The sequence below is a fragment of the Polyodon spathula genome, chromosome 4 (assembly GCF_017654505.1).
Source record: "Polyodon spathula isolate WHYD16114869_AA chromosome 4, ASM1765450v1, whole genome shotgun sequence".
Lineage (NCBI taxonomy): Eukaryota > Metazoa > Chordata > Actinopteri > Acipenseriformes > Polyodontidae > Polyodon > Polyodon spathula.
The window spans coordinates 43324791-43468969 of record NC_054537.1 but is presented as its reverse complement, the minus strand read 5'-3'; the positions used below and the strand labels follow the sequence as shown (position 1 = coordinate 43468969).

The following is a 144179-nucleotide window of genomic DNA, read 5'->3' as shown; positions in this document are numbered from 1 at the left end:
CATGTGTGATGACTGGTAGCTGTCAATCCTCCCCTTTTAAACTTCAACAGGGAACATGAAAAAATCTTAAATGTCAAATTTGGCCCTATTGTTGCAAATTCATTAAACTTGGTACGATGTGAAAAAAATTATGGGAAGTCCATTTGAGTCTCTTATTTGGAATAATAATCATTTACTAGCAGGAGGTAAACCTTTTATATACTCTGTCTGGTCAAATAGCGGTGTGCATAGTTTTAAAGATATTTTAACAGTAAAGGGCTTTGAAAGTTCCAGGAACTCAATGAAGGCTTCTCTCTTTTTCCCAGGTTTCTCTTATTTTCTAAATTTAAGACTAAGGTCTGCTTTACATGCCTATGGGGTTCCTTGGGACTCCGATGTATGTCCTCATACTTTGATAGACTGGCTGGTGACAGACAGCTGTTCACGAGGGACAGTCTCAACTATCTATGGACACTTGCTAAAACAAGCATGTAATATTCCGCCAGTTACAAAAATTTGGGAGAGTGAAATGGAAAAGCTGGGCTTTTCTCCTGATTGGGACAATGTATGGAACAATACGTTTTTAGCTTCAAAGAACCCAGCTCACCAATTAATACACTTTAAACTTATCAATAAAGCATATGCTATTGCATACATATGTTTAAAATGAAAAGGTCCCCTAGTCTGCTCTGTGCAGTTTGTCAGACTGGTTCAGTTGGCACATACCTACACGTGTTCTGGGAATATCTGATTATGGCTGTGTTCTGCGACAGTGTAGCTCAAACTATTACTGAGCTGACCGAGGTTCAGATCATAAATCTGGTTATATTTCTATCGAATGATGACTCCTCCCTGGGCCTTTCTCTACACCAGAGCAGGATACTTCTGGCAGGGTTAACTGCAGCCAAAAAATCAATTTTACGGCCTTGGATAGACCCTACTCCTCTTATGATTGCTACCTGGCTCTGAAACTTTAGAAGCATTGTTTTTTTGGAATGCTCCACAGCCAGGATTAATAAGGCACGTCTGACAACTATACAGGCATGGAGTGCAAATGCTGCTGATTTGGCTACGCTGATTGTTTAAATTACATGGGTGTTCTTTCCATTACCTTCATTCTAGCTTCTATTTTTGGTGTGCGATTACAATATTGTAGTAACTTTTCTTGGTTATTTTGTTGTTTTGGTGTGCAAGCATTGACAATGTTGTAAAAAGTTTTTTATTTTTTTTGTTCTGTTATTAAAAAAACCCAATTGATCACAAAAAAATAGTATAGCATAATGTATGGCTTTGATTTTATAATTAGGGACATCACTAGCCACAAGACCATAGGGGAGAATGGGTGTTTGGATATACAATGAATATAATTAATGTGTGTAATGGTTTAATTCAGTTAGCACTCTTAAGCCCTTTTCGCTCTGGCATGCTCTACCTGGGTCAGAACCTATCCGTGTCAGCACATGATATCATGTCAGGTTGGGTACATGATTTCACACTGCTTTTGATAAAGGGCTGACCTGGGTGACAGACACAAGTGCACAATATGCATATCAATGCCCTGGAAGCAGCTTGTTACTAGTGCTTTCATTCAAGTTCCTCTGGGTTGAACTGTTGGCCCAAATGTTGATTAAAACAAATGTTTCTGCATCCCTGCTGCAGTTTAGTTCATGTTGTTCTCAATCAACAAAAATATGGCTAAACAGAATAAACAGAAATGTTCCTTGCAGAAGTGAAACTCACACAGGTGTGGCTGTTTCTTATTGCGTCGGCTCACGAACGTCCGTCAAGCATTTTGTTTCGCTCAACCCGGGTCAAAGCGTGTCAACCCACATCCTGAGGTGGGTCGCTGGGACCCAGGTTAACCCAGGTATGGCCCAGGTACATGGTTTCACACTACGTGGGATTGTGACCTGGGTAGCCAGGACTTGGGTCCAGATCCAGGTAGGACTGCCAGTGAGAAAGGGGCTTGGTTACAAATCTCTCCCAATTGATCGCAAGGAAATAATTGCACAATAAAACACGTAACACTGTTATATCTTTTATGACTTATCTAAAGTTTGTGAATAAAATGCAGTTCAAAAGTAGGAAAGAAGGTTACTATCAAAATATTATAAATTAATAAATGTCAATTACAAGTGAAAGCAATACATTCATTTTCTATAATTTGTCTTCTGTAAGACTAATAATATTAAGTCAGTAAATATAATATGAATATGCAAGCAGGATAATTGAGTAAATGAGTCAGTAAACAAATTAATGTAAATTCAGTGAACTTTAATTGGATATTACAAAATCATTCTTAATTCTTTATAAAGCAGTTGTTAAATATCCTTTAATTAGAATCACGACACAAACATTTTAACACCCATTCATCTGTTCTTTAAGGAAAATAAGATTCAACAACCCTTATTCAAGTTCATAGATCAGTTTATAATTATTCTAGCTGTTAGCTGTAATTCACTTTCATGGATGATTAAAACTAGCCTCCATTTTGTAAGAAAACAAAATATAACATGCCCTGTTTACATTACACCACAATCAACTGTTCCACAAATATACACTTATTTAATTCACCAGGTATAGTTTCTGTAAATCTTTCTATTCATTATTTGGGAATACATGATTTGTTTCGCAGTGTTTACCATTTGTGATGTCTTGTAGAGCGCTGTCCCCTTTCACAAAACATAAATTCTTCCAGTAAAATTTACTGTTCCCAGTGGGTAAAAAGCTTTTTTTTAAAAATTGATTTATTTACAGATTCTGAAGATAACAGACCTGTTCCCACCAAAAAAAAAGAAATACAAAAAGACATTTTTATTGAAGTGCTTCAATTGCAAAAGGGAAATCTTTTGTTAGAAAGGGAAAAACTTGATTTCGAAATAAAAATTCTAAAATTAAAAATAGCCCAATTAGAACAGGGTCAATAAAACGGAAGGACTTGCTATAGGGGGTCCTAGAATTATTATTATTACACCGTGTAACAATTTTATATTTTGTTCCTGGGTAGTAAGTGTTATTTCCTAATTGCTTATGCCTCAAAATTATAGAAAATGCCTATTATTCCCCACAAACTTTGCTTTTGTGACCAGGACAGTGATATTTCAAAATATCACTATTTCCAATGGGAAAACGGGCAAATGTGTGTCTTTTCGTTCACAAAGTCAGACAACATATGAATCCAAATTAACATGTATTTATACTAAAGTAATACAGAAATTACTACAAAAGATTTAGAAGTGAGTAGTTTTTCGAGATTTACGATTATACTGTATTTAGGAAATAACACTTACTACCCAGGAACAAAAATTGTGTTGCATATTATTATTATTAAGTGACACTGTTTTCTTTTCAGAGACTGAGACAATCCTGCTGGCTGACGATTTGTGAATCCCTGTGAAGTCTCTGACAACATTTTAAAAACTTCCAGTGGCATAGAAACTAATTTCCACACAAGTTTGAATGACTGTGGGGAAGCTGTGGCTTCTGTTAGTTGCAGACTCCATCTTGTAACATTTCTAGTATAGTTAATACATCCTTGTTGTGGAAATGCAGTCTTTCAGAAACTGCAATGCTATTTAAACTCTATGAGATTGTGTCTGTCCTTAAATACTCTTTCCCTACAAAATGCCCTTTCATTTAAAAATTCAGCAAAAGCTATTATTGCTGCTGCTATGTTGGCTTCTATAGCAACAGATACTTCTTCCCATTTTAGCCAGGTGAGGGAAGGCTTATGACTTAAATGGAATGACCAGACTCAAATTAAGACTTTGTACAACAGGTCTTTATTTTGGGTTGAAATTTTAAGTCTAAGTCCAAGAAGTGGTCTTAAAAGCAACTGGCCCTAAGAGTGTAGACTTTCATTCTTTGTGTTTTAAACCTATTTTTATTTGTACTGAAGCTGCCAAATTGTAGGTCAAAGGGATTGAGCCTAGCTCAGTAACCATAGCTATACCGATAAGTGAGGCCCACAGGTTCAACCAAGTTTTGAATTGCCAGGTGGTGCGGCTAATTTAGTATAGTTATTGTGGAGAATGAGAGATGTAAGTTTGACAATCTTCAAGGGCAATGAAGAGGCTGTCTTTGTTTTAGGGTGAGTTTTGTACAGTCAGTCAGAGAAAGGGAAGAGGAGGTATAACATCTTGAACAGCAGCGCTGCTATCAACATCTAGCAAGCAGTGTCAGAAAAATGGAGCTTGCATAAAACATCTTTAACCAACAACTTCAAACATGAATAAGTCAGAAAATGGAGATTGCTTTTAATAACTGGACTGCAAGCTCTAAATAACATCTAGAAAACACCTAATAATTAAGAAACTTGACGAAGACTCAAAACTTGTTTAAAGGACGTTAAAATCCAAACAAGTTCACTACCTGGGATCATCATTAAAGATGAAGACAACTAATGATTTAAAGGGTTCAATTGACCTACTAGGGATGTTCAATTTTAAAGGTGGAATTTATGTTTTGTTAAACAAAGACTGAAAGGGGACACAACATCACGCATTGTCAACATGGCATGAACTCTGCGAAACAAACTGAGTATGTAGAAATCTTGTGATTTGTTTATTTTGTAAATGGGTGCTGAGCACACTGAAACAAAGCCTATATTTTAGAAATGTTAAACTTCTGTTTATAAACAAGGGGACACATAGCAAAAATTTTACCATTCAAGAAAATATACAAAGTATTTTTTAAATCCGTTGGCTATAGTATTCATAAAGCTGAATGATTTTCGTCACTGCAACGTGAGTACCAATATACCGGGTTATTTGTTTTTAGTTGTAATATTAATTTTGTCAAAATGAGCAATTCATTTCTTGGGATACATGTGCTTTGTATTGTACAAAAACTTACTTAGCACAGCATCTCGAAGGAGTCCTGCTACAGTTCCACAAAGATGTTAGTCGTCAATATGATTTCACTACACGGTTCTATAAAAATATTTGTATTTATGTATTTACTGTATGTATTTACCTAAACAAGATTAATACGGTCTTCAAATAGAGTGATTACCAGAGTTTTTTCAAGACCACCACTAGAACAGAGTGGGATTTTGAATATAGGAATACTACAGATTGAATACATTTTTAAATATGGTATTTGAAAATATAAACAGTAAGTAACGTATTTTTAGTTTACCTGCTGCTAGTATCATCGTGGCATTCTCTTCCCATCTCTGCACCCACTTCAATTCCACTGAAAGTGGGACATGTTTCCCCATAAATATCAAGAACTAAAGAAGTTAACTGTGAAAGTTTTTCAAATGGGCCTCCTCCAGTTTTTGGTTTCTTTTTTTGAATATACTTTTTTGGCCTCAACTAGGAGATTTTGCAATTTTTTATTTCATTTACAGTATGACTTGGCTGGGTTGATGTCATTTGCCCGTTCAGTAATTTCTTGCCAGCTTTATCTTTATTGGAATTCTTTAATGACATCCTGTGACAGGAGGCTTGCAGTGTGCAGGTGTAGTTAGTGCTGTGCTCAGGAATAAAACACACAAGACATTGAAAGCTCAATAAAACGGTGCCTTTATTTGGCTCAATTGCATGTCAACAACACTTAAATAATAAGCACAGGCACTACACAGCAATGTGTATCACTCTGTGCAAAACCAGGGTTTCAGTTCCGAAACAATAAGACACCAATAACTAAAACACAACACAGACATGGTCACTTCTCCAGATAGTGAGTGGTCCTGTGCAGGTGTGGTGAAAGACAACAGTTTGTGAAAAGTAGTGTAGTCCGGGTTTGGTGCTGGCTTGTAGTGACAGCTCCTGGTTCGTGTTTAGCTGTCTAACAATGAAATGACTAAACAGAACAACAAAACTCATGATAACAAATGACTTCCGCCTTCCATACGGGTCCTTTTGGTAACCACAACAAAAGAAAAGATTACATCGTCACATAAGAACAAAGTTTACAAACGAGAGGAGGCCATTCAACCCATCTTGCTCATTTGGTTGTTAGTAGCATATTGATCCCAGAATCTCATCAATCAGCTTCTTGAAGGGTCCCAAGGTGTCAGCTTCAACAACATTACTGGGGAGTTGATTCCAGACCCTTACGATTCTCTGTGTAAAAAAGTGCCTCCTATTTTCTGTTCTGAATGGCCCTTTGTCTAATCTCCATTTGTGACCCCTGGTCCTTGTTTCTTTTTTCAGGTCAAAAAAGTCCCTTGGGTCGACATTGTCAATACCTTTTATAATTTTGAATGCTTGAATTAGGTCGCTGCGTAGTCTTCTTTGTTAAAGACTGAATAGATTCAATTCTTTTAGCCTGTCTGCATGTAACATACCTTTTTAACCCGGAATAATTCTGGCCGCTCTTCTTTGCACTCTTTCTAGAGCAGCAATATCCTTTTTGTAGTGAGGTCACCAGAACTGAACACAATATTCAAGATGAGGTCTTACTAATGCATTGTACAGTTTTAACATTACTTCCCTTGATTTAAATTCAAAACTTTTCACAATGTATCCGAGCATCTTGTTGGCCTTTTTTATAGCTTCCCCACATTGTCTAGATGAAGACATTTCTGAGTCAACAAAAACTCCTAGGTTTTTTTCAGAGTCCTCCTTTTAATTTCAGTATCTCCCATATGATAATTATAATGCACATTTTTATTTCCTGCGTGCAGTACCTTTACCTTTACCTTACAATTTTCTCTATTAAATGTCATTTGCCATGTGTCTGCCCAGTTCTGAATCTTGTCTAGATCATTTTGAATGACCTTTGCTGTTGCAAAAGTGTTTGCCACTCCTCCTATTTTTGTGTCGTCTGTGAATTTAACAAGTTTGCTTACTATACCAGAATCCAAATCATTAATGTAGATTAGGAATAGCAGAGGACCTTATAATGAACACTGTGGTACTCAACTGGTTACCTCAATCCATTCTGAGGCTTCTCCTCTAATCAGTACTTTCTGTTATCTACATGTTTCCTTGAATCCCTATTGTGTTCATCCCCTATTATACCTTCAGTCATGCCCCCTGCGATAACTAGTTCAATCCCATCTCCTTCAATCCATAACTTGCACTTCGCATACCGCACTAGGGCGTTGACTTCTGGCATTGACTCCTCCCCCTTCCTGGATGGCCAGCTTCTGACTGACCCTGGAATGAACTGCCAAACCATCCAATCCAGGGCATGCTGTTCCTGCTACACAGCGCCCTCACAGGTCAGAAGGGAGATTGTTGACTAGGATTCATTCAATCTCTGTCACATATCCCACCACTCAGAGTGGAGGTGAAGGAACACTCGGCTGAATCTACTTTCTCCATTACACCCCCTTTCCGGGAAAAGCAATCCCAGCCCTGCCGGAATTTAAAAAAGGGCCCTGGGATTTTAATGAAATTTGATGGATTTTAAAGGGATTTTGATGAACTGTACACTTTATTGGAGGGAAATTAAATGCTGACTTAGTCTTAATAGTTAAAAAAAATAATAATAATAATAATAATAATTGCCATATTGGTGTTTTAAGTGCTTGTTTCAACTGATTGATGTCACATCAGTTGTTAGTTTTCTGAAATATGAAAGAAAAACAGAAAAGGTACTTTGCCAGTTCCCAGTATTTCTTGCTGTCTATACTGAAGAACTGTCAATGCGTTCATAACGATTTATTATCAATGTAGAGTTCAAGTTGTAAAGATGCTGTGTTAGATGCTGGTCTGACTAATTTGAAATGGATTCCTGCTTCATTCTGTCATCGTATTTTATTGATAACAACATCATGTGAAGTGATGTAATGATCCTCCTGATATTCCATTAAAAAAGTAGTTTGTTAACTGTATTCACAATGGATACATTTCTAATTAAGAAGCCAAACAGAAGTTCTGCAGTTGCCAAAAGAACAACTGGGGATAGTTGCAGAAGGATTGAAATCAGCTTTGTTTATAATTGCTGGGACTACTGAACCAGCAGAGAAATTGCCTCACAGCGAAAGGGAAACGCTGGAGAGCGGGAAAATTACCACAGAACTACACCAAACACTAATCCTGGTAAGTTTAGTGACATTGACATGGTAATCGTATCAGTTCAGTTGGAGGAGTAGTTTTGATTGGCTTTCTTGCAACCAGACACTATTGGTATTGCCTCATCATTAATGCAGAACCTATTATCCACTACTTTATCTTTTAATTATAAAGATGTTTCTTGACTTAATGGGCTTGAATTGCATTTGTGCCTGTGGAAGGGTGTGGGTATTCACTGACACAGGAGACAGAAAGATGTATTTGGAAACACCCCACAGGTGTCCAGCTTTATTTTCTTTTTTTAATTCTTATTTTTGGCCCGCAGAGGGCGCTGTTGTCCGTGGCTTGAGTCCTGGCAATGGTAAACAACTCCGATCGTACCAATTCAGGTACACAGTCCACTGCCGGTGCACTTGCAGGTGCTATGTGTATAATAGTAATAAAGGACAAAAGGTGACAGAAAAAGGGAAAATAAAACACAGTAATAAAACTACAAAATAAAGGTGCTGCACTCTGCATCGTTTACCCTGACTGTTGCTATGCACATGGCCCGGCTCTTCGTCCTACGCTTGTGTGTTCCCTTGCTACCCTAAACAATTATCAGGGTCTGCCCAAGTTCTTTCCCCGCTACAAAAATAATCTTTTCTTTCTTTTTCCCTTTTTATGCTGTGGTTTTCTCCAGCTGCGCTTGGTTTACCCATAGTGTGTCTATTGGCTCGTATTCATCTAGAGGGGGCAGCCTGAGGGAACACAGAGTGTTATCTTTATAGGGCCACCAATCCCCCAAGGCCTGCCTCTCAGAGAGATCAAAAGCCCACACCCTTTTCCCCACCTCTCCGTGTCCCTGCCATGCCTGACAGGCGCATCTATGAGACTGCTGTCCCCACCTGCAGTACCACGTGTGTGCCAGACAGTCAGCAAAGTTGTAACCCCTGTTACAGTGCCCATTTAATGTTATTGATTAGTATGTCCAATAACCGATTAGCGCAGGCTACTGTTGTAGTCATGAGAGTCATGTCATCCATGTATGCTCTAATTGGTGGCAGTCACATTCCAGAAGCCAAGTGTTCTCCTTCCAATACCCGTTTTGATGCCCTAATAACTACTTCCATTGCCATGGTAAAATCCAGTGGAGAAATGGTGCCTCCTGTCATTATTCCAATTTCTAGACGTAGCCTTGTAGTGGTGAATTCAGAAGTTGAAAAACAAAATTGCAAATCTCCGAAGTAGGCTTTCACTAAGTTTGTTATTGTCCTTGGTACACAGAAAAAAATAAAATGCTGCCCAAAGAAGCTAATGTGGTCCTGAACCGTATGCATAAGCTAAATCCAGGAATGTCACATGGAGCTTCTTCCTCTCCTTTTTAGATTTTTGAATTTGCTGCCAGATCACAATAATCTATTCCAAGCACCTTGGGAAACCTGGAATACTAGCTTTCTGTACTGAGGTGTCAATGAATCAGTTCTTCAATAGGTAAGCTGACAATCTCTGAGCAACAGTGCTGAAGAAAATCTTCCCTTCCACATTTAACAGGGAAATAGGGCAAAACTGACCGCTACTCATAGAATCTTTTTCTGTGGGTATGAAGACCCCAACTACTAGGCGCCATGCTCTTGGTACAGCCTGTTTTTCTTTGTTCATAAATTTCTATGTTCATAAATTTCCACAGGATTCATAGAATACCTGGGGCACTCCATTAGGCCCAGGAGATGATGACTTTGGTATTCTGGTGGATTGATAGATGGGATGTCTGAAGGAATCAACATAGGCTCCTGCCTTTTTGAATCTCTGCGTTTCTTCGAGATATATCTCCAGCTCGGACTTAGTTGCTTTTAGTGTGCCACTGTTCTTTTATGACCCTTTGTAATAGATTGAGTGCCTCCTTCTGACTTTTTTCTGCTCTCCTCTATTGCTACCCCAGCTGCCTCCTTTCTCTAAGTGCTCAATCTCCTGCTGCTGTCTAGGCTTTCCAGGAATAGTTTGTACTTTCTCCTTTCTTTTTTCAACTTCAAACCTCTTGCTTCCATGTGCGTAGATGGTATCCCCGAATGTATCCAGCTTCTTTTCGACTGTTCCACTTAACCTTTTCAACCCAAAACAGAGATCAGAGAACAGAGTTTACTGTGTCCCAAGTTGTTTTCTCAGAAGCTCTTGGTGATTTAACTCTAGGCTTGTGCCCGTTGAGGTTCTTTTCTCTTACACCGGTTTATCTGACCGGGTTCACAATGTCAGATTTGCACATACTTCTTTTATTGCTCTGAGCACACTCTTAAATTCAGGAGAGATGTTTGAGGACAGAGATGTTTAGGACTCCTGTAGTGGATTGTTCATGCACTGGGCTTGCAACCTATCCAGACATTTAATTTGAAGTTTTAATGAATCAGAGCAGTAATAGTGCTCCTTCTGTTTATTATATTATAAGTAATAATGGATCGAGTGATTGCAAGCCACTTTGGTCACCTTCTAATAGGCAGGCTGGGCGTTTCCAGTGCCTTTATAGGTTTAACAGCGTTAATACTTCAACGTAGTAATACAGGTATGGTTATCACATACCCAGCCCTTAGGCTAGACATGCAAACTGGTAAAGCGCCCACCTCCAAATCCTAATCCAATATATCGCTCTCCAAAGCTAAAATGTAATTCCTATACCTTATAGCAATGCATCAATATAAATGAGATATACATTCAAAATTGTTCTTACCAAGTGTACTTGTAGAATACAACATAAAAACAAGAGCTGTCTTGAAAGGCAGGCTTCTGAATACGACCAAACGGCAACCAGCTTTTTTCAGAGATCTTCAGAGCATGGACCACGCAACTTGTAAGATCAAGTTGAGTGATGCTTGACTGGAGTTTTTTCTCCATTTTAATATGTCAGACCAAATTAAATCTAATGATTTTCTCTGTTTTGGTAGCTCTTATCTTTGTGTGAATAATATATTTCAAAAAGTACTGGTGACTCCCTTTTCAAAATTAATTGAATGTGAGCTCATGGTTCACTATCTTCTACCCCTCCTGAATAAAAAATCTTACATCCTAATTTTTATAACTAAGATCTCATTTTCTTAATATAAGGTGCATACTCCTGTCTATCTTTAAACACCTTCTGTTAGTTATCATTCAAGGTTGACAAATCCCGCTTTTAAGAGCCAACACCAAATCCTTCTTTGAGGTGCCAAAGACTAAGCCTTATCTTTTGAAGATTGTCCTTGATGAAACACTCGGCTGGAGTAGGCCCGTCCTATCTCTGACACCAGGAATACAATCACGGCACCACCTACATATCACAAGGCTGTAGTCTCTTCATCTCCTAAACAAACAGAGGAATCAAAGGCAAGGGTGCAGTTAAAGTCCTAATCTTTTAATTTACTTATTTCAGTTATAATTCCAGCTATAGTTTAAGTCTCGAGCATTTCAAATAAACTAACACTTCAATTTATTCTCTATGAGGCACATGTAAGATAAATATTTAAAGCTCATAAAAAGGATGATCACCATTTGAAATCTAAAAACGTTATCAAATAAACTTCTCCAGCAGACAATCTAGTACTTCATTTTTCATACAGTAGTACAGCCTAACTATCTTCCCAAGTCAGTGGAACGACCAACTTCGCTTCGTACATGGAAGAGACATAGTACAACAAATGTCTCTGGAACAGAAACAAAGCGTAAGCTTTATAAGCAAATTCAGCAAGCTCGGAGTTATACCGCATAACATAGGTAAACACAACAAACAATCCCACACATAATATACTGGGTTAACCCCATATAAACACAGCAAATCTTTTTAATAAGGAAATAACAAAAAATATATATACTACCTTAACAGAAAACTATTTAAACTAAATATACTTCAAATTCAACACAAATTATATAAACAAAAATAAATAAAAAGAACAACTTTTACGAAAGAAACTAAAAACACACCTAATATACTTAACTTGCAAATACTAGATATCATGCCCGTATTAACAATCTCCAGCCCAGTCCTTGCATCGAAGCCTGAGCCAGTATGGCGCCGAAGATCTTCTGGGTCCCTCGTTTCCCCAAGTTAAACCAGCTGCCATCTCTATAGGTATTCCATGACTGCTTTCCTCTTTGTTTCTCTGCCTCAGCTGTCTCTCCGTCTCTGCTCTCGCTGCTGTCTGGCCGCCGCCGCTCTCTCAGCTGTCTCTCAGCTGTCTCTCAGCTGCTGCTCCTGTTTTAGCTGTTCTTCGCTGTTGCTCTCTCTGCTGTCTCTCAGCTCGGTCATGTCTCATCTTGTCTTCTTGTCTCGGCTCGTTCTTGTCTGTTCTTCCACATGCAAAGCCTGTTTTTATACCAAATTAAGTACACACACCTGTGAGTAATCTAGAACATTATATATATACACACACACACACACAGCTCTGGAAAAAATTAATAGACCACTGCAAAATTATCAGTTTCTCTGGTTTTACTATTTATAGGTATGTGTTTGGATAAAATGAACATTTTTGTTTTATTCTATAAACTACTGACAACATTTCTCCCAAATTCCAAATAAAAATATTGTCATTTAGAGCATTTATTTGCAGAAAATGACAACTGGTCAAAATAACAAAAAAGATGCAGTGTTGTCAGACCACAAATAATGCAAAGAAAATAAGATCAGATTCATTTTTAAACAACACAATACTAATGTTTTAACTTAGGAAGAGTTCAGAAATCAATATTTGGTGGAATAACCCTGATTTTCAAGCACAGCTTTCATGTGTCTTGGCATGCTCTCCACCAGTCTTTCACATTGATGTTGGGTGACTCTATGCCACTCCTGGCACAAAAATTCAAGCAGCTTGGCTTTGCTTGGCTTGTGACCATCCATCTTCCTCTTGATCACATTCCAGAGGTTTTCAATGGGGTTCAGGTCTGGAGATTGGGCTGGCCATGACAGGGTCTTGATCTGGTGGTCCTCCATTCACACCTTGATTGACCTGGCTGTGTGGCATGGAGCATTGTCCTGCTGGAAAAACCAATCCTCAGAATTGGGGAACATTGTCAGAGCAGAAGGAAGCAAGTTTTCTTCCAGGACAACCTTGTACTTGGCTTGATTCATACGCCCTTCACAAAGACTAATCTGCCCCATTCCAGCCTTGCTGAAGCACCCCCAGATGACTCCAATTTTCAGCTTTGCCCAACACCTGGTCATCTATTGGTTAGACAGAGACCTGGAGAAGCCTACAAGCCACAATGTCTCGCACCCACCGTGAAATGTGGTGGAGGATCGGTGATGATCTGGGGGTGCTTCAGCAAGGCTGGAATCGGGCAGCTTTGGCATGAATCAAGCCAAGTACAAGGTTGTCCTGGAAGAAAACTTGCTTCCTTCTGCTCTGACAATGTTCCCCAACTCTGAGGATTGGTTTTTCCAGCAGGACAATGCTCCATGCCACACAGCCAGGTCAATCAAGGTGTGGATGGAGGACCACCAGATCAAGACCCTGTCATGGCCAGCCCAATCTCCAGACCTGAACCCCATTGAATACCTCTGGAATGTGATCAAGAGGAAGATGGATGGTCACAAGCCAAGCAAAGCCAAGCTGCTTGAATTTTTGTGCCAGGAGTGGCATAAAGTCACCTAGCATCAATGTGAAAGACTGGTGGAGAGCATGCCAAGACGCATGAAAGCTGTGCTTGAAAATCAGGGTTATTCCACCAAATATTGATTTCTGAACTCTTCCTAAGTTAAAACATTAGTATTGTGTTGTTTAAAAATGAATCTGATCTTATTTTCTTTGCATTATTTGTGGTCTGACAACACTGCATCTTTTTTGTTATTTTGACCAGTTGTCATTTTCTGCAAATAAATGCTCTAAATGACAATATTTTTATTTGGAATTTGGGAGAAATGTTGTCAGTAGTTTATAGAATAAAACAAAAATGTTCATTTTATCCAAACACATACCTATAAATAGTAAAACCAGAGAAACTGATAATTTTGCAGTGGTCTATTAATTTTTTCCAGAGGTGTGTGTGTGTGTGTGTGTATATATAAAATCTCAGCGGTGTGGTTGCTAAGCAATGTCCTTGTCTCTGTGTTTTGGGTGAAAACAAAAATAAAAAAAAATAACACAATCCCAATTAATATTTTCCACCCCACACATCGTGAAATATTAATAAAAATAATACAGAAAAAACTATTTCGAATAATTTCATAAAATAAAACACACAAAATATAATTGTCACCCAAGACACACTTCTCTGCTAAGTTTGTCACTGTCCTCGGTGACATCTATAATCATAGAAAGTTTACTATTCATTCTCTATACCTGGCTGGCAGTTTTCCCTGATTCTCTCAATTTGACAGACGTAATACTGGTGCTGCTTCTCCCACATCTTGAGGGAATAAATAACCCCACACAATCACTACATGGAGGGCGGGGTGAGTGTAATACTCTCGGGCATATCTTCAGAATATCAGACACAAGGCCTTAACATATTACGATGTAATAACCTAAGAGGTCTGTTCCTAACAATTGGTTTTTCCTGGTATACGGGTATACTGGGGTCTGTCTGTCCCATAACCTTATACAGCTCTTTCTCTCATTTACCCGCCAATTTCCCTCTATCTCGTCTCCATTTATCCACACATGTTCCCCTGGTAACAAAGGAGCATCCCTAGCAGTACCATCATACCTTCTTTTGGATTGGCCAGCTGCCAACCCTGACCGCGTTCCTGCTTGCTGATAAGCATCCAATAATTTTGCTTAACTCACTCTGATTCCCTCTCACTTCTATCTCAGGTGCACCAAGCATCACATCAGTGGGGAGGTGAGTGTGTCTACCGAACATAAGAAAAACCTGGTATACCCTGTAGTTTCGTGGATAGTACTAATTCAAGAAGATATTTAGCCCATCTTTTTTTTCTCTATCTCCAAGGTGCCCAATAGCGCTAACAATGTCTGATTAAATCTCTCACAAAGGCCATTCCCTTGGGGGTGGTAAGGAGTGGGCGTACTCTTCCTCGTCCCATAATACAGGCACAGTCCTTGAATTAACTCTGACTCAAAATTTGGACCCTGGTCCGAATAGAACCGTTTAGGGCAACCAAATTGTTGAAAAATATGCTGCCACAGGGCATGCGCCGTAGTGAGAGCCGTCTGGTCTCTGGTCGTAATGGCCCAGGCAAACATAGTAAATACGTTTGCAACTACTAAAATGTATGGATACACATCCCAAGACCTACCCAAGGATAAAAAACGTTAGGTTATTACCATAACCCTGGTTCCTTGAAAGAGAATGACAACCATTACCCTTTGAGGTCATGTCCCCAGCCGACCCCTGTTTTCGAAAGAAAATGGCGATGTGCTACTGTGAGGATGTCCCTCTTCAACAGGAGGTGGGAGGGACCTCCCGCTGACAGCAGGGCCCTGATAGGGCAGCTTTTTTACATATACTCAGAGAGGCTCTTCATATTCGGTAATGGTTGTCATTCTCTTTCAAGGAACCAGGGTTATGGTAATAACCTAATGTTCCCTTTCAATTCGAATGACAACCATTACCGAATGGGAAAGCTGTAGCAAAGCTGTCGTGGCTCCAGATAACCAACAGTACAGCCCCACGGCAATAGCCTCAGAGCCCACATGATGCCTAAGGGTATGCCGCCTGCAACACTCTAGAGCCCAGAGAGGGCCTTGTTCGGTTTGTAACATCAAGGCGGTAAAAATGCACAAATGTCTGACTACCTGTCCATGTAGCAGCATTGCATATCTCATCTAAGGAGGTGCCATGAAGGAAAGCCCACGGTTGCCTGGCCCCTGATAGAATGGGCTCTAATGTCCCCCGGTAATGGGGAGTCTGTTTATACGCCAAGCGTATCGCATCTGTCACCCAGTGCGCTAGACGTTGCTTTGATAGGGCCTGACTTCGAGAGGGACCCATAGCAGACAAACAGCTGGTTGGACTCTCCAGGATGCCATCATATCCAAATAACAGTGCAGTGCCCAAACTGGGCATAGCATATGTTGTCTACGGTCCTCCTCTGACTCGTGCGGGGGAGGTCTGAAAGTTTCCATAACCACTGGTTTGTTAATATGGAATGAGGATACCTCCTTTGGCAAAAAGGATGGATTTATTCTTACTGTTACCCGTGAGTCATTTCCAGTGAAAGCCATACATGTGTCATCGATGGACAGCACATGAAGCTCATTTACTTGTCTGGCAGACGTAATGGCTATTAGAAATGCCGGTTTCAATGAAACAGGGTGCAGTTCTGCTGACGCCATGGGCTTGAATGGGGGACCCATAAGGGCACGCCATACTACTTGAGGACCATACTGTTCATGGGAGGACGAAGCCTCCGAGCCCCTTTAAGAAATTGCACTGCCAGGAAATGTGCCCCAGGGGACACAGTCAATTTTGTCATGGCACACTGATTGCTGCCAGGTATACCTTCAAAGTGGACGCTGAATTTCCTGCATCAAACAAGTGTTGTAAGAAGGTTAATATCGTCTCAATAGGGCGTCACAGGATCGTCACCTTCACCAAGGCACCAGTCTTGGAAAACTTTTCATTTTTATGAGTACTGGGCTCTAGTGCTCGACGCCCTAGCAGAGTGAAGTGTTTCTACTACTGCATCTGGCAAACCTCATCTGAATAGATGGCTCCGTTCAATGGCCAGACCCAGAGTTGAAGCTGGGCTGGGTTCGGGTGCAATAATAGCCCCTCTGCTTGGCTCAGAAGGTCCTTGCACAGCTATCTCGGCTGATCTGACAACATGTCGGAGAGGAGAGCAAACCAGGGGCTTTTGGCCATCTGGGTGCAACCAGCAAAACCTGTGCTCTCTCCACCCTGATCCTCTCTAGTGTCAGAACTAATAATGGTAGTGGAGGGAACGCATACAATAGTCCCTGTGGCCAGGGGTGAGCTAGTGCGTCTACTCCCAGGGGGCCTCCGTCTCTCTCCATGGAGAACCGTTGGGGACAGTGAGTGGACTTAGTTGTCTCCCAAATTTTTTTTACCACTTTAGGATGCATCCTTCACTCCAAGCTGTCTGGAGGTCTTCTGGTCAAGAGGTCTGCTGCCTTGTTGTCCACACCGGGAACTTGAACTGCCCTGATGGAACGCAAGTTTCTGTATGTCCAGGACAGGAGTCTGTGCACTGCGTGGTGAATGCCTGGTGAGTGCAGGCCACCTTGGTGATTTATGTAGGCTACCACTGTGGTATTGTCCAGATCAGCACATGTTTTTGCGCTAATTGCTGGTGAGAATGGGATAATATCAGGCTCACTGCTTGCAGCTCTTGCACGTTTATGTGCGCCTGCTGCCAATGTCCCTTCCACTGGCCTCTTATTCCTCTCCCATTCTGGACTGCTCCCCAGCCCAGGCTGGAGGCATCTGTAGTGACCACTTCTGTGGGGGGATCCAAGAGACGGTCCGAGGTGCAGATTGCCGGGATGGAGCCACCACTCTAGTGTCTTCCGGCATTGTCTGGACACTTGGACCAGCCAGTACGCATCTTGAACCAGGTACACCTTGTGCGTATTCACCCAGGCTTGAAGCGGGCGCATTCTCAGCAGCCCTAGTGGAAGGATTCTTGAGGCAACTGCCATCAGTCCCAACAACCTTTGATATACAGTACTGTGCAAAAGTTTTAGGCAGGTGTGAAAAAATGCTGTAAAGTAAGAATGCTTTTAAAAATACATGTTAATAGTTTATATTTATTAATTAACAAAATGCAAAGTGAGTGAACAGAAGAGAAATCTACATCAAATCCATATTTGGTGTGACCACCCTTTGCCTTCAAAACAGCATAAATTCTTCTAGGTACACTTGCACACAGTTTTTGAAGGAACTCAGCAAGTACGTTGGTCCAAACATCTTGGAGAACTAACCACAGTTCTTCTGTGGATTTATGCAGCTTCAGTTGCTTCTCTCTCTTCATGTAATCCCAGACAGACTCGATGTTGAGATCAGAGCTCTGGGGGGGCCATACCATCACTTCCAGGACTCCTTGTTCTTCTTTTACGCTGAAGATAGTTCTTAATGACTTCTGCTGTATGTTTGGGGTCGTTGTCATGCTGCAGAAGAAATTTGGGGCCAATCTGATGCCTCCCTGATCGTATTGCATGATGGATAAGTATTTGCCGGTACTTCTCAACATTGAGGAGACCATTAATTCTGACCAAATCCCCAACTCCATTAGCAGAAATGCAGCCCCAAACTTGCAAGAAACCTCCATCATGCTTCACTGTTGCCTGCAGACACTCATTCGTGTACCGCTCTCCAGCCCTTCGGCGAATAAACTGCCTTCTGCTACAGCCAAATATTTCAAATTTTGACTCATCAGTCCAGAGCACCTGCTGCCATTTTTCTGCACCCCAGTTCCTGTGTTTTCGTGCATAGTTGAGTCGCTTGGCCTTGTTTCCACGTCGGAGGTATGGGTTTTTGGCCGCAAGTCTTCCATGAAGGCCACTTCAGACCAGACTTCTCCGGACAGTAGATGGGTGTACCAGGGTTCCACTGTTTTCTGCCAATTCGGAGCTGATGGCATTGCTGGACATCTTCCAAAGGGAAGTAAGCATGATGCGTCTTTCATCTGCTGCAGTAAGTTTCCTTGGCCGACCACTGTGTCTACGGTCCTCAACATTGCCTGTTTCTTTGTGCTTCTTCAAAAGAGCTTGGACAGCACATCTGGAAACCCCTGTCTGCCTTGACATTTCTGCCTGGGAGAGACCTTGCTGATGCAGGATAACTACCTTGTCTCTTGTTGCTGTGCTCAGTCTTGCCGTGGTGTATGACTTTTGACAGTAAACTGTTCAGCAACCTCGCCTTGTTAGCTGAGTTTGGCTGTTCCTCACCCAGTTTTATTCCTCCTACACAGCTTCAGTTTATGAACTCTGTTTCAGTTAATGACATATTGAATTGGTGATCATTAGCGACCTGTTTGGTATAATTGTTTAATCATACACCTGACTATATGCCTACAAAATTCCTGACTTTGTGCAAGTGTACCTAGAAGAACTGATGCTGTTTTGAAGGCAAAGGGTGGTCACACCAGATATGGATTTGATGTAGATTTTTCTTCTGTTCCCTCACTTTGCATTCTGTTATTTGATAAATATAAACTATTAACATCTATTTTTGAAAGCATTCTGCTTTACAGCATTTTTTCACACCTGCCTAAAACTTTAGTACAGTACTGTACTGTCCTGTAGGAGAGCGTCCTCTCTGAAATTAATTCTTATGGTTAATTCTGTGCACTAGAAAAGTAATTTTTAATAGAACCATCTAAAATATGTATAATATTTTAAATAGGTATCACCGAAAAACCTTGATCATACATCTAAGTGGACCAGAGCAGCTATTCAAATTACATAAATGTCCAATAATGATGCTTTGAAAAAAGAGGTGTGTCTTTTCCATACCACTACTTATACATAGTTAAACCAATAAAGGAACCTGCCAGACTTATCACAGACAGTTTTTTATAGTTATTTTGAAAGGATAGGCATACTGAGGAGGATTTCCCAAAATAAATTTAAAAAGATTTACATACGAACAGTCAGAACAGCTAATTAGAGGTATGTCCGTTTAACTCATGTCCTGGGAGATAGTCAGATTTGTTCAGCACCCTGGAGAGTGGCTGGGAAGAACACATACTTGCAGAATTCCAGCACCTCTCACCAAATACCAGAGTGGAGCAGTGCTGAAGTATTTGACAAAGTGGCCTGGAACAGACTGCCTGCTAGCTGAAAGAGGCGAGACTAAATATGGAGCACTTAACAAGTTACAATTACATGCACAGCATCCCTTCTGCTTCTTCTAATGATCTAAAACATAACTGCTTTTAGAGCTGCAAAACTTACAAACTGAATAGACCCCAGTATATGAACTTGAGAAAATCTAAAATTAGATTATCTTCTGTTGCTAAAAGTAGCTGAATAAAACATTCCTTTCTGTATGAATATTTCAATGTTTTAATGACAAGATAAGTGGTTCAGCTCTGTTGCTATAAAGCCTGCTATATTAAAAAATAAAATCCAGGGAATGTTTCAAGAAGGCAAATGCATCCCAGATTAATTTAAATACATGAAGTAAACAGAAAATATTTTATGAAATGATCTTCACATACAAAAAACATTCAAAATTCTAATTGGATTTTGCAGCCTGTGGATTTGTATGTTTTATATTCGCATTGCACCTTTAATCTTCATACTGTAGTTATTGGGTAAAGCACCTCTACTTTCTGCCTCTTATACTGTTAATTTCAACATTCCAAAAAGATACATAATGGTTCATTAAGCTCTGATTCAGTTCACCAGCCTTACTTTAAATTTTTTTTTTTTTTTTTTTTTTTTGGTTTTTTATTCTTTAAGTTTTGTACCTGAGGGTGGTGAAGGCAGATTCCTGATTCTTTTTTAACTATTTGGCATTTCCAGTTTTCAGTTTCCTTTCCTCAGGGGTTGGTGTCCACATTGTGTTTCTTTCAATGTGATTGCTTTTGCTGGTATAAATGATATATCATCATTGTATTGGAATATCACCAAAGAATCCATAATCCTTAATTCACAGTAAAGTTACAAATATGAAATTAAATGACTGATTTATGCTAAAGGACAACCAGACCACTAATGTACATTTTCCTTAAAATGTTTTACTAGATTGAGTATTTAGCAATGCTTTTTTTAGGGTTATGGTATCTGTACAATGTGAATTATTTTTAAGTTTAAACATAGTGGAAAATAACACAGAATACAATGTATATGAATACAGTTCATGTTTTCTTAACGTATTCTCTGGGACCTCAGTCTTCGACCAAGTTGTTTCAACAAAAAGATTTTGCAAATGTCCGCAACCTTTCACTGCTTGCATTGCCAATATCTTGCATATATTCGCAACTCTGTGAAATTCAAAAAAGTTAAATTACTAATATCACACAGCTGCAGAAATGAATACATTTAAATTAATGTAAACATGAAATTAATCAAAAAGCATAGAGAACTAAAGCAGAGATTCTAATAACTGACAAAAAGGGAAACAAATAAGAGTTGGCACTAAAGTAATGTAATAAAAACTATATACTGGTGGGGGAACTGAATCCTGCTTTAAGGTGCCCAAGACTAAGTCTTATCTTTTGAAGGTCTAACGCCTTTCCAGAATTATACTGTGTGTCTGATAAAATACATTTTTATTTTATTTCGTGCCCTGTTTTGAAAATGTTTCTCTGGACGGAGATGAAAGTAAGTGCTGTGTCAATTTTGTTTTATCATTATTTTGTATATTATTATTATTAGTGTACTTCGTTTCTATGTGTGTAAACGATGGATGAGTATTTTACTGTACTCATTTTATTATTTAGCTGTTTATTATTGGTAGTTTTTTTACCCTATACAGTATTCGCAGATTTCTTTTTTCTATTTCTATTTTTTTAAGAAATAAAAATAGTAAAAATAAATTTACTTGTGTAGCATACATATTGAGATCTCTATACATAAATAATTAACTTTAATCACAAACAGGATTATATTATATTGCCAGGTTTCTTCAGTTTCATTACAAAACCTTTCAAATTTCAATTCTGAATATTTGAAATCCTCATAAAATTGAGTATCTCCCATATACTCAAACCTTTCTTCTACATCATTTGGAAAAATATGAAAAATTGCACATTTTAAAAATATTATTTCATATTTCAATATTTTTTTTGGATGTGTTGGTTAAGACAAAATCTATAAAACACTGTGAACAGGCTGGCTGTAGGGGTGAGGTCAGACCAGGAAATGAAACCAAAACACACAGCAACTGCGAGCGAAACCGAGACACTGCAGTGCTCTGTGTTTCATTAACACACGCTGTCCTGCCCACAGAGGGGCTGTTGCTCTCATGAGGGGAGCCAGCTCTCCGACACACAGCACCCCTTTCCCTGCGTGCTAGGGTCCCCTGCCCTTAGACAGGACAGCCCCCCAGAGTCCCTGCTGAGCGTGGGACTGTTCCACGAGTGTGTAAATATGCACCACCAGACACAGCTCCAACAGCTTACCAACGCTCACTGGAGAGACAGGCTGGGAGTAAAGGGAAGAGATAGAGCCGGCCTGGAGTAGGCTGTACAAGCCAACATTAAATAAGAGAGCTGCGGATCTGCAGTGGAGGGTTTTACATACTATTGTTGTGGTGGAATTTAAGGTTCTAGCATTCTGGATATTTTCAACCATATGTAATTCTAAACGTTCTTCAGAGCAGGTCAGCTGCAGAGTATATATACAAGGTCTCTTGTGTCTGCCTAGCGCCTGGGACATGCTGCTGAAATGTTCTTGTTAAACTGATGTAGTCTATATGGTGTGTAGTAGATATGATGCAATACTTTGAACTGGATTAATCTCTGTTTAGTGCATGTTAGTGATTTTTGCGAACTTTCCAATAACCTTTCCCGTACAGGTAGTGGACAAAAAAAAAATGGAAACATCTGGGTAAATGAGGGACACCAAGTATATTGAAAGCAAGGGCTTCCACACAGGTGTGGCTCACATGTTAATTAAGCAAATAACATCCCAGCATACTTAGGGTCATGTATAAAAATGCTGAACAGGCCTGGTTTCCTATAACTATGGCTAGCATGGCTGCAAAAGGAGACCTCAGCGACTTAGAAAGAGGGGTGATTGTTGGGGCTCGCTTGGCAGGAGCTTCAGTGACCAAGACAGCTCAACTTGCTGATGTTTCATGAGCAACGGTGTCTAAGGTGATGTCGGCATGAAACTCAGAGGGAAAGACATCATCAGCAATCAACTGAAAGATAAATTGACTGCAAATTTCAACCTGGGGCACGAGCAGCCAGTTTCATCAAAAACGGTCTGCCGAGAACTCCACAGAGTGGGATACCATAATCAGGTTGCAGTGTCCAAACCGTTCATCACACATGGCAATGCACGTGAATCCAGTGGTGCAAAGAGCAGAGGCAATGGACTACTGAGCAGTGGAGAAATGTGATATGGTCAGATGAATCATCCTTCACCATGTTCTCGACAAATGGACGAGTGCACTTGTGGCTCCAACCTAAAGAACTCTATAGCCCTGAGTGCTTGGTTCCAACAGTGAAGGGTTCTGGTGGTTCCGTAATGTTGTGGTGTGCATTTTCCTGACATGGTTTGGGTGCACTCATTCCCTTAGAAGGCAAGGTCGACACTTAATGGTACTGAGTGATCATCTTCACCCCATGTTTCAGCATTTCTTTCCTGCCGGGGGGGGGTGGGGGGGGTGGGGTGTCTTCCAGGATGACAATGCCCCCATCCACAGACCACGTGTGGTTGCCCAATAGTTTGATGAGCATGACACTGATGTTATCCATATGTCATGACCTTCTCAGTCACCAACTCTGAATCCAATTGAGCATTTATGAGATATTCTGGAACGACACCTGAGACGGTGTTTTCCACCTCCATCAACTAGATTTCTCGTGGAATAATGGTGCCGCATCCCTCCTGCAAAATTCCAGAGGCTGGTAGGTTATGCCTCAGCCCATACAGGCCGTACTGGCTGCACGTGGTGGCCCAACGTCTTATTAAGTGACTTTACATTGGTGTTTCCATTTTCTGTCCACTACCTCTATATTGTAATGTTTCAAGACTGCAGTATTACATGTTGATATTAAATCTGATTCTCTCTTTTAATTTATGAAGCGACTAAATTCCCTAGGTTATGATCTGCATGTTAAAGGTTCTACTTATAATTGTGGTCATACATTTAGTAATTTCTCATGTTTTAGTTCTTCAAAATTTTTGTAACTATTGATCTCACTATTTCTGATCATCTTGCCATTCTTTTCAAGGTAAATTTGCCTTTACCTATAAAGTGTGGAATGTACAATTAGAAATCGGGTAGTTAATTCTCCAACTACAAAGTTTTCTGAGGCATTGAGTTAATCACCACTTAATCAGTCTTTATCATAGATAAGTTGGTTAACACCTCTAGCACCTCCTGGTGACATCTCTCCTTGTCCAGTTAATTTGTGTTTCCAGACCGTGGTTAGGCACCAAGCTTTCCTTGCATGATCACTTCCTTGCTGTAGCTTCACACAGGTTACGATGAGCCATTAGCTACCTGAGTGTATTCAAAAACCCAGGGGAGTGCCTGAATCTAACCCTTGGGCTATCAGTAAGTGTATGATTTATTAGATTACCACTGATTATTTTCATCTTTATCTACATTGTCTTTTTTTTCTGCACTCTGCTTGGTGTCCTAGGGCACATTAGATTAGCTCTGTGGCTGAAAATGGCTTGCTAATGCAGGGCCCATGCTGGGTTTGCAGTGAGGTTTCTTGCTGTTATATTCTCCTTGGTTTGGTGTAGTGGCTGCTGTATTTTATTTAATTTCTCCTATCAGTACAGGAGGTCCTCCAGCCATTTTGAAACTTCCTGTAAGCTGCTGTTTAGCAGCTTAGATCTGAATTTTCTGCAGCTGGTAATGCACAGTGTGTGTGTATTCAATATCAGCTCATCTCCAACCATGTATTTCTACTTAATACTTTTTGTAAACTTTTTATTATCAATAGATTTATTTTTCCTCTCTCTCTCTCTCTCTCTCTCTCTCTCTCTCTCTCTCTCTCTCTCTCTCTTATAGATATATAAATTGTGGTATAAAAAACACAAAATAAATGAACAAATAGATAAGTACATAACGAAAAATAATGATTAAAAGTAATGGAATAATAGGAAATAATAGGAAAAAGTATAGGATATATATATATATATATATATATATATATATATATATATATATATATATAGATTAGTTCAATGTGAAAGACCTCTCTTAGCCACCCTCTAGGGTTTGTTTTCCGCAACAGGAACACAGATGCTTCAAGGGTACGTGAGGTTTAATTTTATTTTTATTTACAAAGAAAACTTAAAATAAAGATAAAGCAAAACTGACTAAACTTTAGTTCAACCCTCTCCAGATTAACGAAGAAGTGCTGGGAGTTCGTCTGCTCTGTATGAACCCCAGTCTTTTTAACAAGTCCCTCTTCTGGGGCAGTGACACTTGCTTGGGTGCTGTGTCTGCCGAAGCAGTAAGGCAACAGCTCACCTTGCTGGAGAACACAGGAAACACAGGTAGGTAATCGGTGACAGCTCCCGCTTATGGAGAGCACTGGAACTACAGGTAAGTAAGCAGTGGCAGCTCCCACTGCTGGACCTCATAGGAAACACAGGTAAGTAAGACAGGCCCCAAGCTCGTCCCAGGGTGAAGGTAGGTGCCCTAGAGCAGCACAATGTTGCACTGGACTCTGGCACAGAGTGTTGAAGATCTGGCGCAGACTGATGACACAACCCAGAAAACCCAGTGGTATGTAGACTGAGACCCGCGCAGTCGTCCCTCTGCAGCGAGTCCACAGGACACTTTCACCAGCTGGTGCGGCTTTATGACGTAGCCAATACACTGGTATTTGTAAAGTAAAACTGTCTTGTTTTTATGTCCACATAAACACCTTTTCCCCACAACCCAACCGGTATTTGTGTTCTTGTGTTGTCCTTTTGTTCGCCCCACAGTTCTTATGTGCATACAAAATACTGTCCACAACGAGTTCACAAGTTGCACACAATGTCCTTCCAATAATATTCTGCAGTGATTATACTCACCCACTGCTGTGTATTTATAATCCCCCTCACTATACTCTATGAGTTGTAAACAAAAGAACCTCGTAAACACAAATTCAAGCGGTAAAGACAACTCAAACCATACTTTCTTTATATAGAAACAATAACCACCACGGCATGTAGGTTTAATACTCACAAAAACCCAATATTGCTAACAGCAACAGTTTTTCCTATTAATCCAAAAAGGTGACAGAACAGTCCTGTTGTGTTCTCCATGACCATGTGCCCTGACTGTTCTCTACCACTTCCTTTTATTCTACCCAGCCCCGTTCTTCTCTACTGATGGCGCTGAGACTTCTAGCACATGCAGTTTTCTTTTGCCAGCGGCCATTTCTTAAAGGATACTTTCCCTATTTCCTCACATATATATATATATATATATATATACACACATTTTCTCAGCGCTACGGAGGTCTGGAATCCCGCTGGAGAGAACTGGAGACTGCTGATTACTGCATGGGTTAACCAGGGTCAGGGTTCCAGCATTCAACAAAAGAAGAAACTGCAGCCGCCGACGGTTGTGTGTATACCGGGGCGGGGTAGGAACGGAGCTCAGTTTCAGGCAACAAAAGCCTACAGTACAGAGAGAAGTGGATTCCAGGGCCGTATCTACAAAACTCACTTGTCTAAGACCAAAAAAAAGTACTTAAGTCGTTTTTGCTGACTTTGTTATGGCCGAATCATAAGTCCGTTTCATAAAACGATTTTCTGGGGGTCTTAACTTAGACCAGCATTTCTATCCTCGCACAGAGTCTTCACTGTCTTCCACTTTCAAGGTCAGAAAGTCGTTGCCAGATTGAGCTTCATTTTGCAAAATTAAAAAGTCACTGTGTGTGTGTGTGTGTGTGTGTGTGTGTGTGTGTGTGTGTGTGTATATATATATATATATATATATATATATATATAGTTATAATTTTAAAAAATTTGACTGGTCAAATTAATAAAATGTCACCAATTCGAGAAGTAACTCATTGAACTTAATTATATTATTATAATAATAATAATAATAATAATAATAATAATAATAATAATAATAATAATAATCACATGTAATTACATTGAAGTAAAAACAATGCAGAATGTTATCTATTTTTTTTTGTGTATTGTATTTATTGGAAATTTTTTTAATAAAGTATATTTAAAAAATATTTGTTTATATGTCCATCTTTCTATTTGCTTTTAGATGTGTATCCCTTTAAGAAAGACGTTCTTGGTTTTTAATGAGATGCAAGCATTTTTAGAAACAGGCTATAGTTTCTTGTTATTATGGAGTAACCAGGCAGAGGGGAAAACAGGAAGAAACAGTAACAGGACACACGAAAAAGGAACACAGGCTGTAGATTTGTTTTATAGCTGTGGAAAGCTCGAAATATATTTTTGCTTAAAAAAACAAAAACTATAGATAACAAACACAAAACTACAACGGAGCTGGTATTGCTTTTTATGTTTTTACCTCTGCTAATGAAGTCTTCATTCCTCTCAAGCTGTGCTTTTGGTGCTGCTTGTTAGAAATTAAACATAGATTTACATCTCTAAGTATAGTTATAATGTTGATGGTATGATCTACATTGCAATAACACATTTAATACTGTAATACAAAAATAATAATAAAAATAAATAAATAAAAATCACCCGCAACAAAGCTGGAATTGCATTGCTTCGGTTAGCTGATGGAGATATCAGTATGTAAAATATTTGTTAGGGTTTCAATTGACAGTCTGTTAAAACGGTATCGGCTTCTCAATCAATTCTCATCTGACTGATCATCAAATAAATCACCTGTCGATCCATGGGGGGAAAAAAAAGAAAAAAGGTTGTTTCAATGGCAGATCTGGAATTAAGCCTCCTCCAGGGTAGTCTTAAAGTTAAGACCTTAGTTAAGACCAAAATTCCCTTAAGACTGGTTCCTGAATAAGACTCAAGTCCAAATTGATGACTTATGACCAGTCTTAGACTAAAGTCAGCTTTGTGAATACGACCCCAGCTCTTGGGATTAGCGTTTTTACAGCACCTTTTGTAATTTTTTTGTACTGTGCTTTATTTTGCTTTTTTCTGCTTTGCGTTAGCATAGCACATGACCAATTTTACTTTCTTTTTGTTTCTTAATAATATGCCTAATATTTATTTAGTTATAAGATGTCTGTGCTGTAAAGTGCCAGCACAGCTTTTCTTTAGTTCAAATACTGTATTAAAAGGGAGAGACAGAAACGGAAGTTAGACTGAGAAGTTGTTTATGGTTTGAACAACATCGGTACTGTATTTATTTTAGAGATATTGCATGAATCACTAATAAGGGGAATTGGTGGATATGTTGTAGGAGCGTTATATGTAAAGTGCATTATAACTGAGAGCCTTAAAGCGAGGGAGCATTGTATATAGTAGATATGGACTGAAGAGGAGGGCTATAGTGGAAAATTATTTGCCAGAGTATAACAGGGTCTGTGCTGACTGTCTGTCGAATTCATGGTTCTGCACGAAGAGGGCAGCAATCTGTAAGATCAATCAATCAATCCATCAATCTTTATTTTCTCTATAGCGCGTTTCATAGTGGAACACCATCACAGAGCTCTTTACAAGATGCATTAAATACAAGAAAATACATAATACTTCAAATAGAGAAATACAAAATACATGATACAGTGGGGAAAAAAAAAAACATAGCACATTATATACAGTGGAAAGTACATAATACATGATAGTAGCATAATACATGAAGTAGTACATTAAATACAGTGGAAAGTACATAATACATGGAATAATACATTAAATTACAGTGAAAAGTGCAGAATACATGATAGTAGCAATACGTGAAATAGCAGCTGCAGCTAATAACAGATATCAGGCTTAAGGAGCATGGAAAGCAAGATAGAACAGGTGGGTTTTGAGAGTTGATTTAAAGTGAACTATGGTTGGAGCATCACACACCAAAGCTGGGAGAGAGTTCCAAAGAGTCGGAGCCATGAAGATAAATGAGCATTGTCCAAGGCCGGGAAGACAAGACAGGAGGTAATGTCACATTTTTTACATGTGGTAAGGATCCTGACAGCGACACACTGAACTAGCTGCAGTCAGTTTGTTGTGCGCGCCGGGAGACCACCATATAGAGAGTTGCATGACAAAGTATCTCTGCATCCATGAGGGAAAGGCAGGGAGGAACTTTGGAGATGTTTCGAAGATGGTAGAAGGAAGATTTGACCACTGAGGAGATGTGGACATCAAAGGAGAAGTTGCTGTGAAGAAGCACACCAAGGCTTCGTACTGTGGGGGAAGGCAGCAGCAGACAGTTTCCGAGGATCAGGGCAGCTATGTTGAGATTCTTAAATTGCCAATGTCGACCAAGGGACTTTTTGACCTGAAAAAAGAAATAAGGACCAGGGGACACAAATGGAGATTAGATAAAAGGGCATTCAGAACAGAAATAGGAGGCACTTTTTTTACACAGAGAATTGTGGGAGGAACCAAATACCCAGTAATGTTTTTGAAGCTGACACCCTGGGATCCTTCAAGAAGCTGCTTGATGAGAATCTGGGATCAATAAGCTACTAACAACCAAACAAGCAAGATGGGCCGAATGGCCTCCTCTCGTTTGTAAATTTTCTTATGTTAAGTTAACCACATCTGTATTTTACTGTGTATGACTGTTGTACATTGGAAAGAAAAAGGCATTCTTACTATGTTAGACACATTTTGTAAAGGAAGTATCCACAAATTACAAGTATCAAGATGGACCAATTAACAGTTTTATAAAATTAACACAGATTAACATCCTCATTGAGTTCTAGTCGTTCCAATGTCTGTACAGTAAATATCCAGTGTGCCTCTCTTTACAAAATAATGTTGACCCAATTACCCCCACATGCTGGTATAGTGATATTCTCCACCCCCACAAATCTGTGAGTGAGTGCAGAGAACCTTCATGTCCAGCTTTGATGTAGTGTTTGGCCACAGCATAATCCTGGTTGTGTGTTCTTATAGCAGCTTTATGTTCTGCAATCCGTATTTTTAATGTCATTTTTGTTTGTCCAATATAACAAGTCCACAGGGGCATGTCAGCATGTACATCACACCAGTGGTGTTGCAGTTGATGAAATCCTGGATTTTGATTTTTTTTTACCTATATTGCTCTTCTGTACTACAGTTTCATTTTATACATAAAAATTGGCTGCTAGGTATATTTCTTATCAAAGAACATGGGTATTGACTATTTGCTAGTAATAGAGAATTATGATCTGTCTGTTTACTAAAAAGCGTCGTATGCAACGTATTCATATTCTTATAGATTAATAAATCCAAAAAATGTATTTTTTTTTTATCTAATTCACATTTAAGTTGTAAATTGCTATCAACTGCATTACTATACACTACAAATTGTTTAAGTTGTGAATTGGATCCTGACAATATCAGTAATATATCATCAATATATCGTTTCCATAGAGAAATAAATTGCAAATAGACATTATCATCGCAAAAGATACATTTTTCTTCCCAACATCCCATATACAGGTTAGCATAACTCGGGGCGAATGTTGCTCCCATAGCTGTACCTCTTGTTTGTAGAAATATTGACCTTCGAAAACAAAATAATTTGAGTTTAAACATAGATCCAGTAGTTCTACAATAAAGTCTGAAGGAGGAATATTTTCATGTATACATCTATAGATACAGCATCAATTCCACCTGTGTGTGGGATGTTGGTGTGCAGACTAGTTACACCCAGCGATGCGAGGATATGACCAGGTTCCATTTTTACTTTTGTTAATACAATTCAGTACATCACATGTATCTAAAAGATGTAAAGCCAATTTATAAACATATGGTTGTAAAAGTAAATCAATATATTGACATAAAGGTTAAATTACAGAGCCAATTCCTGATACAGTCGGTCTCCACGGAGGATTGACTGGATCTTCTTTGTGAATCTTAGGAAGGCAATAGAAGGCAGGGCAGATTGAATAGTCTACCTTCAGAAAATCATATTCAGATTAGATAGTCTATCTTCAGAAAATCATATTCAGATTGGATAGTCTACCTTCAGGAAATCATGTTCAGATTGGATAGTCTACCTTCAGAAAATCATATTCAGATTGGAGAATCTACCTTCAGAAAATCATGTTCAGATTGATTAACTCTTTGCAGTCTATTTATTCAGCGCAAAAGGACACTCAGTACTGTAGCTACAGTCAAGCCCCACCCCTTGTTCACTGTATTTTTCTCAACAAACTCCTCAATAATGTGATCCAAGTCATTATTTTATTAACATCTCAAACAGCTCTGCAAATGTCTGTGATATTCTTTGAGCGCTGGATGTAGAAGCAGCTACTTCCTTTGTTATGTCCATGTTATCTCTGTAGTGCATTGGGCTATGAGATATGCCATTTTTTCGGTTTCATTTGGCTCCTATCGGTCTCACTCGGCCAAGGTTTTCTCTGCTTTTTCCGGAGAAAAAATGATTTGAGACCTGTGCTTGACATCTTTTTGATGATGTTGGACAAGGTCCGACATTGGACTGGAAAAGGAAAATTGTAATGTAGGACCTCGTCCAACATAGGACAGCAAAGGGTTAACCCATCTGATTTTTAAACTGCGATCTAAAATAGTACCCACTTTACCTTTGAATATGGAAGTTGGATCACTTTCGTCCGGAGACTGAGATGGCCATTACAAAATGCTCATTTTGTGGTCAATTAACCATGTCTTTGTGGATTTTGATATGTGTTTGGGGTCATTGTCTTGCTGGAAGATCCACTTGCGGCAAAGTTTCAGCCTCCTGGCAGAGGCAATCAATTTTTTGGCTAAAATGTTCTGGTATTTGGAAGAGTTCATGATGGCGTTGACCTTGACAAGGGCCCCAGGACCAGTGGAAGCAAAACAGCCCCATAACATCAAAGATCCACCACCACATTTTACAGTAGGTATGAGGTTCTTTTCTGCATACGCATTCTTCTTTCGACACCAAACCCACCGCTGGTGTGCGTGGCCAAAGAGCTCTATTTTCGTCTCATCTGACCATAGCACCCGGTTCCATTCCAAGTGCCAATGCCGTTTTGTAAACTCCAGGTGCTTACATTTGTTGGTTGCTCTCAATAAAGGCTTTTTTTCTGGCAACCCTTCCAAATAGGCTATTGGCATGGAGGTGGCATCTAATTTTAGGGTGATGGAGACTTGGTGACCCCAAGATGCAACCAAGTTCAGTAATTCTCCAACTGTGGCCCTCGGATTCTTCTTTGCCTCTTCCTGTGTGGGGGCAAGATGCAGATTCATCACTGTTCCACTGGTTTTGAACTTCTTAATTATTGCCCTAATAGTGGTAAGTGGTATACTTAGGTTTTTAGCTATTTTTTTGTACCCATTGCCTGATTTATGGAGGTCAACAACCATTTGTCTCTTTTCATTTGTGAGTTCTTTGCCTTTCCCCATGGTGATTGATGACAAATGGATTTTACGTGCGTGTTACCTCATTTTTATACCCCAGTGAAACAGGAAGCCATGGAAGGCCACAATACAGTTCCTTAAGACTGAGATGTACTTAAAAAAGTAGAATGTTGATGGAGATTTAATTTTGTTTGATTTTATTTATACAAATCTTTAGGGGTGCCAACAATTTAGACATTTTTTTTAGATTACTTGTTAAAAATAAATGTTTTTCAAAAGAATATAGTTTTCCCATATTTTTGTTAGCATAGAATATAGCTCATTACCTGTGTTGTTTATTTTATACAGCCTTTTTTGCGCATCTCTATCAAGGGTGCCAATATACACCATTGATCCCTGCTTTATAGCAATCATCCACCCACAGTATCTGAAATATTTTTTTTTTTTCAGTTTTGCATTTGCTTTATTATTTTTCTTTTATGTACCAATTGATTTTCATTGTCCCTGTTTTAATTATTTGAATTACTATTTTGCTTATTTATTTATTTATAATTGTCTTGGCCCCAAAGTGTTTGTTTTTTTGTTTTTTTGTTTTTTTTGTTGATTTCTCAGTCTTTCCAATTCTGGTAGGGGTTTGTGATATTAAGTATACTATGGAATCTGGAATGTGTGCACTGGTCTGGTGAAATGCATATGATGGTTAATACTTCTCAATTTAATGAAGACTTAACAAAAATGCTCTTTTACACAGTCTTTAATTCAGAAGGTTGCTGAACTTGAAAAAAACTAATAGAAATACTTGGAAGCATAAATAAAAATTAAGAGGTTAGTGAAAATAAATGTAATAAAACTAGTAACACTTGGTTAGTTTTGGATTCTGAAGGAGAGGCTGCAAATGATTTAAAATATAACCTTATGAATGTGCCTGCTCCATGCGACATTTCAGAATTGCAGCAAGATAGTGGAAGTATATATTCTGCAAATTAAATTCATTTTCATTCAGTATCCTCAATTTATATCTATGGCAGGGCTTTGAGCATGTGAACAGAGCAAATTATAATGCTCACATTGGTATATAAACATGATTCGATTTACCCACTGTAGATCTTATATTGCCTATAAATAAACATTCTTATCTGTATAAACTACTCATTTTTTATGCTGTGAAAGAAAGATAAGCATATCTTTTATTTACAGTAGATACCCAATATCTCAGTTTGCTTGTGAGACAGTTTCTCAATCCCTATTCCCTCTAGTTTTTGCACAAGTAAGCTATATTGGGGTCCACAACTATTGCTTCAGAATACTTTAATACCAATACATGTGAAATGGTTTGCTGTACAATTTGAATTATTGATTTAAAAAACGCAATACATTGTATTTGAATAGTTTAAGTCTAGCTAGTTAAAGGAAATGAGTCGTTGTGTTTCAAGAGGTACCTGCTGTGCTGATGTGCTAAATGTTGTATCATACAGTATTTCTTTATGCCAAATTTTAGCATTTAGTATAGCCATTGAATTGGTATTGTGAAAGTAGGATTAAAAATAGCTTGCATGGGAATGCTGAAAGAACAATTCAATAACTGATAATTCAGAGTTTATCTGGGATGATTAGTTCTCTTATTAATAATATTTAATTGACATGTTACAAAGATTGAGGATTTACTATGAACACACATACACACGCAAAGACACAAGGAATGTTTAATCAATAGTATTTTATTAACTACACAAATATTAAACAGAAATCAGAAAAGTCAGAAAGTAAATCTCTTAGTCGCTAAGCACAAAGAGCTAGCAGGCAATTGAAATATGACACCACCTGTCTCCTCACACTCAAAGCAGCCACTGCAGCAGCTCAAGCAAGCTGTGACATAACTAGTAAATTGCTCACACATGCACACATACAAGCAGAGCATCAACTGAAACAATGCAGACAATCTTAGAATATATCACATTAAGCTTATTAATGGTGTATAGCTTAAGGATATGGCAAGTTTACTTGCAAAGAAATTCTTCATACAACAATATGAGGTAGATTACTTATAGTTACTTCACAGACAAGTGTACAAACTAAATAATTAACAGTTAAATTCTATGTGAATGTGTTACAATTAACTGATTTAGTTCCATGAAAGGAACATGCAACATCAAATTTGGCAACAAAGCTTTCAATTCTCGATTAACAAACAGCTGCAACAAAGTCTTCGGTCCTCGGTATAGGATGCACAACAGTGCTCATCCGCTCTGTCCTCTCAGTCTTGTTACTTGCGGTAGTGACACACTTGCAGCTTGCTTTCTCTTGGGTCCTTTTTCAGGCAGAGTCCTCTCTTGGATCTGTTTTCAGACAGCGTCCCAGAGTTGCAGCTTTGCTTAGCAGAGTGACAGCATCTTGTTTAGCATTCGAGGTGGAGCGCCAAATGGTTAGTTTTGCTTGGATATTTATAGTCATTTCTCTCTGCTTAGTAGCTACTTTCATGAGGTCATTCGTATATCTTGCCTCTTTAAACTCCCAGTCTTTTGATGTTTTAATGTCCTTTTCCACTGGGACATCACTAGTTTATGTCTTCCTTGCATCAAAACGATTGTTGTTGGACATATGAATTATCTGTACATAATTCAACTGTCCGGTTAGCCTAATCCAATCACCTCGTTTACCACCTGACCCTGATCACCTCGTTCATTAGGCCACATAGTTGAGTATGTCTGCAAGAAAGAGGCCCTCTTCTCAAGACACAGCATTTTGACCTGTTTCTCAAGACACACAGTTTCATTAACTAATCCAGTCACATTTCCAAAACACATTCATGTATTATTATCATATTCAGGTAATATGTCCCACAACGACTAGTTTAAATTGCTAATAAACTGGGGTTTATTCTTTTACAGCTGTTTGTTTTGGGAATGCATTATTAATGATTGTTTCAATTCAATAGGGTTATAATAAAAACAAAAATTAGATCAGTATTTGTTATGTGAGTTTTTTATTGCTTTTCAGCTGTACTCTTTATGTTCATGACTATTTCTTAATACAGCACAAGTTCAAACCAAACCACCAGCATAACCATTGCTGCGATACAAAGGTATACACACCTTTTGATATTTACATACTTTGAAGAATTATTGTTTGTCAGGCTTCTAACATAATTACCATAAATGTTAGCCAGCGTAGTTTGGGGGGCATGCAGCTGGGGGCGTCCAATTTAGTGTCAATTAGTACCTATTCTCTATTTAAGCCCTGATCACTTGCACCTCCGCTGTCTAGTGTTTTGTATTTGTAGCAAACACTCAGACACCATCATTTCGTGCTTCACCATTAATCTATACTTTGTTTGGAGGTCAATTCTCTGCACAGCGCTCCCAAGATATTATCAATTGTTTTCCTACCTGCTTCTTCTCATTATTCAGCTTCTCTATTCGGCTGCAGGAGCTCCAATGTTAGTCTTTCCTGCTCCTTCCAGCTTCCAGCCCAACAACAGCACCGTCCAAACCACAGCTTCATTACTCAACTTATCCTCATCTTTACTAGACAGACACCCTCCACTAAAACTTTCAATGCTCCTTCAACAAGACATCGACATTCAGTCGTCAGCATTTGCCTTGCCATAGCTCCTCTATTTAAATCCACCACAAAGCTCTGTCAGGTGAATCTTTCTTTACTGCTCGCTTGCAATCAAGCGCTCCTCCCCCACTCCCAGATATACCGTTCCTTCAGAAGATCCTGCCCTGGATTTCTATTAGCTACATTCAATGTTTAAAAGACTTATCCAGCCCATTTCATACTCCATTTTAACCCGTGGGGGCTTGTGCTTTCGACTGGTCACAACATGCTCCAAAGACACTGCTGTTCTGCAACTTTTCCACCGGCGCCTCTCAGTCCATAGCTACCATGGCAACGCCCTCATTGAGTGACTGTGGGGAGTGGTAAGTCGCCATGGTGACCAGACAGCTTCATCCGGCACTGCGAGCTCCGTGCCTCAGTACTGCAATCTTTTGGCTTGCTGTTGCTGCGCTTTCACAACCTGCGAGGGGTCATTCAACTCGTCGAATTGTGACATCTAAATACTGCGTTAACATATTAATATACATGGCTAACTGTCCTAAAACATATAACAAATATATTCAAATCTAAAAGAATACGCAATTGTTGTTCTACATTGACAAGGATTTTAATCACAATAACCAAATATATTCTACCTGGCTTCACTCAAGTCAATGGTTAATTCCAATCATAAACTCTAGATGGCAGTATAACACCACAAATTCTATACAGTCTTTAAGCTGGTTTGCTATCACTGTGAAGCTCGCACACTCCAGTTTTTCTATACTTTCCTACAGTTTGATGCCATTCCGAGGTTTCTCAGGAGTTCACCCTCCTCCTCAACCTTTTGCCTACCTATATCAACTGACATTCTTCAATTTCAACTCTTCCCTCTTCAATGACCTGGTCATGAAGCAACCTGCTTTTTGAGATGCTCAGAATCTACCATCACAGTAACATCCAGCTTCCCTGCATCAGGCATCCATTCCTGCGACTTATTCCTGTTTCCAGATTTGTGTTTCCTCATCTGGCACCACTCCTCCAATCTGACCAGCTTCATTAAGGCACCTTATTCAACTTTCAATGTCATCATTTCATCAACGTGAGCCGCCAGTAAGTCACGGAACCATGTCCTACGATTATCAACGTTATAGTCAATGTCCTCCTATCCCCAATAGACAATACTCTCATAAACTGCTCCCGACCAATCAATAGGTTCTGCAGACGCCTCAGAGCAACACATTCTTCATCCTCTCAGGTTCTACAGCAGTCTCAGATCTCTGCATTCTTCATCTCTCCCAAAACCAGCCCCATCTCTGGCTCCATCTAAATCTGTCTTAACACTGAAAGACCAAAATCTACCGCATTCAGCAGATCCCTATCTGCAGCAGACCACCGTACTCTACCAATGGTAGTCCTCTGTTCACTATTGCAGATCTCTGCTCTCTACAGCTGGGCCTCTGCACACTATTGACAGCACTCCATCGTTTTCATTGTCAGACCTCTGCTCTGTTCAGGAGATCCCACCCTCTACTGTTAATCACTCCTTACTACTTCAATCACTACTGCAGCATGCAAAAGTTGCTCTAGTTTACTGTTTAAATCTGCAACTGCACGTCTCCAATGCTTCAGCTTTCCTCCAATACGCAGATCGTGGCTGCATTCTCACAATCAAGACTAACGCTAATCTCCATCTAATCAAAATACGGGGCACTTTCTCAGCAATCCTATTCATATCTCTGCTCATCCTCTCTAATGTTACAGCGTTAATACTTGGTGAGAGACGTGGTACAGACTGGAAATCTGTCTTGATTATGAGTTAAGGAGTTGCACTATTAAGAGAATAAATGGAGTTGCGAAACGCAAATCTCCGAAATGTGAGTTCACCTTTTCCATTTCTAGCAGACATGATAGTAGCAAATGGCTGATTGATCCCGTATTAACTAACACTTAGAATGGTGGCATCTCATCTGTCTGCCCTCGTTTCTAGAATATGGGGTGTAAAGGCGGCGAACTTCCCCAGCAGACGATTCATATGTTCGTTCAGTCCAGCTGCCACCTCAGCCCTCAGTTCCAGCTTTCCTTCTGCCACTACTTTCGGTATCCAAGTTCAGTCAGCTGGTCCCATTTGCTTCCACGACCACCATCCAGAATCCCCAGCTTCTCCAGATGATATTTGACTGAATCCTATTCTCAGTAACCTCCTTCAATCTGCTCAGCATTACATATCTGCAGCCCTCGCCCCTTGTTAAAGAGCTCCTTTTCTACAGCCTGCTCAGTGTCTTCAACCTTCTGCATCCAGAATCGAATAATTATATTCCTTCAATCAAAACCGGATCCTGGCTATCATCATCCATGCTAGGTATTCTCTCCATCTCCCTCCAGTCTCTTCATACCAGCAGTTCACCTGACCCTCTGTGGGATTCTTAAGAGCTTTCACCCTGCTTCACATTCCTGTTTATCTATATCAACGTACAAGGATCTAGCTATGGAGATCAGCTGCCTCTTGGCCGCCTTCGATGCTTACTCCATCACTTGGCTGCATACCTCCAAGACGGATAAGTTTCAGTGCAGTCGGTTCATTCACCCATCAAGTATCAAGTCCCCTATCTCCCTTTTCAAGATATCTCCCCAGCAGGAGCCCCCCCCCCCCCCCCCCCCCCTCTGTTTCATCGATTCCTCTCACTCCTATCATCACTCAACTCCACCCTTGCCTCTGAGCAGGCCTCCCTCCTCTCCACCCTCGCCTCCAGAGCAGGCCTCTCTACTCTCCTCCACCCTTGCCTCCGAGCAGGCCTCCCTCCTCTCCGCCCTCTCCTCCGAGCTTGCCTCCCTCCTCTCCGCCTCCCTCCCTCCTCTCCACCCTCGCCTCCGAGCAGGCCTCCCTCCTCTCCACCCTTGCCTCCAGAGCAAGCCTCCCTCCGCCCCACCCTTGCCTCCAGAGCAGGCCTCCCTCCTTGATTCTACCCTCGCCTCCAGAGCAGGCCTAATCTTCTCCACCCTTGCCTCCAGAGCAGGCCTCCCTCCTCGACTCCACCCTTCCTCCAGAGCAGGCCTCCCTGCTTGACTCCACCCTAGCCTCCGAGCAGGCCTTGTTCGTCTCACGGTGTGGGAGATTTCGTGAGGAGCCAGGGGTCCATCCTTTGGGCGGCAAGTGAGTCTCACTTCCCCGACCTCAGGACTAGGCATCAGCCTCCCTTTACCTTCAGGGGGCTTCTCACCTTGTGAGTCAGAGCGGACCCTCAGCCACATTCTGTCCTTTCGCAGCTCCTGCGCTTATCTTACCTCATTCGAGGCTCTGTTATATACTCTGCCTCAATTCGGGACGTGGCTACTCCGTGCTCGAGTCCCATACTAACCTCTATGCCTTGTCCTTATTTCAGGTCCCAGGCAGAGTGAAGTCAAGCCAATTGGGGGTCTAACTAGCGCCCCTTTACAGAAGTCTCAGACACTGGGTACCTCTCTCTCTCTATCTCCTTTCGTGTCCCGGTCTACTGGGACCGTCTTCCGAGTCATAACCCTCATATGTGCTTTCGGTTGCTGGGTCTTTTGCCCCTGGGTTGTGTCGGCATCACCGCCCTCAGTCGGTGACCACTTTCTTTATCCTATCTTTGGTTGCTGGGTCCTTTGTCCCTGGGTTGTGTCGGCATTGCCACCCTCAGTCGGTGACCACTTTCTGTATCCTATTTTCGGTTGCTGGGTTCTTTGCCCCTGGGTTTTGTCGGCATCGCCGCCCTCAGTCAGTGACCACCTTCTATCCTAGCTTCCATGTCCAGCTCCGCTGGTCTGCTACTAGAGTGGGCCTCGCCTGCTCTTCTATCCTAGGTCCGGTCCTTTCTAGCCGGCACTCTGTCCTACTAACCGCTCCCTTCTGCTTCTTCTGCCCTACCCTTACACCCCCAGCTCACACCCCATGAACGTTTGATTAAAGCACGCTCCAATGCATTCCACACACTTTTTGTCATTCTTTTGTTTGTTGTATTACACAATCTTTTGTTTGTTGTAATACAACCAGTATTGGTTCTTAACACTAGAACCGCCAGGTTTATACTACTACCAGAACCGCCAGCAGCAGTCATTTTGATGGCTACATTTTAAACGGCTTCGATATGAAAATGAAACACAAACTATCAGGTACAACTCAAAAAGATTTATGAACATCATGTCTAACATTTGCGTAGCAGGAACACCGTATTTAAATGAAAAAATAAACAAAAGGCTGTATTTTCGAAATTTGCGAATATAATGCATGATATAAAAAAATTAAAAACTATAATAAAATAAACATGTCAAAAGAAGATATTGTGTAAACAGGTGTAAACTGCTATATGTACTTACACAATTGTAAAAACAAAGTTTTTATTTACAAAAATACAAAAATAACATAAAGGCTTTTTTTTCACATTGGCCTACTGATAGCACGACTTCAAATAACTATAATAAAATAAACATGTCAAAAGAAAATATTGTGTAACCAGCTGTAAACTGGTCATATGTAGGCCTACATACAGAATTGTAAAATCAAAATTATTATTTATAAAAAAGAAAATAACTCTGTTCACACTGTGTAACAGGAATGCGCATTCAGGGAAACATAGATCCATCAATCCACATAGATGTAATACTTATCAACTTATCGTGTGCATTTAGCACATACTGCTCTTTCACACTGGGCACAGATATCAGACTTTTTATTTTTATTGCGTTTAGTTACTTGTCATTGTTATCTGTTGCGTTTATCACTTGATGCGCACTGTATTCAGGTTGAGCTGCGTTTCCCTGCCACTTTGCAGCTTTTTGATTGAAATGTTTCTGCCAAAGCTCTGTAGCTAACAACATAAGATGATATTTTCCCCGGTGCATTCATTGTACAAAATGAAGAAATTGATGGCTGCCATATCCAGCACATTGTAAGATACAGCAACTGGAAAACCGGTGATTGCTTTCACGTAGTTTTGTGCAGATGGTGGAAACTTGCTTCTTACTTTACTGTTCCAACCAGGCAGTTTTTTTCTTTCTTCAACTATTTTGCTAATTACAGTGAAATAAAAAAAAAATGTCATTGGTAACATTCATCCCTTATCCTAAGCACGGTTACATCAGCCTAAGTACCACATTGCCACCCAGTCTCTGACCAGCTGGGCAAGTTTCATCTTTGCACAGGTAGGGGTAGGGTCCGCTGCCAGCCAAAACTTGATCCCAAATTTGACAGGTTTGTTTGACTTGCATTGTGTCCAGCGACAACGTGCTTTTGTTGGAAACAACTACTTATCCATGTATTGTTTTATGTTTAGCTTGAAACAGGCAATGCTGTTTTCAATGAAGTCGTTCCAAATTCCTGCTGCCAATGCAGCAGTCTCCAGCATAATAGTATAAGACAGAAGACTATATGTTACTCATATAAACAGCCAGACAGCAGTTCTCCAAGGAATTGATAGGATTACAATAGAGATTTGGATAGCACATATCTAGACTTCAAAAGCAATATTTTATTCAAATACATACTGCTGTAAACTCAGCGGATGTAGAGATAACAAACTGCCTTGTACACATATAAAAAACAATGTATTGTAGGTTATATTGACAATAAAAACATGTATTGTAACACTCTGTCAAAATTACTAATTTTGACGGCTCTAGGTAGAAGTGCTTATAACTTTTTTTTTTATTTGAGTGATTATGACTTTCATCCGCCATCAAGATATTTAATACATGTATTTAAGAAAAGTCAAGAACAGACAACCGCGGGTCTTTAACACAGAGTAAATTTAATTTTAAAAGTGAAAACCATCAAAACGACTACCGTGGCGGTTCTAGTGTAACACTATAGTCTACTGGTTACCACTATACTTCACATAGAAACAGGCAGTATGAAATGGGAGACGACTATAACTGAAAATGCAGATCAAATTCTCTGCATTTATTAGGCAACTCCTTTGAATTACACATTTCAACAAATTAAATGTATTTCTTGCACACTCCAAAACAGGAAGGAATATTTTATTCCTAGAACAATATATCCACTAACTTGATAGCATTAGCTACAGTTAATTTCTGAAGTCATAAAATGCTTTATATTTGATATGTTGAATACTTATCGATTTTCAACAAAGAAATTCGTTTTCTTAGGGTGATGAGAACACTGCAGTTTCTCCCATCACTCTCCTTCTTCCATCACTCTCCACCGAAAGAAAAGAAGACAGTACTTTGCTTGAAGTAGACATTGTACTGTGTCAGCGGTCAGCAAAACAATAGTTCTTTTCAGATAGTCTTGCAACATTATCTTTGACTTGTTGGAAACATTCCTACTTTTCCTAATTTCTTTACTAGAAATAGTTCCATTGATCAGACGTAACTCACAGTTCAATGAATGCACTGCCATTGAGAAGTTATGTAGTTTGTAAAAGTATTCTTGGTTTCAAACAGCGAAATAAAAATAAAAAACCTGCTTTCAGCATCCTCTTAGCCTTCTCAGAAGTTGATTTTAGCCATTTGTCAGACCTGATTCTACCCCCACTTCAGACCATGACTTCAGACCATGACTTCTTGCTTGTCCCAGTCTATTGAATTAAACCTCAACCTGTCTTGATTGGATCGTTGAATTCATGGGTGGAGTTTAAAGTCACGCAGTGTGCTTAAACACTTGTTGCTTTGTCTCTGGACCACGCCTTGGAGTTGTCCACAGCTCGTGATTGACAGTTTGACCAAAGTTCCTTTGTCTTGTCAATGGTGACTGACCGCTCTCTCCCCTCTCTGCTTTCTTGACAGAGATCCCAGTTCGTGATGAGCATCTCTCTCACTTTGATCAAGAGATGGGAGAAGAGAAAAACATTAACTTACAACAAACAAGTTAAAACTGTGCATATTACTATAATATCCATCAATAACCTAATTTGACTGCACTGTCTGCTACATGCCATTACACTAACACTAGTAGTCTTGTTATAAGGCAGAACTCAAATAACATGGTCTCTTAACTTTGGCTCCCAACTACAGTGTTATAACTGGTGTGTGCACTACATGCATCACACCAATTGTTCTAAGTAAAATTCACTATGTAGATTCTAATATTTGCAAACTCTAATGCCCACAACTTGAGACATAGAATTGTGTGGTAATATATTCTGACCCATACATTATTCTATTTATAGTTATGTTTTTAGAGCTGAAATACATAACCATGAAGGTACATTTATTTTAATATAATTTGTGAAATTGTTTGATTCTTGATTAAGTATGCAGGGCAACATGAATAACCAAACTCTGCATTATGTATTTTCAGTAATGAAGGCAATCAATAAAAACTTGCAATGATTTAAGGCTGTTTTAATGGGTATTACATAGTCTCAGTAATGAACCCACTCTTTTTCTATATTGGTGTAATTGCTCTCTGCTATACAGCGCACCAGACGCCTTGAAAGAAGTAAAACATATCCTGAATAAGCGACTGTCCCAACTAAATGAGAGGCATTTGAGACAACCTTAGTCACACTTTTTGGTTTCTAAATGAAAAGAAAAATAATTAAATCACACTATGATTAAATGTTAGATACATAATTTAAAATATGAGTCAATTGTTTTTTTTTTTTAATTCCTAAACAAAATTAATCACTGTTTTTTATTTGAGCATGAAATGAAAAATAATGAAATCACATCTTATCACAAGGCAAGGCATCTGCGATGTTGACAGGCCAACTGAGAATCCACATGAGACTCTATCTCCTTCAAGAGCTCAACGTGGTTTATGCAATTTACATAAGTCACAGAGTAATCACTGCACTGTACTACATGAACCTGTCTTGCTCTGAAAAGCGATCTCCATTCAAGATTTGAAAATACTGTATCCCAATTTAACTAACTGATGTCCCAATTAAACAACATAAATAGCACTGGAAAAAACCCTCTCCCAGAGCAGAAATCCTGATTATCAGTATCCCGATTAGGCAGCGCCGACAATATTTATTGTACATGGTACTTATGATGTAAGATTTGTCCCGTTAATACAGTTAGCAGTTTAGAATATATCTGTATTATAGAATATTGCATTGGCACTGGAATTCTCACATTTAAAATAAATTTAGTTTGTGTGCAGTAAATGATAAAAGCAAAATAATAATAATTACATTAAGGGTTAAATCTAGATTCACAAAATAAAATATGATTTTCTTGTTTATCATTTTGAAGTTAGCATTAAAATGAGGTTTAAAAAATGTATGCGTGTTGGAGTTTAAATATTTCCCAGTAATTTGAATTATTCATAGAACACCTCAGATGAAATGTCATATAGACAAAGGCGTCAATTTAATTGATAGAGAGTGGAATGACTTGCCCACAGTTTCCACACTGGCTTTGTTAGATTTGGAAACCTGCCATCTTTGTTACGGCTTTAATTCACTTTCTGATTTAAAGTACACCAAGCACTTCTGTTAAATAAAACAATATTTCACACATTTTTTTAAACTAAATCTTTGAAACAGGCACTAGAATTCTAGCATAGCTAGATATTCTGTAATGTGTACAATGTGTGTGTGCATAAAGACATCACTGCTAGGGTGGATTCCTCTTTAGCGAAACTGTAGCATGTCTGCCTTTAGTGCCAAGGGTCAATAGTTCAAATCCATACCACACAAAAAATAAAACAATATATATAAATAAATAAATAAATAAATAAAAGCATTACAAATGGCACCCCACCTTGGGCACCATTTGTGGTGTTTTTTTTTAAATTGTATTTATTATATTTTTATTTTCTAGCGGGTTTGTAGTCATGTCTTTATGCACACATACAATGTGCCTATTTGGCCAGTGGGGGTCACTCATTACAAGTAATAAATAATAAATTGTACACAAGTTGTTAAAAACCCATAGTTTGTATAAAGTCAGTACAATACAATTGAGAAATGCCATTTGCTACTTTTATGCTCTTATTTATCATGTTATTTCTAATAACATAAGAAAAGTAGTGAATGATACTGTGTTTTGCAACTTTGTCTCGTTGGTCTTTAAAAGATATCAACAATTCAGCGGCAACATTTTTACTTTCATAACCTATTCTATACTCTTACCACTCACATTCTGTCCTAAATCTGTCTCCACTCACTTTACATGTTTGTACTGTTGTTCAAATATTGATTAGGGTCAACTGCATTTAAAATAATTCAGCTTCAGTCATGTCACCCTTAATTGTTCCTTATTCTAACTTAAATATATTCAGTTCCCTTAATTTCCACTAGTCTTTTAGCCTTGGGTTTAGGTTGCCTGTTATTTGCTGGTTGTTATTTTCTCTCCAAAGCTGCAGTGTCCTTCTTGTAATGCAGAGTATTCTAAATGCATTCTCATCAGGGAATTATTCAACCTCATCATAACCTTATGCCATGCATATAGTACTCTGAGGCTAAAAGTCATGAACAAAAATGAATTACATTTTTTTTATTTAGCTTTGGCATGTGGGGTTATAAAAAGAGGAATAGAGAGTCCATGTTGTTTTATTTCCACCTTCAAGCACCTGCCCAGAAAGACATAATTCATTAATTATTCAAAGACATTATTATTAAATATTCTGCCTTATGAAATGGCTTGGATAAATTAAGTGCTGTGATTGGCTTAACAAGATCACATGACCGTGCGGTAAGAATTGTCTTACAGCACGGCTATGACATCATAGACCAACTTACTTATCTGATCTATTAATATAAAATCACCCAACAATGTTTTTTTTATTATTATTATTTATTTTTTATCATCTCTGTCACTTAGAATTACAGTAATAATGGCAAATATACTGTGCTATTTAATGAGAGAACAGAACAAAGAAAACCCTGAGGTAAGCTTTAACAGTAACACTATTCAAAAGCCATTTGAGAAATCACCTCGCCAGTCTCACTTATTAGTTTAATAAGTAGATGCCGCTCATCTACTTATTAAACGAAATATTGCCTTATTAAACTGACTAGTGAGTATGCAATGTTTAAATTAGACACAACCGATAAATCTCAACACAACCCTCCCATTTCATAAACATTTAAAATAAAATCTCTCCTGCTCTCTTTTGACACAACCATTGGGCTTTTAAACAAGGTTGGGTTCAGCACAGAATTCTATTCTGCTCACAGCAGACGAGAAGGACTGCAGCACTGCACAAACTTACACTGAAGCCATTTAGTCCACATATCGTCTAATGCTGGTCTACAATCTAGGAAAATTATGCTGGTTAGCAACCATCGATGTGAAAACAGCCTCTGAAATCGTTGGTCATTGTGACGGTGTGTGTGTGTTTGTTAATTGTTCATGGGTGAAATGTGGGGGTGTTTATTGATTAATTGTCACCTACTAATATATAAAGGGGGAAGGTGCACTGTTTGAGAAGAGTGTTGTGAGCTGTGTTATTGGTTGTTTTGTGATTAATAAATAAAATACAGCTTTAAATTTACCATTTTGCCTCTGGGTCTGTCATATTTGGTCACAGAAGCAGGAGAGTGCAAGCATGACAGATCCGGAGGTGAACAGGTTTTAAAAAACAAAAAAACAAAACAAAACAAAAAAAATAGTTGAAAATGGGGAGGCGGCAGCTACAGCAACCACCACAGCAACCACAATGGCGGCACCTGCAGCAAGTGGGGATGTCCAGAGGTTCTCCTAGACTGGTGTGCCCACTGTGAGGGGTATGGGCATTGCTGGATGAAGTGTCCCTATGCAAAACTCAGCTTGACAAAATAACACCAGTCAGAAGTAGTGCTGTGGAGCCTTGCTGGTGCCGATTTCGGGCACATAACCCCCAGCTGCCCGTTCCCTTGCAGGGAGGTGGAACGGGCTGCCCGAACTAGGCTGGGCAAGGTCCCACGCAGCGGAGGCAGTGATCGGAAGAACCACCGTGGCCAAGCTGGAACAAGTGGGGAGGAGCTACTGTTCCATGTGGCCACTTGGGAGGAGTTGATGCTGCTGTTTAGCATGCCAGAATAGGAGGACCCATCACTGCTGTCCCGTGAGCCAGAGGGGGAGGGGCTATTGCTGCCGTCCCATGAGCCAGAGTAGGAGGAGGTATTGCTGCAGTACCGTGAGCCATAGGGGGAGGAGCTATTGCTGCCCTCTCGTGAGCCAGTGGGGGAGGAGCAATCGCTGCCGCCCCGAGAGCCAGAGGGGGAGGGGCTATTACTGCCATCCTGTGAGCAAGAAGGAGAGGAGCTATTGCTGCCATCTCGTGAGTCAGAGGGGGAGGAGCAATCGCTGCCGCCCCGAGAGCCAGAGAGGGAGGAGTTATTGTTGCCGTCCTGATAGCCAGAAGGGGAAGAGCCATGACTACCATCCCACGAGCCAGAGGTGATTAAACCAAGAGGTGATCAGGCAGATCTCTGAAGTTCCAAGTTAGGATGTGGAGGTCTTCTTTGTCTTCTTTTTCTCTCTTCCTCAACTTCAGCCATTTTATCATTTAGTCATGAGGTGATCTTAATGAACCTTTTATGCAAATTGGGAGACAACATTATGCTAAATTATACCTACGCTTGTTTGGAAGGTTTGCAACCTCTTTTTCATTATTTCTTTCATAGAACTAAGCCTTTAAATAATAAAAGGAAAGTGTCTCAGACAGAATTACAATAATTCTTGGTTGTAAATCTCCCTCCCGACCTGTGAGGGCACTAAGCAGCAAGAACAGAGTTCCTTGGACGAGCTGGTCTGACAGTTCTTTCCCAGGGTTCAAGGGAAATCGACCAGCCTGGAAGGAGGTGAGACTCCTTTGCAATAGCACATTGATACGGAAGGGAAACGATGTGGCAGTCGCAGATTGGAGAGGCGGTTGCACTTGTTTACCAAGGTGTGTGACAGCATAAAAGGGGACAGAGAATTGTAATCTGTTCCTTCGCATTGGTATGTTGTGGATAGAACCGAGAAGGACTAAAAGAGAAAGTAACCAGAAACTGTATCGTTAGTGTTGTGTTTTGTTTGCTTGTAATTGTCTCATCTTGTTTTGTACGTTACTAGACAGCTGATGCAGTTCCGGAGCTGTCACCAAGGGGTAGCACTAAACCGGATAACACTTCACCATTGTCACAAATATAAACTTGTATCACCCACCACAAGCACTACTACACTCACCCAGGGCTGGTGACTGTGTTTGTATTATTGTGGGGCGGATATCATTTATTATTTTGGACTGTCTGTTCCTGTGTTATATACCCCATGCTGTACACATTGGTGTGTATTGCTGGGGAATTATTGTTTGGTCGCCAGACCTGAAATCTCCAAAATAAAACATTTCTAAACTGGATTACAATTATCTCTGTCTGTTTCTTTCACGCACTGCATCACTCCTCCACCTGCTCCCACTCAGCCACTTTGTCACAGTCTCTCATATAATTTATGCTGTTTAGACATACTATACTGTATGATGTATTTGAGCTTCAATGAAAGAGTGGACCAGCTCCCCCATTCTCTGTTAAATGGCTTGGGGAGATTCATCCTTCAACTTTAAAATCTTAGTGACACAACTGCACATCTACACCATAATGCATTACCCTATGCATTATGCATTGTCTTCATAATAAAGACAATACATAATGCATAAGTACAGACAAAAGTCCTAATCTAAATCCTTGTCTTAATAGCTTGTCTATGTGGCCTAGGTGACCACTTGTCTTTTTAATTTAATGTATTAAAATGTGTAAAAATATTCATGCAAGATCTACTTGCTCTTAGAAACCATCGACCTGCTGAATCACATCAGCCTTGGTACACTTTCAAAGCAACACTGTAATGCCAACAATCTAAATAATTTTTTTACCAGACATTGCTTGACCAACAGAATTATACATTGATTATTCCCTTTCATATATATTTTTTTCTGTTAATTGCATTTGTTACATTTGTGCAGAAATACGTTAGAGCTGCCACCAATTCTGGAAGACATTAGAAAGATCTGTTTTTGTGATCCAATGCATTTTTCCCCTTAACATCCTTGGAAAACATGCACTATCTGCAATTGTGTCAGTAATGGAACAAAGACTTATAAAGATGCATGATGCTATTGTTAGACATTTTCAGTAGAATAAAATTAATATAGACTAATAAAACTAGCTGCTACTACCGTATATAGTTTCAGCACCAAATATTAGATGTAGTTGTGGAGCACTGCACAATGGTCTACATTAGACTGTCTGCTTGTTGAGAGAGGGGAAGTTAGTTTTCAAATACTTAAAGAGTGTATGAATATCTTTTCAGGGATATCAAGATATTTAGTAACCAAGTCTGAGTGGGATAGGAAAGCTAACAAAAATGTCACCACAAGTTCACTGAGTTCTAGAAACAGCATATCAAAATGTACAAAATGTAATTTATTTTTCCGACAGCAGTGTAGAACTCTCACAGAAGACAGTTTGTCTTGAGGCTTGTACTTCTTTGTGGAAATATTGCTAAAGGCAAATGTCAGAGCTGTTGTTACGAATATGTACCATTGCTATGAATTGTAGCTATGGATATTTATCGTTGTTAGGAATTTCTGATGCTAAAATGAAAATTCAATATGATGGTGTTCTAACAAAGCACAAGACATATTTTAAGACGCAAGTCTAATAATATACTATTGTGGCAGAGCAAAGCTCTGCCCTTTTTAAATTGGCAGGGATGGGGTTAATTTCCCCTACCTGCCTGGGTTTATTATGTTCAGGTGGCTGGGGTTGATTAGGTTAATTAACGATCAATCAGCACCCATCCACCTGACATAAAAGGAGGCCTCTGCTTCTCCTTTGGGAGGAGGGAGCTGAGGAAGCAGGTTGGTTTTTTGTGGTTGAAATTTTAAATCCAGTGAAGGCATTGCCCAGCCTGGAAACCTTATTTTTGGAGGTTTTGTTATCTTTCTATTTGTGTTTAAAGATCTTTATTTTGCCCTTGTGCACTTTATTTTTGTGTTTATTTATAATAAAATTAGGATTTTTTTGAACTGGAGTCTGTCTCTGGGCCTCTATCCACTCGCCAGCCTGTCACAATGACTTTCATTAGTTTTAAACAAAATTTGTTTTATGACTGCAGTCAGCAAGTACTTTTATGAATAGCTCTCAAAGAGCTTAAATAAAACCATGAGAAAGCTTGAGTGGACATCCTACAGCTCCAGAGTGCTCTGGAGTCCAGCCCAAACGAAAGGCTTAAAATGTAAATTACGGAATTGCTGGACGTAAAGATGCATCTGTCTGTCTGCCTGTCTATCTATCTACCTGTTCTGTCTAGTGTTGTGCATAGTGAGAGATTGGAGTGAGTGAGTGAGGTAGAGTGTGCCGGTAGGTGTTTCTCTTTCACTTGTTTGTTTGTCTGTCTGTGTAATTTTGTGTTAGAGTAAAGCAAACTAAAGTTTTAAATAGTTTTTTAGCCAGCATGGCTGGCTCAGGGGGGGGGTTTCCCTTTGAAAGATTGACTCGGAAACATGGAGTCAAAGTAATTACGGAAGGCTTTTTCTTTAGAGAAGTGTGTTTTAGCGATAGGTAAAGTGGTTGGATGTGAAAACAAAATCTGCTTCAAGAATGCATGGTTCAGTTGTGGCTTTTTTGAGTCAAACTGATCTAGTACATAAAATTGTTGAGAGCGTTAGAGGTACCGGCAAAGAGAATCATTTTCTCAAATGTTCCCCCTTTTTTGAAGAACAAGTTAATTATGAATGAGTTGTCATGACATGGGCAGATTGTGTCAGTCCCAAAAAGAATTCCGCTGGGAGGCAAATCTCCATTGCTAAAACACGTAGTCTCCTCTAGGAGGCAGTTGTCTATGGTTTTAAATAAAGCAAACAAAGAACTTAATATTGTCCTGAAGTTCAAAATAGAAGGTAGTAATTATGTTATTTTCGTGACATCAGATACCATGAAATGTTTTAATTGTGGTGTTGATGGGCATTTAGTTAAAAACTGTACTAAAACTAAAGAGCAGGAGGGAGATGGTGAAAGAGCAGAGAGAGGTGTGTCCATGACTCAAGAAGCTACAGTGCCAAGTAGTGCTGGCGGAGAAACAGAAAAGAAGAATGTTGAGATTAATGACAGAGGGGTGGCGGAGCCATGTGAGGCTGTTGGTGCAGGAGTGAACCAACATAATGTTACTTCTGTGGTGCCCGAAACCAAAAGTAAAGAACAGTGTAGTGTTGTTGGTGGAAGGGAACATCAGAATGCTGATAAGGAGAATGAGAGGGCTGAAGTTAAAGAGAGAAAAGCAGCGGATCAAGTGATGGTGCTGCTGCAGGGGAGAACCAAAAGAGTACTTGAAGTAGAAAGTAGAAAAGATGCTGTTGCTCGCACAAGTAAAATAAAGGAGACTGAGGCCGAGAGTCTTTCTCAGTGTACCTCTAATAAAGACAAGAATTTGAGAAAAGAGACTGTGTTGGTGTAAGTTTCTAATACTAGTGTAGTGGGAAATGTAGAGATGAGTGAGCCTGTAAATGAAAATTATGGTTTTAAAAAAAAAACGCGCAAAAGAAAGGAGATGCTGAAGCTGTAGGAGTAGCAAAGAAAGCCTGTTAGAGTGAAGGAGCTGATAGGGCGAAGTGCTGGAACGTAGCTATTGCCAGTACTGTGAGGAGAGCAGCTCAGAATCAGAGAACGAAGATGAGGCAGATCTCATTGATTCATCTCAGACTTCAGAGTCCGTTATCATAAAAAGTGGGTGTAGTGAACAAAATATAAGTTTTTTTTTTAGAAGTCACAAAAGGAAGAAGAAAAATTGATGTAGAGGATTTTTTCCCTGATACAAAAATGTTTCTAAATTCTGCGGCTTTTTTAGTAAAGAAGACGTCAGGGTCTAATTTGACAGAGAAGGAACGCTGGAGTCTAAAGAACTTTGTTGTTAAAACTCATAGCAGTCTTAACCTACAGTAAATAAAATGAGAACAAACTCTGTAGATTACTTTCTTATATTGTTTGTTGTTTGGTTTTTGTTTTCTCTATTTATCCCAATAAAAAATATTTTACTAGGGAATCTAAATGTAAATGGGTGTAGAGATGATCTTAAGAGAGCCTCGGTTTTCAAGTCCTTGTTGCAAAAAAAGATTGATGTAACATTCCTGCAGGAAACGCATTGCGATCTGAGAATTCAGTCCAATTGGGAAAGATAATGGAAAGGGGAAGTAGCTTTTGGCCATGGCTCTAATGTCAGTGCTGGGGTGGCAGTTTTATTTAAGGAGAATTTTAAACCTGAATCAATAACTATTACAGAAGTCGTCAAAGGTCATTTGATTAGGTAAAAACTGTAATACAAGGTCAGTCTTTCTGTTTTATCAATGTCTATGCTCCTAATGAAGGAAAAGAGAGGTTGGAGTTTTTAAAGATCTTAGATTAGGTTTTAGTAAACTGTGGTTTGGTCTTGGTTATGATTTTATTAGTAAAATAAAAGTGCTCTATTGTAATGTGTTCAGTTTATTGAAAATAAATGGGGGCTTGAGCGCACCTTTTGCTGTAGAGAGGAATCAAGCAGGGTTGCCCTTTGTCTGGAATGTTATATGCTTTATCAATTGAACCACTACTATGTAAATTAAGACATGTTTTAACAGGTTTGTCTATTCCAGGTTGTACTGCCCAGTCAATAAAGCTCTCAGCCTATGCGGATGATATAGTTGTGTTTGTTTGCAATGAAGAAGATGTAATGGCCTTAACTGAGAAACGTAAAGTATTTGAAGAAGTCTCATCAGCGCGTGTTAACTGGAGTAAAAGCAGTGCTGTGCTCATTGGGGAAGGACAAGGGTGTAGATCTCTGGTTTTACCAGGCGGACTAGAATGGAGCCAGAATGGGTTTAAATATCTGAGGGTCTTTTTAGGCAATGAGAAAGTAAACAGTTAAACTGGGATGGGGTTCTAGAAAAAGCAAAAGGTCGTTTGCAGAGGTGGCGGTGGCGTCTTCCACAAATGTCTTTCAGAGGAAGAGTTTTGGTTTTAAATAATCTGGTTGCCTCCAGTCTCTGGCATAAATTGATCTGTGTGGAACCTTTGCAATTCTTGATTAAACAGATTCAGTCTCTGCTCTTAGAGTTTATTTGGAATGTGTGTTATTGGTTAAAGCAGTGTGTGTTGTATCTACCACTAGAAGAGGGTGGACAAGGTCTTATGAATATTATATGTAGCCTGACTGGATTCAGGCTCTGAGAAAGTTGTTTTTATCTCCAGCAAAGCTGCCATGGTGGGAACTGGCATTTACTTTTCTTCATCAGGTTGGAGGGCTTGGTTTTGATTTGAATTTGTTGTTTTTAGATTTTGACAAAATGCAGTTTTCATGCCTTCCCCCCTTTTATAGGAGTGTGCTGAGGGCTTGGACGTTACTAAAGGCTAAATATGTTGACCCATTTGATCTTTTTTGGGTTCTGGAGCAGCCTTTGGTGTTTAATCCACACCTTAATACTTCTTTTAATAGTTCAGAATCTTTTAACGATTCTCTTGTAAAGGCTAAAATAGTAAAGATTTGTGATCTAATAGACACAGAGTAGTGTGTCTGGAAAAGCCCTGAATGTGTAGCCGGTGCTCTAGCCATGCGATCTGTGCGTGTGGCAGGTCTGTATCTGGCAAAGCTGTGTGAAGTTCTACCTCTGGAGTGGCGAGAGCCACTGGGGAGTGTTTTTGTTGAATGTCGAATGCCTCCGCAAACTCTGTTTCCTTCTTTGCTAATCTCCCCTGTGATAAGTCATTTAGGTGAAGAGAATGGCAACATTTTAAAAGTGAAGGATTTGTGTAAACTTCAATTTAATTTATTAGAGGGGAAAAAAGTCTATGAAATTTGTGTAAAAGTTAAACAGCAGAAACTACTTGAAGTACTTGCAGGATAAGCCAGCCTGGAGGACTTTATATACCCCCCCCCCCCCCCCCCCCCTTAATAAAAGATCAGGGGATTTGCAATGGCGACTCCTGCATACAATCTTGGCTGTTAATGCATTCGTAAGCATTATAAAGCCTGAGGTGACTGATAATTGCCCCTTCTGCAAGGAGAGAGAGACTGTCTTCCACTGCTACATGGACTGTAAAAGACTGGAGCCTTTATTCAACTTTTTAAACACCATTTTTTCAAATTTGAACTTAACTTTTACAAAGACAGTTTTTACTTTTGGTGTCAAATTTACAAGAAACAGAAAGCATTTGATTCCACTGGCAAATTTCATTTTAGGGTAGGCAAAATTAGCCATCCTAAAAAGAAGAAAAAGCCAAATCAAAAAATGTTCATCAGGACCTGGTAAAATTGTATAGGATATTGGTGGTTAGTTGCATAACTTTTGAATTCAAGTTTTATAAGATGATGCATGACTTGCTCAGTTTTGAATTGTTGTGGTGTGTGAATGGAGCTCTCTGTGAGGTAGAGGATGATTCAGAAGAACGCTGTATAAATATTTAAATGACTGTTTTTTGTATTTTCTTGCAAAATAATGTAATGTAAATGTTCACAGTTTGTTTTTGATTGTTTGTTCTAAGCAATAAATGTTTTTTTGTAAAAAGTAAAAAAAAAAAAAAGTATCTATCTCTCTATCTAAGGCCTAACAGGGTATCCATATACATCCACTATACTGATGCCTTGGGGTGTTGTAAACCTGAGGCAAAGCCAAGGCATCATTTTAAAAATAATGATATAGGGCATAACTTATGAATTTCAAACCAGTAATAAAGCTTCATCTAATTACAAAAGATTTCCTATATTAATGAAAATAATTACAAATATGAACTGAGGTCTAAGTTTTCATTGAGACTGTATGACTGCATTGTTTTGAAGTAAATATCCAGAATGCCTCCTTTCTCAATAATAATCTTACTATATGTCCCCCTCTTTCTGGCACAGAAACTTTTTCCAAACCAATAAATTTCAAACTGGATGCTGAACCATCTTTTAAGCACATGCCTGTTTTCTAGTTTAAGTCTTGTGATATGGGGTAAATGACTTCAATTGGTAATTGATTAAAAAGGAATTAGAGCTGTTTTAGTCAGGCTATTTGAGATATAGCTCGTTGTGTGTCATTGTTAATTATGAATGTTTGTATTACGATAATGAATATCATTTTAACAATTATGTTTGTGTGTTAATAATATTGTATTAAGATTTTAGTAAATTATTTAACTGTTTAACCAATTTAATCATTTAAACTGGTAAATAGTTGAACTAATTGAATGTGATTAAAGGTTGTTAATGAAGAGTTGTATAAATAGGGTGTGCTCTAATTGATAATATTAACCCCTTGATGAAAACTAAGAGTTGAAATGCGTCATGGATGTGAATCAGAAATGTTTTTTTTGTGTTTGAAGTTTGTTCAACAAAAGAAATGACATGCATTCAGTCAATAAGAAAAAACATGAATATCTCTCTCTCTCTCTCCCCCTATATATATATATATATATATATATATATATATATATATATATATATATATATATATATATATATATATTGTGGGTGTTGTCGAGTGATTGAAAACAAGGCATTGTGTGTTTGAATTGAAAGTGATGGTCTCGAGGAGTCAAATGGGTCAAAGTTCAAGTATATTTTCCTCTAGAGGAATTATCACTTTTTGACGTCACTACTGTGGTATTATGCCTTTTTTTTCGAATGGCTCAGGATGCAAATATAGCCTTCATCCATGTATTATATATATATATATATATATATATATATATATATATATATATATATTGAGTAGGGAAACAACCAACCAGGTTGGTCCCTAATCATATATAATATATATATATATATATATATTATATATATATATATATTATATATATATTAGTGACAGACTGTGGGGAGGAAAGAGGAAAATTAATGTAATTCATGCCCGATTTCTAATGTCTGAGACCAGCCCCCAGAATGCCATAAGAAGGAGCCAGGAGGAAAGTCACCTGGATTCAATCTGTAATCATTATCACCTGCCTGTGATTAGCAGGCATGTATATAGGAAGGTCAGAAATGTTTGTTTGAGACAGTCTCCAGTCTGTGTGAAGTGAGGCTGTTGCCATGAAGAAATCTGTGTGGTTTGAAAAAGGTATTGTGTGAACTTTTTTGTGTTTGTGTGTGTTTTTGTAACTGGGAAATAGCTTAGCTGTCCAGTATGTAGTCAGGGAATCAACAAAAAGTTCAGTTAGTACTCCATGTCGGAGTTAGATTTTTGTTTCTGTTTTATTTCTTTTGTTATTGGAAATAATAAAAATTAAAATCTTGTGTTTAGGTATCTATTTTAAAGGGCAAAATGAACCTGAGCCAGGAGGCTCAGTTACCATATAAATATATCTCCAAGTAGGATGGATGCAACAGCCACTAAAAATACTTAATAAAGAAAAAAATCAATTGATAAACTGAAAACTCACTTTTAATAATCCGCTACGTTTTGGCTTCTGTCTTCTTCAGATAGCATGGTAGAAAATAGTTAGTTAAACTGATGTTGTTAGCTTAAACAATAGATATTTGTGCTTATGAGTATCAATTTGTAAAAATAAATAAATAAATAATCTATATGCTTTCTGAGCTTGAGTGTCATACAGTGTACGTAATATACCAAATATATAGGGCAAAAGTTGTCCGTACACAACGATAGAAATACTAACAAAAAGCATGATAGCAAGTGCCATGAGAAAGTGTTAAGCAGTGTGTCAGCTTGGGTAGGGTTACATAGTGCTACCTTGTCAAAGAAATATGCATTTTATAATGTATGTTCATCTAACAGTATTCTGCTGAACATTAACTGTACTTTTTCTTCACTTGCCTCCACTTACAAATTAAACTGTCTGCATCGCATTGTGGCAATTGTTACAGTGCCAATTAAGAGAAAATGTAAGAGAAGGATCAAAATGACATCATCACAGCAGGTTTTTTTAACTAATTGGAGATGATTATAACCAGAGGCAACTGCAATCTGTGGGCACCGAATATTCCACAGACATTTCCTTTATGACCTGATTCAAAACAGAGAATCAGTGACACAAAAAAAGTAATTATGCTAGTTTCTTTTGTTATGCACATAGGTAGGTTGCTCCAAGGAAATTGGTAACCTATCTTTTTTTTCCTACTTAATGTACCATGGATCTGCAGTGTTGGTGGCAAATCCAATGGCATATTTTGTCATTTAAAAAAGCTATTGCAAATATAAAACCAAAACATATTAAACCAATTGACATTAAGAACAAATATATATAAACATTGTGGCGTATCACTTTGAAAATTAATTATTATTTAAATAACATTATCATTTGGAATTTCTTTAAACAATAGTTTTCTGTTCTTGCTTTCTGGTCCAATAAGAGCTTACCAAACTGAGAGGAGATTGTCAGTGGGCAAAAGTTAACCATGAATAACACTGAAGCTCATGAAGTATCCTGAGCCCCATGGATACTTTAACCAATCCTACTTATTACATAATGTGCCTTTTTATCAGATGCTGCAATCCTAATATAATTACAAGGCCAGTGATTCAAATTTTCAGGGTGTTTAATGATATATTGTTTGATGTTGTCTTTGGTGGCTGAGTTCCTGATAAAGGCTCTTAAAATAACAATGGAGCCAAAAGAGGACAAGAGTTGGTTCTGGAAGAGTTTTTAAATGTAATCCTGGTGGAGGTTGGAATATTGTTCTGCACTCATGTCACTTTCTGAAAAGGGAAATGGTGTTTAGAACTAGGGTTGGTTAATTTCATTGCACAAATAAACATATAATAACATACATATTGTCCATCATAAAGCCATCAGAAGGATTAACACTTTTTTTTTAATAGCATATAGGTTTAGACAAGCAAAAAACATACTGACTTTAAATTACTGGTTAGCGTTGGAAACCAACAGCACTTTTGTTATATATTGAGTATAGATATACTGTTGATAATAGAATTTTTTTTTTTTTAATGCTAAGGATGTTGCAATTGGTGGAATAAAAGTCTAAACAATCTATTAATATACTGAGTGACTTTAATGAGTAACACCAGGAGCAGAGGTGGACAGCCTTTTTTGATATCTCTGTTCATATTTACTCGGCCATAGCTGATAAAATCTCAGTAAGATGAGCTTTCTGCTGTAGGTTCAAAAGAACATGGATACACCAATCTGGCTGCAGAATCTACAAAGCTTTGTGCTTATGCAGCACACAGGGTACTGTAGCTTAAAGCACTTTCATGTCTTCTACACAGTATTTGACCTGTATGTTTATTGTGACTAAAACCACAGGTTGCAATGCAGCAAACTCCATTCACCATTCTTGAAAATTAGAGAGAATGCTGTTTGGCAGTCAGTATGATAATGAGGAAACAGGAGTGAATGCAGTTTTTGAGAGGTTCTTGGGGCTTGGGTGGGGGTGGGTGTCAAGAATCTTTTTGGGGTTTGAAGTTCCCTTTCTATTTGAAGATGGCCACCAACCATCGTTTATGGTATATACGCCTGCATGTTGGCAGGAGTTACGCAGGGAAGGATTGACCTCCTTTTGCTTCTCAAGTTGGTAAGGTAAGACCATCTGTGTTGCATTGAGCTCTCTTTCATTACTTAAAAGCGCTGCACTGAGCTTGCTGCTAGTTCCCTTGCACTTTGTGCTGAAAGCTGGCTTTCCGCTTTCATGGAATCAGCTCCTAAGCCGTAGTCCTTTTTTTCTTTTTATATTAACTGTACTTTTCAGCACCTGCATGCTTGGTTGCAGCTGCTTTGCCTTTACTGTCTTTGGTCTGTGAGTCGACTGCCTGTGCAGTATTGATTTTAAAGGAGTGAGTGTGTGTCCTTTCACCCTTTTTACTTGGGAGAGCGCTGTTGCTCCAATGGGGCTAGGCTTGCCTTGTCCCCGTTGTCGAGTTAGTCCACCAGCCGCCATCTGTGCAGCCATCGGGGCTTTGTTGTTTTGCTTGTTGCTGCGCGTCCTCGCGCTGGGTTGTGCAGAGGACTAGCTGCAGCGCGGCTGCTTACAGCTTGAACCAGCCATGTATTTCCTCACCAGGGCCAGCCCCATTGCTGAGTTGAAAATAAAATAATAAATTGCAGGCTGCGTTGGCCCACCACCACATGTGTTGGACTTTACAATCAAACAGACAGTGTGCTCCCCCCCCATCTGTACTGTATTATCTGTATATTAACTGTATGGCTATCAATCGCCTGCCACAGCTTCGGCCCTTGTGTCCCCCGTTGTACGCTACGTGCTGCTCAGGTGTGTAACCATGCGGTTAGGGTAGGTACCGTTGCATAGCTGCCCCCGGTGTTTTTTTAAATAACGCGGCACGTGCTCGGTTCGTGCTACTTCAGTACCATGGTGTGCATGGTGCTCACTGACTGACGGTACCAGGTACAGGTAGTGCGCGGCCTTGCACGGTACCCATTGCTCTGTGCTTAGTGCACTCGGTACGCACGGTACTCGACGCTGCAAGGTATTCTGTACATGGTGCATGTAGTGGTTACGGTACTCTGTGCACACGGTGCTCGGTAGGTAGGTGTCTAGTACGTCAGTGCGCGTAGTGCCCTCGGGTGCTCGGTGCACGAGGTGCCTCGTTGCCCTTTGCCTGTAGATGGTGCTCCACTCTGCTGTAGGCTACATGCTGCCCTAGTTGGGTGACTGCACGTAGTCCAGGCTAGACACCCTTGTTTGTGTGTATGTGTAGTTTTATTTCACTGCCTTGCAGTTTAGAAATAAAAATAATACAAGTGTGATTCTTCCACTGGCTTCTTCCAGCTCTGCTAGCTCCACTGTTGAGGCTTGTTTCAGCCTGCCTACTCGGCATGCTGTTTTAAAAAAAAAAAAAAAAATCCGATCTATGCGCTGCCACGGTGGCTGCTATTTTACCCTCACAACCTTGCTGTGTGTGTGTATATGTGTTTTTTCTTTACTGCCTTGCAATTTAGGAAGAGAATGTAGTATGATATCCACCCAGACCCAGCTCAGTGGTTGAGGAATTGCTGCAGCGCCCCAACCGAGAACGTAAGGCACTTCGACAGGTAGAGAACAAGATGCGGTGTCCGCTGTACTCGCCAGGCAGTCTGTCCGGGCGAATGGTTTATCACACTGTCATCCTAGCTCCCTTACGGCTGCAGGGTGATTTATTACCTGGACGACTGGTTGATCTGCCCAGTCGCAGGAAGGAGCAGTGGCCCACACAACTATTTGCATCTGTTTGAGGCTAGGTCTCACCCTCAACGATGCCAGAGCCAATTAATACCGATGTAAAATACAGTATACTTGAGTCTCCAGCTGGATGCCCTTACAAAGCAAGCCTACCTATTGTTCAACAGAGTAGCTGCCATTTGCAACTGTCTAGCCCTGTTCATAGTTCATAGTACAATTGGTGTTGAGTTAAAAATTATTGGGTCTGATGACACAGGTTCATCACCCACCCAACTAAGGTTGCTCCACAAGCACCCAATCCAAGTGGCTCAGTGCCTTCGGCTGCACTCCAAGCGTGACAGACAACGTCGGCTTTTAATAGTGTATGCTGCTGGCTAATTCCATAAGAACATAAGAACATAAGAAAGTTTACAAACGAGAGGAGGCCATTCGGCCCATCTTGCTCGTTTGGTTGTTAGTAGCTTATTGATCCCAAAATCTCATCAAGCAGCTTCTTGAAGGATCCCAGGGTGTCAGCTTCAACAACATTACTGGGGAGTTGATTCCAGACCCTCACAATTCTCTGTGTAAAAAAGTGTCTCCTATTTTCTGTTCTGAATGCCCCTTTTTTCTAATGCCATTTGTGACCCCTGGTCTTGTTTCTTTTTTCAGGCTGAAAAAGTCCCTTGCGTCAACACTGTCAATACCTTTTAGAATTTTGAATGCTTGAATTAGGTCGCCACGTAGTCTTCTTTGTTCAAGACTGAACAGATTCAATTCTTTTAGCCTGTCTGCATATGACATGCCTTTTAAGCCCGGAATAATTCTGGTCGCTCTTCTTTGCACTCTTTCTAGAGCAGCAATATCTTTTTTATAGCGAGGTGACCAGAACTGCACACAATATTCAAGATGAGGTCTTACAAGTGCATTGTACAGTTTTAACATTACTTCCCTTGATTTAAATTCAACACTTTTCACAATGTATCATCTTGTTAGCCTTTTTTATAGCTTCCCCACATTGTCTAGATGAAGACATTTCTGAGTCAACAAAAACTCCTAGGTCTTTTTCATAGATTCCTTCTCCAATTTCAATATCTCCCATATGATATTTATAATGTACATTTTTATTTCCTGCGTGCAGTACCTTACACTTTTCTCTATTAAATGTCATTTGCCATGTGTCTGCCCAGTTCTGAATCTTGTCTAGATCATTTTGAATGACCTTTGCTGCTGCAACAGTGTTTGCCACTCCTCCTACTTTTGTGTCGTCTGCAAATTTAACAAGTTTGCTTACTATACCAGAATCTAAATCATTAATGTAGATTAGGAATAGCAGAGGACCTAATACTGATCCCTGTGGTACACCGCTGGTTACCACACTCCATTCTGAGGTTTTTCCTCTAATCAGTACTTTCTGTTTTCTACATGTTAACCACTCCCTAATCCATGTACATGTGTTTCCTTGAATCCCAACTGCGTTCAGTTTGAGAATTAATCTTTTGTGCGGGACTTTGTCAAAAGCTTTCTGGAAATCTAAATAAACCATATCATATGCTTTGCAAATCCATTAATGAGCAAATAGATATTTAACCTAAATGCATTTTATTAATCAGTTTAACTTAACATTGATATCTGAAGCAAAAACTATTTAACCAGAAATCCATTATAGATGTACTGTCGTGTGCTGAACTAATTGAGTTGTAAAAAGTATTATATTAAAATAACATTACAATTTTAAAAAGTGAACTTGTGCTGCATTATTTTGTAAAATATCAAATCACCAACTTTGATGTACAATAGGTACATCTAAAAACACCATCTCTCACTGTAAACCGCTTGTCAAAAGTGGAAGGCACCGACTGAGCAGCTGCCCCACTGCACTGTCCGTGCTGCAGTAAAATGCGTAGGAGTCTGTAACATCTAGTATTTTTTGGCAATTTTAGTATTTGTAATGCATTTTTAATAATCATTTAATTGAGTAACTATTTCTTAATGATAACTGAATTAGTTAAATACATATAATGGTTGCTAGGAATGGGTGAAAGTGCTATGCAATAGGAGTCTTATTTTCCATGGGCATCACAGTTTGTGTTTGAGTGTGTGTCTGGGTTTCTCTCTCTCTCTCTCTCTCTCTCTCTCTCTCTCTCTCTCTCTCTCTCTCTCTCTCTCTCTTCCTTTTCTGTATCTTTCCCTTCCCCCATCTCTCTCAGAGATTCAAAGATAATAGCTAAGTATTTTAATTTATCTGTTACACTGTATCAGAGCTAATTCATAAATGCTAGAATTATTATTATTATTATTATTATTACTGTTTATTTATTAGCAGACACCCTTACCCAGGGCGACTTACAGTTGTATACAAATACATAAAGAATTACAGTACAATTAAGATCAAGATACAAAATACAGTGACTTTAGTCCTAATAAGAGCAAATATAAAACACAGTACGATTTGATATCGGGGCAGCAAGAGCAGGTAACAGTGTTGATAGTTACATCAGGGTTAGATACGAGTGTGGGTGAAATATAAAATACTACAGATTGGGTTAAGTGCAGGATTAAATACAGTAAACTAGGGAGCAGATAAGTGCAAGTTGAAGTGCATTAAGGCAGAGCGCTATATTGTCCAGAAGGGAAGAGTTGAGTTTTACAGGTGTTGTCTGAAGAGATGTGTCTTGAGGAGGCGCTGGAAGGTGGTCAGAGATTGGGCAGTCCTGACATCCGCAGGAAGGTCACTCCACCACTGCAGGCGAGGGTGGAGAAGGAGCGGGCTCTGGAGGCAGGGGAGCATAGAAGAACAGCCAGTCTTCTAGCGGATCGGAGAGGTCGGGTGGAGGTGTAGGGAGATATGAGGGTCTGGAGGTAGCTGGGTGCAGTCTGGTCAAGGCAGCAGTAGGCAAGTACAGGAGTCTTGAACTGGATGCAAGCAGTGATCGGGAGCCAGTGGAGTAACATGGGAGAAGCGAGGCAGAGAGAACACCAGGCGAGCAGTGGAGTTCTGGATGAGCTGGAGCTGACAGGTAGCGGATGTAGGGAGGCCAGCCAGGAAGGAGTTACATCATCTAGACGGGAAAGTACCAGGGCCTGGATGAGGAGTTACGTTGAGTAGTTGGTGAGGAAGTGTCGGGTTCTTTGTATGTTGCTCAGGAAAAAACGGCAGGTGCATGCTAGAGTGGAGGAGTGTTGAGGAGGATGGAGAGAGCATAGTAGATTTCAGAGGAATGGAGACAAATATCAGAGGAGGGGGAAGATAAGTAGGGGAAGAAAGGGAGGTCAGATTTAGAGAGGTTGAGTTTGAGATGATGTGAGTGTATCCAGGAGGAGATAGCAGACAGACAGATAGATATGGGAGGGGATCTTGGGGTCATAGGAGGGGAAGGAGAGGAAGATCTGAGCATAATCAGCATAGAAATGGTATGAGAAATCATAGGATGTGATGAGGTGGTCCAGGGAGCGGGTGTAGAGAGAGAACAGGAGAGAACCCAACACTGATCCTTGGGGGACTCCTGTTGAGAGAGGGTGAGGTGTGGAGGTTGAGCCGCGCCAGGTTACCTGGTACGTACGGTCGGAGAGGTAAGAGGACAACCAGGCCAGAGCAGTGCCGGAGATTCCCAGGTCAGCAAGAGAGGATAGGGAAATTGATCAACAGTGTCAAAGGCATCAGAGAGATCGAGGAGAATTAAGACAGAGGAGAGAGAGGCAGCAAGGGGAGAGTTTAGCAAGTTAGTGACAGACAGAAGAGCAATTTCTGTGGAGTGAGCAGAGCGGAAACCGGATTGCAGGGTTGGGGAGGGGAGGAGCGTGGCGGGCAGTTTGGAAGGTGAGGGGACAGAGGGAGTCGAGGGAGCAGAAGAGGGTGGAGGTAGCAGAGTCTATAGAGTTGGGAGGAGTCGATAGGAGTGAGGTGAGAGAGCAGTGGAGGCAAGGACAGAGGGGGAGAGAGAGCAGAGGTTACGACGGACATTGACAGTGAGGATAGGTGGAGTAGGCAGAGAGGGAAGAGACAGAGAAAAAGATGAAATAGTGATCACAGAGGTCCAGAGAGGCGACAGATAGGGTTGAAGGGCAGCAGACCCTGGAAAAGGTGAGGTCCAGTTGATGGCCAGCTTTGTGGGTAGGAGGGGATGGAAAGAGAGAGAAGTTGAAAGAGTGAAGGAGAGGAAGGAATGCAGCAGAGTGGGTGGGGTTGGAGAGAGGGATATTGAATCATCCTACAGGACAGTTGAGGTAGACAGAAAAAGGAGGGAGAAGAGGAGATAGTCGTGTTCATTGAGAAAGTGACAGCAGTTGACAGGGAGAGGTTAGTTGGATGACGTGAAATTCAAAGGTGTTAACAAAGAGTGAGAAGCGGTCAGAGGGGACAGAAAAGAGTAAAGAGGGAGAGAGGAGAAGACCATTCCCACCTCCCCGTCCAGTGAGACGCGGAGTATGGGACAGGACATAGAGAGAGGACAGGGCAGCAGGAGTTACAGTGTTATCAAGAGAGAGCCGTGTTTCAGTGAGAGCAAGGAAATCGAAAGGTGAGAGGCAAAGGCAGAAATGAAATCAGCTTTGTTAGCAGAAGAGTGACAGTTCCAGAAGGAACCAGAGATAGTGCGGGAGGGGAGAGAGTGGGGGGGGGGGCGGCGGCGTCGGCGGCAGAGGAATGAGGTTAGAGGGGTAGGGGAGCAGCAGAGGAGAAAGGACAGAGGAGGGGAGCAAGAGGACAGAATAACAGGGATGTGAAAGACAGTCATAGCAAGACAGGTGAGACAGATAGGTAGAGTAGTAGTGGGAGCAGGAGCGGTGGGGGGATGGTACAGACCTGTCTAGTAGTTGACGAATTCCAGGGCGCTGCTAGTCTTGCACCCTCACTTTGTAAGAGAACTGGTTAACAGCTGCTAAACTCAGTAAAGTAAGTTAAACTCAGTCAGTAAAGACAATACTCCAGCAATACAATAGTTTCAATGCCAGAGCTCAGACTGCCCTTGGACGTGTGGCCCTTAGACTGCTACCGCTCGGACTGTCCTTGGATTTGTGGCCCTTCGACAGCTGGTGCTTAGAATGGCTAAGACACTGGTTGTCAATTTATACTGTCCTACAGGTCTAGAGCTGGTCCATTTTCCATGCTATCTAAATACACTTCAACCACAGCTCTGTATACTTGAATTGAATTCCTTCAAACCAGCTAATGCAGTTACATCAGCAACAAATATTCAATTGTACTTACCAAAATCATTATTTTGTATAAAAGTTCAGCTTCAATTCAGGATTTTTGCTTTTTGTGCTGCGTTTTAACTATTTAACAAATAGGGCAGAATACTGCATACATGAGATGAAGAGGTACATGTAATTCTACTTTTATTCACAATCTCATCTCATTAACTTACTCCAACAGGTTATTGTTAGTTTTGATTGTCCTTTCGCTATAACAAACCCCTCGATAAAACGAACAAAAGGCTTGGACCCAAACAGGTTTGTTACAGCGAGGGTATACTGTATTTATGTACATCTATTTGAGTTATTTTATCAATGTGCATCTATAATAAAACAAAATAAAACAACATTTTTTAGTGAATAAAACAAAATAAAACTAAATTTGTGAAAAATAAAACCAAAAATTATTAATTAATAAATAAATAATTTCACAGGGCTTTAATTATAACCTAATTAATTTAGTAGGCATATGGTGTTGGTTTTACCAACCCTTGATTTAAAGCATGTAGCGGGAGAGCAAAGGGGTAGTGTAAAGAGTGGCTGAAGCGAGCTGTGAGGGAGTATAAGTGCCACTGTTTCGCCAGTATAAGTTGGAAGTTGTTATTGCTGTGAGGGCCAGAGCATATGGGGCTCGACAGCAGAGTCCCAAAACTAGTTAGAATAGGAGCAGTATAGTTTGCCGCAGTTGTTCTTTGCCATTAAGGAAAATTGGAGAAATTATATAAAAATATATTGAGAAACATTGGGAAAAAAAGAAGACATTCTTTTGGGCGTGGAGCATTGATACAGTCTGAGCAATTGGGGCTAATTTGATAGAAAAGTAGCTACAGCACTGCTGAGCTACAAAGTGCAGATCAAACAAAAAAATGTTAACTTAATATTAAGAGAATGTGTGCAAGATTAAGCAACAAAATAATTAATTAAAAGACGATGTTAAAAATCTTACAAGATGAGAAAAAAAGAATCTCTGAGGCAGCATTTAATGCTGAATTCCATTTGCATTTTGGAAAAGAAAATGATTGATGCACAGGGAGCTATTATGTGCAAGGCAAAAATAAGGACCAAGACAGAATTAAGCAGAAATTCTGGTGGTTATATATGAGTGAAGGACCCCATTTGAGGTCAAAGTGAAAGATATTAACAAAAAATAAATAATTCACTGTATTTTTCTTCCAGGTTGGTTCTGAAATGAAATTGTTGCTGATTCTAATGGTAATCCAAGCGAGGAAAACAAGACGTTCAGCAGAGACAACAATGCTGGAAAGAAGAACATCCAGCTGGCAACAGGCAGCAGGAACAGTCAGCTTTTCACTCACAGGTAAGGTGGTTTACAGTTCCCAATTTTGCAATACTTCAGGACAATCATGTACCATATTCAAATGATGGTAAGCCTGCCTGTTTGTATGCACCTCAGAATGACTTGTCCCTCACTGGTGGAATGTAGGATGTATTTCAATGACGGGTATGATCTGGGTTATAACCTAGTCAACCTAAGGCAGAGATGCATCGCCATTAGTGTTGTAGATACTCCTGTTCAAAGCATATGGGGTATATGTGTAGTCTAACAATAAGAAGATAACGACTGCAGGTGATCTGAGCTAATTGCAAGGAGCAATGGGCCTTCAAGGTCGCCGAGGAAGTTGTTGAGTTGGTTGACTATACATGGTGGGGTGCAGCAAAACAGAGTTTGGAACAAAGAAAGTCCTTCTGGGAATTCATTGCATAACTTATACCAGATGTAAATGAAACAAAGGTTAATAATACTGTATTGAACAGCCAAAAATGATGCAATAATGCAAATAACCGAAACACAAGTGGTAAACGATGCATACAAAGGCAATCAAAAAACTATTACATTAACACTCAACATTCTGTGTATGTTAATAACTCTAAGTTTGATGTCCTTACTGGAATAAGCTTATCAAATGAGTTGTTTAGCTGTGATTTTCATTTTAAAAGTATCAGCATTAACATTTATTATTTCTTTTATATTGTATGTTACTACTAAAATGGGTTTGTGAATGTGAAAGGTCGAAACAATGTTCAAGGTGTGCCATGTAAGATCTGTTATTTTTGACAATTTTTGTATTTGTAAAGTACTTTTAATAATCATTTAATTGAGTAAATGTTTCTTACTGATAACTGAATTAGTTCAATACATGTAATGGTTGCTAGGAATGGGTGAAAGTGCTATGCAATAGGAGTCTTATTTCCATGCTTGTGTGTGGGCATCACAGTCTGTGTATGTGTGTGTGTGGGGGGGGTCTCTCACTCTCTCCCTTTTCTCTACCTTTCCTTTCTCCCTCCCTCTCATTCTCTCTCCCCTATCTCTTATCTTATGAGCTCTCAAATGAGGAATGTGCAGCAGAGTTTGGGGGTTGTAGAATGTATCTACTGTGGGCTGGGGTTTGTGGGTTTATGTATTGTTACAATGTTAAAGTCACTCACTGTTGGAAAACCAGGAGAGGCTGACACACACCAACTGTCCAGAAATAATAGCCAAGTATTTTACTTTCTGTTACTCTGTTTAACTTTACTTGTATGCTAATAAAATCTGAATACTGTGATTTGAAATTGTTAGTTGTCTGGTCATGTTTACTCTCATGTCTCAATAGATATTAAGAAAAAAAATTGTTTACAACAAATCAAAATATAATAATTAAAGGCTTATGTTAAAGTAAATGAATTTGTCTCTCAATAAGAGCAACACTATAAATGTTATATTATTTTTAATAATATTTATTTGGAGGTTACAAAGGCACAGTAGCACAATGGTTATTTTTTCCCCTCAATTTGTGTAATAATAAATGTAATAAGATTAGACATAAAATATTTTATGCATATTTAACTGAAGTTGTATGGAAATATGAAAATGATCATGTACATTTAAAAAATAAATAATCCTTTTGTGGGGGCCCCCAGAGCTTGAGGCCCTAGTAGAGTTGTCTCCCCTTCCCCCCCCTCTCGTCAGCACTCATGATATGACATTTGGCAATCATTTGATATGCATTATTTCAATACTGAATAAACCACTTTTAAATACACTTTAATACAATTTCAATGACAACTGAAAAAAAAAACATTTGTTATGTAATATACCCAAACAAATATATATGTGCTATATAAGGAATAAACACCGATTCACAGTAAAGCATAAACTTCTGAGTCACACAACGTTGTCATTTTTTTCTGTTTACCAGAGACGAAGAAAAGCAAAGATTAAAAAAAAAAAAAAAAAAAAAAAAAAAAAAAAAATTGAGCAGGTATTGCGTATGAAAGCAATACATAGTTCAAGATGTCTTGAGAGGAAAACTACATCACCAAATCAAACACATTTAAATATATAATACACAGAGCTTTTTTTTTTTTTTTCTTTTTTTAAGCATCCAAGTAGTGACAATATGACTAAACATATTGCCAAAAAAAAGTTGTCTTAGTGAAAGGTCAAGAATATTGAAGTAGGCAACAGCAGTTCCCATTAATTGTGGGAGCTTAAAATGTACAACAGTTTCTCCATCTTCTTTGACTTGGAAAAAGGTGCTTCTTGTGTAGATAATTAGAATGCATTGGGTGCAGAGTGGTTGGAAGTTACGGTCAACTGTGCTGTCCGCTTCATGGAAATAGCAGGCAATTTTCTCTTTGCTTTAAGAAGAGAAAGTGATATTGGAAAAAAGTCAGCACTTAAACTATAGCAAAGCACCCTTCACAAAGCCACAAACAAGAAGCAGGACAGCAAGTCCGTAGCTTGTGGCTATCCTCGCACCTGCGGAAGAAGTTATAAGATATTCGCTCATCTTGCAAATTTCCAGTGGTTCTTATTAGGCCTTTAAACACATATATGTATATATTTAAATTATGTTGCTACCTTGGCTTTAGTGCACATGATTTCCTTGACATGCACTATAATAAACACATGCATTTTCTGTCCAATGGAAGTTTAACAAACAGATCAAATTCAATTCTAAATCCTCTGTACCAGGAGGTCATGTTTTTAACAAGTTAAAGATAAAACAAGTTACCAACTGACAAAACACTTGCATGCTTACAAAGGTCACATTGTTGTTAATATATATATATATATATATATATATATATATATACATACACATTACACAGAGTTCAAAGATGGAAAACCGCTCTATATCCAAGGAGAAACAGGGTCCTCATCAATAACTAGAAATACTTAATGAAGAAGTAATACTCAGTGAAGAAGAAAAGTAGCTGGTAAATTGCAAACTCACTATTTTAATAATAGCTAATTATTACAAAAGTGAGTTTTCAGTTTATCAATTACTTTTCTTCTTCATTATATATACACAAGCTCTGTGTCGAAGGAACGTGACAACCACAAAAGCTGCTTCTCTTTACCACGTATTAAGGTAGAATCTGTTTATGCATGCGTCTACTCTTTTACGCACTCTAAGGGACGAAAAAAGCTGAGACCATGACTGCTTTTCGTTTTGTCCATTCTATCTGTGCGAAACATAATTTTTGGCAAAAATCCAAGCAGACGCAGCCAATACCATTGCTCAGATAGGAAATAAGCACGGCGCGGAACTGCTTTACTTCGCAATGCAATCAGTGTTGTTGTGGTTGCTAGGTTACATGTTGCCTGATGTTGTGCAGTGTTGTGTCGTGCTCGCTGTTGCTAAGATATGTGATGCCGTAAGTGAGTGTATGTACGACAGAGACACAATTTTAAGATACAAAAACACTGTTTCATGTGCCTCTGTACAACATAACAAGTACGATATAACAATACTGATTTATATATTATGCATTTTAAGTAATGTGTTTCCAATAATGTGGCATGACAGTAATGCCTACACAGACATTTTATCCACAGACGTTTATCCACTGCACTATATATATATATATATATATATCTATATATATATATATAGCTTGTAAATTATTGTATAAGTTGTTAGAATGGGGACTTTTCACAATAAACAAGTAATTTAGGTTGTTTTAAAAATAACAAAAATATAATGATATCGATATGCCAAAAAAAACAAAAAAAAACGATGTATTTTTTAAATATTACTAGATATTACAGTATGGATTTGTGGTATACACACTAGAATTACATTTTTATTATGGCAATGCAATACTTGCGTTGATCCAATGACTAAAGCAAACAACTGTGTAGGAAAAAAAAAGTAAAAAGTTTTCATAGGTTTTGTAATTTAGAACCTTTTGAATTGGTAAAAAAAGGGTAAATGGTTATTTGCGATTCAAAGGCTGAACTGTTGAATAAGTAATTATTATTTTAGTCTTGATAAATAATTAGAATGTCAGGCCTACAGTAGCTACAGTTGCTTGATTTCTATTGGTGTAGTTGAACACAGAAAGCCGGTATAAAAAGATTTCCATTGCATGAGAATAGATGTTACAACTTCATGCTGATATTGGACTCAGCTCTTGCCAAGATAAGCACCAACTAAGACATAGCTTCTTTCACTGTAAACTAATGTGATCCATCTACCTTTCCTTCCATGTCAGGATGCAGATATCCTTCTGCCTGGAGTTGGTGGTGGAAGTTTAATACTGGCTCCAGGGATCAGCTTATTTTGCCTCCCTGGCACATCACCACACACAACGGCTGCAATGCTGGCTCCAGGGATCAACCACAGTATGGCCTTCCTTAGTGCATCAGCATGACAACCGTCTGGACTGAGTTGAGTAGGGTAGAGTACTTCTCTGGGGTCTTCAAGTGGGCACATTCCATCCTTGGTGTTTCGTCGACTAGCCAACAACACCTTAAGAGGGCTGGACAGTGATTCTGGCGTCTCAGCATCAACCCCCTCCGTCTTCTACTCAGCTAAGCCCAACTTACTTTCCTTCCTTTATTTCAACGTTGTTTTTTTTTCTACTGTGCTTGAGATCTCCAAATAGAATATATTCATCTCAACCAGAGCCAGTTGCTGCTTCACTCTGCTGCTTCAGATAAGTTCTTCACTATGCATCGCAACTCTTGACCACTGAATCCGATGTCTGTGAGAAACCGGGTCATGGAGTGTTCCACAAATCCTCGACAACCCATCTCCACTGAGTAAACCTGGACTCTCCATCCACACTGTTCCGCTTCAGCAGCTAGTTGAGCAAACCGAAGTCCACTGATTCCTCCCATGGCAATATTAACTCTACCAGGTGAACAAGACGTGCTGATCCAGACCACAAGACAATATCAGGTTGAAGGCTAGTTGTGGCAATCTCTACCAATGTAATTTCCAATCGAACCTTGGCGCACTTAAACTCCTCGGTTAGAGGCGAGACTGGCAGCTGCAGTATCCCTTTACCATACAGTCCCACTCTGCTGAGGCAGCGTGGAAATCCTAACCAATTCCTGACGTATGAACTTATTAATGCTTCCAACTTCTCTACTGTTGTCAAGAAAACATACACAGTGAGTGGCCACAGAAGTCTTGGCTGTAGACCAAACTGAAGGCACCAGAGTTTCAGTTTGCCCAGTAAAGCGCTGCTGTCTTTGCTCTTCAATCCTTGCACTGCTTGTTGTCTCACTTCTCTCACACAACTGTGTCTTTTAGGCCCCCATCATACCATCTCCCAAGACTTTTCACAGGATTCTCAGACACTGTTGGTATTGCCTCACCTCATCACTACTTTACCTTTAATTATAGAGATGCTCCTTGACCTAGCGGACTTGAATTGCATCCATGCCCATTCAATGTTATTGATTAGTTTTCCTATTAGTGCAGGTTACTGTTGTAGTCACGATTGTCATGTCATCAATGTATGCTCTAATTGGTGGCAGTCGCATTCCAGAGCCAAACGTTCTCCTCCCACTATCCATTTTGATGCCCTAATAATTACTTCCATTGCCATGGTAAAAGCCAGTAGAGAAATTGTGCATCCTGCCATTATTCAAATATCAAGACATCTCCATGTATTGAATTCTGAAGTTGAAAAACTAAATTGCAAATCTTAGAAGTAGGCTTTAACTAAGTTTGTCATTGTCCTTCGTAGTCTGAAAAAATCAAATGCTGCTCAAAGAAGCTCATGTGGTACTCAACCGTATACATTAGCTAAATCCAGGAGTGTCACATGGAGCCCCTTCTCCTTTTTAGCTTAAATTTGCACTGATGTACTGTAACCATCCTGGCAAACCTGGAATGTCGGCTTTCTCTACTGAAGTGTCAATTAAACAGTTCTTCAATAGGTAATCTGACAATCTCTGAGCAACAATGCTGAAGAAAATCTTGCCTTCTACGTGTAACAGGGAAATAGGACGAAACTAACCGATACTCGTAAAATCTTTTTCTTTAAGTCAAAAGACCCCACCTGTTGGCACCATGCTCTTGGTGCAACCTGTTTTTCCCATGCTACTTTCACCAGTTTTCACAGGATTCATAGAATATCAGGGGCACTCTTGTACACTTTGTACAGAACTCCATTAGGCCCTGGCGATGATGATGCCCTTGCCTTTTTCACAGCTTGCTATACTTCTTTTTGCTTAGGTGCACAGTCATCCAGTTGATATTTTGATGGATTAATAGATGGGATGTCTGAAGGTATCAACATAGGCTCCTGCCTTTTTTAATTTGTGTGCACTTCCTCAAGATATCTCTCTAGCTCAGATTTAGTTGCTTTTAGTGTGCCATTTTTGTCCCTGGTGAATAACTTCTTTGCAAATTTGAATTGGTTCTTTATAAAAGTTAGTTCTCACACACTCCTTTTTGTAGCATTTCCATAGGCACTCAGCTCTGCTCAATGTTACAAGCTTATCTTTTCTGACCTTTTGTAATATACTGAGTGCCTCCTTCTGACTTTGTTCTGCTCTCCTCCATTGCTTCCTCAGCTGCCTCCTTTCTCTAACTAAGCGCTCAATCTCCTGCTGCCATCTAGATTTTACAGGAATAGTTTGTACCTTTTCCTTTCTTTTTTCAACTCCAAACCTCTCGCTTACATATGGGTAGATGGTATTCCCAAATTTATTTGGCTTGTTTTTGACTGTTCCACCTAATCTTTCCAACGCAAAACAGAGATCCGTGTTTATTGTGTTCCATGCGGTTTTCTTAGAAGCTCTTGGCCATTTAACTCCAGGCTTCTGCTCGATGAGGTTCTTTTCTCTCTTACACTGGTTCATCTGATCGGGTTCACAAGGATCACTGGGTTCATCACAAGTTGTGTTTATGCAAGTCCTCCATTCATCTATGACAGGGGTGCTGATTTCCTGCGAACTGTGGTTTGCTTCCTGTCACTGGATTTCAGTATTGATCAATGCAAGGCCCTTGTCCCTTCTCTCTCAAGCATTTCATTCTTCCTCGATAAATCTTCAAATCCCTAACTGTTGTCACTTTGCTCCAGCCACAGACATAAACCTGGAGCTCCATGTCTTTGCTAAGTGCAGATCTTAAGCTACTCCTTTGCAAAGTACTCTCTGTTCTCATATTCATTTCCTTTCCTAAGTCATTAACTGTGTTGTCAAACCTTGAGTCATCTTCCGCCCCCACTCTCACAGACTAGGGGTATTTTTGTCTTTAATTTCTTAGAAGCCTTCGGCTTTCTTCTAAATAAAAAGAAAATATTTACGCCTAATGGTGGAGATCTGCAAGCAACATTTCTTATTTTTGCAGACACATGCTGTGATGTCTGTAGCTTTACAAAGGATATTTCTAACCAAAAACATCCCATCTATCCACTAAGACAAAACTAAGTTTTTAATTTCAGTAACATGTATTTCTGCTTCTCAACAGATTATAAAAGACATAGACAAAGACTTTGAAAAAGCTTGTTTAATGTCTGCAGTAGTTTCTCTTATCTATTATTGATTGAGATAAGATACTGTCAACTCTCATTATGACAAACTTGCAGAGGGCAGAAAATATGTTTGTTGAAACCAGAGTTCTCAACAAAGACCTTTAAGTTCAAATAACACATTAATAGTCATTATATTTTATATGCTATATTATAAACTTAGTATTGTATGCTTATTGTAACACCCCCTCAAGACAATAAAGGGGTATTTTGTAATACAATACAACATAGGAATATCCAACCTGTTTCTAGTAACAAGCGTTAGTACTCCTGAGCTTCCAGATTGTAGTGTCTAAGTTGCTGTCCTGGCTTTGATAGCAAATCTAAAAATAGTAAATTAGGTCATGGGTTGAACGTTTAAGAAGTAAGAGTTGGAAGATTTGTAAAAAAAACAAAAGTGTACATGTTTGCTATCGTGGCCTTGTGCTAACTTTAACAAATACACTTAATTTTAGACAGCCTACAACCTGTTTATCTAAGAGATAGTTAGTAAAAGCATTTGCTGTGCTAATCCTGTTGTTTCAACTTAATGAATATAGTGCAATTGTAATGCAATGTGTATTTCCTTTTTAGTTCATATATTGTAGAAAACAAAGTTGTATATTTTGTAGTTTAAAAAAAAAGTATAAAAGGCTATCCATTTTTTTTTTTTTATAGCAGAATAGTAGCATAATTCACTGCATGCTAAGCTGAAAATGTAAACAGCACATAGTGCTATACATTTCTAGAATGCTTGTGCTCTGTGTAACTGCTGTTGGGAGGAATGTGATCAACAAGTACGGCATGGGTGAGATAAACAATTAGGTGTGTACATGTGATATAAAGAGTTGTGTTTTTTCTCAAACATAAATAAAGGCTTGGGTGTAGCATCAGCTTTTGCTGACATATACAAGAAAAACAGGTTAGTATGTTATGACTTATGATACACATTTAAACTGCACTCAAGTATATCGCGTGCCTTCCCGTGAACAGCATGCCACAATGCTTTTACGTTTGTCAAAGGATGCACACGATATTTTGAAAATGATGGTATTTAGATTTCCTTCATTAAAATTTGAGATATTTCATAATCACTTTGTTACTACTCGTAGTATTGCTGAATTTGACAAAAGCATAACAAATAGCACTGCATTCAAGGTAAGATTTACTTTGATTGATTTTAAAACATTATAATCCATTCATGGTGGTAAATAAATAAAAAATAAAAAAACAATATATGAGAAAGTTGGTGTAAAGTGAATGTTCATACCTGAACCAGGACTGTGTTTGAGGATTTTAGATGTTGTTGTCAGAGAACTGGAGGTGGCGTGAAGACGATGGTTGTCAGAGCTGCCTCCATTGTTTGCCAAAACTGCATTACCTCTTCTGCGTGACTTTCCGTCCTGAAGATGCAAAGGCGATGACTCCAGTGCATGCTTATTTCTTGAGATACTGCTGACATTCACTTGTAGATATGCCTGAGCTTTGTATTCCTGGAGCTCTCCATAGTTGGCATCGGTCACCCTACATTCATACAGACCTTCATCATCTTTGTCTACTTTGGAAATTTGTAGCTTGTGGGAAATGTCATTTCCCTGTACTTTTACTGTCTGTAAGAATCCAAAAAGAAGCATTATAAAATATTGATACATATACTAATTTAATCAATTTTATGCACTGTGTAGCACATGTTATACAATTTGCTTTTAGTTATGGTTGTTGAGAAATGTACATTTTTAAATTATGCACACAGCACATTAGTTAATTTCCTATTCTATTAATGCATAAATGCGCAAAACAACAATAATTAAATTTGGGGGAGTATAAACTTTTAAGTATAAACTGATAAGCAAGGCAACAATATTTGTATTTAATAACTTTCATAGGTGTTAACTATCAAACAAGGCCAAGTCAAACCCCTGAAGGGAGGAGAAGAAGATAAGAAATATTCAGACAGAATGAAAAAGGTGGTTCCCAGATTTTAAATAATTAGTGAGCAGGGGCTCACTTCTAGAATAGCGTGAAGCCTTTAATAAAGTTAGTTAATTTCAGACAAATGAAACAAAACTGTTTTTTTATTTTTCTGCTTTATTACCAGGGGTGCCATCAGTAAAAGATAACATTGCTTTTCTCATAATATTTAATTGTGAGGCCTTAAAAATAAACATGATGTAAAGAGGCAGCATATCTGTGTATCTTTCTGATCTGATAATATGTATATTTAAGAACTATTCTGTGACAAATAGAAAAATCTAAAGGCATGTATGTTTAGTACTATGGGTATAAGCAACAACAAAATACAATGAATGGTTAAATATTGTGCATAATGGTAGCAAGACAAGGGGTGTTCACATTGACCTAGTGCCAGCTAAAATACATTAACTAAATAGCATAATGATACGATATTAATAAACATATTATTCAAATGTATTAACTATATTTATGTGCAGTCTATTTATTGATCTAAACAGGGACAGCTCTAAATCCTGATGTCATTTAAATAAAGAAGGCCCTTCCTTTTACATATTTTTTATAGACAAAAATACATTCATATAAACGTTTACAGCTTAACCCTTTGAGTAGTGAGTTCTAAAAAGCACTGCCAGTCCAATAGGAATGAGTTTTTTTTTTTTTCTGTCTTCTGCAAGCACTCGATTATTACGAGTACAGTGTACAAACCAACTGAAAGCTATATGTTTGTATGTATGTAATGAATACTGACGAAATACAGACAAATCATTTTTACCATAAATAAATATAAATAAAACAAATATATATATATATATATATATATATATATATATATATATATATATATATATATATATATATATAGTATTATCAGTACCCCTTTTGACAAAACTGTTTTTATATTGTACATGTATTTGTTGTACCACCTTGTTGGTGTTGTTGTGCTGGATTGTTTTTTTTAACAAAAAAAACACTCTCTTTTGGGAGAGGAGACCACACCCACACACACACACACCCCCCACACACACACACACACACACACGCACACACACTGTGATGCCCATATCTATTTAACTAATTCAGTTATCAGCAAGCAATAGTTACTCAATTAAATGATTATTAAAAATGCATTACAAATACTAAAACTGTCAAAAATACCAGATGTTACAGGCTCCTACGCATTTTACTGCAGCACGGATAGTGCAGTGGGGCAGCTGCTCAGTCGATGCCTTCCACTTTTGACAAGAGGGTTACAGTGAGAGGTGGTGTTTTTAGATGTACAGTAGCTTGCGAAAGTATTGACCCCCCTTGGCATTTTTCCTATTTTGTTGCCTTACAACCTGGAATTAAAATTGGATTTTTTCGGGGTTTGTATCATTTTATTTACACAACATGCCTACCACTTTGAAGATGCAAAATATTTTTTATTGTGAAATAAGACAAGAAAACAGAAAACTTGAGCGTGCATAAGTATTCACCCCCCCCAAAGTCAATACTTTGTAGAGCCACCTTTTGCAGCAATTACAGCTGCAAGTCTCTTGGGGTATGTATCTATAAGCTTGGCACATCTAGCCACTGTATTTTTGCACCATTCTTCAAGGCAAAACTGCTCCAGCACCTTCAAGTTGGATGGGTTCCACTGGTGTACAGCAATCTTTAAGTCATACCACAGATTCTCAATTGGATTGAGGTCTGGGCTTTGACTAGGCCATTCCAAGACATTTAAATGTTTCTCCTTAAACCACTCGAGTGTTGCTTTAGCAGTATGCTTAGGGTCATTGTCCTGCTGGAAGGTGAACCTCTGTCCCAGTCTCAAATCTCTAGAAGACTGAAACAGGTTTCCCTCAAGAATTTCCCTGTATTTAGCGCCATCCATCATTCCTTCAATTCTGACAAGTTTCCCAGTCCCTGCCGATGAAAAACATCCCCACAGCATGATGCTGCCACCACCATGCTTCACTGTGGGGATGGTGTTCTCCATAGGGTGATGAGAGGTGTTGGGTTTGTGCTTTACATAGCGTTTTCAGAAATGGCCAAAAATTCAATTTTAGTCTCATCTGACCAGAGTACCTTCTTCCATATGTGTGGGGAGTCTCCCACATGCCTTTTGGTGAACACCAAACGTGTTTGCTTATTTTTTTCTTTAAGCAATGGCTTTTTTCTGGCCACTCTTCCGTAAAGCCCAGCTCTGTGGAGTGTACGGCTTAAAGTGGTCCTATGGACAGATACTCCAATCTCCGCTGTGGAGCTTTGCAGCTCCTTCAGGGTTATCTTTGGTCTCTTTGTTGCCTCTCTGATTAATGCCCTCCTTGCCTGGTCCGTGAGTTTTGGTGGGCAGCCCTCTCTTGCCAGGTTTGTTGTGGTGCCATATTCTTTCCATTTTTTAATAATGGCTATAATGGTGCTCCGTGGGATGTTCAAAGTTTCGGATATGTTTCTATAACCCAACCCTGATCTGTACTTCTCCACAACTTTGTCCCTGACCTGTTTGGAGAGCTCCTTGGTCTTCATGGTGCCGCTTGCTTGGTGGTGCCCCTTGCTTAGTGGTGTTGCAGACTCTGGGGCCTTTCAGAACAGGTGTATATATACTGAGATCATGTGACACTTAGATTGCACACAGGTGGACTTTATTTAACTAATTATGTGACTTCTGAAGGTAATTGGTTGCACCAGATCTTATTTAGAGGCTTAATAGCAAAGGGGGTGAATACATATGCACGCACCACTTTTCCGTTATTTATTTTTTAGAATTTTTTGAAACAAGTTATTTTTTTCATTAAACTTCACCAATTTGGACTATTTTGTGTATGTCCATTACATGAAATCCAAATAAAAATCAATTTTAATTCCAGGTTGTAAGGCAACAAAATAGGAAAAATGCCAAGGGGGGTCAATACTTTCGCAAGCCACTGTACATATTGTACATCAAAGTTGGTGATTTGATATTTTACAAAATAATGCAGCACAAGTTCACTTTTTTTAAAATTGTTATGTTATTTTAATATAATACTTTTTACAACTCAGAATTAGTTCAGCACACAACAGTACATCTATAATGGATTTCTGGTTAAATAGTTTTTGCTTCAGACATCTATGTTAGGTTAGACTGATTAATAAAATGCATTTAGGTTTTTTTTGTAAATAAAAAAAAAAAAAGAGAGCAGAAAGGTAATGTGCCAAGGCCTCACATTTCTCTTGACGGCCCTGTATGTCATTTTTACAGTAAATAAATCAAACAAATGTGTGTGTGTGTGTGTGTGTATATATATATATATATATATATATATATATAATAAATTTTAAGTCATAGAGAAAGGTTTTGACAAACAACACGTCCTAACAAAAAAAAACGTCAGGAGAAGGAGAGAGACATGAATATATCATATCTGGGTAAACAGGTTGTGGGGGCAAAGGGAATGAGAGTGTCTAATACTTCAGCATGTGATACTCCTTGAAGCATGGAGCAACGCACAGAGCTTGGTGCCGCCTCTTCGCTGTCACTTGATGTTGATGTTAAATATTCTTTGCTTATGTCTTCACTGACACATTCACTGACATCAGTGGAAGAATTGTATGTATTTCAATTTAAATCGTAATCTAAATTCAGTATTGTTACTAATACTTCTTTCTCACTGAAAACACTAGTCACAAAGATGGCCGGAGTGGGGGACGTCAGACCAGAGCCAGGAAATAAATAAACAAAGAGAGAGGTGGAGTTTGGTGGAGCTGAGTGAATGGTCTCGCTCAGCATTTAATGAATGAACAGACACAGAAAATAAACGGCTGCAACAAACAAAAACAGGACACAGCACATTCGCAAAAATAAACAGACAAAAAAACGGACTAACACTAAACAAAGGTGAGCAGATATTTTACTTATTTATGATCGCAATGATTACCTCCATCTCCTATCCTGTTCTCCACTCACCAAACACACAACCCAGAGTAAGTGAAAACATGCTGCTTTTATGCAGCTGTACCAAGACTCGACTGCTAATCAATCATTCAATTGGAGTCTCGGTACAACTGCATGTGAATTAATAAAGTGCAATTCCCCGTGCTCACGTATTATTACTTTTTGCTTGCGCGTGAAGTGCTGTGCAATCCTCGTGCCTAAATACAAATATACTTTTTTAAACACACATGAAACACAGACCCGTTTATACCCCGTGTACCAATGCCTATACACCAACATTTAACACACCACACGCAACATATAACAGAAAATACACACAGGGGAGGGCACTTCATCACATATACCCCCCCCCCCCCCCCCCGTGCAAAGCACACATGGCCTCAATGGCCACCTCCCCCCTTAAAAGCCCAAAAGTCCAGCACAAAGTCCTGGGCCAGGACTGGAGGCTTCAAGGGGCCCACAGGTTGTAAAGCTGTCAACAGCAATGCTGACAGCAGGGTGGCATACTCCTGCCACTCTTCTGCTGCTGGTGGCAATGCAGGCAGCTTCCCAGCTGACAGCGGAAATGCCATCAGCAGAGACATTAATAGTTCCCAGTCTGGCTCCTCCAGCCGGGGTAGTCCTAGCAGCGGAAAGGCTGCTTGGGGGGTGGTCTCCTGACCTTCTCCCTTCTTCGTAGCCGGCAGCTCCCCTTGGTGGGGCTCCGACCACAGTACTTCCGGCTGCAATGAGGAGCAACAGCCAGCCCCAGGCGAAGCGGAGCGACTGGCAACCCCAGGCGATGTGAAGCGGGTGGCAACCCCAGGTGAAACAGGTCCAGCGACCCCAGGCGATGCAGAGTGGCGGCCACCCCCAGGAGATGCAGTTCCAGTGACCCCAGGCGATGCGGAGCGACTGGCAACCCCAGGTGATGCCAGGCAGGTATCCTTGGGTGAAGCGAGGCAGGGAGTCAGGACAAGCTGGGGTGCGGGTGTTGGCCCTCTTCTCGGCTACAGCGGCCAGGCGGTTCTTCCCCGTGCTTCCCTCAGCAGTTTATGCAAGGGCTGCTGAGGATCTCCAGCATCTAGTCCTGGTCCTTCTGGTGAAGGGAGAGGCAGCTCCTGCTCCTCTCCCGCTGATGGTGATGGAGGTAGAGGCAGCTCCAGCTGCTCTCCTCGTGATGTTGGGGGAAGTGATACCAGCAGGCATTCATCCTCTGCTGGTGGGGGAAGTGATACCACCAGACATTCATCCTCTGCTGGTAGGGGAAGTGATACCAGCAGGCATTCACCCTCTGCTGGTGGACGGGGACCCAGCAGGCATTCACCCTCTGCTGGTGAAGGAGGCCGAAGCAGCTCCCGCTGCTCTGCTCCTGCCGGTGGAGGTGGCGGAGGCGTGTAGTCTCCTGGCGGAGGAGGTGGGAGCGCTGTGTAGTCTCCTGGCGGCGGAGGCATGTAGTCTACCCTTATTACAGGGGACTGGTGCAGCTCTCCTTCACTTGCAGGGGACTTGTGCAGCTCTCCCCCACTTGCAGGGGACTCGTGTGGCTCTCCCTTACTTGCAGGGGAAGGTGTTGGAGGCAAAGGAAGCACCTGCTCCTCTTCTCCAGATGGTGACGGTAGGGGAAGTGATCCCAGCAGGCACTCACCCTCTGCTGGTGGAGATGGGAACAGCTCCCTCTCTGGCTTCGGATCCCCATGGTCCCCCTGCCTGGGTGCTGGAGACCCTGCTACCTGTGCTGCTGTTCTTTTTATAACTACCTCCAGGTAGCAGAGGGCCAACTCCACACCTTCCTCCAGGGAGTTTGGGGTGTGTTCCCTCTCATATGCCTCCCATCGCTCCCTGTCTATCAGCCACAGGACCCGGATGGCTATGGCCATGGAGAGTGCCTCCAGCCCAGCATTGTCCCACATCCAGTCCCTCATCCTGACGGCATCTTCTGACATTTTGGGGTTTTTTTTGTTGTTGTTGTTTTGTTTTGTTTTGTTTTTTTTGTTTTTTTTTAAACAAGAACTTGCTGTTCCTGCTCTGGTCTGCGTCTAGGGGGAGCTGGTAATCCCGGTTCTGACACCACGTGTCACAAAAATGGCCGGAGTGGGGGACATCAGAGCAGAGCCAGGAAATAAATAAACAAAGACAGAGGTGGAGTTTGGTGGAGCTGAGTGAATGGTCTCGCTCAGCATTTAATGAATGAACAGACACAGAAAATAAACGGTTGCAACAAACAAACACAGGACACGGCACATTCGCCAAAATAAACAGACAAACAAAATGGACTAACACTAAACAAACATGGGGAGCAGATATTTTACTTATATTATTTTTGATCACAATGATTACCTCCGTCTCCTATCCCATTCTCCGCTCACCGAACACACAACCAAGAGCATGTGAAAACATGTTGCTTTTATGCAGCTGTAACAAGACTCGACTGCTAATCAATCATTCAACTGGAGTCTCGGTACAGCTGCACGTGAATTAATAAAGTGCAATTCCCCGTGCTCACATATTATTACTTTTTACTTGCAGGTGAAGTGTTGTGCAATCCTCGTGCCTAAATACAAATATACATTTTTAAACACACATGAAACACAGACCCGTTTATACCCCATGTACCAATGCCTATACACCAACATTTAACACACCACACGCAACATATAACAGAAAATACACACAGGGGCGGGCACTTCATCACAACACTGTTGACGTTTTTGTGACTGGGTTTATTATACGTAATTAAAGTTTAAAGTTGCAGAACGTACCTGTACGTTTGTACTCACTGGGAATGAGAGAGAAGCGAACGTACTGGTACGTTTGTACTACTCAAAGAGTTAAGCCCATAATATTAAACTATTACGCTTACACTTATTTTTGTTCCATCGTCGTCTGGATCTCTTTCTGGTACAATTTCCACCTATAAAGAGACAAAAGCATATTTTAAGCCAAATACAAGAAAAACATAATACAAATGTTATGCTTTTTGACCTGAAAGGAGTCGTCCTCCTATGCGGAGGGAGAAACTTCATGGCAATACCATGGTGATAAGTCCCAGTACTAAACGATGTGGATAAACCAATGAGAGAATAAGAGGGACTGACGTCTTGCCTGTAAAATAGAAGCAAGCCTTTAATGTTATGTCACATCATCTGTATTTCACTTATATGCAATTTTATTTTTCTAGAAAGGCAGTTATAATTAATTAAATAATTGAACAAATGTTACCCTGTGTGCCTTCTCATTCAAACTTATTATAGCAGCATTGTTTATAATATCTGGTGCCCTACTAGGTTAAAGAAACTTCAGGTCGTCTCTTATATTCATTTCCTAGGTAATTCCACCTGTGTCAGGTTAAAAAATATCATTGCCTACAAAGTATCAATCATTTGGGAAAACAGCTGGTATCAGGAAACAAGGCAATGCAAACTACAAAGGCTGGCAAACTGAAAGCTTTCTTTAATGCAGTGTGGTACAAGCAGGGTTGGGCAAAATACTCAGGAAATTATATATATATATATATATATATATATATATATATATATATATATATATATATACAGTATATTACATATCCCCCCCCCCCCCCCCCCCCCCCCCAAAAAAAAAAAAAAAAAATCAATATTTTAGATAATAAGGCTAAAAATCAAGCCAGCAAGAGAAGAGACGCTCAACAGGAGCAGAGGAAGGAAGAATGGTATTAAAGTGTGTAAACAGTTTCTTTATGAAAGGGTATTGCTCTAAAGATGCCACTTCCTTCCTTGGGTCTTTAAGAAAATGAAGGATCTCCAGCTCAGCTTTGTTGTTTGTTATTGAGGGAGTACTTATCTGGGAAACATTTTTCCTATCCATGAAAACAAAGAAGTAATCTACTACCTCTTCAAGAGATTCTAATACAAGACCCAGCTCTTCAGCAGCCTGAAGCATTAGTTGATGGAATCTTCTGGTGTCTCCAGAAAAGCAATGTGATAGCGAGCTCATAATTGTTAATTTAAAGTTACTCCCAAGACGAATTAAATTTTATACAGCTGCAGTTTAATATTTAAACTATTATTGACCATGTATTTTGGGGTATTTTGAATTTACAAAATACTAAAGAAATGTATTTTCGATACACAATACAAAATACTTATAAATTGGCATTTGCATTACAAACAACAAAATACAAATGTAATGAAAATACGTATTTTAATTACATGCATTTTCAATACTGCCCTATTATGGGTACAAGTCAGGTATCGTCTGTTAAAACTGCACGTGAGACTTGTGAATGGAAATGTATAGCAGGTATTATTTATGTTTTTTCCGTTAATTAAAACCCCTATCAATTCTAATCAAAATGCTCAATCATAAAACTAAAAAGATACATCTGACTACCGTTTTACCTCTATGTTAAATTATGTATTGCTGGATTCAGTAGCAACCCCTTCCAAGTATGTTCCTACATTCAATACAGGGTCTTGGTGTTGTTATTTGCTTGTTTAATTTGCACAAATAAATGTATTGGTAGAATAAAACACATTCCCAGTAACTGCTAGTTTTTGTCAAATATGCAACTACCATAAAGCAAGTTTCTTGTTATCTGACTGCCACCTTTGTATTCTTGACATATCCATGGGTAGGTTAAGTAAAGTTTCAAGGAAACACATGCACATGGATTAGGGAGTGGTTAACATGAAGAAAACAGAAAGTACTGATTAGAGGAGAAACCTCAGAATGGAGTGTGGTAACCAGTGGTGTACCACAGGGATCAGTATTAGGTCCTCTGCTATTCCTAATCTACATTAATGATTTAGATTCTGGTATAGTAAGCAAACTTGTTAAATTTGCAGACGACACAAAAGTAGGATAAGTGGCAAACACTGTTGCAGCAGCAAAGGTCATTCAAAATGATCTAGACAAGATTCCAAACTGGGCAGACACATGGCAAATAACATTTAATAGAGAAAAGTGTAAGGTACTGCACGCAGGAAATAAAAATGTACAGTATAAATATCATATGGGAGATATTGAAATTGGAGAAGAAATCTATGAAAAAGACCTAGGAGTTTTTGTTGACTCAGAAATGTCTTCATCTAGACAATGTGGGGAAGCTATAAAAAAGGCTAAAGATGCTCGGAAGATGCAAGGGAAGTAATGTTAAAACTGTACAATGCACTAGTAAGACCTCATCTTGAATATTGTGAGTTCTGGTCACCTCGCTATAAAAAGATATTGTTGCTCTAGAAAGAGTGCAAAGAAGAGTGACCAGAATTATTCCGGGCTTAAAAGGCATATGCAGACAGGCTAAAAGAATTGAATCTGTTCAGTCTTGAAAAAGAAGACTACGTGGCGACAATCCAAGCATTCAAAATTCTTAAGAACATAAGAAATAAGAACATAAGAAAGTTTACAAACGAGAGGAGGCCATTCGGCCCATCTTGCTCGTTTGGTTGTTAGTAGCTTATTGATCCCAAAATCTCATCAAGCAGCTTCTTGAATGATCCCAGGGTGTCAGCTTCAACAACATTACTGGGGAGTTGAATCACAATTCTCTGTGTAAAAAAGTGTCTCCTATTTTCTGTTCAGTTTTTCTAAACTCCATTTGTGACCCCTGGTCGTTTCTTTTTTCAGGCTAAAAAGTCCCTTGCGTCGACACTGTCAATACCTTTTAGAATCTAGAAAGAGTGCAAAGAAGAGCTTTGCACTCTTTCTAGAAGCAATTCTTTTTTATAGCGAGGTGACCAGAACATGCACACAATATTCAAGATGAGGTCTAAAAGTACAGTTTTAACATTCCTTCCCTTGATTTAAATTCAGTCTTTTCACAATGTATCCGAGCATCTTGTTAATAGCTTCCCCACATTGACTAGATGAAGACATTTCTGAGTCAACAAAAACTCCTAGGTTTTTTCATAGCATTCAATTTCAATCTCTAAAAGGTAGTACCTTACACTGTCGACCCAAGGGACTTTTTCAGCCTGAAAAAAGAAACAAGGACCAGGGGTCACAAATGGAGATTAGACAAAGGGGCATTCAGAACAGAAAATAGGAGGCACTTTTTTACACAGAGAATTGTGAGGGTCTGGAATCAACTCCCCAGTAATGTTATTGAAGCTGACACCCTAGGATCCTTCAAGAAGCTGCTTGATGAGATTTTGGGATCAATAAGCTACTAACAACCAAACAAGCAAGATGGGCCGAATGGCCTCCTCTTGTTTGTAAACTTTCTTATGTTCTTATGTTCTAAGAAACAAGCTTTACCCAACAGCTGGTAACATACAGTGTATTTTTTCTAGTATGCTATTACACTGAATCCTGACTGTATTCGTATGTATGAGTACTGGTTTGGATGTGGTTATACATTGGTTTCGAATTGCCTTTTATTGAAACAAATATTGTAGTTTTAATAATTTAAAGTAAACTTGCTGTTACTGGAAGATTGAGGTAATAATACATATTGGGCACTCTTTTTAAACTCCTGGAGGAGAGTCAATGTCAAACTCTAAGAGACAAGTGACATCCTCCTTGAAAAGGAATCAGCTGCTTAACCCTCGTATTAGGTTTCAGGTCTAGTTTCCAATTGGCTTAAATGCTGTGTTTCTTTTCATTTTCTGTATATTATTTAATGACTTTTCCTAAGTTGGGGTCATAACTTATACACAGAAAACAGAACCTCTGAGATGTTTATTTTTTTTAGAACAGGCCATGTATACAAATAAGATGTTTCGGGACCCTTGGTATTTATCTATGCAGATTTGTGTGCAGGAATAAAACAAACTTCTTTGTTATTTTATTATTATCATATTTGTGTTATTATTTCTGGAAATGGCTGCACCTGTCTGGAAAACAAACAAGGCAGCTACAAGGCAGAGCCTAATTTTCTCTGTCAGTATTGCAACAGCATCTCACTGGTAAAGACATTCCAAAATGAGGAGCGCCCAGGTTGACAGTCAAAGAAGTTTTATAACAGCTCCTGGACTAAAAGAGCAGAAAAAGATTAAAACCTTTGCAAATAAATACATTTAATCAATTTAAGGATGTTTAAATTAGTTTGAAATTGCATTGGGTCAATATGACCCAAAACATAACAGATGTACCTACATTCTGAACATACTAGGAGGGTTAAGTGGAGGTAAAAGCCTCAAATCAAACTTCCCTAAACTGCAGGTATCTTCCAAGCACTTTCAGTTTGTGCAAGAAAGAAATTCTGCTATCTGTCTTGTCATAGCTGTTGTCCAAATGAGCACCAGCATGTCAAAACTGACACACTTGTATTCAAAAGGGTTTAACTATCCAATTCTTACTAGAGGCCGTGTTTAAAAAATGAGTAAAAAATGCAATGTTACTCCAGTAGTAAACTGAAAATATTTTATATACGCAGTACAACTAATTTTTTATTTTTTTTATTTTAGTAGGCAAACCAGCTAGTTTCAACTATCATAAAGTTATCATGCCAGTTGCCTTTATATTCTGTATTGAAGGTTATTAGTATCCCAATAAAACATTTTCCCAACTAATATTACCATTTATTGAATGGGGCATATTCTGTCTTTTAATCTGTAAATCACATATAATCTCTAGATGTTTATGCCTTCTACCTCACAAGAACTTAAAATAGTATTTCAGCATAAGAAAGAAGATAATGGCAGAGCCCAGTGAGCAATTAGGCTTGAAGAAGTGAAAGGAGGCCAGCAAAAAAAAAAAAATTAAAAGTGCAAAGGTAAACAATATAACAAAAAAAAAAAAACATATTGCGGGACTCAAATAAGTCTTCCACTAAATTGAAACTACTGTTTTAGCTCACAATACTGAATATAAATTGTTTGGAGAACTGATGATACTGATAGCTGGGCAGGGAGCTGCTGGTGAGCAACTGGGAAAATGTTTTTTTAAACAGTTTATTCATCTTAACATTGAGCTGTGCTGAGTTGTTTCTCCCTCTGGGGATATGATATTCTGTATAACCCACAAACCTACAGGACTCGATGGAAATTTGTCTTGTGAGGTGTAATGTATTCAGTTTTAAAAATAAGCCAGATGTACTAAAGCCCATAAACATCCTGCACATGCAGTTTCTAACAGAGTAACATTCTCAGGTAGTGGTTCAGCATGCTGTGGTGCTTACAAATGGGCCAGAAGAAAAACAATAGGAGTAAAAGAGTTTGTATCCAGTCATGTGTGCTGTGTTCGATTTACCTGTAGTAGTTAATCAAAACCTCCTACAGAATACTTCATGTCTTATAAATACAGTACATCAAGAAAAGCTTAGCCTGTGAGCAGTGGAGCCAATGAGATAACTTGGGATTAATAAATAACCCACTGCAACTTCAGTTTTGCATTTGTAGCAGTTATCTCTGAAGTCATTATCATGACTGAGCTATAATTGTAAACTTAATATTATTTGGGGGGCATAAGCGAGGGCTCCTACCCCTACTTCCTTCCTACTAATAACATCTGCTAGATCCCTGTCACAAAGACGGCTGCAGTGGGTGACGTCAGACCTGAAACCCAGGAACCAAGAAATAAACAACAGAGCGGTGGAGTTTGGTGAAGCTAAGCAATTGGTACCACTCAGCATTTAATAATTAAACAAGCAGAAAATAAAAGGTTGCAAGACAAACAAAACACAGGACATGGCACTCATAGCCAAAAGAAAAAAGACAAACCAAACAGACTATACAGACAAAACACAGCTTCTATTATTATATCTATTATAATTACCTCCGTCTCCAATCCCATTCTCCACTCACCGAACACACATGCTGCCTTTATCAGTTGTACCGAGACTCAATTGCTAATCAATCATTCAATTGGAGTCGGGGTACAACTGCATGTGAATTAATAAAGTGCAATTCCCCGTGCTCACATACTTTTTACTTGCATGTGAAGTGCTGTGCAGTCCTCGTGCTTAAATACAAATATACTTTTTAAACACTCGTGTTCCACAGATCCATTTATATCCCGGGTACCAATGACTAAACACCAACATTAACACACTACACGTAACATACAACACAAATAAATAGGCCAGGGGTGGGACACTTTGCCACAATCCCCTATTTAAACCCCAAGCTTTGAGTTTGTTCTCTGTGTTGCATTTTTTGTTTTTGCCTCGCTACTCAGCCTGCAGACTCAAGGGTACAGACTCTTAAAAAATATCGTCTGGTCGCAAATTAATTTCCTACCTCATCTCATCTCTGGACTTTCCAATTGATTCTCTACCGGACTAAAATACATTCCATCATCCTTTCATTGTAAAAATCTACAATCGTCTCAGAAGGAACCAGAAATCGTTGACTCCCTCATTGCTTTAGAGATCACAAAAGGCTTCATGGAGGGCCCCTTCCTTCTTTGCTGCAGCAACCCCAAGATTTTTATTTTTCGCTCTCCAAAGCCCTTTGCTGGATTCTACTCAACACATACCGTGTACTCTTTCTACAGCACCTACTGGATCTTTCCCGTAGCATCCATTCTAATCTTGCTGATCCCCTGTTCATTAAAGTAAGCAATATGATAATAAAAAAAACATGTTTTTCTAATCATCTTCCCTCTCCCATCTCTAAAGCAGGTTTGCCTCCCCAATTCTACACCCTTTTCATTCTGCATTGGTGCAGCTACCTCAGCAGCAAAAAATAATATCAACCACCATTTGAAAAAAATGGGCTGTTGGTCCTCTACAGCAGTAGATTCTTACACCTGGCTCAACAAAGCTTAGCTAGGTGGGGGCCATCTCTTTGATGGGACCACCAGTAGTTTCCTCCCAGGTCAAGGGAGGAGGGAGGGTGACTCTCTCCCCTGAAGAGAGGTGACTTGCTACTAGTATATATATATATATATATATATATATATATATATATATATATATATATGAAAAAGTATTTGCCCTCTGTCTGATTTTCTGCATTTTGCACAATTTTGACAATGAATGTTATCAGATCTTCAACCAAAATGGAATATTAGATAAAAGGGACCGGAAGTGAACAGATCACATATAATTTTGATACTTATTTCATTTATTTATTAAGGAAAGTTATGCAACACCCAATGCCCCCATGTGAAAAAGTAATCACCACCTTAGACTCCTCCACCTTTAGCAGTAATAACTGCAACCAAATGCTTCCTGTAGTTATTGATCAGTCTCTCACAGCGCCATGGAGGAATTTTGGCCCAGTCCTTCATGCAGAACTGCTTCAACTCAGTGACATTTGTGGGTTTTCGAGCATAAACTGCTTGTTTCAGGTCCTGCCACAACATCTCAATGGGGTTTAGGTCTGGACTTTGACTAGGCCATTCCAAAACTTTAAATTTCTTGTTCTTCAACTACTCTGATGTAGACTTACTTGTTTGTTTTGGGATCATTGTCTTGCTGCATGACCCAGCTGTGCTTTAGTTTCAGCTCACGGACGGATGGCCTGACATTCTTTTGTGGAATTCTTTGATACAGAGCAGAATTCATGGTTCCTTCAATGATGACAAGTCGACCAGATCTTGATACAGCAAACCATCCCCAAATCATGACACTGCCACCACCATGATTGACGTATGCGGTTCTTACTGTGGAATGGAGTGTTTGGTTTTCACCAGACATAACAGGGCCAATGTTGGCCAAATAGTTCCACTTTTGACTCATCTGTCCATATAACATTGTTCCAGAACTCTTGAGGATCATCCAGGTGCTTTTTGGCAAACATGATACTTATGGTAAAAAAAACCAATCACACCCACAATACCTATCCACAACACCCAAAAGCCTAGTGTCTTTCTGATGGTGGAGTCATGAACACTGACCTTAGTCGAGTCAAGAGAGGTCTGCAGATCCCTGGATGTTGTTCTAGGGTTCTTTGTGACTTCATGGACTATTTTACGCCTTGCTCTTGGAGAGATTTTGGCAGGACAGCCACTCCTGGGAAGATTCACTACAGTCCCAAACTTTATCCATTTGGACAATATGGCTCTGACTGTGGTTTGGTGGAGCCCCAGAGCCTTTGAAATGGCTTTGTAACCCTTTCCAGACTGATAGGCATCAAAAACTTTCTTTCAGAGGTCTTCAGGAATTTCTTTTGATCGTGGCATGATGTGCCTCTGTGTGCTGATAACTTCACTCTGATGGTAAGGGCCAAAGTTAGTCAGATTTATATTTGGGCAGGGCTGGCTCAAATCAGGCCTGATTTGTTAACCAAAGTATTCAAACAGCTGACCCTTTAATTGTGTTAAGTTAACTAGGGGGGCAATAACTTTTTCACACCTAAAGATTGCATGCTTGATTACCTTGCACACCAAACAATTGAAAGAAGCACCAAACTTTGGTGTCATTTTTTCTCTCAGACTCCCTCTATGTATTAATACAACCCACAAAAAGATCTGACCAAATTCAATGTGAAAAATGTGCAAAAATGCAGAAAAGCAGACAGTGGGCAAATACTTTTTCACAGCACTGTGTGTGTGTGTGTATATATATATATATATATATATATATATATATATAATATATATATATATATATATAGATAGATAGATAGATAGATGGATTCTCAACCTTAGAAGCCCAGTCACTGCTGGCTTTGTTCTCCACGAATCAAGGGGGATTCCTGGCCAAATTTATCTATCACTGTCAGCTTCCCATTCTTGCCTCTAGATCCCCCCCATTTGGCAATGGAAGCAGCAGTCAAACACAACATGGCCTTTTGTATAGGAGCATGGTGAAGGTATACTTGACAAAAAAGGAGATTGTTCAGCAGGGTGATTCTATCATGCTGGCCTGCGCTGGAAAATTTGCCCTTTCAATTTATGAAAAAGTGTTCAGCACAGTGGTAATGTTCTCAGTCCATATTGGTCCTCACTGGAACCACATCATGTGGAGCAATTATTTTTCATAAAGGTAAATTATAACTTAATCAAGAGCAATTATATTTAAAACATTGCATCATCAGTACAAGTGCCTTACTGCAGCATCGTTACATTAGTTATTGTTCTTGTAAAGCATACTGATAGTTTGAAAATAATTAAACAGGCTCAGCATAAAAAAAGCCCCTCAGTTTTGGACCTGCTCTGTTGCATGTTCCTGTCTTCTTTAGCACTGGCCATCTGTCACTGAAGTTCTTGTTCTTGTACAATACAAAGTACAACAGTTTAAGTCTCTGCATATAGGAACACTTCCTAAGAGAACACTTTGGCTAAGAGTACAGCCTTGTGGTGAAACAGATTTTTTAATTTGTTAATGATCCACCTAAAGGAACAGTAACTTTGCTTAAAAGAACACCTTTTTGGCACCAATAGCAATTTCTTCACAACTGATACAGTACTGTTTTGTAACCTGATAACGCTTCATCTTCAAACTTAAATTAAAATTGTTTATTCATTCAATCTTTTCAAAAGTGACTCGCGAGAGCATCTTGAGGCACACATTAGTTTATTCAATCTTTCCAAACCAGTGTCATTTATCATTTCCTCGTTTTGCATTCTGATTTCCATGAGTACACCTGTAGATATAACTTGTTGTAATCTTAACTTGTTAGATATTATTTCATATTGTACTTTAGTAGTATTTTTTACACTTACTGTAAACTATACTGTATTTAAAATTAATCTTGCATTGTAACCCTGTACCGCCCTGCAACACCTGTAAGTCGCCAGGATAAAGGTGTCTGTCAAATAAATATAATAATAATAATAATAATAATAATAATAATAATAATAATAATAATAATAACTAGAACTGCCAGGCAGTTTTACAGCTTTCAAGCTCAGTATCAGTTGGAAATTTTGGCAAGCTGTAGCATTGCAGCAGAAGTGTCACCATCAAACCAGTTTTATCACACAGTTTCAATTCAAAATAGTGCATTAGTTAATTATCTCACGATGCTTTATAACTTTAAACACCATAGTAACCATGACCCTATCTACACACTGTAATGAGTTATAAGCTAATTTTACATTTTACCTTAAGGAGAGGCCAAAGGTCATGATCAAGGTCATTTTTGAATAGATGCTTGTCAACTTTGGAGTTAATCAACTAAACCGTGTTCAACTGAAGCGGTTTTAAATTTAAGAACAAAACATAGGTCTGGCCGGCACCTTATTTTACAAAAAAAACACTGTTTTGCCATATTTTAATTCTATTGTCCCCAGGATGATGCCTACCAAGTTTGGAGTTAGATGGTTAAACGGTTTGCAAATGGAAGCAGTTTGATGTTCGGGCGCGTTTTGGCGAATTTGGTGGCAGCCATTTTGATAGTAAAATGTATTGCAGCAACTACTGCTTCTCAAATTGTGAAGCAGGTTTAGTTGCTGATGACATATCAGATCAATCAGTTCACCGCTTCCCAATAAGTTTTTGAAGGCTTTTTCCAAAAAATATTGGTTGACGGAGCAGCGTAATTTTTTTTGCATCTGAACTGTAATCTACACGGGATGATACCTGTCAAATTTCATGTTGATTAGTTGCACAGCAAGTGAACAGGAGCAGTTTTAAGTTGATGGAAGAAGAAGAAGAAGAAGAAGAAGAAGAAGAAGAAGAAGAAGAAGAAGAAGAAGAAGAAGAAGAAGAAGAAGAAGAAAGAAGAAGAAGAAGAAGAAGAAAAGACATTGTTATCCAAAGGATCGGTAAGACGACCTTCCCTATTATTATTATTGACCTCAACGGTCGTTGAAAAAATGTCAAAGGGTCATGGTCATGGTAATGGTTTGTGAAATCGTTTATCACGTCTTACGGTCATGGTCATGGTTGAAATCGTTTATCACGTCTTACGGTAAAGTAAAAATGTTCATTGGTCCTGGGATACCACGTGAGAGAATCCTCAATATGGTCAAAATCTTAAACTGGAAATCCTTTCCAGTTTCTAGTTGCCCGTTATAGTAAAAAAACTATCAGAACCCGTTATAGTTTTTTTGATAGCGCATACATGGGTTGCTATATGTGTTCCATAGTAACCATGGCCCTATCTGCAAGGAGTTATTAGCCAGTTTTGTAAGTTGATGATGTCATCCGACGTGGCCACCATGTTTTTTATTGTAGCAATTTCCCTTGAACAACCTTTAAAGACAACCACACTAGGATCAATCGAACTAGCGGTTTCAGAGACAGGTTTCAAGTTTTCAAGTTTTTTTAAGCCAGTTTTGTATGTTGATGATATCATCCAACGTGGCCTCCATGTTTTTTATTGTAGCAATTTCCCTTTAAAGACAACCACACTAAGATCACATGTGCCATTGGGTTTATTTCAATTGGACTAGAGGTTTGAGAGAAGAAGATCTTTGTAGTTTGTGATTATGACATCTGTACAGTGCAATTTTGATACCATGCAGCATGGCTGCCATACCACACAACCTATTCTTGCTGACACCAGTTAATCTTGGACTATCCCTCAGCAACTATACCAACTTTCAGCACTATGCAATAATTGGCTTTCGAGATACGAATTTTTACATTTAGGACAAATTTTTTTCAATCCAATATGGTGGCCAAACCACGTGACTTACGACATGTGTTCGTTAGCATTTTCCATCTTCCCATAAGCATCGACCAACCTTCCAAATCTCGTAAGTTTTCAAGCAAGTTTTGGCGGAAATAATAATAATAATAATAATAATAATAATAATAATAATAATAATAATAATAATAATAATCTCAGCAATAACAACAGGCTGCCCAGCCCTATGGGCCTGGAAGCCTAATAATAAGAAAAATTCTAACAATAACAATAGGCTTCCCAAGCCAGCTTCTTGTGTCATTGTACACAAGAAAAACTGTAATATGCATTAGTAGAAGCAGTTTTATATTTACAATAACTTTTTCGGTTCATTAGTGAATAAAACCATAACAGCACGTTTCTGGTTTGTTTGATTTTGTGGTCATTAAACCTGTTGCTAAGCAAATGACGTAATGACTCAAATGACGTGTATTAAGCTGTGCACAAATTTGATGATTGGTCATTTACAATGTCTTCGCATACTGCCTGCCTTCTGAAAGATGTTTTCTTTATGTAGAATGATTAACATCATTTAAAATATGTTTATCGGTTAAAACCAAAAACTTTAAGCTCCAAATATAATCTAATTCAATTCCAAAACCCGCAACAGCTGTAATTTATTTTAAAATAAGTATTTACCTAAAACATCTGTTAAACTAAATAGATGAGTTGTAATTCACTTAACTTATATACCAACACAATGTAGCTACAGTTCTACTTCCACAAATCACTTTGTTGTGTGAGTACAGTATACAATGTAACTATTTTGAGATGGAGGGTTGGGAATATGGTCTTTTGAATTTGTTATTAAGGAGGTTTAGCAAATGATGCATACTATCTTAGTTTAGGAAGGGCAAATAAGTCTGTGTATTTGGCTGAAGTGGACATTTCGTTCTATAAAAAAACCTGTATTTTCACATATGCAAACTTATGGAAACTATAATAAGATCCAAAATGGAAAATGACCTATATGGTAACAGTATCCTGGGAGACAGTCAACATGGTTTTAGGAAAGGGAGATCGTGTCTAACTAACCTGCTTGATTTTTTTGAGGATGCAACATCGATAATCGATAATTGCAAAGCACATGACATGGTTTATTTAGATTTCCAGAAAGCTTTTGACAAAGTCCCGCATAAAAGATTAATTCTCAAACTGAACACAGTAGGGATTCAAGGAAACTAATGTACAAGGATTAGGGAGTGGTTAACTTGTAGAAAACAGAAAGTACTCAAAATGGAGTGAGGTAACCAGTGGAGTAGGTCCTCTGCTATTCCTAAAATAGGAGGAGTGGCAAACACTGTTGCAGCAGCAAAGGTCATTCAAAATGATCTAGACAAGATTCATAACTGGGCAGACACATGGCAAATGACATTTAATAGAGAAAAGTGTAATGTACTGCATGCATGCAATAAAAATGTGCATTATAACGATAGGTTGCGGATGCAACCCTGGTTCCCTGAAAGAGAAAATAACCATCTAGGTATGGGACATTGCCGTCAGGCAGTAGGGATTGGCTGAGCTTTATAGCAAAGCTGCCAATAGGCTGACATGTAACCCCGCCCCCCTGGGAGCTTACTATATGCAGCGCGTGGAGACTCTCTTCCTCTTTTGCCCTTCAGGCCGTGAAGACTTCTGGAGCGACCTCGCGACTTGAAGGTTATTTTCTCTTTCAGGGAACCGGGGTTGATTCGCAACCTATCGCTCCCTTTCAAGTCGATAATAACCATCAAGGTATAGGAACAGTGTACCCAAGCCGTCACGAGGGAGGATTCTCGGCAGTAGGACAGACTTACGTCATAACGCAACTGTGTAGGCAATACATCTAGGCATATGCGGAGCTGCTCCTCAGAGTCTATGTTCGCAATGACACCTTCCTAATGTGGAATAGTAAACACCATATTGGCATCCTAAGGTGCCATAGAGTGTAGTACAGATGCTCCAAATAGTTGAGCAGAGGAAGCCAGTAAGTTTAACTGGTAAAACCTCATAAAAGTATGCGGTGTAGCCTAACTGGCTGCCGCGCAAATGTCAGACGCCGGCACCCCTCTAAAGAGGGCCCAGGATGTCGCCATACCCCTAGTGGAATGCGCCTTCAACTGCCCTGGTGGTGGAAGGCCTGCAGATTCATAAGTTAATTTAATAGCATCCACTATCCAATGGGAAAGACAGCTGACCCAAGGTCTTAGAACCATGACATATGAACAGTTGTTCTGTTTGCCTCACAGTCACTGTACGGTCAGTATAACACCTCAATGTCCACACGGGGCAGAGCTTGTGTAACCGTTCTTCCTCTGGGGAAGAAAAAGGAGGAGGATGGAACACCATCAACTCGACTGGCTGGTTCATGTGAAACCGAGATATGACCTTTGGTAAAAAGGCTGGAATTGGGCGCATGGAGAACTTAGAACCGTCTCCTGCGAAACGAGTACATGAGGGATGCACTGACAGCAGAAATGCGGTTTTAATAGACATGAGCTTCATATCCACAGTGTGGAGAGGCTTGAATGGTGCCTTGGTAAGGGCTTCGAGCACCACGTCAAGGCTCCATGACGGTAAACTGGTCGTTCTAGGGGGTCGCAAACGTCTTGGGACCTTGAGGAACTGCGATGCCAGAAAATGGCAACCTGGTGATAACCTGTCAATGCATACATGGCAAGCTGATATGGCGGCTAAATACACTTTAAGTGTAGAAGGAGATTTCCCTTCATCTAACAGTTTTTGAAGAAACTGTAATATCACTGCCATATAGCAAGATATTGGGCCATGGCCCCCCGCCAGAACAACTGGAACAACTGCCACATGTACGTGTACTGCAACCTAGTAGAGGGCGCTCTAGTGCTCTGAATGGTTGAAATCACCACCGTCAAGAGCCCTAAGGCTGACAGGTGCTCCCGTTCAGGGGCCAAGCCCATACCTCATGAGCTTGGGTTTTGGGTGCCAAAGCCATCCTTCAGCCTGGAACAATAGGTCTGCTCGCAGGGAAAGCTCCCGCAGTTGACCATGCAGCAACTGCACCAAGATCGGAAACCATATCCTCCAAGGCCACCGAGGAGCAACCAGGATCATTGTCGCTTGCTCTACCCTGACCTTCTCTAAGAAGACGGGGAGCATCAGAATTGATGGAAACGCATATAGGAAAACGCATATACGTGAAAATACGCATCTGTCAGGTCCACGGTGGTGAACCAGTCGCCGTGTCGGACTGACTGGATGATGTGCCTGTGCATAAGCATCCTGAATGATAACCTCTTTAGGTATTTGTTCAGTACTCGCAGATCTAAAATAGGGCGGAACCCGCTGTCCTTTTTGGGCACTAGGAAGTATTTGGAATAGAATCCCTGGTCAATCAGAGCAGGGTCTACTTGTTGAACGGCATGCTTCCTGAGCAATGCCTGTATTTCCAAATTCAGAGCCGAGGACTGAACCAAATCCTTCACAGCAGTTAACACCACCCCCAAGATGGGGGGAGGTTTTAACCAGAACTGAAAGGTGTACCCAGTGGATATAGTCTTGCGCACCCAGATGTTGTTGGTGCATTGTTGCCAGAACTGGAGCTGTGGGACAGTGTAGGGGTGGGCTAATAGCTGCCTGGATGTTTGAGGGCTGTTTTGGCTGTGTTCACTCGTGAGGGGCCTGGCCAGAGCCACGAGGACGTGGCCTGCCACCTGCTCTAGGGCGCCAGTCTATGTGCCGCGGTCTTGTAAACATGGGTTGGCCGCGTGCTGATGGACCTATGGGGGAGGTCCTACTACCCCAGGGTTGCGCCTGCTGCTGTGACGGTGTCCTGCGCCATGGATGTTCCTGAGGCCGCTTTGGCTGGAATGACTTATTTGGCCACATTTTGGCCATTTGCTACAACGTCTCCCGCGCCTTGACGGAGCGTTGCAACAAATCCTCCACCACCGGACCAAACGGGTGTCCCAGTGTAATTGGGGCCTCTAGCAAAGGGGCCTTGTCAGGCTCCTGTACTCTCGCCTGCAAGAGCCAAAGCTGTCTTCTGGCCACCACCAGAGACACGATGCTCCTGCCCTGGGCCCGCGCATTGAACTGGGCTAGCTTCACCAACAGCTGACTGACCGTGACTAACTCGCTTCTGAGGGCCGCAGAAGGGTACTCAGGTAGGTCCCGAATGAATGCCGCCTGGTAAACCATCAGTAAACTGGCTATATTAGACAGTCTGACTGCCTCCGTGGCCACAGAGTACCCCTTTTTCAGGTGTACCTCTGTGGTCCTGCACTGTTTATTAGGGCATGTAGGGTCTTTCGTAAGCCTGGATAATGTTGACGTCTTTACTAACATGGCGAAGGCAGCGTCCACCGGTGGGAAGGACGGTAAACCAGCTTCACTGGCCCCCTGCATAGTAAAGACAGAAGCCTTGCGCGAAGTCGCAGGAGCAGAGACCGGAGCCCCCCAAGTAGACCGCACCTCCTTAACAAAGTTCGGGAATGCCGGAAGCATCCTGGATTGATGGGACCGGGCTGAAGGTGACTGAAACAGTGATCGCCGGGGAAGCTCTGTCTTAGGCCAATTGATGCCCAAGTGGCAGGTTGCTCTCTCCACCACAAACCACATAGGGTCATCGGTATCTAGCACCTTGGACTCATTGTCCTGATCCGAGTGCTGAGAGGCTACCTCAGCCTCTATACTGTCCCCTTCCAGGATGTCAGATGCATCCCTGGAAAAACATTGATATCCCAGTCTTTTTGAGGTTGCAGTGGAAGGGAGGCGACCGGTGGAGGTTGTGGAGGAGCCAGAGGCTGGCTAGCGATGGACCCAGTTGGTTGTTCTGCGGCTTGGGGCATCGCATTGGCTAGGGACATGAGGATGGACTGCTGCCCCATCATAATCTCCATGAACTGAGACATCTTGGAGGTTAACTCCACCACCCCCGACCTGTCTCTGTATCGCCTGTTGCGACGAGGGGAGCGAGAGCGTCCTCTGCGTTGAGGAGATCTGGAGGGCTACCTAGACTCCCAACGAGGGCGTACCCTAGAAGGGGAGGGGCTGCGTGCCCAAATGCGTCTGGTAGGGGACCTCTGACCAGCTGTAATCTGGGAGGCCGGGCTCGTGGAGAGCTGTAGCCACCCTGGCAGTGTCGCCATAGACAACGGCGGGGCTGAAATGGTGTGGGAGGATCCCGAGGAAGGAGAGTGCCCACCCACTGATTTCTTAGCCCTTTGTCGAATGGTGCGTGTCTGGAAGCCAGCACAAAGGTGACAAAAGGCCCTATCAACCAGCGTGGATGCGGCATGTTCTGGACCGAGTCACGCCACACAATCATCATGTGGGTCACTGGCAGTCAGCTTTGCCTGACAGGACGTGCAGCGATGAAAGCCCAACATTTCCGTCGAGCGCAGCACAACAAACATCGAAGGTACGTCGAGCACCAAGTGTCGAAAGCTGAAGAGTCGAGCGGGTAGCGTCGAAGCACCGAGCGTCAAGCGTCGAGCGAGTAGCGTCGACGTGCCGAGCGTTGAGCAGGTAGCATCGAAGCACTGAGCGTCGAAGCGCCGACACTTAGAGCGTGTAGCGTTGAAGCGCCAAGCACCTAGTGCCAAAGCGCCGAGCGTTGAGCACCAAGCACCGAGTCCCAAGCGCAGAAGCGGTGCACTGAGCGCCGAAGCGCTGGCACCATGCTGAACGCAAGTACCAAGCGTTGAACGCTAGCACGAGATGCTTAAGCATCAGCTGACCCGCAGAGCGGAGACGCTAGTGCTGGTACAGTGTCTGATGAATACTAACCTAGGTGCTATGGGACTAATATGTGCTTGGTGATTGTCTTCCTAATTGTGAAAAGGGATTTTTTTTTTGAACACTGCAGCAAGTGCAAGTGACTGTAGGGACAGGCCGTACAGCTACCACGCAGCAGGGAAACACACTGGAGTAGATATACGTGTAAAAAGGGCAGCAGAGCAGACTCCACACACACACGTTGTCAGCCAGAGGCAAGACCGGGGCTGCAGTGCGCGCGTGGCCTAGACCAGCGCAACGCGCGTCCTAACAATTATATAAATACAGTAATACAAAACCCCAAAAACACAATAATAATAAAAAATATAATATATATAATATAATATATAATATAACAAGGAAGATGAAGACCACGAGAGTAAACAAAAACGCGACGCCGAAGCAAAGCGAGAAGGAATATATAACATAATATAATATAGAAGGATATATAGATCTATAAACGATATATAACCAAAAATGATAAGACACTGAAATAAACTCGGAGAAGGGGAAAAACCAGCTTCTCAAGCCTAAGCCAATGAGTACAATCAGTGAGCTCTACCAACTTACCGCTACCGATGCTGAAGACAAAAGAGGAAGAGAGTCTCCAGGGGGGCGGGCTTACACATCAGCTCACGCAGAGGCCTAACGGCAGCTTTGCTATAAAGCTCAGCCAATCCCTACTGCCTGACGGCAATGTCCCATACCTTGATGGTTATTTTCGACTTGAAAGGGAACTATCATATAGAAGTGTGACAGAAATATGAGTTCTGGTGATAAATCTTCCTGTGAGGGCGCTAAAGAACGAGAGGAGAAGTATCTGGAAGGGTTGGCCTGACAGTTCGTTTCCAGGACAGGGAAAGTGGGTCAGCCTGGAAAGAAGCGAGACTCTGTTGTAAGACCGTATTGATTTGAAAGGTAAACGAGAGGCAGCTGCAAGTAATAAGGCAGCTGCAACCGTTTACCTAGATATCATGCAGGATTACATATAGGGGCCAGGGTAACGCTGATCTTTTCCTTTGTTTGGGTAAAAGCTCAGCAGACAGAAGGACCAAGAGAGGAGCTCTCGTGCAGAAAGTAAAAAAGAGTTTGTGTATTGTGTTTTGTCTGTTTTGTAATTGTTGCGTTTTGCACCATCAGACAGTTAACTCACCTATCCGGAGCTGTTGACCAGGGTCAGCACGATCTGGATCACCACTGCACAGAACAGTCACAAAATTCCCGTGTCTTCACCCACCACAAGCATGACTGCACTCACCAAGGACTGGTGACAGTGTGTTTGTTTTTGTTCGGGACTGTGCCCTGCTTTGTTATCCCCGCGCTTTACACATTGTTGTGTATAGCTGGGGATTTATTATTTTATGGTCACCAGACCTGGATTATAAATAAAAGCACCTATGCACTGGAAACTGTTGTCTGCCTGTCACTCCTGCATCGCATCACCGCTACACCTGTTCCCCTCCACTAGCCACTTTGCCACAGGGAGATACTGAAATTAAAGAAGGAATCTATGAAAAAGACCTATGAGAAAGAAAGTTTTTGTTGACTCAGAAATGTCTTCATCTAAACAATGTGAGGAAGCTTTAAAAAACGGCAACAAGATGCTCGGCTATATTTTGAAAAGTATTGAATTTAAATCAAGGGAAGTAATGTTAAAACTGTACAATGCATTAGTATGACCTCATCTTGAATACTTCAGTTCTGGTCACCTCGCTACAAAAAGGACATTGCTGCTCTAGAGAGAGTGCAAATAAAAGCAACCAGAATTATTCCGCGTTTAAAAGGCATGTCATATGCAGACAGGCTAAAAGAATTGAATCTGTTCAGTCTCGAACAAAGAAGACTACGTGGCGACCTGATTCAAGCATTCAAAATTCTAAAAGGCATTGACAGTGTCAACCCAAGCGACTTTTTCGACCTGAAAAAAGAAACAAGGACCAGGGGTCACAAATGGAGATTAGACAAAGGGGCATTCAGAACAGAAAATAGGAGGCACTTTTTTACACAGAGAATTGTGAGGGTCTGGAATCAACTCCCCACTAATGTTGTTGAAGCTGACACCCTGGGATCCTTCAAGAAGCTGCTTGATGAGATTTTGGGATTAATAAGCTACTAACAACCAAACGAGCCAGACAGGCAGAATGGCCTCCTCTCGTTTGTAAACTTTCTTATGTTCTTATGTTCTTAACTCTCAGTTCTTTACAGTTAATCAGAGCATAAATAGCCATTCATTTATTACACAACAGCACAACTCAAGCTGAGCCAAAAAAGCTTTCAACTGCATAAGTACAGCCATTTAATTATAATGTTAAACATATATTAATCCAAGCAGTTCTACTTACAGCCTAAATTTACATGTCTAATGGGGTCAAAGCTACAATTTATTTTTTGTTTAATTAACATATGCACATAATTTCTATTCACTTTCCGTGATATTTATTGAATGTTCAGATTTTTCCTTGGTTAGTTCTGTTTTATCTAATCTTGATATATAATGAATACATTTTTTAATTGATTGCCTTGCCCAGGTAATGCATTTAAAAGCCATACCATGAGTGCAAAACACCAGAGTGAAGTGGGACAGACAGAGAGCAAAAAGTGATTTATTGTCAGTATATGTAAGTTCAGCATCTAGACGTTAGGCTTGGTCTCCTGAAGGGAGTATTATCTGTGCCAGTTGGGTGCAGGACCTCGGTCTTCCTAAATCAACGGTACAGCCCAGCTGTGTGATGGAAAGTTTCATTTCTGTACTGCAGACAATTGCCTTTATCTAGTCCAGCGGTTGAAATGATACAGTAATTACAGCAACAATACAAAATTATATAAATTCAAAAATGTTCTGCAGTTTTTATTTTGTTTTTTAATTCATTTTTAGTTTACCTATGATAGTCTGGAAAACTGTGCTTAATAATGCAAAGACCCAACCAACGATGGGTGGTTTTGTGTTTAAGAATCATTGACAGTTCTGTTGCCCCTGCATTGTACCCTTGTTCAGTACATAATGTGGCATTTGCTTTGGGGTGTCAGGTAGCTAACTGGAATCCATTCTCGGCCTCCATAGTTGAAAGTTAAGTTTTGCAAGACTGTGAGTATCAACAATTATTTAATTTTGTGCTGATTTGCAGTGGTGTGGAAATGCTACAATTCTAGTACCTTAGTTTAATACCTTGACAAAGTTTGGCAATATAATGAAAGTTACTTGAAAATTGGATTTACCTTTGCTTGCACTGAAAATGAACCTCAGTCCTGTGGAGTGATGTACTGGCTAATATTGCCAACCAGTGTTGCCAAGTCTGACGATAAAAAAGTGGCACTGCCTTTCAAAACAAGCCCAACCCATTTCAGAGGGAGGAGAGTGAGGGTGTTTACACAAATTCCATTTATTTTTTCATTTTAGTAGTTCCACCTTTTCTTAGTTGAACTGGAGTGAGGATAGGAGGATTCCAAAATGCTAGTGAAATGCACATACATTGACACCAGACAATCACGCAACCTGCAACTCTCAAAAAATTTAAGTGGGCTTGGGAACTGTGTTATTGACTGTTTATTAAAAACAAAAGTGCAGCCGGAAGAACGTGTGTTTTTAAAAGTTTGTGGTGATTTCTGTAATATTTTCTTTTGAGAAACTAACGTCAAGTTCATCAAAACTTAATAATATGATGATCAATTTTACAAAAGGTTCCATTTTGGTTTTTTTGGGCAGATGCTACTACCAGTAGGATTTTTACTGGCACAAAGACAGCTGATTTCACAGCTGCCAGTTGCTGCACAAAACAAATTCTTAATATAATCACCCATTTCACTTTCTCTAAATTTAGGTAACAGTCTTTCTGGGGCTTCTTACTGGCAGTAGAATTGTACTGGTAATAGGAAACCCCAACAAGACTGCTGTGACTAGATTTTCCACTGGTTCTAATTACTCTGTTTACTTGGTGTTCTGTGATGTGATGGCAGACGGAGGGGCAAGTATGTGATTTAAAAAAGGTGGAGAACAGAGAGTGACACGGAAATGAAACTTGAGTTCCCTCCCATCCAATTAAATTTTTGTTCCATTCTGTCCCACCAGATTTTTTCCCATCCTGTATTGTTCCATATATATATATATATATTAATTCCTGTCCCATCCCGTCCTGTGATATTTAAGAAAAAGAAAATAGACTGACTTATTTTAACCTCTCATTGTAGCATACCTTTCAGGCAGAATATTTTTCGGGTTACCCTTTTTTCTTGTGTTTTTCATTCTCATCCTGTTTCTAGTTGAATTTTAAAAATGTCCATTCACTACTGCCATATATATTACCTATTACAAGAATAATAACAACCACACAAACCTACTGCAACCATTTTATTATGCTGTGACAGAAAGACAATGATTCTTGGTGGTAAATCTCCCTCCCGACCTGTGAGGGCGCTAAGTAATGGGAATAGAGCACTCTGGACTACTTGGCCTTTTGTTTGTTTTGTCTTGTCTTGTACATTACTAGACAGCTAGCACAGTTCTGGATCTGTTATCTAGGGCCAGCACTAAGCTGGAATGGCACTTCACCAACAGTCACTAAATAACCTTTATCATCCACCACGAGCACTATAGCACACACCCAGGACTGGTAACCGTGTATGTATTATTGTGGGTCAGATATTGTGTTACTAGTTGGGACTGCAATCCTGTAATTATTTACCCCGTGCAGTACACATTGTTGTGACATATTTAAAATTAGTTTAGGTCTTTTATGTTTTTTTTTTTTTTTGTTGTTGATTTTTTTTAATGGCCTTGAAGCAAGCAATCAAGGTTGAATTGAATGGGTGGGCTAGTGACATCACTAAACGGGGTGTGTCAATTAAAATGAGTGTCACGAGAGTTATACTGTCTGACTTGGTAAATACATGGATACCCAAAAGTCTGAGTACACATTTGTTTGGTTCAATTTTACAATATCTCACACTGATTGGTTTAATATTATAACATCTAAAGTTCTTATTGCTCATATGACAAACTAAAGTTTGGTACTGCTCTTCCCACAGCTTTCAGTTCCACTCCCATCTGTTCCTGTGAGATTTAAAACTCTTTATTCCCAGTCCCACCCATTCCCACCAGGTTTATTTCCATTTCCATCCATTCCCGTACACATAAATAGAAATGTATCCCCATACCGTGGGAATCTCACGGGAGTCCCATCCTAATGCCACTCGCTAGTGGAGAACTCCTGATCTAGTCTGTCCTGTTTAGTTTAGTTTTCTCCCTCTCATAGCATATATTTTATGTTTTGTATTTTAGATAGGAGTAAGGATTTGTACTTTCTTGTATGATATAACTGACAAATTATTATTTTAAAAAGAAACTCATTGTCCATACTATAACAACCTTTTTTTGGTCCCAGTTCATGAGATTTTACTTTTGGTTGAGAAAAAGGGATCCTCTTATGTTAGCACGTTTCCTTTCCAGTGCATGAGAAAATCTAGAAGACAATGGAGCTTCAACAAGTTCCGGTTATTTTTCAAAGTGTATACACTATGTTTAAAACTTTTCTCATGAAATGTGTTTAACAAAAGCAGTGTATTTCATGGGTGATCACTTGAATGGAAATGGTACAGAAAGACAGCACCACATTTAATTAAATGAAAATGCAATTATTGTTAATGGTAGACATTTTTATGTGCAGAATTCATTTCAATACATACAATAATAATTTCTCTAAAATCTGTTTATAACAGCGCAATATCTCCAAAACGTGTCTTGATGATTTGATCGGATAAAAAAGCTTATGCTATAAACCTGAAAAAAAAAAAAATACAGCTAGCTTTGAAAATTCTGCCTGTCACACAATACTACAGTATAAAAGTAGTCTGGATCTGTAGCCTGCCCACAGCAACAATACATGGCTACTATACTGCTCCATATGCCTCTATGCATCTACATATGTAAATATCAGGGCAAGATGTCAATAATATTTTAGAAAATACATGTCATCTTCCCTTATGTTATTTTCATGCTCCTAACACAGAGCAATGGCCAATGAAACTTATTTTATTTGAAGAAAAAGTGGGTCTAATTTGTAAAAATTGTAACTCCAGTTCCCTCCCTAAAGGTATAATACAGTGGTAGCCACGGCCAGCACAGACTGTCACAGTGTGATTATGCAAATAAATCTCAGTTTTTCAATCCTGTTTTTTATGACTGCCATTGAATTAGCAGCACTTCATCAGGTGCCAACAAATGCATTAAACAAAACAGCAGGGAGTACTGTGGACTTAAAGACTAAGCTTTCAAGACAATTGTGCATATGGTTTGGAGTTATTTTATTGTTCATATTATATATATATATATATATATATATATATATATATATATATATATATATATATATATATATATATATACAGCTCTGGAAAAAATTAAGAGACCACTGCAAATTTTTCTTAAATCAGCATCTCTGCATGTATGGCAGCCATTCCATTCCAGTGTCTGTTGAATTCCAACACAGGCACACCTCATTCTACTGAATGAGGTACTGATTAGGGGATCACCTGAACCAAATCTTATTTAACGAGGAAAAGTATAAAAACCACTCCTGTGGTCATCACTATCCTCTTGCAATAGGACCAGCTGGATGGCAAAACAGTGCTAGTAGTACCTCAAAAGTAATTGGAATCAAAAAATAACTATTGACCATGCCCAAAGAGTTGAAAAGGAAAGTTTTGAGTGAGGAAAAGAAGGGTTCAATTCTGGCTTTACTGGCAGAGGGATACAGTGAGCGTCGGGTTGCTTCCATCCTTAAAATTTCAAAGACGGCGGTTCATAAGAACAAGGTCAAGCAGCACACATTGGGGACAACAAAGCTACAGACCGGCAGAGGGCGAAAACGACTCTCCACTGACCGGGATGACCGCCAACTCATTCGAATGTCACTCAGCAACCGTAGGATGACATCAAGTGACCTACAAAAAGAATGGCAAACGGCAGCTGGGGTGAAGTGCACGGCGAGGACGGTTCGAAACAGGCTCCTAGGGGCAGGGCTGAAGTCGTGCAAAGCTAGAAAAAAGCCCTTCATCAATGAGAAGCAAAGAAGAGCCAGGCTGAGGTTTGCAAAAGACCATAAGGATTGGACCGTAGAGGACTGGAGTAAGGTCATCTTCTCTGATGAGTCCAATTTTCAGCTTTGCCCAACACCTGGTCATCTAATGGTTAGACGGAGACCTGGAGAGGCCTACAAGCCACAATGTCTCGCACCCACTGTGAAATGTGGTGGAGGATTGGTGATGATCTGGGGGTGCTTCAGCAAGGCTGGAATCGGGCAGATTTGTCTTTGTGAAGGACGCATGAATCAAGCCAAGTACAAGGTTGTCCTGGAAGAAAACTTGCTTCCTTCTGCTCTGACAATGTTCCCCAACTCTGAGGATTGGTTTTTCCAGCAGGACAATGCTCCATGCCACACAGCCAGGTCAATCAAGGTGTGGATGGAGGACCACCAGATCAAGACCCTGTCATGGCCAGCCCAATCTCCAGACCTGAACCCCATTGAAAACCTCTGGAATGTGATCAAGAGGAAGATGGATGGTCACAAGCCATCAAACAAAGCCGAGCTGCTTGAATTTTTGCACCAGGAGTGGCATAAAGTCACCCAACATCAATGTGAAAGACTGGTGGAGAGCATGCCAAGACGCATGAAAGCTGTGATTGAAAATCAGGGTTATTCCACCAAATATTGATTTCTGAACTCTTCCTAAGTTAAAACATTAGTATTGTGTTGTTTAAAAATGAATATGAACTTATTTTCTTTGCATTATTCAAGGTCTGACAACACTGCATCTTTTTTGTTATTTTGACCAGTTGTCATTTTCTGCAAATAAATGCTCTAAATGACAATATTTTTATTTGGAATTTGGGAGAAATGTTGTCAGTAGTTTATAGAATAAAACAAAAATGTTCATTTTACCCAAACACATACCTATAAATAGTAAAACCAGAGAAACTGATAATTTTGCAGTGGTTTCTTAATTTTTTCCAGAGCTATATATATATATATATATATATATAGATATATATATATATATATATATATATCAAACAATCATTGAATATCTGTTCTGTGTATGTTTTTCCAATTGCAGTTTCTGCTTGGATCATTAGTGTGCCATGATTAAGAGATTCTAAGGATTTCTTTCAGGTACTTTCTACTATTAAACTATTATAAGAGTGATCAAATGTGTTAAATATCATGTCTTTTGACGTGTGCAATAAATAAAGCCCACTGCATCCTCCAGAATCTCCCCTGCCTTTTCACAGATAAGTTTTGTTTAGAAGCTGCCTTGATTACAACAGCAGTAATTTCCTTCTGAAGTAGTGATTAAGTCTGGTAAATAGGAATCCAGGTAGGCAAACCCTTTAAGTTTCTCTGTGTGGCAGGGCAAGAGTTCTCCACATGTAAATAATCTATTGTTGTGTATATGTATAGTTTAAAATAATACTGAATGTAGGTGTGTACTAGCAATGGCGGATATTTGCAGTTGTAAATAAAGTTGAAAAGTTTTGAATTTCAGTTTGGCAAGGATGGGGTTAAATCCAACTCTGCCAAATCCATGTGCGGAATGTGACTGGGGCTTAATTGACTAATTTATGATCAATTAAGCCCAGCCACATGGTATAAAAAAGGAGCTGGAAAGCCAGTTCTTTTGTTCTAGTTCTAGCAAGTGTTGTGTGAATTGTGTAGGGATTAATTTAGGGGATTTTTGATCCCACAACAGTTTATTTTAGTGTGTCACAGAGTAGTGCTATGCCAGTGTTTGGTAGACTTTTGTTTTTAGCTGTTTTCTCACTAGTTAGTTTTTATTACACTCTGTCTGTGTATGTCCTCCTGCACTAGGGTTATCATTGCTGTACCCTAGTGGTGACCACTGGTCAGTGCAACTTTTTCTTTATTTAAACAAAACCTGGATGCCTGGTTGTCAACTGTATACCCCTGTCTCTCTCTCATCATTCAGCAGACACCCACAACAAAAGTAGCAGGTACTAAGACCCCCTGTTACACTCTTAATAGTTGTATTTCCAAATTCCCCTTTAACATTCTATAAGTTGACGGACATTGCTTAAGACAGAAAGAAACCTGTTAATGTGTTAATTGCATGATGAAATTTCCTGCCTATTTCATTTTTTGGTACCAATCAATGAGACATGGATAAAGGTGTAATAAATTAAATCATATTCCTTTTCTGATCAAATTAATTGTCAATTCTTTACTTAAGAAACAAATACTATTTAATATTCCTTAACATAAACACAAGCACTAGCCTATGTAAAATGTGCAGAGTTTTCAGATTGTCAGGTGACGCTTTCTCATTATCATTGATTGGTACTGAAAAACTGCAGAGACCCAAGGCAGGAAATGCCATCATACAATGAACACCTTTTCAGCAGGTTCCTTTCTGTTTAAAGTGATACTTAAAACATGTTAAAAAGGAAATTTGGAAATAAAACTATCTGGAGAAACTTAAAGGGATCGACCCCCCCCCCCCCCCCCCCCCCCCCCACCCCCCCCAGCCCCCCAGGGGGTCACTGGAACGGGCTCTTTGCTGAAGGAAAAACATTTTTTATCTGTGTTGTTTTTTTTTTTTCTATTAAACTAAGACCAGTGGTAAATTAAAATACCTTATCTAGATATCACATGCAACAGATAATAATCTTTATATACCACCTTTCATAGTGGAACCACCATCACAAAGCACTTTACAAGATACAAGACTAGGGTGAGTGAACTATGCATCAGTTGCAGAGGCACTTACAACAATGGAGCACAAGGAGGTTAATTGACTTGCTCATCATCACACAATGAGTCTGTGGCTGAGGTGGGATTTGAATTAGGGACCTTCTATTTACAAGGCCATTTCTTTAACCACTGGACCACACAGCCTCCTATAGAAATAATAGCATTCATCTTAAATATGAGTACTCCATTGTCTCATTTCTTAAACCAGGATAAAATGTACTACTTCTATAATACATTTAGCACAGACATAAAAATAAGGGGTCACCAAATTAAAAAGAGATTTACCCTGCCTCTAAAGCCTAGGACACACATGAGCGGCGTGGCACCCCTTGCAGGGAGCGAAGCAGGTGGTGCTTGGCAATACCGCTTTGCTTGGTGGACACACAACAGTTGTGAAACGACGATAAAAAAAAGAAAGACAGCCCACCACCTTGCAGCATTGTACAACAACCTAAAAAAAATTATATCATTCTTGAACTTTTACTGCTTGAACCCAGAGTGAATGACCATGTCCATCCCCCAAAAATGTTTTATCAGGATCTAACGTTATAAGTTCCCATACCAGAACACCACTCAGAAATATTTGCCTTTTATTTACCTAAGGATATGTATGTAAAATATGATATTTCTTTTGGGATACAATGTGAAAGCCTTTTTCTACAAAGAAACAGCTAATATCCAGCATTGCACTTAACAAGACTGGACTGTAGTACTGTATCTGTAGTTATACATTGTGTAGGAGCTGCTATTACTAAGGAAAAAAGGGATCACATTCTTCGCAATTGTATATACAATAATCAGTCAGCTGGCAACTGGTTACTTACTTGACATGTATATCTGTAAATGATACAGGATGTCAAGTAACTGGATTAATGTGGGGTGTAAGCAGTTAGTATTTGTTTTGGATCATTCAATAGACCCATAACCAACTTCCTTGAAATTCTTATTTTTATAATCAGAGATGCTGAGATACTTCAACTATAAGTAGCTCCTCCATGTTGATGGATATTCAGATATTCATCAAGACATGAAGTATCCCGCACCACGGGCCTGTGTAGCAAAAAAATGAAGCTGATAAATGGTTTTTGAATCAAAAACACTTTATATACAAGAAAGGTATACCTCCAATACAATCATTTAAGCACAAGATTTAAACTGACTTTGGACAGGCCTCAGTACAGCTCAGTGCATACGTTTGTATCAGAAAGCATGGATATCCATGGAGTCAATTCGAAAGAGATGAAGTCTGACAAAACTTCAATGTTGGATATTTATACCTTTGTAAACAATTTTTGACGTCACTCCCATTTATTTTACTTCTGTCCAGTGATTGGGGTATTCACTCTATCACTGCACACTCCCTCTGGGGGGGGGGAAAGGGGGAGTTCCATACCATGTTGTACCTAGCAGGGTGCATCCATCTTGTCTTTCAGTTCCCCTCCCCCATCTCACTCTATCTCTGCTAATCTCCTGCCTTTTGGCGTTTAGCTCAGCCAGCTATCTGTAACAGTCGTGTTCGGTTATGCAAAACTGCACGTAGCTAGTTTTGCAGATGGGAAATGAAAGAACTTGAAACTTACACAACACTGTATAGAAACTTAATATTAAAGCAGCTGAATTAGTAAGCACATTAAAAGACTATAAAAGCACATTCACACACAATTTAAACATAATGATTAAAAATAACTTAACTATAAAAGACACACCTACACACAATGTAAAACTTACAATTAACCCTTAGCAGTTCATTTGTCAGGTACCTCAGGTTCACTTTATTTTCACAAGCTCTGTTTAAAGTATATATCTTTTTCTCAGTAAAACAGGTTTAAAAGGCCCTGCATAGGAAAAGGACATCAATACTGTATCTCCAGCCAAACCCCACCCCTTGTTTGTTGTATTTTTCACATACCTCTTCATAGGCATGCATACTGATAAATCTTCTCCTGATCATTTGTTTTATCATCAAATTCCTCAACAGTGCGATCCAAATCCATTATTTTATTACTATAACATCTCAAAAAGCTCTGCAAATGTCTGTGATATTCTTTGAGCACTGGATGCGGAAGCAGCTATCTTCTTTGTTTGTGTCCGTGTTATCTCTGTGGTGCAGGAGCCATGTGTATTGCTCAGATCCGCCACCTTTTTTTTCTGCTTCTCTCAGCTCTTATTGGTCTCACTCGGCCATTGAAATGTTTTCTCTGCTTTTTCTGGAGAAAAAAATGACTAGAGACATGTGCTTGATGTCTTTTTGATGATGTCGGACAGGGTCCGATGTCGGACAGGGTCCGATATCGGACTGGAAAGGAAAAATTGTAATGTTGGACCTGGTCTGAAATAGAACAGCAAAGGGTTAATTCCTTTAAACTAGACGATCAACAACCTTTCATCCCGATAGTTATAAAAACACATATTAGGTATATATTAGGTTATAACACATATTAGGCAACACATTCCTATATATAATGCATTACCTGTAATTATCAAACCTAGCACTAGAACCGCCAATGCAGTCAATTTGACTGTTTGAGGTTTTCAAATTTAAATTGCTCTGCGTGTCAGAAAGTTATGTGGTTGTCCATTTATGACTTTTCCTAAATACTTGTATTAAATACCCTGATGACGTTTGAAAGGCAGGATCATTAAAATAAGGAAGTTATAATCTCGCCCACCTAGAACCGCCAAAGCAGTAATTTTGACTGCCTTTTACAATACATATTTTTATTTTAAATATAACCTAAAATACTCCATTTTTTTATATACAAGCCGGTTGTTATCTCTACTGGACCTGGTAGCAATCAATTCCTCTGTTCTGTACAAGGAATGCACCAGGAAAAATAACAGTAGGAGAAACTTCATCATGAAGCTAGTCACAGCGCTTTGGCAACATTTCAATTAGAAAACTGCAACGCAGCAGTATGATCAGGATGTGCAAAGTGTGTAATAGATGTGTTCTTGTTGCAAATCTTTTGTACAGCTTTGCTTCCGTTTACTGTTTCAGTCTCTCGTAGGCCAAACAGCTACGACTCTCTTCAAAGCTGATTTTAGCCATTCTTCAGAACATTGGTTCTTCCTTGCCTTATGTAAATTCGAGTACTTACACTCTCATGATTCTGCAACTTTCTTCAGAGCAGTTTAGCTTCCATTTCGTTCCTCAGAGCTCCAAGCCACTTCTAGCGGATGGACACTCCTCGAGCACAACTCGTTTGCGGAGAGCACACTTAGGGAACACACATGGAATTTCTATGAAAGTCTCGTGGCTGGTTTTTGTTGTCCTGACTTCCACCTTGTGATTAGTTAGTTTGGTTATTTTGGGCTGTGCCTGAGTCCACGTGGGGTGTTTGTCATTGGTTGTTCTCGTTCAGAGACAGCCCATTGTTCTCAATTGGTCCATAGTTTCGACCCGTCGGCTCTATTTATGAGGGGTACTGTTCACGGTCCAAAGTGTCAAAGCATAATTAAAACTGTCTGGCTTGCCTTCTACAAGATACTGCTGGTGCCTAAATGATTCATTCAGTGATAGGTAAAGATAAAACACTTGTCTAGCAGTTAGTTTACGACTCTTTCTAAAAGCATTCTTTGTCAGTGGGGGAGTGTTGCAAAGTGCCGGCCCCTGTGTGTATTTTGTGTTGTATGTTGTGAGTTAATGTTGATGTATAGTCATTGGTACACAGGATATAAACAGGTCTATGTAACACAAGTGTTTAAAATGTATATTTGTATTTAGGCACGAGGATTGCACAGTAAAATGTAATAATATGTGAGCATGGGGACTTTATTAATTCACCTGCAGTTGTACCACGACTCCAATTGAATGATTGATTAGCAATCGAGTCTCGGTACAGCTGCATAAAAGCAACATGTTTTCATTCACTCAGGGTTGTGTGTTCGGTGAGTGGAGAATGGGATTGGAGACGGAGGTAATAATAATAATAATAACAACAATAATAATAGTAAGTGAAATATCAGCTCACCGTGTTTGTTTAGTGTTAGTCCGTTTTGCTTGTCTGTTTATTTTGGCTACCAGTGCCGTGTCCTGTGTTTTTGTTTGTCTTACAACCGGTTATTTTCTGTCTGCCTGTGCACTATTAAATGCTGAGCGAGACCATTCGCTCAGCTCCACCAAACTCCACCTCTCTGTCATTTATTTCCTGGTTCCTGTTCCTGAAGACACAGAGAATGGTTTAAGATTCCCCTCCTTATATTTCAATTCTGTTAATTTCATACCCAGAATGATATTATGACCCCCTCTGATGCTACACCCGTCTGTACCTAGCAGGGTTTAGAACCAGGGGAGGCCTGTGTAGGCATGCATTCAGAGACTTGCTCATTGTCGCTTGTTTGTTATTTTTCTTTATCAATAGCTTGATAGTTGGCTATAAGCGAAAGGCTGACTGTTACAGCATGACCCTGCAGCAGAGTGCTTTTTTTCAGTTATTAATAAGCATCATAAAATTGGTATTTTAAATATTCTATCCTGATTGGTCAAAACGGGGGTGTTGATATTACAGCATATCACCACAGGTTGGCACTTCTTTTTAAAAAGGGGCACATAACAGGTAGATATTCATATGCCACTGGAATTTTTTTGGACATATTGGAATTTATCGCAATAAACACAACTGACGAGATTTATGTAAATGTTGACCTTTTGGGAATAACATTAAGTGTACATGAGATATTGAATGAGTCTGAATTGGACACCAGTGATTAATTAAAGTAGTGATAAAAAGCAAAAGTAAGTGTTCGAATCAATTTAAAACTCTGATAGCTCTGCTCCTTCTCCTTGAACTACAGTGTTTCAGCTACAACATTTTGAAAATAAATATTTTTTTAAAAATATCTTAAACTTTCAGGTTTTTAAAAAGATTTGGAGCACTCTTAAAAGAGACTTTGGTGGTTAAACAGGTGTTTTGTTTGCCGCTGACCCCGGTCTGTCCTTTCTTCTCCTCTAGTCGTTTTGCCTGCCTTCCAGCTGCCACTGGACACACACCCTGGGCAGCTGTGTGATCTGATGCAGAATATTTATAAATGCATCTCGACAATTCCTGTCTTTCTCTCCACATATATGCGTCCAGGTACGATTGTATCACCTCCTTTGCTGTGCTCAGAATTATTTCAAATTGTTTCTTAACACTGGCAAAGAAGTTGTCCACATTGTCCAGCCATAAAGTGCAAAGTCAGTTTGATAAGTATTGGTATTCCATAATGCAAATAACATCTTTCTCTCCACTGTGAAGCGGAAGCACAAATCTGGTTCGGATATCTCCTGTTGTTACCTCGGATAACAAAGGACTATTTAAAATAAAAATAAAATAATAAAAACAGCACTCTCACCTGATACTGCTGCAGATCTTGTGAAGAATGTACAGCTACTGTGTGATTTAAAAGCAGACTCATTTGTACTGTGTCATGATAAAAATGGGCAGTAATATTTTACTTGAAAATGTAATGAACAAACCAAGAATTACAAGAAGTATAACAAATAAAATACAGAAAAACTGCATGTTCAATGGCAATGTTCAATTCAACATCTATAAATTGTTTTTTTTACACACAATCTGGGGCGTGGTGATATTAGAATATATCACACATGCTGTCGTGCCTCACTGCTTACACGTGATAGTGGTGCCTACAGTGTGAGCTGCCAATATTCTACCACAACAGATCTTGCTTCGCCTTTTTCTTTCCAGATGTACATCAATACTACAAAGTTTTTATGACTAACGGAATCAGTGATTACACCGTGTAACAATTTTTTTTTTTTTTTGGTTCCTGGGTAGTTTCCCCCTCCGCCCCTGTGCAGTCTATTTTGTGTTTGTTTATTATGATTTATTTATTGGATTGGATCTGCTTAAATGATGCCAAAAACCATAGTTATTGTTTTTGTATTTATATATGATGGCCTAGCCATGTGCTTTTGTTTTTAAAAAACCCTGTGTTAATGTGTGGCTGTCAGCTAGTACGTTGTTAAACTAGCCGGCAGTCACACATAACACTATGTAACACAATTTTTATTCCTGGGTAGTAAGTGTTATTTCCTAATTGCTTATGCCTCAAAAGTATAGAAAATGGCTATTATTCCCCACAAACTTTGCTTATGTGACTAGGACAGTGATATTTTGAAATTTACCTATTTTCCAGAACATTCCAGATAGATTCAGTGCTGAGTAAACTTGGAGTAACTTCTAGAACTTTCCAGTAATATAAATAGTAGTATAAATACAGGGACCTTAAGCCCACCAGTTCAGTTTAGTTCCAGCTCCCTAAGTGGATAGATATCTGCATTTTTCTGAGATGGCATCAAGAGGCTGCAAGCATCCGGCAAACGCATTTTGCTATGTCTTCGGCCAATTTATCAAGACAAGAGCAAAAAAGTACTCCGTGGAAGCATCTGCTAAGATGTGTAAGGCCTACAAGGCATATTTCGGCATGCCTGTCGGGGATCAAGACAAACCCTGGGCACCCCATTTCACCTGCGAGCACTGCAAAAAAACTCTGGAAGGTAAGATGGACAATTGTTGCTCGGAATTTTATGTTATAAAATTTGTTAATTTTTTAAATTGTAAAAGTTTTTAATTTTAAAATGTTTTACAATTTTCATTGTTATTGAAAGAATCTATTATATATGAAAAATGTTGTGAGAATCTCTTACACATTAGTCATGGGTGAAATAAATGTATTTTTGTAGGATGGTACAGAGGGGAAAAGAGAGCCATGAAGTTTGCTATCCCAAGAATTTGGCGGGAACCCACTGACCACTCAAGCAACTGCTACTTCTGCATGGTGGACACTTCCAAACGTCGGACTGGCAAGAATGCACCTGCTATCACGTATCCAGGACCTTCCTTCATCCATCGCCCCGGTGCCACACTGCCATGAGCTCCCCGTACCCACTCCTCCGGAGAGAGAGCAGCCGTCTTTAGAAGAGAGCAGCAAGTCAGAGAGCGAGGAAGATGTTGTAGATCCAGATGACAATTTCAGAGGTGGAGCTGAGGAGAGAAACCCATACTACCCCAACCAAAAAGACCTCAACGACTTGATTAGAGATCTTGGTCTCACCAAGTCCAATGCCGAGCTTTTGACGTCTAGGCTCAAGCAATGGAACTTGTTGGATGAAAGTGTGCAAGTCACAGATCAGAGGAAGCGTCACCAACCTTTTTCCAGCTTCTTCACCCATCAAGATGGGCTCTGCTTCTGCCACAATGTGACCAGTCTGTTCGAGGCAATCGGAATCGCCTGTAACCAGAATGAGTGGCGCCTCTTCATTGACAGCTCATCCAGGAGCCTCAAAGCCGTGCTGCTCCATAATGGTAACAAGTACCCGTCTCTTCCTCTGGCTCACTCGGTGCACCTCAAAGAGGATTATAACAGCATCAAGACCTTGCTGGACGCCTTGAAGTATGATGAGTATGGCTGGGAGGTCGTAGGAGACTTCAAAATGGTGGCATTCCTGATGGGTCTCCAAGGCGGTTTTACCAAGTTTCCCTTCTATCTTTGCTTTTGGGACAGCAGGGACACCAAGGCGCACTACCACAGGCAGGACTGGCCACAGCGGACCAAGTTCTCTGTGAGGAGGAACAACGTCAAGTGGGAGCCACAGATGGACCCCCAGAAGGTGCTGATGCCACCACTGCACATCAAATTGGGCCTTACGAAACAATTTGTCAGACCTCTAGATAAGGAGTCGGCAGCCTTCAAGTACCTTCAAGACTTCTTCCCTAAGCTGTCTGAGGCAAAGGTCAAAGTCTGTGTCTTCGTCAGGCCACAGATAAAGAAGATCCTGGAGTGCAATGAATTCCCCAAGAAGCTCACTAGTAAGGAGAAAGCAGCTTGGAACAGCTTTGTTGCAGTGGTTCGGGACTTCCTGGGCAATCACAAGGCCGAAAACTATGTGGAGCTGGTTGAGACTCTGGTGAAGAACTACGGCACAACGGGCTGTAGGATGTCCCTCAAAGTCCATATCCTTGACGCGCATCTTGACAAATTCAAGGAGAACATGTGGAGCTGGTTGAGACTCTGGTGAAGAACTATGGCACAATGGGCTGTAGGGTGTCTCTCAAAGTCCATATCCTTGACGCTTATCTTGACAAATTCAAGGAGAACATGGGAGTGTACTCGGAGGAGCAAGGTGAGCGCTTCCACCAGGATATACTGGACTTTGAATGCCGCTACCAAGGACAGTATAGCGAGAACTTGATGGGAGACTACATTTGGGGGCTGATTCATGAACGTGATTTACAGTATAATCGTAGATCTCGAAAAACTACTCACTTCTAAATCTTTTGTAGTCATTTTTGTATTACTTTAGTATAAATACATGTTAATTTGGATTCATATGTTGTTTTTTTCTGACTTTATGTGAACGAAAAGACACAAATTCGCCCGTTTTCTCATTGGAAATAGGTAAATTTCAAAATATCACTATCCTGGTCACAAAAGTAAAGTTTGTGGGGAATAATAGCCATTTTCTATACTTTTGAGGCATAAGCAATTAGGAAATAACACTTACTACCCAGGAACAAAAATTGTGTTACATAGTGTTATTATAGTTATATATACTGTTGTAACTATAGCTAAAGATCCAACTTCAGCTATACTCAATTAAAGTTCAAAGCACATCATATTACTCAACAAAGCAAATTTCATCAATCATTCCATTGGTCAATGCTGCTGTGTTTAAATTTAAAAACAAACATAAGAACATTAATAAAAAAAAAACACAGCCATTTTTTAAACAATATTTCGTCCCCAATTTTCTCCAATTTGGAATGTCCAATCGCTTTTCTCTTCAGGAGATCCGGAGGTTCAGAGGGCATCCTCCGATCCCATGACGAAGATAGCTTTGTCTTTTACACCCAGCAACTAGAGAGTGGATCTCAGCAAGCTACCTGCCTTTGGAGGACAAAGGCCAGCACTGCAGGACAAAGGCCTGTCCTCAGGTGTCCGCTCAACTCTCTGGGCGTCTGGCCAGCAGGGTTCGCTGTAGCAAGATGGTTTTGACTCCCTAATCTATGGGAGCGTCAGAGCCAATGCAATGCTCCATTCAGAGTTCCCAGTGAAGACTGGCCTACTTCGCACAGCGAAGACATGAACCTGCACTGTATGACTCACCCTGCACACCATGAGGCTTATTCATAATCAAGGAGTGATTTGTTTTTTTTTGCTCTATCAGCTCCTGCTAATGACAGAAGTGGGTGTGGGAATATTACTGCCCCAGTTGCTTTTGAGTGTCAGCTGTTTGGTTTTTGATATGAACTGCTTGATTGTAAGTCCTATATAATAATGCATTTTTTTTTTACTTTTGTCCTTGAAATATCAGATATGATAAAACCCTTAATATATACATAAGACAACTGGTTTCCTGTGACCACTGCCTCCTTTCATCCTTTGTAAACATAATGTTTTTCCAGTCCTGTAACAATCCTAATGCTTCATTTTCTTCTGGAATATGGATTATTGCCAGCCTCTGTGACTCAGCAGCTCCCTCTAGCAGACATCTATCATAAATATGGGGAGCTTTCTCTATATTTAAAAACAGTGAAGCCTTTATATAGGAAATATAGCTCTAGTTAACCTTGCACCAACATACCCTGTATCACTCTGTCACAATACTTAAGTAGATCTGATAATATTGCAAGGTTTTTCCAGTTGCCTGTTTTTTTTCTGCAAGCCTGGGTGAACACATAATGTATGGCAGTGCTACTGTTAAACATTATGAAACTTTGTACACTGTTAACCCTTCAGCTGCTGCGATAGTGTCGACAGTTTACATGTTGAGAGCAACCCGTCACTTCCACAATATGTGTTTTGGCTATAGATGATTGAAACGTTTCCCAGCTACTGTATGTAACTATAACATTATACAAACAAAGCTTAACTCATTAGGTTTCCACTATATATTTTCATCCAGTCCAAGGTAAAAAAAAAATAAAAAAGCTTTGCAGCTTTATTTGTAGTAAAAATAACAAACAAGGCCGAGACATACACATGAAAGATACACTTCTACAAAGGCCACACTCTTTACATTAAATAGGGTACACTTTGAATGGCACTGCTTTTCAACAAAGCAAACCTAAAGAATCTGATACAAGCACTGGTCCATTTACTGGAGTCTACTTGGGAAGCTCAATTTTAGCAGCACATTCTTAATAACTGGAAACATAACTTCCAGTAGTAAAGGCTTTTGGTTTCCCCAATTGGACCACTAAGCATGCTGTTCATCTTCTTGAGAAGACATTTGTGTCTATCAGGTTCTAATTTTGTAATCAACACTGATCTGGTTTGGGTGGAGGATAGAGATGAGATGTGCTGGGATGTCAACATGATTGTCTAGCCTTCCTGAGGTATTGAGGGTTGTCATTAAAATGTTTGACTGCTGACAATGGGGGACACTCTCAGCATTCCATTGCATTATACAACATGGGAAAAAATAGTTTAAGCTTTAGATAGGCTGTGCACATAAACATGCAGCAACTTGGACAAATTGGGTGCCTTTTATTTAATTTACAGTGCAGAGATACAAAATTGAATTCTAAGGATTTTAATATACTGTTGCCCAACATTTCAAAATTAATGTGCTTATCCATTAGAATTATGCAAATATTTTTCATTTTTCCTAAATTTGCCGACAGACACTCCAAGGTCAGTCTTTTTGAATCGTGAAGCCTATGATGTAGCAACCACAGATTTTGCATGTTTAAATAGTCTTTCAAAATTCAGATGCATATTTTTAATTGAAAAAAAAAAAATCTGCATAATGTAACACTGTGTAATAGCAGATGTATCTCTGACACAACATTAAACCCTGTATGGAACAAAACTTACCTTACAGTAGAAAAAATAATAATATGAAATGTTTGACACCTCTGGCAAACATCAACATGGTAATCATGGTTCATTTTAAGAAATGCTTGCTTGAATATTCGTTCCAGAAAAATTTTACCAACACATGCCATAATAAACTGAACACCCCAGTTTGAATATAAAATGTTATCTTGGTTTCAACAATAAAAAATGATAACATTGTGGATTTTTGTCACTATCAATTTGTGTTCAAAGATGCTGCGGTAAAGTGGTCAAAGCTGACAACCAGCAGAACAAGCAGACGTGAGTTGGAAAACTGCAGTTCAGAGCTTCTTGCACACTTTTTGTATTATCAAACGAAACAAAAGGTTATCTTGATGCATACAGGGAGCACACCCTGCTGCTACCAGTCTTCTCCTGAACTTTCTGTCCAAACAAACATTTCTTTGTCCTTTTTAAATGGTGAGGTGTCTTCTCTGGGTGGCCAATTGATTGACTTGATCAGCTAACCAGGAACTGTGTGCCCAACATTCTCAGACAATCCGACAATCAGCCTTCCCAGAGAGACACCACAGAAAACCAATTACCATGTGGCTGTGCAAACGGTGCCCATCCTGATTTCCAGGCTGTTCCCCTACTCTCGAGCCAAGATGGCTGCCAGCCACAGAAACACATATGCCTAGGAATGAAATAAACAAAACTCACATAATACCTTATTATCCGTTTAAACCTTTTAGGGTTGGCAGATTGGCTGCCTAGATGATCCATACAGTCAAGGCTCTGAACAAGACAGCCTGTGTGTCCCTTCAGATCAATGTGTACATTGTTTGTCAGTGAAACAGACTACAGCACACTCCAATAGGAGATGGTGCCCATGACGAAACCAAACTTTGTGAAACCAAGGCAGTTAGTCCATGTAAAGGACAGTGATGTACATGGTTGCATTTAGACTTTCATTAAAACAAACACCTTTTCTCCCAAATACAAAAACTGTCAATACATGAAAGACACAGAGCTGACTACACAGTCTGAATTGGCATCCTCCACAGACTGAATCATCTTGAGAAAAAGGAGACCACAATCTGAGTCAAGGTGTCATTCAGGTTCTTTCATATGCAAAGGTGTTTTCAATCTAAAGCACAATGCCAGTGGGTCCATGTTTTTTATTAAGTTGCAATGGCTACAGAAAGTTAAAATAAAATAAGTTATTCAGGTCATGTACAAAAAATATACATCTATTTGATTGGTGTTAAAAGAGGGGGCTTGTCTCTCTCACATAAAAAAAAAAATAGGAAATGCAAGCTTTCATCTAAAAGAATGTCCTTCATTTGCAATAGATGATGACTAGATGCCAAACGTGTATGCTACTGCAGGAAACGGGCAGCCCACAAATACAATCAGGATGAACGAGGACACCTGCTGTTGATTTGTTTTCTCATCTCTCTGACAAAATAGAAAATGCCCGAAACTCACTATTTATGGGTATGCAGTAATACACACAGGGGAAGCTCCTGAAGTCATATGACCTACTTTAAAACAGCATTCCTGAATACAGCTGACTTTTTTGGGTGTTCTATAGCATGAACTGGGACATTACGTATATTGATGCACTGCATGCTACTATCTCGGATTCTGATCTCATCAGTTTGCAAAAAGTATTTTTTTATACTGTCCTGTTATTGCATTAACTCAAAATATGATTTTTTTTTTTTTTTTTTTAATGTGATATAGTCTATGCCAAGGTTTGATGGACTGAGTTCATAAACTGCTGCCATAGACATATATAACATAGGCTAGATCAGCCAAAGTTTTTCTTTTAGTAAGTACCACCATCTTCTGAACTTACTGTGGACCAAGTTTCACTTTGTATTGATGGTAACACAGTATTGGTGTTCACTAGATGGTGCTACAGTAAAGACACCTCAACCAATCTGGCCCATGATACAGATGTATATGGTTTGAAACAAGATCTTAAGATAAGTATCTAAACTCTGGTACCTGAAGCACTATAAACACAGATTTGCCCTTTTTTAAATAAATAAAATGAATAAATAAAAGCACAGCATTTGACTAATTAGAATAACAAGAGAGCAAGAGAGCTGTAAAAAGAAAAGAAAAAGAAAAAATTGCCTGAGCTGGGCCTGGTAAAACTTCGGCAGGAGACCTCCAAAGAATACCACATGATGCAGGGCCAACAACCAAAGTCCTTTCAGTGTCTACTATGTCAGTCTTTACAACCCACTTGGCATTATTATGAGCATTATCACATGACAGTAGGTAAACCTTCAACTACATTTAAAATATCTGGCTGGATAAAATTATTCCCCAACACCCATATTGCATCATAATCAATCAATCAATCAAGAATATGAAGAAGAAAAAGAAAGGTGACATTTGTAATATGGTTTTCATAAAATTAGACAAATGTCCAAACATTGCATGTGTATGAAATGTGTAAAGATTTTAACCCAGTAAAAAGAAACTTACCTCAAACAGGTCATCTCAATTGCATTATGACATTATCTTTAAAGACAATGTGTGTATTGATTGGATGTTACAAAGTAGAAGATTAGGATAGGTTTACATGATGACATAGCTTCCCATATAGTATATGTTTTGTAATATAAAAAAAAAAGAATCCACTGGTGTGTAGCAATATGTAGGTTCACTATTCATAAATCATAATTAGAAAGATGTGGTAAATGATACAAAACATGGGTTATTAATTTGCTATGTGCATTTCTTTCTACAGTACCTGAGTCCCAGCTACCTCTTCACCGTTGATTTGTTCCTCTGGAGTTCTTATAAACCACCACTGAATCTCCAGATAGACAGGTGACAATCCACTTTGGAAAGCACACGACATCTCTATGTTTTGACCTTCTTTTGCTGTTACATTTGTTGGTAGTTCGGTGAACTTTGCTGCAGATATTAAAACAAAACATAGTGACTTAATATCCATTTAGCTGTTTAATATCATAGACCTTAATACATTTTAGCAAAAATCTAAATAATGTCTAATATTGTACAGGTTCACCTCTGTGATCCTTGGACAAGTCTATGAACATAGCTTTCAGTTACTGACCACTGTGCTATGATCACCTACAGTAGCCTACAACACAGGTTAAGATTCATTGTGTCCCTTGTTACTAATGTTGATGGATCGGGTTTTTTTGGTACCTGTTTGCTATTTGCCCTGTGGTGAGCTGTATGTTGGAATAGTATAATTAATGATTGCAGATTTGAAAAGTGAGTATTTGACCAATGAACTACGTTTAAAAAAACAAAATTGTGTTTTAAATGTATCTCTCCTAGTCAGCCCGAAATTGAACGTTTTTCCAAGCTCAGAATAAATAATTTAGATTCCAAACGTTCAAAACAAGTATTGCGGTCAATGTAATAGAGTTGCATGTTGAATTAATGTAAATGTTAGCTACGCAGACTTACTGCAAATATTTAATTATATTTAATATTTTAAAGAGAGGACTACCGGCAAAGAACATCACTACATACTAAATGAGTACATGCTAGTTAACACGTACTTTCAACATGATCTTTTTTAGTGTTGCGGTTACATATATAAGAAAACTGCAATTTATTTACATCCCCACTGTCCAGCGTCCTGAAAAATAACTGCAGCCCTCAAAGCACAAAGCAGCCCTGTCTCCGCAGATTTGCTGCTTTGAATGCGAGTCGCGCTTACTCTTTCTTCAAAGAAGTAATTATTTTGTAACCAAACGAACAAAATAAAATAAATACGTAGGCAATGTAGACTATGGTGATTATGAGTAACTGAAAACACATTTCATGAAACAGTTGTATCCTTCAGTTCACATTCAACAGTTGATTGTATACATTTTTTTTTTTTTTTTTTTTTTTGTTTTGTTCTGTTTTTGTCTCTCTACTAGTGGTTTTGTATTACGGCAACCTTTTTATAAACCATATAACCATATGTGCTGTTACAACCTGCAGTTAATGCAATGCATTTGTACTTTAGACAATAATTGCAATACTGGTATGTTTTCTTTCAGCTGTTTTCGAATGCACTGGTTTAATAATTTAGCGTTAGATATCATTATACAGTAGTTTATTTAATTAATGTATTATTATTATTATTATTATTATTATTATTATTATTAATAATAATAATAATAATAATAATAATAATAATAATAATAATAATAATAATAATTTAATTTCAAATGCTCTGCTGATATTTCTTTATAGTTTCGTGGTATTTTCAACTTTTTTTTTTGAAAAACGAAATAATATGTATTAGACTACCTACCTTGCGACGAAACACCCAGCTGAATGCAGAAACTGCAAAAGAAAACAAATCCAATACAGTCGTGAAAGGTCCACATCATTCCAAACGGGAAATGTCACATCAGGGTATTCAAATCGTTCTTCCAAAACAGTTAAGCAAATTATACAGATGCAATACGACTGATTATTGATACGGAATGCCAAATATGTGACATGCTGCTACAGGAATGTCTTTGAAAGTGTTTAAAGACTATGGGTTCAATAAGCAAGACTTTCAACTGTGTTGCTTGTCTTAGTTGTTGTGAAGTATACAACAGCAGGGAATTCTCTCTCCCTTCCTCTCTGTAAGCGACTGTTGATGAAACGTCAGTCTACAGCTCCCTACTGCGTGCTCACTGCCCACTCTGAGCGCTGAAAGGCTTCACATTGGAGAGAGCAACCCACAGAAAATCAACATATACTACACATGATCTCTCAAACCTATGACGTCTCTATTAACACATCAGATACCAAAAGTACACTTAGACACATAACTTAAATAGTGGCTTATATAGCCCACAAAAAATCCGAATTTCAAATAAGAAGCTGATGAGTTACACATCTGCTGTACTCAACCATCAGCAATCACCAGCTTTATTATACAGCATGATCTCCAGCATATAAATAAACATTTCAATAAAATAGAGTGGGTTTACTTTTAAGATGCATGGATTGTCATTTGTATGGTACAAAATAATCTAGAATGATGTCATTTTTGCTTGAATTGTTTTTATAGCGCAATTTATAAAATGACAGTATGAGGCAACATATTATTCAGACATTCCTCCAAACGGTGAGACTTAATTGTTAGATTATTCCAGCGAATGTGAAAACAAAGGTTGTGAAACAGACAGAATGTTTGCGCTTCAAATTTTTCTCTAAAATTCAATTTCAAACAATTGCGTACACTGCCTCAACTGTCCTGTAGCTGTCCAATGTACCTGCCGTCACAGTCTAGACCACAAACTTTATACATTTACAATGCCTCCACAAAAGAGCCAAGCTCGACTCAAATACTGAATTACATCTAGTTAAAATGAATCCTTGAATATCCATATGTAACTGCAAGATTAGTGTGCATCAGAAGAAGGGTTGAGAGAAATCAATTCACATGCCAGATCGGTGTTATCGAAGAAAAGTAAATGGAAGAGACACTAATTAGCTATATTCTCCAACAACAGAGGCAGTGCAAGCTCAGGATAAAATATCAGTGGGTGGAAAGCAATTACATAGACAATAAAGACACTTGAGGCTTCCTGAAAGAATCTGTACACAATTAAACCAAAGCTTAGTATTAGTATCTCCATGCTAAAGTTACTGCTTTCATCTCTTAAAATCCAGTAAATGTTAAAAGGATGCAGGAACCATGGTTTGTAACCAGAAGGTGACCGGTTCAAATCCCACCTATGCCACTGACTGACTCACTGTGTGACCCTTAGCAAGTCACTTAACCTCCTTGTGCGCCATTCTGCGGATGAGATGTTAAATCCATGTCCTGTTGTAAGTGACAGGCACAGTTCACTGCCTAAAGCACTTTGTGGTGGTGGTCCACTATGAAAGACCTGTGGATGAATACCAGTAGATCTTTCTTTCAAATCAATTAACTGCAGCTTTGACTAACCCTGTATTTGCATTTATTTAGACAAATTGTGAAATTCAGTTCTTAGAGAATGTGATTATCATTTATACTATATACTTATGCAATGAGCTAGAATCAATCCTAAATCTGTCAATGAATGGAATGTTCATTATATATACAGTATATGGACTTTGGATACCATGCTGTTGTTAACTTCCTAAGTTGATTTTTATTGGTCAAATGCAGTGTATGGGATACTAAAGTAGGAGGATGACAATGAATTGTTCAATTACTGTTACCTGATGAGTACAAAATCTCACCTTTGCAAAACAAGTGCGTGATTAGCTACATTAGTATGTCTGTTGCAGCCTAAATATTGTCTTTCTTAATTAGTTATTTAATTGTTATGAAGTGTAGCCAATTCTGTTAAAACAATCTTCAGCATGTTTGTATTACACCGTGTAACATATTTTTTTTTTTTTTTTTTTTTGTTCCTGGGTAGTAAGTGTTATTTCCTAATTGCTTCTGCCTCAAAAGTGTAGAAAATGGCTATTATTCCCCACAAACCGGCAAATGTGTGTCTTTTTGTTCACATAAAGTCAGAAAAAAACAACATATGAATCCAAATTAACATGTATTTATACTAAATACAAAAATGACTACAAAAGATTTAGAAGCGAGTAGTTTTTCAAGATTTACGATTATACTCTAAATACAGTATAATTGTAAATCTCGAAAAACTACTCACTTCTAAATCTTTTGTAGTCATTTTTGTATTACTTTAGTATAAATACATGTTAATTCTGATTCATATGTTGTTTTTTTCTGACTTTATGTGAACGAAAAGACACACATTTGCCCGTTTTCCCATTGGAAATAGTGATATTTTGAAATACCATGTCCTGGTCACAAAAGCAAAGTTTGTGGGGAATAATAGCCATTTTCTATACTTTTGAGGCATAAGCAATTAGGAAATAACACTTACTACCCAGGAACAAAAATTGTGTTACATAGTGTTATGTGTGACTGCCGGCTAGTTTAACAACGTACTAGCTGACAGCCACACATTAACACAGGGTTTTTTAAAAACAAAAACACATGGCTAGGCCATCATATGTAAATACAAAAACAATAACTATGGCTTTTGGCGTCATTTAAGCAAATCCAATCCAATAAATAAATCATAATAAACAAACACAAAATAGACTGCACAGGGGCGAAGGGGGAAACCCTGTTCTACAAATTCACTATACAAGGCTGCTTGCCCTGTTACATATCCCCCCCCCCCCCCCCCCCCTTGTGCAAAGCACACCGATGGCCCCAACCCCCCCCCCCCCTTAGTCCCAAAGTCCCAAAGTCCCAGAAGAGAGGGAACAAGGTGGACATGGTAGCGGCCATGGTAGGAGGTCCTTTACCCCCCCACTCCTTTGTGGCCAGCAGTTCCCTCTTCCGGGGTTCCCACCACCCACTATCCGGCAGCAAAAATGCTGTGTGTGGGGGGGTGGGGTGGGGGTCTCCTGAGTCGCTTATTCGAGCGTTCTCTTTGAGTCTGTCTCGCTTACTATATTTATTAATTACTTTGAGAGCTTATTGTTATTACCTGTATATTTTATTACTTGTACTAACATTTGTTTTTCTTTCTTTCAGAGAGAAACACGAGGTGTGTGTATGTTGGCCGTGAGCCAGACGGAACACTACGGTAGCGATCTTTTTAGATCATAGCCTGCTAGACACTCAGCAGTGGTCTTTATTAGACCATAGCCTGCTCCAGACACTAGCTGCACACTGAGTTTTTTCACCTCGTGCATATAAGGAACATCAGTGCCGTGCACACCTGTGCTCCGCGCACACCCGTGCCCATGCACCACGTGCATATCCATGCCCATGCACCCCGTGCATATAAGGCACATCCGTGCCGTGCACCCCGTGCATACCCATGCACCTCCGTGTAGCTGCACACTTCCTTGCCCGTGCACCTCTTACAGACCTGTGCCCTGTGCACAACCATGCCCGTGCACATCCGTGCCCATGCAGCCCATGCATATCCATGCCCATGCACATCCGTGCTGATACATCTATCCGCGCACCTGTGGCTTGTGTGCTCTCCGTGCACATCGGTGCCTGTGCGCCCACGCATCCGAGCACTCCATGCATTCATCGGTGTTCATCTGTTCTGTGCCCTTGCACTTATCATGTACCCGGTGCACATACCCACTCCTGTGTCCTGTGCACATTTGTACCCACCATGCAACCCGGGCAAGTGCTGTGCGCTATGTCGGGTTTCCATGAATGTGGCTCTTGTAGCCGAAAATGCCCCCAGGGGACCTGCATGAATTCTGTGTTTCATGCCTTGGTCCAGAATATGCTGCTTTGGCTAGGTCTGACACAGCATTTTGCACTATCTGCAGGAAGTTACAGAGGTGGGTCCTAAAGAATAGAGCCAACAGGGCAGTGCTTGTAACCCCAATGCACAAGATGGGTTACATCAGTATAAATGTTCTATGTGTAAATCCAACTAATCCTGGGAACTATTCTTTAAGGATAACAAGTCAAATCGTACAAGAATTCTATGAAATAATCTTTGATCAGCCAACGCTTTAAGTGGCTCCCCAGAGCATTAGTTAAAAACCTTTGGTTTACTGTGCAGCATTGTACTTTGTTTTCCCTTGGAATGCTCACTTCTATGACAGGAGCCTTTCTGTCTAGCAGCTGTTCCACAAAAACCTAAATCAGTTGTACTGACTATTTATTTTATTTATTCTATTCATCTGACAGGGACATTGTACCATTTTTTACATAAATGAACATGTATTATGATGAATTGTACCCAAATTTAGCTAAAAGCTAATTTTTTATTGGTAGTACCTGGGCAGGTGAGAACAAAGATAGGTAAATCAACAATCAATTGCAGAATAAACAACAATACAACCCTCCCAATCAATGAACACATGTTTGTTTTGATTTTAACCATACTTTAAGTTTATAAGCAAAATCCCTAAGTTCATGAGTATTTTTTATATCATATGTTAATGAATTCCAGAATATTACACCTTTAATTGAGAATGCAGTTTGTGAAAATTTAGCATGATGTCTTGCCTCCATACAATTACCATTGACGGCTGCTCTGGTGATTCTGAATGGACCGTATTTTAATGGTGGAGGAGCAGGTTCATGCAGAGACTTAAAAATCAGAATTCCACATGAATAATTTATACAATTATCAAAACTTAACAAACTGTATTTTGTAAGAATTTCACAATGGTGAAATCTCATTGTTTTTTTGTCTAGAGTTTTTAGGCTTTGTTTATACAGACAGTGAATTGGCTGAACAGATTTCTGTGTTTGTGACCAAGTGGTTATACAGTAAGTTAAATGTGAAAGAATCACAGAATGCAAATATAATTTAGCAGCATTCGTTGATAAATTACTTCTAATACACCTAAAATTATACAAATTGTATTTTGTTATTTTTTATCACCTTTTTAATGAGCTTTTTAAAAGTTAATTCAGAACCCATTATTATTCCTAAATATTTAAAATCTGAGACTATATCAATTTTATTTCCTTCAAATAAAATATCAAAATTTCCAATGTATTTTTATTTAATGGTAAAACACATTCCCACTGTTTTTTGTTTTTTTCGCATTCAGAGTTAGATAAGAGTGGTCCAGCCAATTTGTCACGACTGTCATAGTCATAGTTAGCTTACAGGCAGCTTCTTGACTAGTTTTGGCAGAAACATACAAAACTGTATAGTCAGCGTCGATTTGGAGATCAACTCCACACGCATCCAATAGATTACTAATATACAGACTGAATAGTAGTGGTCCTAATATAGAAATGTGGGGGACCTCAACTCTACAATTCCTAATAGGAGAATGAATATTACCAATCTTGACACATTGTTTTCTACCTAAGATACGACTCACTCCAATTCAGTGCCTTCTAAGAGAAAATCAATTTAGATAATTTAGAAATAAATAATCTTTGGATCTAAAAAATATGGCTCCAACCACTCCCCCTCTATCAAGCTGAAGTTTAAATCTTTTCTACAAAATAACAATTTGCAGTTTCATCGAGTGCTTTGATCTAAACCCAAACTGCATTGGGAGTATAAAATCTCCAGCCCCAAATGTGTCATCATTTGTTCAGCTACCACCTTCTCAACAACTTTTGACATTACTGAGAGTATACTGATAGACCTATAATTATTGATCTTCTCAGAATCTCCATTCTTAAATACTGGTAGATCTGCTGCAGATTTCCATGCACTCGGAAAAACTCCATGCTTAATTGTTATATTAGTCAAATGAGTTAAAAGGATATGTCAGAATATCTTTGTATTTCTTTATAAAAGCAGTATCTAAACCTGTTATACTCTGCCTTTTAATTTAAGAGATCTAAGGATCTTATAAACTTTAGTTTCTGTTACTTCCTGAATATTAAACATGGGTTTTCCCTCATTAATTTGAAAAGTGCTTGTGTCAAAATTCTTAGCCAAATCTTCTACCACATCTATATAAAAAATAAAAAAGTCATTAAAAGCTGTGGCAATAATCTTACTATCATTTACCAGTTTCCCTGGTCTGACTCCTGGAGGCGCTGCTATCCCACGAAGGACACCATATGTCACAGTTGGCTTTGTGTGGAGTGGTGACATCAGACCAGGAAATGAAACTAATAAATGAAACTAATGCAAGCTTACTCGCAGCAGCATCAATTACATGTAAATAAACGTTTATTTTTATTTAAATTATAAAAACATGATTTTTGTTCTATGTAATGTATTTTTAAACGCCATGTGAGTGTTTTATTCCAATTATATGGATTACCTGTAAAATAGGATTTCAATCCAATGTAAACAAGTATCTATGGGGATGTCACCAGTAAATTATGCAAATTAGTACCATCGAAGGTTCAAAACATCCTTTGGTAATGTGTTCCTAACCTTCGAAGGTCAAAATGTACCCTTCGTTGCAACCCATAGCCAAACTAAGACACATTTTCTAGATTTGTTAATTTCAGTAAATGATGAGGGTTCTATTTTTTATATAATCAACAAATACAAATGCAATCTTGTGATCCTAGTGATCATCCAAAATATTTGGTCAATTTGTATAACTAAAAATAATATGCAGTGATACATCTGACTTTAACCCTCTCCTGGAGTCGTCAGCTCCGCTTCACCTGCTGACCATCGCCTTGGGTATACAATACATCGCCTCTGTATTGTCTTTAAAAGTTCAGTGAAGGCTGTGCCCAGCCTGAACAGTTTTTGCATGTTTGTTTAAACCTTTATTTTTGTGCCTTTCTGTTTGTACTTTTGTGTTATTTGTGTTTTTTTAAAGTGGACTTTAGCACTTGTGCTGAAGTTTTCGGGCTTCTGAGTCAAAATTGTCAAAATGTCAAAATTATAAATACAAAAATATAAAAATAAGATCATAAAACTGTTCAAGTTATCAACCACAATATGGCATATCTTTCTTAGTAAACTTAATTAAAATTCAGCAACTATTGACAACGCAAACACACAAACACAAATTTTAAAAAAAACACATTTAGTAAAAAAAATAATAGCAATAGCAAATGAACCACATATTTCAATTACTATTTACACACATTAAACAGTACAATGAACTTTGCAAAGTTTTCTCTCAAAGGCCCTGTCCACACTCTGCCTTTAAACCGGCTTAAAAGTGCTAAATACAGTTAGCTTCTACATCACGCATCACTTAATACTGTACTCAAGAACAGGACTCGAGACCACCTCAGGGGGTAGTCTCGAATCCAGTTTGACAGAAGTGTGGACACTGTAATACCAAACTACATTTTTTGTGTATCCTCCAATATCACTTTCCAATGATATTCCGAAAACTAACAATTTATGTCATGTAAACACACTTTTCTGAAAATGTATTCTGCTAGTGTACTGCACATGTGCAAACTCTGACATAATTCCTGCGTATGTGATTATTAAAACAACTACACCCACCCTTCGTTATATCGTGCCTATGCCTATGCTTTAGCTGCAATAGACACTTAGAATTACTGTTTGTTTTATTTCGTACTGCACATCACAAACAACATTATACAAAACAATTAAAAACAAAGCATTAATATCATACTGTTATCATATACAAAATTGCAAAATAAAACAAAGCCAATTAAATATCTACTTGCTGAAGCGGTTTTTATTTTAGCCAATGAGATGTTCATGTGTGGCAGCAATGCACTAGCAAAAGTCACAAGGCAGCAACGTCAGCTCCCTAGCAACAAACCGCCTATATTGGGAATGGATTCTTTCAATGCAGCGGGTTTGTGCATTTGAAGAAGAGGAAGACTCATGAAATTCATGAGAAGCAATTACCCTCCGCTGTACAAATTAAAACGGTGTGCTGCTTTTTACGCGAAAAATTTGAAAAAGCAGGTTGTATAGAGGATTTATACTGGACCCTGACTTATCCAATAAAATGAGGGACTGGTTGTACAGTAACTATTTGTTAGCTTATTTGTTTTTCTATGGGTCTCTCACTATATCCCGGCCCTAGACGAGACTTAGTACCTGAACAATGGGAATTGGGAGAATGTGTTTTGTTACATTCTTATTTCAATGTCCATAGACCAAAATGTTTGGGACAGTAGTATTTTTTGAAAATACAGTTATCCAATAACGCCTTTATAATGCCACCCTTGCATACCGGCAGCTATTATCTCTGAACAAATCTCACCAATATAAAAACAATACTATTTGAACCCGTTATATCGCAACCCCACTGTCTGCCACCTGCCAACTTCCCAAGCCAAGCAAACGTAAATATAATCATTGTAGTTTCCCTCATTGTAGCGCCAGTGAAATAATCATGGTCAATTAAAACAACAAAACTATGCAGCTAGCCTTTGACTCGCTTTCCTAATTCATTGTTCATACAAATGTCATCAATACTCCCGCTCCCAAAGCAAAACAGAAAGTACACAATGGCAAGTCAACCCTATTTAACACCACAGTAAAAGAAAAGAAATCTGCATGTATGCATCTGAAAATAAGAAGGCAAGTCAGCAAGACATCGCAAATGTTTTCTCCCCTAAGTGAGGCATACTGTTAATCAAAGGACAATAGGAGACATTTTAATAGATAAAAACAAATGGCTTACCTTGATGGAACGGGTCAATTTGTTTAACCTGGAAAAGGCTTAACAGTCTAAAATAAATGACTTTTATAAACCACAGTAAATGTAAAAAAAAATAAAATAAAAGTATGGTAAATGAAGGCTGACTTAAACTAAAGCATGAATTTTGTAAACAACGGAATAGTTCTTTTTTTACTTTTTATTTTAAAAAAAGTGTTGTACATATTCAACATTTTAAAAAAAAAAATGCTTAAAAATGAATACTGAGCTTAAATTGCTTAGTGAATTAAGTGGATGGCATTGTTCAACGGCGATAGTATTCAGCAGTCGTGCCACAAACACTAAAGTTCAGATGACCAGTACAGTAAAAAAAAAATAATAATTAAAAGCGCTGATTATATTACAGCCCAACAATTTTTGGATCGTAAAAAGATCAACAAAACAAGATCAGGACAAAGAGAAAGGAAAGTATGAGAACTATTTATCAGTTTTGCTTTGCAAATTGGTAGAACAGCATCTTGTATAAGGGTGGGAAAAAAAGCAGGCGAGTGGCACATAATGGGAACCGCTTAATGATTTTGGATTATATATTATGCAGTCTAAGGGATGCTTTTCTATTTTGTGTTGTATTTATACTGTTGATGCATCAAATTAATTCTAGCTAGGCTAAATTCATTGAATTTACAGTGCAGTATATAAGGTACAGTAGTTTATATGAAGAAACGAGTGAGCTGTTGCAAGGAGTGGACAGTTTGCACATGTTGGGGAATTGGAACAAGAGGGATGTGCAGGATAATAATCTGTTCAATACAGAATAAGAATTTGCAGCTTCGTTAAAATACCTGATAATTCATGTCTCAGTCTCAAAGGATTTCCAGTAGTGCTGAAGTATGTGGCACTTACAAAGTAGTAGGGAGCATCAATGTCATAGAGGCGCATTGCGGTGAAAGGGAGAGTCTGGGAAGGGGGTGTTGTGACAACATTTTGAAAAAAGTGATCAAAATGGTGCATTCTGGCACATTTTTGCGTGATTTACGCATGTGCTAAACTAGTAGTTCTGCTTGTAGTGTCTGACAAAGAACTCCATTAGTGCAGTGAAGGAGCTTTATTTCAGCATTGCTTACAGCAAGACAAGATCAATAATAAGAAAAATTGACTTTAGGATTGTTGATTATATATTAGATACTGCATTCTTTCATGGTTCAGATATATGTGCACTATACTTTTTTAGAATACTGATTTTGCTTACATTCCAGCTTGGTACATTTTAGTGGGGTGGTCCCAAAGTTTTGCACACTACTTTGTATAACTTGTGTGATTTAAAGCAGTAGGGGTATATTTAAGTTGGGTGAAATAAAATATTTAGCATTAGAGTGCTTTATCGATTTTTCTTAGCAAATACCAGTTATTTCTTCAGCTTGTCTTGTATTGCAGGGGCCTTGATGATCCTAAAGTCAATTTTTCTTATTGATCTTGTCTTGCTGTGAGCAGTGCTGAAATAAAGCTCCTTCACTGCACTAATGGAGTACTTTGTCAGACACTACAAGCAGACACTACTAGTTTAGCACATGCGTAAATCACGCAAAAATGTGCCAGAATGCACCATTTTGATCACTTTTATCAACATTTTGTCACAACAGATACTATTACTTTATTTAAGTGAATAATATAACTTTATCTGTGACTAAACAAATATTATCTTTTGATAGTGAATCTGTTTATAAATAAGTCAGCATTCTTCAATTTAGCTGCATATTATTACTCTTGTTGCATACTGCAATGGGAAATATGACGACATATTATTATTTATTTAGCTGGTGCTTTTATCCAAGGTGTCTATTTATTAATTACTGATTATTATTTATTTTGCTTCAGTCTCAAATAACTCAAGATATTTAAATACATAGACGATAATATTTGTAATGTTGGAGTTGTACAACACATGGGGAATTAAGGCTTAAGCTATTTGAATGAACGAAATTTAAAAAAAACTAAACAAGGTTTATACTGTATAGAGAGCAAATAGCTGATGCGGCTTCTGAACAAAATAAATATATACTGTTAACAGTAAAACAAATAGTAAAAGAAAAACCACTGTAGTTTAATAATGTAAATGTTTGATTTCCATCAAATAAAAATTGAGCACCCTATACTGACCTTACAGAAGACTTCAGTACTGATCAGTATCAAAGGTATCTTGTCTTTCATAAAAGTAATATTTTTAACAGTTTGTGAATTTAATGAAGACAATAGACTTCAAAAATATTATTATTCAATTTCTCCATCTTTTATTGTGGACCTGGTGTAACAATGCTGGACACCAATGTGGAATAATATGCAGAGTTGAACAGATCCTTGCATCAAGCAGCATTACAAAGACGCAATTTAAAAAAATAAATAAATAAATAAATAAATAATAAACCTTGGAGATTGTTACGGTATTAATGACCATTACAGACATTTTTAACAAAAACTGCGGTACGAATCATATTCTGACATTCACGCAAACGGGGAGTAGTTTATTAAAATGTTGTTTTGAATAAAATAATTTCAGTTTAATGTGAGCTCAACAGTACACATTTTATAAAATATTTAAATAAGCATTGCATTCTGAGTAAATGATTATTTTTTTTGTTGTGTAATTATTGACACCATATGCAGCGTGCAAAATCTGCATTTTGATAATCTGTAGCTCCACCATGCATTAAGCAAATGTAACACCAATAGTATATTCTAAAAGCATATTTCATTTTCAGTAAAATAAGACTTTGAAAGCATATATAACAAAAATAGTTTCTTAATTTAAGGTACCTGTCATAAATAACATTTTTTCAAGATCTTTAAACATGCTTAAAGTAAAAATAATCCACTTATGTTTTTTTGTTTGTTTAACATACCAAATATTAAACATTAGCCTCAATGAAATAACTTTTCATAACAAAGATAAACTTGAACAAATGTTACAGTGGCTATTGGTACCAGGTATTGGAGTCTGACCCAGATTTATTTTTAAAGTTTGTCGCAGTGTCTCTCCAAACTCTCGCTTTTTCCACCTTCTCACCCATCAGCTGATAAGGGCTCAACTGATATCCCAGCATGCCTTTCTTTGTAAAGGAGTACAACCTCTATACATGACATAATCCACCCAATATCTTATAAAAAAAGGAATACACTTTTTTTTTTTTTTTTGGTACGATACCCAAAACCTAATCTTAATATTTTTAAATAAAAGTAGCTGGCGCAAATATCGCTTTAGGCGGTGGATCACGCTGGTCACCGGCTTATTTTGAAAATCCTAAGTCTTATTGCAGACTGAACCGAGCCCTGTCTGTTCCCATCCTAGTTGCTACTGTTACACACCTGCTTGTGTCAGGTGGTAGTGAAAAATAAGTAAAGAAGCTGGAGACTTCAATGTCCAAGGCAAAATTGTATTTTATTCTGACACAATCTGAAACATATGAATAAAGAGCAGAACAAGTAGGTTAGTGCAGTGTATATGCAGCCTGCTGTCTCCTCAGTCAATGTCAATTAGCCACCAGAGTCTTCCTATGTGCTGGTTTTAGTATATTCAGTATTTTTACTAATTAAAGGCAACACACAATTGCAGAATAAACAACTCCACAGCAGTGTTCACAAACCAAATGTAAATAATCCATCATGCATCACTAAAATATTGTCATTAACTGAATACTGCCCATCATGATTGTCAGTGCACAGCTGTTTTTTGTCGTCATGCACCTAAAAATGGCGGCCTCCGTGAGTTTGGCAAAATGGAGGCCTCCATAAGTATGGCAAAATGACGGCTGCAATGTGTACACCCACAGAGCTACCATTACGTTACCCCACATCTCTCTCTTGTAATGCAGCGAATGCAAAACTAATTCTGTCAATTCCTGACGCCTTTACCCACCAATACACAGGCATTATACAAAGCATTTTGTCCCATTCTCTCTATCGCAGTACTTTCTGTGTGGGTCTGGTATTTTCTCTGTGGCGGCATTCAGGCCTCCTGTTTCCTCTGACCTGGCTCCTCCACCTCCTGCAGGTTTTCTAGACCCACAACCATTGCTTGACCTTCCGACTCCCCCGTTGAGTGATGGTGTTGGCAATTGGTCCTGCTGCAGTCCTGCTGTTTGCTGCAGCAGAGGTGGGGTGAACATTCCACATCCGGGCTGAGCGCCAGAGCGTTCGTCACTCCAACACCTGCCACACGGCCCCACCCTCAAGGGACTCGTCCTCACTCTCAACGTCTGAGCCCGCTGCTCCCTAGGTGTGATTTTCTCTTTGCTCCGCTCCCCCTAGGCTGCTTCCTCCATCTGTGTTATTTCCTGTGTGGCCTTGTTTATGGGCTTTTCACCAGAAGGAAATTGCAGCAAGGCTCAAAGTTAATGTATATTTGGTAGCGTTTTGCTAACCAAATCTCTTAATTTGCTACTAGTTTTTTTATGCAGTAGCATTTTTCCGATACCTTATGCTGCAGTTTATATGAAACCATTGCTCATAGAGTTCCTGATTAGTAGATGACTGAGGTTTGTCAGTCATCTACTGACAAACCTCAGTGATAGGATAGCTTGGGTGGTGACGTCAGGCCAGGAAGTGAACAGACAACAGAGCTGGGGTAGGGAAGTGCTGCTATGCATTTATTTCAAATAAACAAAAAAAGGTTTTCAACAAAAACAAAACACTTCACAAAACAAAAACGGCTCATTGGCCAAAACAAAACAGACAAAAAACACAAAATAAAGCTAACACTATATTAAAGAAGTGTCGTGCTGGAGTAGACCAGCAAGGATAGCAATTGTTTTACTTTTAGTTTCGTTTATGTCCACTCACAAACCCTCTACTCCTAGACATTCTACCACAAACAAGAAAAGCTGCAGGCTTTTATCTCTGTGACTATCTCCGAATTTACCAGAAATTAATCAATTAATTAACTCTGGAGATGGTTACCTTTTTGCACGCGTTTTATGGGATGGGACTTTCCTCATCCATGCTGCCAAACAAAAACATTGCGTTTTCTTTTAAATAAACAAAATACATTTAAATCATAATACATTCAAACCAATACTAACAAGAACAAAACACTTGTTTTTTTTTGTTGTTTTTTTTAATAAACATAAACTATTATTTTCTGTTAAGTAGTAATAAACACAATACATTCCCTATTTACATGCAGGGCTTTTCTGCTGCTCTGCTACATGTAGATACACACGAAGCCCACAATGCAAATCGTACAACACAAATACTGTGAAAAATCACAACATAGATACAAGTTCAAGGTATGAAGTTTATTTTATAGACCAAAAGTCAAATTAGATAATTGTAAAACATTGTGATTTTTTTAAGATAACAGGCCATGACCTAACAGGATATTAAGTTTATTCAATGTCTATAAACTGTAATTCAATCTGTCATGGAGAATGTTGGCTCTGGTTTTGTTATAATGTTAACCCTGGTTTCACCCAAGCAAAAAATGAACACCTAGCCCTAATAGGTAGATAATTATTACTTTATTAATTCTGACTATGACATATATATAAAAGATTTAGAAGCGAGTAGTTTTTCGAGTTTTACGATTATACTGTATTTACAGTATAATCGTAAATCTCGAAAAACTACTCGCTTCTAAATCTTTTGTAGTCATTTTTGTATTACTTTAGTATAAATGCATGTTAATTTGGATTCATATGTTGTTTTTTTCTGACTTTATGTGAATGAAAAGACACACATTTGCACGTTTTCCCATTGGAAATAGTGATATTTTGAAATATCACTGTCCTGGTCACAAAAGTAAAGTTTGTGGGGAATAATAGCCATTTTCTATACTTTTGAGGCATAAACAATTAGGAAATAGCACTTACTACCCAGGAACAAAAAATGTGTTACATAGTGTAGTGAATCTATTCATAAATAAGTTAGCATTCCTCAATTTAGCTGCATATTATTACTCTTGTTGCATACTGCAATGGGAAATATGATGACGTATTATTATTTATTTATCTGCTGCTTTTATCCAAGGTGTCTATGTATTAATTACTGATTATTATTTATTTTGCTTCAGTCTCAAATAACTCAAGATATTTAAATACATAGATGATAATATTTGTAATGTTGGAGTTATACAACACGGGGAATTAAGGCTTAAGCTATTTGAATGAACGAAATTAAAAAACTAAACAAGGTCTATACTGTATAGAGAGCAGCTCTGCCCCTTAGGTCTTCTGGTCAAACAACCTCTTTCCCCAAGCAGCCTCCTTAGCCATGCACCTGTTAACTATGTCGTAGGCTTCCTTCATTCGGATCCCGTCCAGCTAAACAGCAGGTCTGTGGGAAGGTAACCTCCCATACAGCATGTAGAAGGGTGAAAACCCTGCTGTCTCATTTTCAAGTGCAGTTGTATGTGTGGTTGACTGGACAACAAGGTCTTCCAGTTGTGTTTCTGCTGTGTCAGGGTCATCAGCATCCTGAGCTGTGTCTGATTACACCTCTCCAGCTGGCCATTACCTTGGGGATGGTATGGCATGGGCCATAAGATGGTTGTCAAACTCCCGCCCCATGTCGCGGTGGATGCATGGGAATGCATGGGAAACCTGGACTTCAGGGGAAAGGTGTTAAAGATCTTGCCAGCCACTGTTTTGGCTGACTTATTTGTGGTTACATAGGCCTGGAGAAAGTGTGTGTGGTGATCCATCATCACAATTATATATTCATACCTCCCTTGCATTGCTCCAGGTGGAGAAATTCAATCAGCACTAACTAAATGGGTTGGTTGTCTTAATGGATGTCATGCAGGCTCTACCGTGTTGTAGAGGACTGCGACTGGAGTTATGCGTCCTGAGCCGAAGGCAAGGGCACTAACGAAAGTCAAAGACATCTACTACATGGTAGAGTCCACATCGAGAGGGCTCTATCGCTATTGGAAAACAATTTATTTATGTTTATTTTACCTTGAACTTCTGATATTTTGCCAGGTAACTTTCCACTGAGGAAAATAATTCCTAACATAATTAGAATATAAAAACGACATACATGTAGAGGAAACGCTATTATTATTACAATTATTATTATTTAGTTAACATATTTATTTATTGGAGTCTTACTCTTTCTTAGCATAATTTATCTGGACATGTACAATTGTTGAATAGTCCATGTTGTATTGAGTCAGACTCGAAACTTCTTGTTGGAGGCGGAGCATCATTCAAGTTGGCAGGAAGTGGATTGGCTGTTGCAGAAAGAACTGAAACAGGGTTGACAGTTTGACTGGCTGATTTTGAGGGAGGATTTTGTTTGGATCCAGCTGATGACATAATTGTGGACCAATCGTGTCTTTTTCTCGATTTGCTTTTGGTATCCAGTAGCTGTGAATTGAGCCTTCATTACGGTGTCCTGTCACAGACATGATTTCGCTTGTCTCTAGACCAGTGTCAGAAGGTGTGTTTAAGTAGCTTTTTATGTTATTAGATTAGTTGTAGATTATAATGTAAAGGGGAAAAGCTGGTATTTATGGGTGGATTGATTTAAAATGTAACTTTTTGTTAAGCACTTCAAGGTTCCAACGGGTATCTATGCAAAATAGAAGCCCACTAGATCTGGAAGCTGATTGGCTGTTCGCACTCAATCGTTTAGAATCGATATATATATATATATATATATATATATATATATATATATATATATATATATATATATAAAAACTTATAGGGAACCACTAACTGTTCCAACCAATCCCCTTTCTCAGTTTTGGTCACGCGGTACAATAAGTTGTGTCTTGTAATAAAATGTGGAACTGGGAAGCGGTCTGTAGTGTTTTCATAATTGTTATCAACTTCATAGATCTGGTCAAAAGCAGCACCGAAATTTGAGTCTGCAAGTTGTTCTTTCCTGAAATCCATTTGGGAGACAGGTAATTCATTCCACATTTTTATTGACACTTCTCTTTCTCCAATCACGGTTTCTGCTTTTCTAAGCCTTTCTTGCCTCATTGTTTCATTTTTCGTAGAGTACTTTCCTGATGGCAACCTTTGTGGTCTAGGCGGTTCGCTACTTTTTCGGTACACTTTCATTAGTACTCTCAAATTCTGTCCCTGAATTAACCAACACATTACATTTTCCTAGTATTCTATCTCTTCCCTGTAACCTCATCTTGTTTTTTCTGTTTTCTTGTTTTCCTGTTTTTACCAGGTTCAGCAAACAGTTCCTGTGAAAATGCATGCAACTGGTCTGCCTCACAAACCTCCTCTCTGGGTTTCTCATCCTCTGTCTGTAACAAGGATAAACCTTTCTTTCCCTTTAATATTTTCTCAGAATTGGGGCAATACCTACCTAAAACTACCAGGTAAGGTAAACGAGAAACCACCCCAAATTTGTATCGTACCAAGTCCCCTCCAACCTCTACCTCCACCAATTTAGCTGGGTAAGTTTTAATATCGCCATGAAAACAATTAATCCACACTTCGTTACAACTAGGTAATTTTAAATTTTCAATTAACGAGGCAGTGATTAAGCTCTGTCCACAGCCTGAATCCAAAAGAGCTAATGTCTCTTGACCTGCTACATGCACATTGTACAAATAGTCATCAGGCAGAATTCGTGAGGTAAACCAGTTGTTACTAGTGGTAACAATTACACTCCTCATCAACCACATCTCTGTATGCACCAGCCCAACTACAATCCATTTTTTTCCACCTCTGTTTTACAGTGCCTGGCAATGTGTCCTTGTTGATGACATTTAAAACAGATAATGTCAGTATTAATCCCCCCCCCCCCATAAAGTAGGTTACTGTGTTAATAGTAATGTAGACTGTATAGAAGGTATTTTATGTTACCATAATATTGTAGATATTGTATGTTACCATTTAAAAGCCAGAGCTTCAACTTCAGCTGAATATTGATCTAAAATTAGTCTCATCTTGATAAATTGAGTCTTTCGAATAACAAACTAGGGTAATCTGTTGCCAAGTTCATCTCTTAAAGCAACTAATTGTACAGTAAGTTTGAATATTTTTTGTTTGTTTATCAGTGGTGGTTTGTGTGTGCTAATACTAAGGAGTACAATGATAGTTCATAAACATGTACAGTTATCATCTCTACCCTTCAGATAATAAGACTGCTTACAACTGTTTGCTAGTCTGTTAAGATTTAAATATTACGGTTTGTGATAGGGCGTAAATAGTGTGGTGGTTTGCTTTTTATTTATTGTAGTGGAGGGAATGCATACAATAGCCCCTGTGGCCGGGGGTGAGCTAGCGCATCTACTGCCAGGGGGCCTCCATCTCTCTCCATGGAGAACCATAGGGGGCAATGAGTGGATTTGGCTGTGACAAATAGGTCAACTCGTGCAGCACGAAACCTCTCGCAAATCTGTTTCACCACTTGAGGATGCAGTCTCCATTCCAAGCTGCCTGAGCTCTTCTGGACAGGAGGTCTACTGCCTTTTTGTCCACACTGGGGAGGTGAAGCGCCCTGATGGAACGCAAGTTGCTGTGCATCCAGGACAGGAGTCTGTGCGCTGCATGGTGAAGGCCCGGTGAATGCAGACCACTTTGGTGGTTTATGTAGGCTACCATTGTAGTATTGTCCGTCCAGACCAGAACATGTTTGTGCACTAACTGCTGGCGAAAAGGAGAAAACGCCAGGTTGACTGTTTTCAGCTCTTGGGCATTTATGTGCACTTGCTGCCAATGTCCCTTCCACTGACCTCTTATTTCTCTTCAATTCCAGACCTCTCCCCAGCCCAGGCTGCAGGTGTCTGTAGTGACCACTTCCCTTCCGTGAGGGGATCCAAGGGTAGATCCGAGGTGCAGATTGCCAGGACAGAGCCATCAGTCCAGTGTCTTACGGCATTGTCTAGGCACTCGCACCAGCCGGTACCGTTCTCGGACCGGGTGAACCTTGATCATATTTACTCAGGCTTGAACAGGGTGCATTCTCAGCAGCCTTAGTGGAAGGATTCTCAAGGCAGCTGCCATCAGCCCCAACAACCTTTGATAAATTTTGACCTGTAGCAGGGCGTCCTGTCTGAATAGGGAGAGTGTGGCCTCCAACAACCGAATCCTGTCTTCTGACAGTGAGGCAAGCATGCTCACAGAGTTCAGTTTGATCCCCAGGAACACTGTGGACTGAGACGGTATGAAGTTGCTCTTCTGTTGGTGTATCCAGAGCCTTAACTTCATCACATGAACTATGACTTGTTTTTTTCCTGCGCCTGTGTGTGTGCTTTGCAAAGTGCGCAAACTAGCCAATCGTCTAGATAGTTCAGGATCCAGTGCTGCATACATGTACTTTGAAAATGTGCGGGGCGCCAGTGAGAGGCCAAATGTCAGCATGCAGAATTCATACACAATGCCTTGAAAGGCAAAGCGCAGATACTTTCTGTGCCCGGGACGGATTGGGACATGGAAGTAGGTGTCTTGCAGGTTGATGGATGTGAACCAGTCACCCGGTTGGATGTGCTAGAAGATACGCTGTGCTGTCAACATGTTGAACTTCCTCTGTTTGAGGAACAAATTGAGGACCCTGAGGTCCAGAATAGGTCTGAAACCGCCATCCCTCTTGGGCACCACAAAGTACCTGGAGTAAAAGCCACTGAGGGCATCGCTCGGATCTACCAAGAACAGAGCCTTCTTCTGTTGAAGATTGGCGATCTCCTGTTGAAGGAGTATCGCGCTCGGTGGTTTGACGGTGGTTTGACAGTGGTTTGACGGTGGTGAGGAGTATACCCTTGAAGGGTGGCGGACTTAAGTGGAATTGTAGAGTGTATCTGTGTCTCATTGTCGATAGCACCCAGGAGTCCTGAGTGCAGCCTTGTCATGGGTCATTGCCTTTGGTCAGTCTGGTTGTGAGGGGGGTTGGTGGTAGCCAGGGCCACTCAGGGGCATTCTCCCTTGGGCTTGGGAGGGGATGGATCTTTCTTATGCTCAGGGCTCCGTTTGCTTGTTTGTTTTGGGGTGACAGGCGGCGTTCAGGCCCTTTTGCCACTGCAGGTTGTGAAGGCCAACTTGGGCGATGGCGGTAGGCATGAAGGCGCAAGAACTTTGAAGCAACCTCCGTGGCCTTGTGGGACCTTTCAAGGCTTACATCAATGGTCGCTCCGAACATCTGCCCAGGGTAATAGCGCTACCTCCTCGGTCTCGACAACCTTGGTCTGTGTTAGCCAG

The 144179-nt window shown here is 39.3% G+C and overlaps 1 protein-coding gene across 3 annotated transcripts; it reads right to left on the bottom strand.

Annotated features, from left to right (window-relative positions):
* Positions 1–28464: 28464 nt before the first annotated feature.
* LOC121314560 (V-set and transmembrane domain-containing protein 2A-like) lies at positions 28465–124681 on the bottom strand. Of its 3 annotated transcripts, none has more exons than XM_041247967.1 (5): positions 124301–124681; positions 122768–122934; positions 82135–82185; positions 74676–75015; positions 28465–28904 (listed from the first exon to the last, which is right to left on the bottom strand). In XM_041247967.1, the coding sequence occupies exons 1-5, from the start codon at positions 124377–124379 to the stop codon at positions 28870–28872; spliced, it is 672 nt and encodes a 223-aa protein (XP_041103901.1). In that variant the 5' UTR covers positions 124380–124681; the 3' UTR covers positions 28465–28869. The 3 variants fall into 3 exon arrangements, with proteins under 3 accessions (XP_041103901.1, XP_041103899.1, XP_041103900.1); XM_041247965.1 differs by lacking the exon at positions 28465–28904 and adding an exon at positions 67404–68287; XM_041247966.1 differs by lacking the exon at positions 28465–28904 and adding an exon at positions 68195–68408.
* Between the last annotated feature and the right edge of the window lie 19498 nt (positions 124682–144179).

Excerpts from the sequence above, each read along its gene's own strand:
- LOC121314560 (XM_041247965.1), bottom strand. The coding sequence starts at position 124,379 with ATGATGTGGACCTTTCACGACTGTATTGGATTTGTTTTCTTTTGCAGT. Across the intron at positions 82,186-122,767 it reads AAGAGGTAGCTGGGACTCAG|GTGGAAATTGTACCAGAAAG; the intron begins GTACTGTAGAAA and ends GTCTCTTTATAG. Across the intron at positions 68,288-74,675 it reads CAAACACAGTCCTGGTTCAG|CAAAGAGAAAATTGCCTGCT; the intron begins GTATGAACATTC and ends CTCTTCTTAAAG.